This window comes from Silene latifolia, chromosome 7 (assembly GCF_048544455.1).
Source record: "Silene latifolia isolate original U9 population chromosome 7, ASM4854445v1, whole genome shotgun sequence".
In the NCBI taxonomy this organism is placed as follows: Eukaryota; Viridiplantae; Streptophyta; class Magnoliopsida; order Caryophyllales; family Caryophyllaceae; genus Silene; species Silene latifolia.
The window spans coordinates 82707767-82851945 of NC_133532.1; positions in this window are offsets into that span (position 1 = coordinate 82707767).

Sequence of the window (144179 nt, forward strand, 5' to 3'; positions counted from 1 at the left end):
TCACATAAATCTCTAATATTATTTACATATTACTAGAAGTAGTAATCTCATAATATTAGTATTTTAAGGACACAAATATTAATTTCTAGTAACAAAATTAATATTTGTATTAAGAATGATTTCCTTGATACAATCCTTGAGGAGTAGATCTTGCAATTAGATCTTGGGTTTTGGGGCATTTGGAATATACTTAAGAAGACTAATTTGGTAGGAGACTAAATTAGTATAAACCGTTTTCGGCCCTCATGTAAGAATAATCACCTTTCTCTTCTTACCTTCTATTTTGTTATTCATGCATAAGTTCCTTTAAGTTTTATGACTAAACTTATAAACACTTAGTTATTAGAAGAGTCTAATAAGAGATATTCGAATCTAACAATTGGTTTCAGAGCAAGAGTTGTTGCATGCATAATCGGTTTTGTTTTTCCGAGTTAATATGTTAACATATAAAACTTAAAATTTATGATATATGAAGATAAATGCCACGAAAATTTTGCATGTTAAACCTTCTGGTCCTAAATTGATTTTAGGTCATTTTGATGATTTATGGTAATTTATTGCTCTTTAAAATGATTATTAGTATTTTTATTACATTTTATTGAGTAAAATGACAATTAAAATGCTAAAAATAGTTAGACTATAATTCTGACCTTGAAATTTTTACACGACCTCACATGCATATTTTACAAGTTGTATGTAAAATTTCATATAAAATGGTTTTATATAGCATGATTTATGATTTTTACATGTTAAAAGTCGATTAAATAGAGGTATTTATGTTAAAAATGGTTAGACTTTGTTTCTGCCCATGAAAATTTAGTATGTTGTCACATGAAATATTTACACACTGTATGTAAATTGTTAGATCAAATGATTTAATTTTGCATGATTTATGATTTTTAGATGTAAAAATCGAATAAATAGTGACTATTTTGGCAAAAATAGCTAAAATAAATTTTATGGCATGAAATTTTTTACCAATGTTGTATATATGATATGAACTTCATATCTAAAGTTGCATGTTAATTTTCATATGATTTTAATGGTTATTAATTTTATGGGATATAAATTAATAAATAGCAACTTTAATAGTCATTAAAATTAAAATTCGAGTTTTGGGCTTAAAATTTGTCATTTCCAGGTTCTAGAAACTTGTTAAAAATATTAAAAATTTTAATTTTGATTTATTGCATAATTTTATGTTTAATTTGGAATTAAAGGGTTAAAATTATGTTTTATACGATTTATTTGTGAAATAAATTAAAATAATTTAAAGGGCAAATTTTATTAAAATTTTGGGATGTTGGGAATTTTCCAGAATATAAAAAATTATGATTTTGAATTTTTCGAATTTTTATGACTTTTTGGGAATTATTTCCTTATTATTATGAATAATAGTGATTAAAGAGCAATTGTATAACATCAAGTTGAATTATTGTCAAATGTTTAGTGAAGACTAAATTTTGAGTCCTAAGTGGTTGGGGTAATTAACTTGGACATAGATGTGATTTATGTAATATTTTGTGATTCTAATAAGTTAATTGTCACAATAATCCATAAAATCGGACCATATATACGATATTAGCTTAATAGGGCGATTTGGCACATATCATGTCATGTTTTATACATATATTAATGCTGCATTTTAGTATGATTGTCATATTTTATTTTATGTAATTTTGAATTATGTAATTTGTACTTAGTATGACCTTAGTTTTTTTAATTGGTATTTCCCGAAATGAATGGGGATATCGATTCGGTTGTAATTAATGTGATCTCGTATCACTTTTATTTTATTTAGTTTTGTTTTTATTTTATATTGTATAAAGTAGAAAACCTATGTAATTTATTTGTTCCGGAGTTCCTTGAAGACGGTGCCATTCGAGAAGGTGGTCCGATAAAGAAGATGTTACCTTGAAGTGCGTGCCAAATGAAGTTCAAGGGACCAAAGGAGTTGGTTTCCGAATTTATAAATAGTTTATTTGATTTACTATTTTAGGAAGGCCATACTAGGATTTTATCTTTATGCTTTGCATTTGTTTTATATGTTTGCATGCATAGCCAAATCGCCATAACTCCACATGCATATCATTTTATCGAGTCATCGACCGTGTCAATTATAATTATCGTAGTTCACCGCTTTTGTTCACTTAAAACGAGATAGATAATATATTGACAAGACCTCTCACTAAATAATAATTGACAATTAGCCTTACCAAATAGTAGAAACCATGAATCCCAATTTCATAAGGAAATAGGCTCGGCTCACCGGGGTGATAAACTTGTTACGTTGGGTAAGTGGGTAGTAAAATGTTATTACATCGAAATTTGGATTGAGCTCAACGGAAGTATTCGTGACCGTAGTCGCATGTGTTCCGGGCTAAAGATAAATATTAGAGTAATTTTATCGACCGAGAGTTCTAGAAGTAGAATCGATTAAAGAGTTAATCCACCGAGTTATATTGATAAGGGATGAATCGGCTCACCGTGCCCGAATTGATATGAATTTGGATCTCTGGTTCATTTATAATAGTTGGATAGAGGTTACTATATAAATGCTTAAAACTTGTTTGAAAAATGTTTACAAGTATTGTCAAAACAATAGATGTTTATTAATTCCTTCACTTTTATTTTGTAGTCATATTTGTTTTCTCAATTGCAATGGCAACTCCAAATTCAAACGCAACCACTAGCTCGAACACTCTCATCAATGATTCATGGCTCCGATACTTCATGGATCGTTGTAAATTAGAAATGAATGGGTTAAATTTCGCCGATTGGGACGCACAACATCGCTTGGCCGCGGAGGGTGACGATAAGATTCGTTACCTTACCGAGGCCTCTCCCGCCGCACCTACCGCTAGGTCTACTCCCGGCGCTAGGCAAGCTTATGAGACTTACCAAAAGGAGTCGGCCGCGATCAAAAATGTGTTGATCTTCTCAATGGAGGAGGAACTCCAAAGGATTGCTATAAAGATTAGCACCGCCTATGAGATCTATACGAAACTTGTGACCATGTTTTCACAAGCTCCGAGGATCATTCAATATGAAGCGGCATCTGCATTCTTCGATCTCAACATTAAGGAGGGCAAAAAAGTTAGCCCTCATGTGCTCAAGTTGATGGAGCATGTTGAGACCTTAAAAATGCAAAAGGTAGAGATTCCCGAGGAACTCATCATTGATCGAATTCTTCATTCCTTGAATAAGGTTAAAGCATATGTCCAATTCAGGGTGAATTTTAATATGCAAAACTTGAAAGTATCCCTCGATGAATTGTACAAAATGCTTGTGCAAGCCGAGAGGGACATGGGGCTAAATGCTAGCACCACCAAGGATGTGCTCAACATTAATCATAAGAGCAAGGGGAATTTCAAGAAAGGTGGTCACAAGGGAAAGAAGCCAACTCCCTACAAGAACAAAGGAAAAGCTTGTGAAGCTAGCTCCTCTAAGCCCAAGAAGGGTGCCCCGTCCGGGGACAATTGGCACTATTATAATGGCATTGGGCATTGGAAGAGGAATTGTCCGAAGTACCTAGGCGACATCAAAGCTGGAAAAGTTATTCCAGTAGGTAAATTACTATCCCTATCTTTTATGTTTCAAATCTCAACTTTGGTGTTTTGATACAAGTTGTGATATTTACCCTTTTTATTATAATTAGGGCATCCTAGCAAGGACAAGGGCAAAGAAAGCAAGCCTAGAAGATCTTGAGGGAAGCTAGATGTAGCAACCCATGGTGCTAGATCGATGGAAGCTTGGCTTTATTTTGTTTTGCCTTTATTTTCATGTTGTATTTTGAAATTTTAGAACTATTTGAATTTCCTCGTTCGATTTGGAAATTTGTTTGTTTCTTTAAGCAATGGTTGTATTTTGGATATTGGTGACTTGGTTTGCAACCCAAGTCACTTATTTTAATCGTATCGTTTGTTCTAAAATTTGTCATCATACACTACTTGCTTCGAGAAACATTAAAATATTATCAACTTAAATTGATCAAATAGACAATTATAATGATTGAGTCATTATATGTCTATGAGCTATGAATTCGATTCTCCTCATGCCTTTGTGACTAAAGTCACAACTTACTAATGTAAGATTAATTATGAAGTTATGATTGAGTTGTTGAACTCACACAAGGGAACGTTGCCAACCTTATTTGATACACTTATCAAAAATTAAATCACCTAGTCTATATTATCCTTTTAATATGTCTCGTTTATATCACTATTAAGTTGATATGTACTACGTTTTCCTCCTTATCTATTACTATTAAATTGTTTTGTGGCTCAAAAGCTATCTTTGAAGAAAAAGGGCATTTTTCCTAAAGATAGAGTGGGAGTGAATTTAGCCACAAACTCTTCACATAGAGGAGACCAAAAGAAGATGTTCTTGAGGAAACTACGTGAGGAGACCAAAAGAAGATGTTCTTGGATTGTAAGATTTTGATCGATGGAGGGATATAACTAGAGATTTTAAAATTCGACATTTTACTTAAGTGAATTTAGCCACAAACTCTTCATATAGAGGAGACCAAAAGAAGATGTTCTTGAGGAAACTACGTGAGAAGACCAAAAGAAGATGTTCTTGGATTGTAAGATTTTGATCGATGGAGGGATATAACTAGAGATTTTAAAATTCGACATTTTACTTAAGAGCCTTATGAAACTAAAATGGTATATATGCAAGTAAATGGATTTATTTGGGATTGTTGAGGCCAATCCAAGGTAAATGGAAATTTATGACTAAGAGTTACATAGAGAGAAAGCTGAGTTAATTGTCAGCTATGCTAAAGACTCAAAATCATTACTATACTTGATTATGGAAATAAGTAGGTTATTAAGACCACTTTCTACAATGGGTATTTTGAAAGGGATATGTGAATGACATATATGGTTTTTACTAACACTAAGAAAAGCAATGATTATTTCAATTCATAAAATGCTTCGAATGAGTTGTCAAAAACGAAACATGTGGAATTGAGTGGGAGTCAGTGACAGTCATGTTTAGACATGAAGTTTAGTGGGAGCAATCATCCTTCATGAATTGCATAACATATTACTCATTGGGAATGGCGAGCATATACTATCTTTTATAAAGAAGTATTTAGGTTTTCAATTCTGGATGATATTGGACATCATGTGAATCTATTAAAACATGGGATGTTGGATTGGCACTTAGATAAGTATCTTATGTTGATAATGATTCTTTATCTTAAAGAAATCAATCAGTTAAGTAGGTTTTTCATGTCGATGAATACAGAATTACCATGATAGAGTCATGGTTATTTAAAGAGCCTAAGAACTGTTGTCTACATGAATTCGATAACCAATGTTTCCGCCATTGGTATAGTCATGTAATGCCATTATGCACATGTCCTAGATGAATTAAATGCTTGGAGCATGATAAGTCGATAACAAGTTAACCCATATGAGAGTCCTTGGCAAGCCTCAAGGAACCGTCATGAATTCTCATGGAGAACTAATGGTCTTTTCTGGAGTTTGGAAGGATACTTAGTTGTGTGTTAAGAGGTTACAGAAACTCAAGTTTTCGAACTCATTTGGATTTGTGAAAATCCTAGGCAATTATTGACATAAGGAGTAAGAGACTAGAAAAGTGTATTTTATTGTCATCCATTGCAAGATTCTACTAAATGAACCTAAGTACGTTTTGATTGGGTGGTGAACTTTAAAAATATAAGTAGTGTTGTCCACCGAAACCCACATCACAAGTTATGTGATAATAGTAAGAGCATCTTTTAAGCTCAAGAACCTATGTCTAGTATGAAGCCTAGACATATGCTTAGTAAAATTCATGCTATAAAGGATAACATGAAATTGAAGGAAATCGCAATTCACAAAGTTTGAACACTTGGACACATGGTATATTCACAAGCTAAACTTTTATTGCGTTATACAAGTGCATGAGTACACTTATGATTATAAGACATAGAGTAGTAATACAGTATTGACTACTTATGTGTGATAATCACATTTATTGTTTGAGTTATCGTTAACTCATCTTGTACTTTGTTATATCCAAATGGGATTGTTGAGACAATATTGAACCCCATTAAAGTGAACTGGATTAACATAGTATTGGCCCGTAGTTACTTATATGAGGTGACATCTCGAAGTAACTAGAGTGTGATGCGATTGATGGAAAGTTCAAGTGCCATAGAGTCATAAGGGATGACTAGTCGATCACATAGGCAGACTGTGAGGGACACTCTGTCGGGCTTATGACCACTTATAGAGTTCTGGCAATTTTTATAGCCTGGTCGTGGCGAGAGCTACTATGGTATTCTTATGAGTCGATTCTTTGACTAATGAATATTCGCCTAAGATGGCACAGTTTCAGAGTGACTTTGATTTATCTCCGGCGACCTTCGTAATTGGGGTCTAATGGGCATGTTTTTGGTCATGATGAGCTGTGGCTAATCGAAGGGAAAAGTGCAATAGGAATTGTCCATCCCCATCAGGGTTACCTTATATCTCAAGGCCACTCAGGGAGGAATGAACTGGAAATACGTGGCCACGCTCGGAAGGTATCTATGGTAGATAATTCCGGTCAGACAGTTGTTCTCCAGATCGAGGAAACCACTCTAGATATGATCAAATGCAAGTACGACCTGCAAGACACCTTGCATTGAGTGGGAGATAGTAATAGGACAAGAGAATTGGTGACGCACACTTGTCGCGGACAAGTGGGAGATTGTTGGAGTATGTGTCCTCGACAATAATACGATCACATGTTTAAATCTCATATTAAGAATACTAAAGGGAAAGTAACATTTTATTGTCAACTGATCCACATTAATCGGTAATGACTGGCTGACTATAGTTTGACATTACCGTCGTGTGACGGTGGTGATCATTTGATCCCATAAGATCATACCTCTAGGGAAATATTCTTAATTGACTAATTAATTAATTGTATGACGATACAAGTTAATTAATTACTTAAAAATGAACGAATGGTTTTGTGAGTTATAATACGTATCTTATTGTAATTCGATTAAATAAGATTCGTACTAAGTAATTAAAGTGTTTTATTACTTAGGTTATTATTGTTTATGAAACAATTAATATAAAGAATGAATTGGTTATTATAAATACAAGTAGTTGTGATTTATAATTCTATGACCCATTTTAAGTAATTGTAATTGTGAATTACTAGATTATTTTTGTATGTGATTTATTTCTTTTATATAATGATTTTTAATTTGTTAAAAATGCATTATTTAAATGACATGTCTAGTAACATGTCCCATTTGTCACACAATACAAATTAACAAATTGACAAAGTTAAAATGGGTCCATTTTACACATTTGAACCGTGTAAATGAAAGGGGAGAGGGTTAGTTGAGCTTTAATCATTTTAATTAGTGGGTAACATAATGATTACCTACTAATAATAGGTTTACATACCTATACTCTTGAGAAGAGAAAAATGAAAATGCATTGGGCACTCTACCCACCCAAAAACCGGTGGCCTCCTCCTTTATACACTCAAGTAGTGTATTTTCTCCTCTATCTAATTCATTCTAATTAGTTTTACAACTTGAGAAAAATTTATCTCTCTAGTTTTGTTGATTGAACAAAATCCTAAACTCTCACATAAATCTCTAATATTATTTACATATTACTAGAAGTAGTAATCTCATAATATTAGTATTTTAAGGACACAAATATTAATTTCTAGTAACAAAATTAATATTTGTATTAAGAAGGATTTCCTTGGTACAATCCTTGAGGAGTAGATCTTGCAATTAGAACTAGGGTGTTGGGGCATTTGGCATATACCTAAGAAGACTAATTTGGTAGAAGACCAAATTAGTATAAACCGTTTTCGGCCCTCATGTAAGAATAATCGACTTTCTCTTCTTACCTTCTATTTTGTTATGCATGCATAAGTTCCTTTAAGTTTTCTGACTAAACTTATAAACACTTAGTTATTAGAAGAGTCTAATAAGAGATATTCGAATCTAACATTTCAAACCCGGTTTTTATAACCATTTCAACACGCCTTTCTAGGCCGTCGTAATGACGATTTTCAAACCCGATTTTTATAACCATTTCAACACGCCTTTCTAGGCCATCGTAATGACGATTTTCAAACCTGGTTTTTATAACCATTTCAACACGCCTTTCTAGGCCGTCGTAATGACGATTTTCAAACCCGCTTTTTTATAACCATTTCAACACGCCTTCCTAGGCCGTCGTAATGACAATTTTCAAACTCGGTTTTCTACAACCATTTCAAAACACCTCTTTACGCCGTTATAATCGCCACGTCTAGACACAGATTTTAACCCGTTTTGCGCCGACAATGGCTCTTTCAAAACCCGAGAAAAGCACACACCCTTTTATTGAGACGCTTTCCAGATCCCAAGGACCATACACCGTTCCCGAGACCTTTTCAAACTCGATTTTCAAAGCATACAATTTTGAATTTCAAAAACCGTCTTGGGAAACAGTACTTCGTTTTCCGAGCCGACTCAAACTCAATACGTCTTTTGCAAACAAACTTAAGACAACTCTTTCAACTGGCCGACTTGCGGGGATCCCTATCTTGGGGAGCCATCCATGAAGCGACAAACGAATCTTTTTGAAAATTTCTATTGTCGAAAACTTCAGTCCACCATTCCAATTCCGCCTCGTGTCTATCGAGTCGAAGTAAACGCACTTATGGGTCCTTACTTATGAGTCGTCTCACCACGAGACTCGTCCAACGGCGTCACGCCACCACGTTGGACGCGAATCAGAGTCCGGTCAACACCGCCACGTTATAAATCGAGTTAGCACCGAGGTACCACATACGGTCATGCTCGTCTTGTTGAGTCTGATTTTCGTTCCGTCCTTTGCGTTGTCTGCGTTCAGTCTTTGAACCGTGCCGGATTGAGTTGTAATGTGAGCCATTTTTCTGCCTCAGAACCATGGCCCCGTCTTCAACTTCATCCAACAACAACGACAACAGAGATGTCACAACTGCTCAGCTAGCCAGCCTGCTCACTGCTCTTAAGGTCACTCCGGAACGTGTCGAGACCCGTATCGAAACCCTGGAAAACAAGGAAACTGGAGAACACAACACTCCACCTTTGACTGAAATTGAGAAGAGGCTCAAACTCCTGGAAGAACAACTCCTAGCCCGGGGTAACAACATCCACCTCGAAATAATCGAAGATTTGAACCCGTTGGGGATCAACTACCCGACAACTTTACCTTGACTGATGTGCCCAAATTCAAGGGAGTGGAGGACCCACTCAACCACATCCGATCCTTCAAGGACTACATGGCCATAAAAGGGGTCAAACATGAACTTTTCACCCGGATCTTTCCATCATCCTTCGAACCGATCCCTCGCCAATGGTACTACTCCTTTGACCCGAAGCACCTCACTACCTGGGAGGAGGTTGCAATCGAATATGCTAAGCAATATGCCGAGAATGTCGAAATCCATGTCAATACCCGTACTCTGGAGGTCCTAACCCAGAATGATAAGGAGGGATTCACCGAATTCTTAACCCGTTGGAAGAGAGTAAGCACTCAGTTGGTCAGCAAGCCGAGTGAGTCAACTTTGGTGGAGAAATTTGTCAACAATATCCGCCCGGTATATGCCAACTTATTGAGGTACCAAAACATCAAGACGTTCCAGGATCTGCAAATCCTTGGGACACGCATTGAAGACGACCTCCGAAAGGGTGTCCTAGCCAAAACCACCGGTAGAGGCTACCAGGGATCAACATCAACCGGATCTCGCCCTTATGGTCAGACAAACACGATTGACGAGGTCAACCTCCTCGAGCCAACCACTAAGAGAGCCAAACGCCCTCAAAGAGTGTTCTCCAACATAGGGTCAACTTATGCAAGCGCCTTGAAAAGGCTTATGGACCAAGGGAAGTTACAACCAATCGGACCCACCCCGGATCCGTCTGATGCTAAGAAATCCCGCTTCTGGAACCCTAATGCCTACTGTCAGTACCATCAAGGGAAAGGTCATGACACGGAAACCTGTTTCAAACTCAAACACGTCATTCAGGACAAGATCGAGAAAGGGGAATTGCCTTTGCCTCCACCGACAAAACCGAACAACAAGACAAACCCTCTGGAAATCCATGCTATCTCCGATGACGAGCCAACCTTGGACTGCTCACACCTCATCTTACCGATTGATGACGAGGTGAATGCCCTGGAGAAGGATGCCTTGGACGGGGTATTTGTGTTCAGCGCCGCAACTATGCTTGCCATGTTCCAACAAGTCGAGGAAGCTATAGCCAGTCTCTCCAAAATGATTACCCGACTTGACGATGCTTACCGCCGATTGATTTTCAATCCTCCAACAGCACGCCCGAGGGAGGGTCCCCCAAACACCCAAAACTACCCTCACCAGGATGGATTGCTCCCGTGACCATTATGGCATGCACCTCATAATAATCACTCCCACAATAATCACCCTCACAATAATCAACCTCACAAAAACTACCCTCACAAAAATCTCCCTCACAAAAACTGCTAACTAAGGAATATCCCTCTGAGGTACCCTCGAGATCCCGAAATCAATGGTATCTGGACAGATGATGCTGAGGATATTTATATAGTCCCAGGGAAAGAAAAATGGGCAAAAGAGATCGGTCATCTTACCCGGTCCGGACGCCCCTATCAAAACCCGAACAATTCAACGGTCGCTCAACAACGAACGACCAGGTTGTCCCGGACGCGGACACTCAACCCAAGGCTTCCGAGAATTCGATCCTCAAACAACCGCAGAAAGAATAAGCTGACATATCAATTTGGCAACTAATTGCTACATCCTTCGAGCATCGGCAAGCTCTACTACAAGCCTTGGGAAAACTGAGTGTGCCCTCTACCTCCTCCCCCGAAGAAGTAGTAGCACACATGACAAGGGATGTCCCCGACCTGAACAACCCGGTCATCTTCTCTGATGAAGATATCCCTCCCTTCGGAGCCAACCATAACCTGGCCCTATACATCACCGTATAGTGCCTCAAAAAGAATGTGCCTATGGTTCTTGTGGATGACGGATCCGCGGTAAATGTCATTCCTCTCAAAACAGCTCATAAACTGGGTATCAAGGAAGCTGATTTGGTCCCAACCAATCAAGGAGTACACGCTTATGATGGCACTCGTCGTAAGGTCGTAGGGCTTATTAGTCTAACCGTCACAACCGGGCCACTGGAAAGGCAAACCAGTTTTCAGGTAGTTGACATTGACGCCTCCTTCAACATGCTTCTGAGACGTGCCTGGATCCACGCCGTCAAAGCGGTTACCTCCACCCTTCATCAGAAAATTAGGGTCCCCTTTAACGGGAAAACGATAACGATTCCTGCTTCCCCGATCAAAGCCGTCAAGAAAAATAGAATAGCCTCCCAAACCACCGAGGAGGACGACAACGAGATGTGGGGATTTTAAGCTGTGAACGTCCTAACTGACGAATAAACACCCTCTGATTGTGACCCATTTGCCAATCTCACAGTCAACCGCATCCGGATGCGCCAGGGTTATTTCCCAGGTTTACCCCTAAATCCGCTAAAGAGCGTCAAGGCCGCATTCTCAAGATTACAACTAGAGAAGGCCCTATGTTCAAACAGGGAAGTGAAGAAGAATCTGAGTCTGAGTCGGAGTCAGAGTCTGTCTTAGCTCCTAACACTCCTGATGTCCCGGTCAAGGTCCCCTTCCCACTCTTTTATCACAAACTTGTGGCTGCTTCAGAGGCTGAGTCAACTAGGGTCGTCCCCACTCCCATGGAAGGTGACAACCTGGAGCCTATTCCAGGGGCCACCTCCTCTGCTGTGTCGCCTCTGACTGACCATGAGATGTCTATCCTGTCCCAGCTTTTCGCTCGTGTCAACTTAATGAATGCTTAGTTTGCTTATGACTCATCTCAAATTAACTGCAATGCAATTCTGAATGACTATGAGGAATTTGACTTGAGTGACTACCCACCTCACTTAGCCAAAGAACTTGACAAACGGGAAACCAGGACCCCCATCATTGAGGAGACCGAGCCTATTTACGTATGAACCGACAACACGCCTCAAGAACTTAGGATAGGGACAACCCTTGACCCCTCGGAAAGACAACAGTTCATTGACCTCCTACACGAATACAAGGACGTATTCGCCTGGTCCTACAGAGATATGCCTGGGATTGACAGGCAAATTGCTGAGCATCGGATATCCATTAAGCCCGGAGCTAGACCCGTGAAGCAAAAACTGCGCCGAATGCGCCCTGAATGGGCCCTGAAAATCAAAGAAGAAGTGGATAAACTGTTCAAGGCCGGTTTCATCAAAGTGTCGGAATATTCTGATTGGGTGGCCAACATTGTTCCTGTACCAAAGAAAGACGGGAGAATTCGGGTTTGCGTCGACTTCACGGATCTGAATAAGGCGAGTCTAAAGGACGACTTCCCTTTGCCACATGTTGACATCCTGGTGGACAATACCGCCGAGCACGCCCTCTTACCATTCATGGACGGGTATGCTGGGTACAACCAGATCAAAATGGCCGAGGAAGACATGCACAAGACTGCATTCACTACGCAGTGAGGTACATATTGCTACACGGTCATGCCTTTCGGTCTCATCAATGCCGGAGCTACCTATCAAAGAACCGCTACCACTCTCCTACATGATATGATGCACAAGGAGGTAGAGGTATATGTCGGCGATATGATCGTCAAATCAAAGGAACGGGACGGCCACATCAACGCCCTCCGGAAATTCTCCGCTCGTCTGCGGAAATATAACATGAGACTAAATCCTCAGAAATGTGCATTCGGAGTCACCTCCGGAAAAATCTTGGGACATGTCGTCAGTAAAAGAGGCATTGAAATTGATCCAACCATAATTAAAGCCCTTCAGCAAATGCCACGGCCTAAGAACGAGAAGGAGATTCGAGGATTTCTCGGCCAGGTTCAATACATCAGCCGCTTCATAGCCAAGCTCACCATGATTTACGAACCAATCTTCAAGAAGCTTCGCGCCTCCGATCACACCGATTGGGATGACGACTGTCAAAAGGCCTTCGACAGGATAAAGGAAATCCTATCCAAACCTCCTGTCCTCATGCCACCTCAACAAGGGATTCCCCTATCCCTATACCCGACTGTCACCGACACAGCCATGGGACCTATGTTAGCACAAACAGTCGACAGTGAGGAACGAGCCATCTACTACATCAACAAGAAGTTCATCGAGTATGAGACGAGGTACACCCAACTGGAAAAGACATGCCTTGCCCTAGTATGTTCAACAAAGAAGCTGCGACATTACATGCTTAGCTACACGGTTCACATCTATTCTAAGATGGACCCGGTCAAATACATCTTCGAAAAACCCGTACTAAATGGAAGGCTGTCTAGATGGACACTCATGTTGTCCGAATTTGATCTCAAGTTTGTACCCCTCAAGGATATCAAGGGAAGGGCAGTCGCCGATTTCCTAGCAGAAAATCCCATCCAGGAGGATCCAGCAACTGACACATGGTCACTTCCTGACGAAGACATCCTTTGTGCCGACTCCGACGCATGGGACCTATAATTCGATGGCGCATCTAATCTGAGAGGCTTCGGTGTAGGAATCCTTCTAATATCACCAAACGGGGAACATGTTCCGATCTCAGTCAAGCTAGACTTTGCCGTCACCAACAATGCCGCCCAATATGAAGCATGCCTCATCGGCCTACAAGCAGCCATAACACTTGGCATCAAGAGACTGAGGGTCCACGGCGATTCCTTACTCATCATCAATTAGGTGTCCGGATCATGGAAAATCCGAAGTGACAGCTTAGCTCCCTACCGAGCAAAAATCAATCAAGAGGCCGAGATCTTCGACCAAGTCGACTACTTCCACTTGCCACGAGCGGAAAATCAATTTGCTGATGCCCTAGCAAAACTTGCCGCGCTCGTCAACATACCCGACGACATGACATCGATGCCCCTATGTGTCAAGAGAAGGAGCGAGCCAGCTCACATCCGTGCCATCAACAACGACGAGGAAAACCATGATGAACCCTGGTACCAAGCCATCCTCCACTACAAAACCAAAAACGAATTCCCTCCTAACTCTGATCCAAGAGGACAAAGAGTCATCCGTTTACTTGCATCACAATTCGTGATAAACCAAGACCAATTATACAAAAGAACACCCCAAGGGATTCTCCTCCTTTGCATTGACCATCACAAAGCCAAAAAAGTCATGTGAGAGGTCCACGATGGAGAATGCGGCCCTCACATGAGCGCAATGATGCTGACCCGAAAGATCATGCGGTTAGGCTACTACTGGACCACCATGGAAGCCGATTGCCGTAACTACGTCAAACATTGCCAGAATTGCCAATTCTTCACCAACATACAACACATACCACCATCCCTTTTATACACCATGACATCACCCTGGCCTTTCTCAACCTGGGGCATCGACATCATCAGAAAAGTCAACCCGATAGGCACTAAAGGGCATTGCTTTGTCCTCGTCGCCATCGACTACTTCACCAAATGGGTAGAAGCACAGTCATATGCAGTCTTGACCGCCAAACAAGTGGCCAAGTTCATCCAAAACAACATCATCTGCAGATATGGGGTACCCCATGAAATCATCAGCGATCAAGGCTCTCACTTCCGGGCGGAAACACAAGCCTTGCTGGACAAATACAAGATCAAACGACACCGATCATCCCCTACCGTCCCCAAACCAACGGAGCGGTGGAGGAAGCGAACAAAACTCTTGTCACCACTATCAAGAAGATGCAAGACAACTACCGCGATTGGCCGAGCAAACTCCCATTCGCACTCTGGGGATACCGAACCTCCATTCGAACACCGACTGGCGCCACACCCTTCTACCTAGCATACGATATGGAGGCGGTTCAGCCGGTAGAGTTAGAGGTCCCATCTCTGCGCATCCTACTGGAGAGTCAAGTTCCTGAGGCGGAATGGACCCGTCGAAGTTATGAACAACTCACACTTCTAGACGAGCGGCGGCTCAACACCTTGCACAACGTCCAACTATACCAACGACGTATACAACGGGCATTCAACAAGAAGGTTAAACCCAAGGACATCAAGGAAGGCGACTTGGTCCTCAAGTCGGTTCGAGCACCGTTAGCCGTCGATCTGAGTGGGAAATTCAAACCTAACTGGGCCGGGCCGTACCTGGTCAAGAAAATACTTTCGAGGGGCGCAGTGAGACTGAGTGACCTAGACGGGGAGGATTTTACAAACCCGACCAACCTCGACCAACTCAAAAAATACTACCCTTGAACCGTAGTAATCAACGACCTCACCCTAGTTTTACAACTAGCGACCACCTTAACCCTTTCAAGTCAAGTTCCTCAACGTGTGCTGATTTGAAATTGCATGTTTTATCGAGTTTAAGTTGCGGTACCTTGCCCGTTTCGAATGCCCTTTGATCTGTCAAAGGCAACATCCATTTGCACTCAAACAAAAAACCCCTGAACTACGAGCATGGATTGATTTCACCTCTTCAGGTGGATACGTAGGCAGTCTCTCTTATACATGAGGGATACAACCACAAAACCCAATCAAATTTAGAAAACATTTCGAACTACGATCATGGTTTGATTTCACCTCTTCAGGTGGATACGTAGGCAGTCCTTTCTTACACAAGAAGGATACAACCATACCCTTAATCAAAAAAATACATCCCCATAAAAAAAAATTCCTTTATGTTTACCCACATACAAAAATATCACCCATATCAACTTTAAAAAAAAACGAGAAAGGGAAAAACATTCCCTTTCCCACAAAATGCAAAAAAGAAGCCTTTGTCCCTTCCTTCAAAAATCCCACTTCCTAAGTGCAAATGTTTAGGATGATTCAAACCGAATTGCCTTTACAAAATGGATGGAAGAAACAGGCGTTCACAATTTTCTTTTGACACAAGCAATCCTCTTATTTAATTAATAATGGGAGGAATTACAAATTCAACAACAAATAAAGCTCGGCAGGTCCACAACTTGTCAAAGCTAAGGTGTCGGCTAAAACACCTCACATAGTAAAACTAGCACAAAACACACAATACATAGCTAATACAACATAATAAAAACTCACAACACTAATACAACATAATAATAAAGTGGGTAATGGAGGTCTTCATTCTTCCATTCTACCCTTGCCTTTTCCCTCAGGGTACATCTTCCCCTTGTTCTTCTTGTTAGCCCGCCTAGCATGAACTTCCTCTTTGGAACGGATCCTCAACGGATCTACAACGGCGACGGCCTCGGGTCTCTTGTAAGACCCCATCCTCGATCCAAAACGAGCCCATACACGGCCCACTACATCTTTGGGTCCCGAGCTTCTCTTCTTTAACGGCCTCATCACATCAAGGCTAGCTCCATCTGTTGGAATATGTGTCCTCCGACAATAATGCGATCACAATTGTTGATCATATTGATCACATGTTTAAATCTCATTTTAAGAATACGTAAGGGATGATTCATTTTATACTCAACTGATCAACATTAATCGGTAACGATTGGCTTGCTAGAGTTTGATGTTACTGTCGTGGGACGGTGGTGGTCAGTTGATCCCTTAAGGTCACACCTAAAGGATGATGCCCTAATCTGTAAAGTTGATTAATTGTATGACGATACAAGTTAATCAATTCCTTAAAATTGAACATGTGAGAGAGAATATTGATATCTTATTGTAATGGGATTAAATAAGATTTATTTTAGTAATTGAAATACTTTATTACTAAAATTGTATATTGTTTGAGAAACAATAGAGATAAGAATGAATGGTTGATTATAATTACAAGATGTTGTGAATTATAATTAAATGACCCATTTTATTTATGTGATCAAGTATCACTAGTCAATTTGTTGAATGTAATTTAATTAATTTATAAAAATGATATTTATGTGATAAATATGCATTTAATTAATTAATAACATGTAACATACTACATGTGACATATTGTGTGACAATTGACAAATTGACAAAATAAAATGGTAGTCCATTTTATAAGTGGACCGAAATGTAGAGGGTTAGTGGATGGTGGTGATTTATTTTAATAAGGTAAAATAACACCATCATGACACTACTTACCTAGCCTTACATGCGTAAGGTTTAGATAAGAACAAAAGTAAAAAGGGAAGAACCATATATTGGTCCTCACCTCCCCATAACCGTGCTCCCTCTCCACCATAGAGAACTTTTGTTCTCTACTCATTCAACTAATGCATGTTCATTAATTTACATGCATTTTTCTCTCTACTCTTTGATTTTTCTCCAAAATTAGAGAAATCATGATCCAAATTGTTCAAATAAGATTACTAATATTATTAGTGTAATATATGAGTATTAGTAATCAATTTTAAGGTAAACTACTAAACTAATATCTAGCTAATACTATTTAGTGGGGATAAGGGATAATCTTGGGTGCAATCAAGAGGAGTGGCTTCTACACTTGAAGTCTTTGGAGGATCATCCCATTATTCATTATAGCTCAAGAACTAACAAGTAGTAGATCTTGTTGGTGCCCAAAATGGCCGAAAATATTCATATGGTATGAAACGATTTTTCCTTACTCTTATTCTAGTTTTGCATGCATAAGATCTTTAAGTTTTTATGAATAAAACTTTAAACCAAAATATGTGACATTCAAAATATGATTTCCAACAAGTGGTATCAGAGCATTATGGTTGTTGCATGCAAGATCGGGTTAGTTTTTCCGAGTTAATTTAATTAACATATAAAACATGTTATTTAGGATTTATGAAGATAAATCATGAAATAATTTTGCATGTTAAAAGTTTCTAGTCCTAAGTGATTTTTAGGACATTTTGGTTTATTTATGGATTTTTATTGTTCATTTTATATATTATTGGCATTAAAATGTGATTTTTGTGATAAAAATGTCATTTTTGGACGAAAATTAGCTAAACTTCGATTTTTTCAGTGGTTTTTGGATATGTTTTCACATATATTATCTACTGATGGCCTGTAAATTTTCATGATAAAATGAGTTGTTTTGCTCGAAATATGGATTTTTCAAGTTAAAATCGTATTTAAATGGGTAAATAGGTTAATATGAGTTATATTTCGAATTTGGTCATGGAAATTTAGTATGTTGTCACATGCAATTTTACAAGATGTGTATACAATATTTGGCTATAATGAAGTCTTTATGCATGATTTATGAATTTTTGATGAAAAATCACATAAATAGTGACTTTAATTAGTAAAAATGCTAAAACATACTTCATGACTAAGGAAAAATGTCACATGTTGCATTTTATCATATATTTCAGATCTAAAACTGAAAAGCTGATAAAAATAATTTTTCTCATATTTTTAGGTCACAGTTGTTAAATCCGATAAACCGCAACATTGTTTTTCTCGATAAATTTTCGAAATTTTTAACCTAAGTTTTGAACATTATGAGTGTCATGGTATTTTTCCAGAATGTTCATAAGTTTAAATTTCAAATTTCGAATTTGTTTGAAATTTTTATCATTTAATTTGAAGTTTATAGCATAATTTTGTATTTTGGGTCCATTTATGAACAATATTAAGAAATCTAGGTTAATTATTGTCAAAAGTTAGTGGAGACTAATTTTGAGTCTTAAGATGGTTAGGGTAATTAAATTGTACATAAATATGACTTTATGTAATTATTGTGATTTTTAAAAGGTTAAATCACGCAAATCCGTAAAAACCGATTAATATACGATATTGGCTCCTTAAAGGTGATTTAGCATAAAATTGGGCATGTTCATACATATTATAATGCTTCATTTTATTTATGATTGTCATAATTTTATTTTATGTAATTTTTGAATTATGTAATTTTACTTAGTATGGCCTTAGTTTTTAATTGATATTACCCGAAATGTATGGGAATATCGATTCGGTTGTAATTTATTGTGATCTCGTATCACCGTTTTATAATTTAATAGATTTATTTTATTTTAATTAAAAATGTATAATAGGAAATTATGTAATTTGTTATGTAATTTATTTATTCCGGAGATCCTTGAAGACGGTGCCACTCGAGAAGGCGATCCATTAAAGACGGTGTTACCTCGAAATGCGTGCCAAGACCGAAGTTCAAGGGACCAAAGGAGTTGGTTTTAGAATTTGTAATAGTTAAATTAGATTTACTATTTTAGGAAGGCCATACTAGGGTTTATTTTTATGCTTTGCATTTTATTTATATGTTGCATGCATCGCTAAATCGCCATAACTAAAACATGCATTATCATTTTAATCGAGTTTATCGACCGTGTTAATTACAATTATCGTAGTTCACCGCTTTAGTTCACTTAAAACGTGATAGATAATAAATTGACATGACCTCTCGCTAAAATAAACAATTGAGACTTAGCCTTACCAAAAAGTAGAAACCATGAAAACCTATTTCGCGAGGGAGTGCACTCGGCCACCCCGGGGTACAAACCTTGTTACGTAGGGGAAGTGGGTGATAAATGTCTATCCACCAAATTCATGTTGATGAGGGTTTCATCGGCTACCCCGTGCCCAAGTTACTGTGAATTTGGATCATGGACACATTTATTTGAAATTTGGATTGACCTCAATGGAAGTATTCGTGACCGTAGTCGCATGTGTTCCGGGCTATAGATAAATATTAGAGTAATTTTATCGACCAAGAGTTCTAAAAGTAGAATCGATTAAAGATTAATCCACCGATTTATATTGATAAGGATTTCATCGGCTACCCCGTGCCCAAGTTAATATGAATTTAGGGTCTTGGAATCATTTATCGTAGTTGGGTAGATGTCACTATGTAAATGCTTTACTTGTTATTTACAAGTATTAATAAAACGATAGATGTTGAGTTTTCCACTATTCCGTTATCATATTGTTCTATTTCTTTACCGCAATTCATATACGATATCATTTCGATTTTTGATTCAAATCTCCATTAAAACATCGTAACTAAAGACAAATATGAATTTACTTCTAAAACCTCATATGAACCATTGCTAAATATCTTTTGTGAAAAGTATAGATAGAAGTTATTCATTATCAAAAGGGGCTTTTTGATTATTGACTAACATGTCTAATTACAATGGATTGGTATTCATATACTTAATTGAATTAAGTACTTTGAAACGTTAAATTATTTTGGTAATTAGATCGTAATTGACCAAAATAACGCAACCACTTCCATGAAAGTTTTAAGACTAAACGAATAAAATGAAGAGTAGTCTTCATGAAATTAAATTTTTGCTTCTCTAAGCAAAGATTCATTGAAATGAGTGGGAGCATTCTCTTAAACCGTTAAGAAAAGGATGAGGTTTAAAGAAGTAAAATTAGAATGGAATTGATACAAGGTAATGTTAAAAGTGAAGTTATTGAGAATAACGATACTAAACCTATCAATCCCGACCGATAAAGTTTCCATTGTCTTAATTGTTGGACGCTAGAAAGGAAACTACCCCAAATTATTGAAGAATCAACAAGTTAGTTGTGGGACATCTAATGGGACCTTCTTCTTTAAATGTTTATTTGATTAACATAAATTTTGCTAGTACTACTTCGTCAATATTAGAAACCAGTGGAGGTTTTCATCATTGTATTCAACACATAAGATGATTATAATATGACGACTAGCATCAAATAATGTCGAGAGATAGAGTCATTGTGTAATCAATCTAGTTTAGGGTTTATAGTTGTACTTAATTGTGACTATTAAGTGCATAAACTCTAAATAAGAATATAAACTTGTTAAGATACAAAAGAGGTCTCACTTTTGTGACCCTATACACCATGCTTTGATGTATGGCTAGCCCATTATCAAGGTGTATATATATTCTAAACCAAACTAGAATGATACATCATTAAGATGATGGAAGACTCAAATTGGTATCACAAGATTAAACCTTAGATTTTGGAATGATGAACGCAAAGAGTTATCAAGTACTCTTGAAACCATTAGATCTTATGGTATATGCGTATCTTGTATTCAAAGCAAGATGTCTCGTGCTTTTTGGTTGAAAAGGAGATCGAGGTTGTAAATCATTGATCCAAAATAGGTTGATCATTTTCTTTTACCAACGATTTGAGTTGACGCTAATGTGTTCACTTAATAAGGTAAATAGAGAAATCTTTGAAGAAGTTCAAAGAGTTCAAGGAATCACGATTTAGTCGTGATGAGATTATCAAAGTGAAGACTTTGATATAAGCCAAATGAAATGTGATATAGTATCACAAGTTAATCTCTCTTAACACACATTATGGGATAATGTGTGGTCGGATAAAGAAATCAAACGCTATTCGATATGTTTTGGACTTCAATCAAGTTACTTTGAGTTACTTGATCCTTTTGGGAATTTTATCATTTTGTCTAAATTATTTTTCCACTAAATCTAAAACGAATCATATGAGATATGAATTGGTAGGGTACCATGGTTGTAAGTTTTCAAAAGAAATAAATGCTCATTTTTCCTTATTATAATCACGAGTACAACGGGTTTGTGGCTCGTGAAGCTGTCTTTCTAAAATACAAGTTTATTTCTAGAAGACAGAGTGGGAGAAATTATTCAAAGAGCCACAAAGAATGTTATGTCACAAGAAACTGGTCTTTCTTGGCTACATGAGACGTTTTGAGGTTAAAGTCATCACTTGTTGAAGATGATGAATTAGTGTTACTTTTAGAAAGTAAAGAGCTTGCAACTTTTAGAAAGTAAAGAGCTTGCAACTTACAAAGAAATTGTGTGATTCAAGTTGATTACTTCTGGAAAGCAATGAACATATGACTTACATGAGAGTGTTTAAGTCACAACTAAATACAAGGCTTAGTGCCATGAAAATCCGAAATAAATTCCAAGTGAATTGTTAGATATCAAAGCTTGATTGGTAGCAAAGGGTTTTGCACTAGTTGAAATGCTTATGTCTATTTGGATCTTCTTAGGGATTGTGTTTCATTATGATGATATACATATAGCGAGTGAATCTAAAACCCACTTCTTCAATTAGAAGGAATGTATTCAATACATGTCTTGAGTTTTGTAGATTCTTGCCATCCTAAGATAATGTGAAACTTAAGAGAGAGTCTTAAGTAGGACATCAATGAGTTGGAATCAATGTTTTGATCATGTTATAAAACTTTTCTCGATAAGTCGAGAAGTTGTGTTTATACATGGAGTTTAGTGGGAGTTACGGAAATTTTAATTAGTCTTATATGTGGATGACATATTGATTATTGGGAATGATTTAAGACTAGGAGAAAAATAATACATCTTAATATCCGGATTGATGGAGATAAATCCACATGATATTAATGTCAAATAAGGAGTCTTATGTTGATAAGGTTCATGACTAGTTCAATCGAATTGAACATATTTGATTGATTCTATTTGCTTCCGCTGCCGAATCAATTAAATAGGAAATGATGTATAACACTTCATATACTTTGAGTATGATGACTTGTTTCAAATCGAATTTAAGTAATAGTTACCAAGTAAGCCATGAAGATTACCCTTGAGTGCTTGCAGAAGCATTAAGAATGTAATGCAAAGTGTTTTTGATGCAATTTTGTGTAAGGGTGTTACACAAGTGACAATTGACAATTGAGATTGCGCATGGTTTCCGACAAAACCATAATCAAAACACATTAGGATGGTTAAGATACCATTGTGGCTATGTTATTTAAGAAATAGATTTTCTAGAATCGTTCTAGGCAATAAAGAACAATGAGAAATATTTACAACGGAAATTGAGTACACTTGCAATCATGGGATGTACAAGAAGGATGAGTCCCGCACACTGTGAAAACAGTGGGAGCTATTCTAAGGCTAGAGGGCCTATATCTTGATTGGATCTCGACAGGTACTCAGAAAGTTTTGTAATGCAAATGTATACATTACAAAGGAAAACGAGTATGTAGTAAGTTTGAGTAAGGTACAAGAAGTTGATAAAATCTACTAACCAAAGCCTTTTCATAGGCTTAACATGATGAGTCATGTCATTTCAATTGGATTGAGATGAATAACTACATACAAGATCAAATTAGATTATAGAATATGAAATAGTAATCAGGCATTGACTATTCATGTGTGATAATCGCATTTGTCGTTCGAGTTTTTACTTTAAAAACTCTTTTCTTGTACTTTGTTACATCCAAACGGGTTGTAGAGACAATATTGAACCCCGTTAAAGTGAACCCGGATTAACATGGTATTCGCCCATAGTCACTTGTATGAGGTGACGTCTCGAAGTGACTAGAGTGTGATGCGATTGATGGCAAGTTCAAGTGCCATGGAGTCATGTGAGATGACTAGTCGATCACATAGGCAGACTGTTAGGAACACTTTGTTGGGCAGTGACCGCTTATAGAGTTCTGGCAAATTTATAAAGCCTGGTCGTGGCGAGAGCTACTATAGTATTCTAATGAGTCGATTCTTTTGACTAAATACTGTTCGCCTAAGGTGGCATGGTTTCAGATTAACTTTGATTTATGTTACTACGACCGTCGTAAATGGGGTCAAATGGGCATATTTTTGGTTATGATGGTTGTGGCTAGTCGAAGGGAATAAGTGCGATAGGAATTGTCCACCCCCTTGTCAGGGTTAAACCAATATCTCAGGGCCACTCGAGGAGTAATGAACTGGAAATGCGTGGCCACGCTCGGATGGTATCTATGGTAGATAACTCCGGTCAATCAATTATTCTCCAGATCGAGGAAACCACTCTCGATATGATCACTTGCAAGTACGACCCGAAAGACACCTTGCATTGAGTGGGAGATAGTAATAGGACAAGAGAATTGGTGACGCACACTTGTCGAGGACAAGTGGGAGATTGTTGGAATATGTGTCCTCCGACAATAATGCGATCACAATTGTTGATCATATTGATCACATGTTTAAATCTCATTTTAAGAATACGTAAGGGATGATTCATTTTATAGTCAACTGATCAACATTAATCGGTAACGATTGGCTTGCTAGAGTTTGTCGTTACTGTCGTGGGACGGTGGTGGTCAGTTGATCCCTTAAGGTCACACCTAAAGGATAATGCCCTAATCTGTAAAGTTGATTAATTGTATGACGATACAAGTTAATCAATTCCTTAAAATTGAACAATTCAATATGTGAGAGAGAATATTGATATCTTATTGTAATGGTATTAAATAAGATTTATTTTAGTAACTGAAATACTTTATTACTAAAATTGTTTATTGTTTGAGAAACAATAGAGATAAGAATGAATGGTTGATTATAATTACAAGATGTTGTGAATTATAATTAAATGACCCATTTTATTTATGTGATCAAGTATCACTAGTCAATTTGTTGAATGTAATTTAATTAATTTATAAAAATGATATTTATGTGATAAACATGCATTTAATTAATTAATAACATGTAACATACTACATGTGACATATTGTGTGACAATTGACAAATTGACAAAATAAAATGGTAGTCCATTTTATAAGTGGACCGAAATGTAGAGGGTTAGTGGATGGTGGTGATTTATTTTAATAAGGTAAAATAACACCATCATGACACTACTTATCTAGCCTTACATGCCTAAGGTTTAGATAAGAACAAAAGTAAAAAGGGAAGGACCATATATTGGTCCTCACCTCCCCATAACCGTGCTCCCTCTCCACCATAGAGAACTTTTGTTCTCTACTCATTCAACTAATGCATGTTCATTAATTTACATGCATTCTTCTCTCTACTCTTTGATTTTTCTCCAAAATTAGAGAAATAATGATCCAAATTGTTCAAATAAGATTACTAATATTATTAGTGTAATATATGAGTATTAGTAATCAATTTTAAGGTAAACTACTAAACTAATATCTAGCTAATATTTTTTAGTGGGGATAAGGGATAATCTTGGGTGCAATCAAGAGGAGTGGCTTCTACACTTGAAGTCTTTGGAGGATCATCCAATTATTCATTATAGCTCAAGAATTAACAAGTATGAGATCTTGTTGGTGCCCAAAATGGCCGAAAATATTCATATGGTATGAAACGATTTTTCCTTACTCTTATTCTAGTTTTGCATGCATAAGATCTTTAAGTTTTTATGAATAAAACTTTAAACCAAAATATGTGACATTCAAAATATGATTTCCAACACCATCAACACAATCCTCAAAGAAGGCACGGTTGGCCTTGCCAACCTCTCGATACTTCATGTCAACAACCTCGCCCTTACGAGATTTGGATCTTTCCTCCAAGGATTGGGCTCTTGATCACTTGGCATAAGCGGGAGTCACCCATGTCGTGGCAACGGGGTTTGGTACCTCCCAAAGCGACGGAGTGGCCCACCATCTTTCGAAGACCTCCACAAGCTCGGAGTTCCGAAAAACATTCTCTTGGACCAGGGTATCTTGAGCGGGCACCTTTTGTTGACGCCCCATTTGCCTCATGAGCCTCTCGGGATAAATGAAGAAAGCAACCTTCAAACCCACCACCATCAAAGAACGAGGACTAGCACCCGAAGCAGGCAACCCCGTAAAGGACCTCAAGTGGCACCATGGCACCACCCAACGGATATGAGGACCACCCTCCTCCTCCAATCTTGCGGCCCAATAGGCCTCGGTGGAAGCAAAACTATCCGAGTACAACTTCTTCCTCATAGTAAGGTGACGGAAAGAATAAGAGGAAGAATCAACCGGAAGCTCTACATACCTTAGCCTCTCCAATAGCCACACTTGGAGGATCCTTGGAGATCCAAACAAGGGAGCTTCTCCACAAGAACCCTTCTTGTCCAAAGCTTGGATGATCTCGCCAAGCACCAACCATGATGGATCCCTACCATGCTCCATTTGCTCAACAACATGCACGAGGGTCATGCTACCATAGCACTTTGGCCCTCCTTCTTCAAAGCATCAACAAAGAGGTATACATGGACAAGGCAAAAGGCAAGAGCCCTTCTCCTAGCCACCTCCGAAACATTGGCATCCAATCGGTTTGAAAAGATGTTGATAAGAGCCAACATATCCACACCATGAGGAGCAAGGAGGAAATTGACTTGGCTTGTTGACAAGCCCAACATTGAACGGAATTTCTCCTTGTAACACAACCGAGTCGGAGGAAGCACCAGAACACTACCCGGCCACCCACCAATGGCACCGACTTCTTCGGCAAGAGGACTAATTTCGCCTTTTGGGAAAACGAAAACATGATGTTTCGAATCCCAAAACCGAGAGCATGCTTCAAGAAATGAGAATTGCACCTTAACTTGACGAAGCACCAACAATTGACCAACTCCCATGCAAACGAGTTGATACTTTTCGGGAGGCGACAAATTCCGGCACCATTGTCGCAACGCATTCTCAAGGGCATCCATGGATAATTTTTTTGTGGAAGAAGAAGTTTTTTTTAGAGATGTTTTTGTGTTTCGGATGATGAAACAATGAAGCACAAACATCTCTATTTATACAAAACAATCAGCGCCTTTTTTCTAAAAAAAGGGAGGCTGACTTCTATCGCCAAGCTGCTCGCGCCTCTTTGGGCCTGTTCTCAGGATTCCCACCTTGAATTGTCCCTTTCAAGTTGTGTTTTCTCCTGACACCTCAAACCTCCCGCCGGAATGCTTGCGCCTCTTCGGGACGGTCCAGGACGTTTTGTGTTTTCTCACACTCACATTTCCTTCTTTTCGCGTTTTACGAAATCCGACACGGTTTCCATGATGCAGCTTTAAACATACAGAATTTTCTTTCTTTTTTTAAGGGGGAAGGGCTAGTCGCCCCGATCCGCGACGGATCGTTTCCATGTCAGTCAAAATTCCGAAAATTTTTTCGCTTTTTCGCTCTTTTCCCAGCAAAAATAAAAATCGAAAATTGATAACACGACATCAGTTTTCCTCAAAATTTCAAGTACTCACAAATTCGAGCCTTGATCTCACGAAAATCAAATCAAATACACTCGCAAAAATCTATTATAAAATTCACCCCCTGACGGTTAGAGTTTGAATTTTTCGAGTTACAAATCAATTTCAACAATTTCAAAGCAATTTAATTCAAGAGACGAGTTAATTGCTCTATTTTGAAATCAATTCCTTTTGAGAAGTCCAAACGTGACGACTTGTCACGGAATTTTCAAAATATCATTTCAAATTTTAACCTCGAGTCATCGTGGTTAATTTTTTGTTTTCAATCAAATGCCTTTTTACGTGTTTGTATTTATGCGTATGTCCTACCTGTTGCCTGTTTTCTACACTAACGATGCAGGAACTGGTGCGAATAATAATGGGAGCTGACAGCCGACAGCGCTTCTCCGAAACACAACACAAAAAGAAAGCCAAAAATCACAAAATAAACCACAATCCAAAAACTCATATATACAAACCGCCTCACGCAAAATACATCGACACACGTTTGATATAAACGACTGACCATACAAACAGGAGCTAGTACAAACATCTATCATACAGACACTGGCCCAAAACAACCATCTATCATAATGACACTGGCCTAAAACAACGAACTGGGGGCTATCCGCCACCTACCGAACTAAGCACTCCCTATCCTCTCGATCGGAAAAGAAAAGGAGCAACACGGGAAACAGAGGAGTAACAACGGAAGCAGAGGTGGTTACCACGACGGTAATACCTCGCTCCTACTCCACGACAAAAAAGAAGACAGTGTCTCGCAGACTTTGGATGATAAGGCGGCCAAGAACCATGATGCGGCGCACCACCCCGGTGTTGACCCCCAATCATCAGCCATCCTGTCTATGAGCCACGAATGAAAAGGACAAGCCGGCCACGTCAGCCGCCTCCAATTCTTTACGGAAGCATCCTCTACCACCACCTCGGCTCCAGCAGCCTCCCCGGTCGCTTCTGCTCCTCCCGGATCATCCTCCTCCTCCAAGACCTCAACGACAGACCCCGTAGGCCCCGAACACTCCACTGCAATCAAAGGCAATCAAATACGTCAGCCGAAACTTCGGTATTACGACGACATAAAATGGACAAATCCAAAAAAAAACCTGCAAAGCAGAACAAGGGCAATCCCGCCCAAACCCAACCAAATAAAACAATCTACAAAAAAACGCACAAAAAACGACTCGCCCTTCTTTTCAAGCAAAAGACGAGTCAAAACAACGAAAACCAAAAAACGGCACCTCAAGACCCACACAAGGTCCGCCAACAACCCAGAATACACTCCCGATGCAATGGGATATTTTCTACAACTCAAAAAAGCAATTTTTACGCCAATTTGAGCGCAAATAGGTCAAAATTTCAAAATGCGACCGCAACAAAACAACGTGATTTTACCACGTCTCAAATCGACCTAAACTACCAATAAGGTCCATGTCAAAGCAAACTGACTCAATTCAAGCCCAAACAGACGCTTATTTTGTCAGACATAAGACCGTCATAAAAGGCAAAAATTCCAAATTTTGCCCACGGTACCCAACAAAGGTCCGAAATGGCAAACACGGTCTTTCCCGACTACAATGCAACCTAGTGGGGCACACAACTCAAGCAAATAAACTTGACATTGTGGAATGAGACGGTTTCTTCGCCTCACTCACGTTTTTCGAGCATAGAGGACGGAAACGGGGACCAAAATGCAAACTAAAAGCACCCCTATACTCCTAAACAGGTTTCTAACCTAATGCAATCATCAATTTCACTCGAAATTGGCTCAATCAAAAACGCCCAATTTGATTTTTGAGGGTATGAAGATTCGCCCTAATTCAATTAACAAAAAGACCAACAAATTCAAATGGATTCAAGAGGAATTACATACCTTGAGATGACATGTTGATAATGGCACGGACTCAAGCAAGCTAGAAGATCCAACAATGGCGATTTTGGTTTGTTTTATCGGAATTTGGAGAAGACGAAGTGATAAATGACGATCAGCCTAATCTCGCGTCTCAATAAGCCCCCTTCTATCGCCAAAGGGCTCGCTCCTCAATAAGGCTTCCCTTTGCTTTTCCAGCGAAATTTGGGCTTTGGCCCAATTTCCCACACAAATCCTTCAAATTTCAAACGACGACAATTAAAACCGTCACTTCAAAAATAATAGTGAAAATTTAAAATTCACTATTTCTTCAAATTTCAAACGACGGCAATTAAAACCGTCACTTCGAAAATAATAGTGAAATTTTAAAATTCACTATTCCTTCAAATTTTAAATGACGGCAATTAAAACCGTCACTTCAAAAATAATAGTGAAAATTCAAAATTCACTATTTCTTCGAAATTCAAACAAACGGCGATTAAAACCGCCATTTCACTTCAAAAACAATAATAGTGAAATTCGAAATTCGCTATTTCCACGGCGGCGTCACAAGCCCCATATGTCAAAACAAGTAGATAACGGGATCCAAACCCACTATCCCCTCAAACGTTCAAGCGCAAACTCCGAAATTCCCCAACAGGAATGTCGGGGGCTTTCTCACGAAACCCGCTATTTCAAAACAAGCCCATCCAACGCGGCTATTTTCGCGGTCGATCAACCGACCCTTCACAATGGCTGGCGAGCCTTACAACGCGCGGCGGCTGGGGATCCCCTTCATATACGCACAGCAGCTGGCGAGCCTTTGTCCGCAAACAAAATACAAACCGAGGACGTATCCCGAAGATGCCTCGGGTATGACTCCTCCACAGCAGCTGGCGAGCCTTTGTCCGCAAACAAAATACAAATCGAGGACGTATCCCGAAGATGCCTCGGGTACGACTCCTCCACAGCAGCTGGCGAGCCTTTGTCCGCAAACAAAATACAAACCAAGGACGTATCCCAAAGATGCCTCGGGTACGACTCCTCCATAGCAGCTGGCGAGCCTTTGTCCGCAAACAAAAAACAAACCGAGGACGTATCCCGAAGATGCCTCGGGTACAACTCCTCCACAGCAGCTGGCGAGCCTTTGGCTGCAAACAAAATGCAAACCGAGGACGTATCCCGAAGATGCCTCGGGTACGACTTCTCCACAACAGCTGGCGAGCCTTTGTCCGCAAACAAAACACAAACCGAGGACGTACCCCAAAGATGCCTCGGGTACGAATGATCCACCACAGCCGGTGAGCCTTTGTTCGCAAACAAGACACAACTCAAGGACATATCCCGAAGATGCCTCAGGTATGACTCCTTCTTATGGGTGGCGAGCCTTTGTACGTAGTCTAACGGACTTTAAACGACCCGCACGGACAGTCGACAGCCTCTAAACTGTTCCCGACGACAGGTCCTTGGCTCGTACCTTCGAGTCACCTTAGCGTCGCCCTTCCCGACGGCAGGTCCTTAGCCCGAATCCCTTCGAGCCACCTCGACGTCGCTTGGGTCTCCAGGTTGTAATCTTCGATTGACCTGGGGGCTCTACTTTGACTTTCGCCCTGTCCAAGCCTCAGTCAAAGTGGGGCTCAGAGATACCCGATGATCTGCTGAGACTCCAACAAATACCCGATGATTATCGGACTACAACATGTTTAGGAATCGCAGCGTTTGATCGACGGTTTGTGTACAACTTTACGTCGGAAAACTTAAAACGATTTCGGAAATAAAACATTTCAAAACTTTTCAAAAGTACCTGGAGTGTTTAATGCATGACGACGGGGTCGCAATGACACTAACTAGAGTCAAAACCGACACCGGACCAAAAACCGACTCAAAATTTAAATCCCGACTCCAACAACGAGTCAAACCGAGTCAAACACAAAAAACAAAACCATTCAAATGCTTCTATGTTAAGATTTCCCAGAATCTTACATTGTCAAGTACCAAACATGTTCATCCAAATCCTAGGATAGAACAAATCATGATTGCACTTGTGTAAAAGCGACAAGACACCTCGAAGACGTGCTACATGGCTCGCGCCTCTTTGAGCAGCCCAGGTGTCCACGTCGCTCAAAACTCACACGAACACTCATTTTCCTATAATATGATGTGGGTGATGTCGTCGCTCATCCAATCAAACACATTTATAAAACTCAACATACAACTAGCTAGTGGTAAGTCGAGGTCGATCCATGGGACGGTGGTTACTCAAATTATTCAATCTAATTATGGTTATGCTTGGGGTTGTCACAATTATAATGGGTTGATGATTCTAAGCTAATAAAGGCAATAAATAAGCAACAAAAGGAAAGATGTAAACAATTGATTAAAAAGCACTAGGGTGTCATGGGATTATAGGGGAATCATGGGATATGATCATACAAACATGTTCTCAAATTATAAGCAAGCAATTATTGTTGTGATGGATTGAGTTGGGTTATATCTTACAATCCTAGGAAAGTTTGGGTCCCGGAGCCGAATCGATTAGATTGTACAACACCTACAAGTCGACTTAATCTTCCCTACTCAACAACATGCATGGTCTAATGAGACTTGAGTTGGGTTATGTCTTACAAGTCTCATTGAAAAGATAGGAGATGATAGTAAATGCAAGGATTCATAGGCTTAGCATTTCATCAAACATAACATGTGCATGAGTTGAGATCAAAATAAGCAAGCAAATAAAATATGAAAGCATATTAATTTAAGCATGAATCATTCCCCATGTTGGTTTCCCCTAATCACCCATTAACCCTAGCTAAGAGACTACTCACTCATTATCATGTTGAACATGCTAGCAAGGTTGTCAATCATACTAACAAAGTGAAACATGATGAACAAATAAAAGTAATTAGCAATAATTAAAAAGGGATTAAGAGATTATACCTACTAATGATTCCAATAACAAAGCAAGAATAATAGAAGTACTTGATGTTTGATTGAGAGGTTGTCAATCTCCCAATAATAACCCAAATAATCTTCAATTACCCAAAATAAAGGATTAACAAAAGAGAGATTGAAGAACTAAAACTTGGATTAAAACTTGATTAATACTTGATTACAATATTAAAGAGAGGTTTGATTGATATTAACTACCCTAATTATTGATAAGAAGAACATGCTCCTCTAATTAGACTAATGGGGTATTTATAGTGAAAATTAGGGAGGATGCATTAGGGTTAACTAAGGGCTAAATTAGTAATTACACTTTTTAAGTTGAGCAAGGAGACTCCGGTATTTATTGAGAGAAGGGCTTCTTTCTTTGTTACTTGAAGAAGACAATTCGTGCTTGAGCCGAATCCGGGCGTCCAAGGGTGAAGACGGGCTGATTGCAGTTCACGTAGCAAGGAAAAAGTCTCCTGTCCAGGAATACGCCCGTCCCGAGCGAAATATGGGCGTCCTGAGCCTCAACCCGTGCGGGTTGAAAATGACCTGAGCGGGTTCATCAGTATCCTGCTCCAGATAGACTTGACCCGCGCGGGTTGAGCTGCTATTCCCTTTCTTTTTGCTTTTAAGCCTAAGATGCCTCCATATACTCTTTATTTATTCTTCCTTGGTCATCATTCTTGCTTCCTCTTCATACTTAGTCCATCAAATATCGTCAATAAGCTTCCAAATATGCACGAAAGACGGGAATTTCCGCCTTATTATCTTCTTTCCTACAAAACATGTAAAATGCGCTAGGAAAGCAAATAGGAAGGATTTGACGGATAAAATGGTCATGAAATGTTATAAAAGTATGCAAAATAGGCTCAATTAGGGGACTAAATGTGCGCAAATAATGTTCACATCAAATATCCCCAAACCGAACCTTTACTCGTCCCGAGTAAAGAGGTGACAAAAACTAGACCTTTATTTAAACTATCCTAATAACAAAGCCGATATGAGACAATTAGCGGGTCTCACTCCGCCCCTTCAACTCACAACAAGACAACCATGAGGTAGGATGCCTTCTTGCAAGGCAAGGTGGGTCTTGCCAAAATGGCGACACATCCAAACATTAAGCACGCAAAATCAAGTAATGGATGCATCTACAAAAGAATAGCCACTTTCCTCATCTAAGTGGCGGAAATTATCTACAAGGGAAGCAATTCAAGGGTACACAATCCTTTATAGATGCAACTTGTTCAAACTACTAAGCCTAGAAGGATACCAATAAATCACCTCCAAAATGTGTCAAGCTAGGGTACCTTTGTCCTCAATCGTTAAATTCTTTTGTCAAGAGTAGACTCCCTATGGTGTTAGAAACACTGGAGGATCGCAGAATTCCCCCTCTTGCCTAGACAAGAAGAAGGGTCGTCCCCTCTCTACCATGCACAAAAATGGATACGATGGATAAAGTGATCAATAGACATTTGAGTTTCACTTTGGGAGTTTGCTTTGTTGTTGTTTTTCCCCCCAATTTCTTCTGGCATATAACATTTGAGAACACTTTCTTGCCATTTCTTTTTGATTTTTGGCATTTCAACACTTGACAACTTTCAACTTTTTGCATTTTCTTTTGAACATTTTCAAAGTCACCCCATATGTAGTGAGGGTGCCTTATATTTGAAGCTTTTAGGAGTCTATTTTTGCTCCTCTTTTCATTTGATGCAATTTTGCAAACTTTCTTTCATTTTTCATTTCATTGAACTCAAATTGATTTCTTTTTGTGCCCATTCCCTTTTGTTGACAAAAATATGGTAGAACATGGATGAATGACGGTTGCATGGTTTCAAGGGTCACCTTGGAATAAACGGTAGCCAAGGAGTTATCACACCACAAGGTACTCTTGACTAGACCTTAATCCATGGGTCAAAGGATACTAGCATGATACATCCTAGGGTGTTTTACAAGTATTCTAACAAGCAAAGTCTTAAGAAGAAAAAGCATCTACTAGGGCCTATATACACTTGTCAAGCTTCCCAAGTAGACGGTTTCGCAAAATTTTTCTAACATGCAACTACATGCCATGATGCAACTAACATATAAACATCCTAATGCATATGATTCTACCAACTAATATGCCAAATAAACTAAATGCAATCCTAAATTCACATTGTTTTTACCGCATCAATCAAAATAAAGCCACATAGTCATTAACATAAAGAGGAAAAAGGAGATTGGAAAGATCATACCATGCGGTCTTCAATATCCTCATGTCTCGGATGTGGCGTAGTCAATTAATGTGAACAAGGATGAACAAACACAATATATACAATAATATATACAAGACTACACTACAAAGGAAATGAACTTGTTTTTGGTTTTTCAATTTTTTCAATTTTTATGGTTTTTGATTTTCTGAAATTAAAAGACATATTTTTGTAATTTTTCGAAATTTTTCAATTTTTATGCATTTTTGGAATATAAATTCCCATCCCCCACTTTATTTTGGACATTGTCCTCAATGTACATGTAGGAGTAGGAATAAAAGAGAAATACATGTTTTTTGGATTTTTGATTTTTTTGAAATAAAGTACAAATGCAATGATATGATATGAATGAATGCTTGCTCTAACTAAATGCAATTCTATATGACATATATAACAAATGAATGCAATCTAAACTACACTATATGATGCATGATTTCTAGTAAACTATGGTCACCTATGATCAAACCTCCCCAAACCGGTTTAAACACTATCTCTAGTGTACAAAGAATAGGATTGATCATTAGTGACTATGCATGAATTCTAATCTATATGCAACTAACTACATGAATCATGTGGGATAAATACAATGCAAACTAATCTAATCATGTGAGGTATATTACAATGCAAACTATACATGAGAAATAGGGAAAGGAAGGGTCTTACAATCACGATCTCAATCAAAGCCTCCATCATTAAGGCTATCATCATCTCTACTTTCTTCTTCTTCTTCCTCTCCTCCTCTTTGATCATCTTCATTCAAGCCTTGGTTTGGGAACACAAGGTGCGGTTGCACCCAAGAAGGCCTAGGACCATTAGGATCAATGAACCCTTGTTGTGCCATATGATAATATTGAGGATAGAGGGCCAAATAGTTGTCTTCTTGCCCTCGGTGCATCCTAACATCCATGTTGCTTATCATACCCATCAATATATCCATGGCCGATGGCGGGCTACTCGGGCGAGGGGGAGGAGGGGAAAAGGGTCGGTAGACATGGGGGTATGGAGGTATCTCCGCATATGAGGGCCGAACATCATGAAGGAATGGTGGAAATCCAAGGCTTGGACCTTGGGACGGTGATGGTGCATGGGAAGGAGTAGAAGGTGCCTCCTCATGTCTCCTAGGTGGTGGAACCCTAATCCTCTCAATGGGGAGGAGGTAGCTCGGCATGGGTGCAAGGTAACTCGACCTAGGTGTGATAGGAGGAAGGTCCCAACAAGGAAGGGTGAATGTAGTGCTTCCCTTGGTGTACCAATCAATACCTCCCAAATCATTATGTTTGCACCATTTGTGATGCCTAAAGATGACACTCTCATTAAGTAAAGTATCTCCGGGTAGAGGCTCATACCTCCCATCATCATTAAATCCCGGACATAAAGCATCGGCCATCCTAGTCACAAGACCACCCATCACAATTCCCTTTGATTTTGTCGCACCCCTTGATAGATTCCGAAATCGGACAAGTAATTCAAGAGCGGGATTAAAGTTGTACTTTGGCAAACCTTGGACATTCAAATATGACTCAAGAAAAGTCATGTCAAGTTGAATCACACATCCCGTGTCACTTCTACCATGAATAGTCCCCGCTATAAATTGATGCCACATTCTAATAACCGGGTGATGAATGTAAAAGGCATGACACCTCTTAAAACCCTCTAATTCCAACCCGGTGATTGCTTTCCACAAATGTGACTCCGTGAACCCCACGGGCTTTTCAAGGTCGGTCTCGGGTATCGCAAGCCCAAAGATTTCACCAAAGGTGCTCAAATGCATTTGATGGGTCTCATTACACAACCTAAATTCCAAAGACACCCCATATGTCTCTCCTTCAAATACTTTGAGACTAGACAAGAATTCCAAGGTGAGGCTAAGGTATGTTTCCTCATGCATATTAAATAAAGTCTCAAGACCCATTTCTCTAAATAAGGACTCGGTTCGTCCTTCAATACCAAGTTTATCCAAAGTTTGACGACAAATGAAACGAGTGGGTTCGAACTCCTTACCAAGTAGTTTCAAAAATCGCCTCCTATGCTCATTTTTGATGAATACTACCTCCGGGAAATCATCAAGTTGCTCAATCTCCGGCACTAACTCCTCTTCTTGCATTTGGTACTCCGGTAGATCATTAGAATTGCTTCCTTTTCTTCTTTTTGATCCCTTAGAAGTAGTAGCCTTACTCTTGCCCCAAAAATTCATTGTTGTAGCCTTAAAATTCACCAAGTATCACTACCCAAGAATGCCACAAATCTTCACAAATAAGAGCCAAACAACCTTGAAAATGCCTTACGAGAACACTAAAAGCAATGTAGTGAAGCTAGAAGGCAAAAATCAAACCCGAAAATCAATTGTTGCTCACGGATTTTTGGAGCTCCAATTTTTGAAATGATGAAAATGGGTGATTTTGAGCAAATAGAAGGCTGGAAAGTTGGTTTTTATTGTGTAGAAATGGATTAGAATGATTTTTAGAGTAATTAGATGGTGATTTGGTTGGATTTTATGATTATTTGGGTGAGTTTTGTGAGTTGAGGTTGAGTTTGAAGGTAGAAGATGAAGATGGTAGGTGAGCTTGAGTGTAGAGTGAATTTTATAGCTGAAAATCGATGCATTCACGAGTCAAAGGCTGAACACGGGTGGGGTAGTATTATTCTGCCCGTGATTCTGTGAAATTTCAGCAATCAGAGGGTGGACCCGCTCGGGACAGAATTAACCCGCTCGGGTTGGCTGAGAACCCGCTCCAGATAGTTTCAACCCGCTCGGGTTGACAGCAAAGAAGGGCATATTTCTTAAAATCCGCCCGGATTCTTGAGCAGGGAGTTTTTCTTCTTTTCTTGGCCTTCAACCCGCCCGGATTTATCTCGGGATGGACGTCTTTTTTGAGATCTTGGCCCAACACCTTTCCCTTGATAACACACTTACTCATAAGCCCAATTTTTCCATTTTCTTCATTTCTTGACATTTTTCATCTTCTCATTTTTATGAATTTCCTTCAAAAACTCAATTAAAAATATGAGATCCCTCCCTTTCATCTCTCATGCAATTAAATGAATGCAAAACTACACTAAATGCATATATACAAATTAATGGTTATTGAGGAACTCCATCAAACCAAGGACTATCAATTAACAATTTCATAGAAAATTATCACTAGCACTCAAAGCACGTAGAAGTCGGTCAAATTCTTGGGAGTGGGACATGAATAGGCATGCATAGCAACACAAGATTATGCAATGAAATAATGCCCAAGTAAAAGACCGAACAAGCATGTCAAGAATATTATGACAAAAATCATAAGAAAAATGGACGGAAGGAACATGAAATGGGTAGTTGGTTGGCAATTCACTCAACTCATCCTCCAAATAGTCAAAATCACCACATTCAATGCAAGTACTCTCACTATCATCCAAGGTGATTTCAAGAGTGTCTAATTGAGGTTCCCAAATGTCCTCATCAAATTCCTCATCCCAACAAGGTCCATTATCAAAGGGGTTGTCATAGCAAGGCTCACCAAGCTCAACACAATTGTCTCCCTCAAATATGTCATCCTCAAAGGGTGAGTTTTCACTCAAGTTCACATCCATATCATTCTCATTTTGCCCATTAACATCAAATTCCATGGAGGTTGATTTCATTGAAACACAAGAAGAGTAGGATGACGGCATCCAGGCATTAGTTTCACAATCAAGAATGTACTCCTCCTCATCATCACTCTCCTCATCTAGCACTCCATCTTCCCAAGGTGGGGTAATTTTGTGGACAAAGTGGGTTGACTCAAGGTTATAGGAAGGTTTCTCATCCTCACAAATCTCATTTTCATCATAGTTTTCCTCAATGAATTTTTGAAATGTGGCTTTTATCACTTCCATACCTTCCTTGGCATTCTCGAAGATGTCATGTATAGTTTGCTTAAGACAATGGGTGGTCATGAACTCAACAAATTCCCAAAATTCTTCACAACTCATCTCACATATCCTACCACCACTCAAGTGAAATGCCAAGTTGCGGGTTTCAAGGTTCATGCCATTATAAACAACACAACATGCTTCATAATTTGAAAGAGTAAAACCATGATGCCAAGCATGAGTCATATAATCTTCAAATCTTGCAACATATTTATCAAATGATTCATTTTCATATTGCCAAAAAGTGAATGTAGACATGTTGAGCATGTGAAAAAGAACAAGTACAAGAAATAAATTCCCAAGGAACCAAAATTCCTCAAGAAGAAGCACAACTAAAACTAGACAAAAGAACAATTCAAATAAACAACACCGTCCCCGGCAACGGCGCCATTTTGATGTGGGTGATGTCGTCGCTCATCCAATCAAACACATTTATAAAACTCAACATACAACTAGCTAGTGGTAAGTCGAGGTCGATCCATGGGACGGTGGTTACTCAAATTATTCAATCTAATTATGGTTATGCTTGGGGTTGTCACAATTATAATGGGTTGATGATTCTAAGCTAATAAAGGCAATAAACAAGCAACAAAAGGAAAGATGTAAACAATTGATTAAAAAGCACTAGGGTGTCATGGGATTATAGGGGAATCATGGGATATGATCATACAAACATGTTCTCAAATTATAAGCAAGCAATTATTGTTGTGATGGATTGAGTTGGGTTATATCTTACAATCCTAGGAAAGTTTGGGTCCGGAGCCGAATCGATTAGATTGTACAACACCTACAAGTCGACTTAATCTTCCCTACTCAACAACATGCATGGTCTAATGAGACTTGAGTTGGGTTATGTCTTACAAGTCTCATTGAAAAGATAGGAGATGATAGTAAATGCAAGGATTCATAGGCTTAGCATTTCATCAAACATAACATGTGCATGAGTTGAGATCAAAACAAGCAAGCAAATAAAACATGAAAGCATATTAATTTAAGCATGAATCATTCCCCATGTTGGTTTCCCCTAATCACCCATTAACCCTAGCTAAGAGACTACTCACTCATTATCATGTTGAACATGCTAGCAAGGTTGTCAATCATACTAACAAAGTGAAACATGATGAACAAATAAAAGTAATTAGCAATAATTAAAAAGGGATTAAGAGATTATACCTACTAATGATTCCAATAACAAAGCAAGAATAATAGAAGTACTTGATGTTTGATTGAGAGGTTGTCAATCTCCCAATAATAACCCAAATAATCTTCAATTACCCAAAATAAAGGATGAACAAAAGAGAGATTGAAGAACTAAAACTTGGATTAAAACTTGATTAATACTTGATTACAATATTAAAGAGAGGTTTGATTGATATTAACTACCCTAATTATTGATAAGAAGAACATGCTCCTCTAATTAGACTAATGGGGTATTTATAGTGAAAATTAGGGAGGATGCATTAGGGTTAACTAAGGGCTAAACTAGTAATTACACTTTTTAAGTTGAGCAAGGAGACTCCGGTATTTATTGAGAGAAGGGCTTCTTTCTTTGTTGCTTGAAGAAGACAATTCGTGCTTGAGCCGAATCCGGGCGTCCAAGGGTGAAGACGGGCTGATTGTAGTTCACGTAGCAAGGAAAAAGTCTCCTGTCCAGGAATACGCCCATCCCGAGCGAAATATGGGCGTCCTGAGCCTCAACCCGAGCGGGTTGAAAATGACCCGAGCGGGTTCATCAGTATCCTGCTCCAGATAGACTTGACCCGCGCGGGTTGAGCTGCTATTCCCTTTCTTTTTGCTTTTAAGCCTAAGATGCCTCCATATACTCTTTATTTATTCTTCCTTGGTCATCATTCTTGCTTCCTCTTCATACTTAGTCCATCAAATATCGTCAATAAGCTTCCAAATATGCACGAAAGACGGGAATTTCCGCCTTATTATCTTCTTTTCTACAAAACATGTAAAATGCGCTAGGAAAGCAAATAGGAAGGATTTGACGGATAAAATGGTCATGAAATGTTATAAAAGTATGCAAAATAGGCTCAATTAGGGAACTAAATGTGCGCAAATAATGTTCACATCAAAATACCCCTCAAATGCAACCATTTGAGGGTTACGCGAGTGTCCGCCCTCTCTTTTCTCCTTTGAAATTCTCGACTCGACTTCTTAAGTCACAATCCGACACGTGTTTACGACCTACCGATTGTAAACACAAGCCTTACACATTGTTTGGTACCGTCATCGTGCATTAAACCACTTGACCGACCATCTCGACCACTACACCATCACTAAACTTAACAAAACACTCATTTTACTTACTAAAACGGTTTTAAACCGATTTTTCCGACCAAACGAGTTGATATACTTACATCGATTTCTCGCCATAAGCCTAGCATGTAAGTATGAGGGTGTAAAAATCTTCTTTTATCATGTTTTCATTTGTTTCATGACTATAACATGCTAAATCATGCATAACATGGTCCAAAACATGGGAAGAATGAGCCAAAACCGGATTTTTGGTTGAGGCAGAGGCTACTTACGTAGCAGATAGGCTCGCCCCTAAAGGACCCTGCCCAGCCTTAAGTCCAAACCGTGTTTGGTCTCTTCATCTCCCTTATTTTCATTTTCATATTTGTGAACGGTTTTTACCATTTCAAATATTTTCAAACCATTTTTACAAGTTTTTAACCATAAAACATTTTTCACCCTTGGTTCCTCATAACATGACGGTTTAATCCGTGTTTCGGTGATAATATTTGGTTAGTTACATTTTAAAAGGTATTTTAAAGCCTTTTATTTCATTTATTTACACTTTGAAGGGTATTTACAGCCTTTCATAATTTCTTTACATTTTCAAAACAAATGTACTAGTCATCAACACAAAGTCATCCTTGGTTTTATATACCTTGTCGGATTTTAACCCGAGTACGATGATGAATGTCGACTAATTATATTCAAATGAACCTAATACAATTAGTTCATAATTATTTTCAAAACTATTCATGTCAAACTTGCAAAACCGAATCCGACATCGAATATCGTCAAAACAATGACGATTATTCAAGTCTCGTTCTTCAAATCAACACAAAAACTGTCTAAACGGCCCTTTCAAACCAAAATGGGTCCAAATACTCATTTTTCAATACGTTTTATAAATGTTTTTCAATGGTCAGAACACGTATTCCATCGTTGACTGACCCGCGCCTAAACAGGCCATTCCTTTTTTCTTTTTCAAACCAGGGGAGACCTCCTTGCATCGCCAATAGGCTCGCGCCTCTTGTGGCTGCCTGATGCAGGGCCCGTTTCCTTTCCAGCATTACTCTAGGATGATCCAGACTTCGGTTAGCCCGAATACAGGACGGATTAGATGACTAATTTGCTCATTCAAACACCGTATTTGCAAAACGCCTTACTAAGGCAAATGGATCACGTTATACACCATAAACGTAATTTGGTAAATGGATGTTTAATTTTCGTCTTTCATGCAAATCAACATTAAATTCAACTCGACATCTTATACTTGATACTTGGATTAAATCAACCGACGTAGAAAACTTTCACATGTTAGGTTTAAACTATTGGATGCGCATTCATGCATTTAAACTGTTTTATCAACTTTTGCATTCAACCAAACAAGATCGATCAGTAGAGGCCGCTATCGCGGGCGGGATTGGGTGTCTGATTAAAGGGCTTCCTAATACGTACCTTCACCTCTTAATAAGAAACTTTGGATAGTGGACGACCTTATCCAGGGCGTACGAAAGTCATTCTAGAGATAGGATGCTAACGAGGGATAATTCCTTATCTTTAGTACCTATGTCAAACCCTGCTTTGTGCTTCGTTTGACCGAGGTATAAAGTGGATTCGAACGGGTTCCGAGCATCCCACAAATGCTTGGTGGTGACTCCGAACATCTCTAATCATTTCGAGACCCTTGCCGAGACGAAACCGACCGATCTAAAATGATCCGGTCGAAAACATTTTTACGCCGCCGAGCGTGACTTTCAAAAGACCGTTGTACGTCCGCAGACCGAGCCCGGTGCGCAGGTGGGCCCGTGTCCACAGACTTCCAATAACGTTACTCTTTCCTCTTATTCTTCCTTGAGTAGTCCTCGTCATATAGTAGTCAGAAATGGTAATTTGATTCCCATTGTCGGTTGTGGGGCAACATCCCTTCCGCCTCCTTATAATTCCTTCTTGTTAAAAAATGTTCTTCATGTCCCCGACATAATTAAAAACTTAGTCTCAGTTCGAAAATTCACCACCGATAATCATATCTCTGTTGAGTTTGACCCATTTGGTTTTACTGTGATGGATCTCAAGACGGGGATGCCGATTATGAGAAGTCATAGCACGGGTGATCGTTACCCATTACTCCCTTCCAACTTTTCCGTCACCACTACCCTACATGCCTTCTCTGCCATTTCGACTTCTACCTGGCCATCCGAGCTCTGCTATTTTTAATACTCTTTGCACAAATAAAACTATTTCTTGTCATCCCGTCCATTCGTTGTCTTTTTTGTCATTCTTGTCAACTAGGAAAACATGTTGAGCTACCTTTTCATGCCTCTTTATCAAATACTGTTTTTCCTTTTGATATTGTGCACATAGATTTATTGACTTCCCCCGTCTTAAGTACTATGGGTCACCGTTATTACATTTTATTTCTTGACGATTTCACAATTTTCTATTGACATTTCCTATCGCAAATAAATCCAATGTTTATAATATATTCACCACATTTTATAACATGACTAAAACGCAATTTAATTTACCAATTAAAACTCTTCAATGCGATAATGCCGAGAATACGATAATTCCCCTCTCCATAAATTCTTTGCTAGTCAGGGTATGCTTTTTCGATTTTCGTGTCCACATATATCTGCACAAAACGGTAAGGCTGAACGAAAGATCCGTACTATTAATAATACCATCTGTACCCTTCTTTCACGCTCAGATGCCCCCGACCATGTGGGACCATGCTCTTGCTATGGCCACTTACCTACACAACATTTAACCTAGCAAAGCTAATAAATACGACTCCCCCACCTCGAGTCTTTATCGTCGGGAACCGTCATATGCTCTTCTTCGCACCTTCGGGTGCCTATGTTACCCACACATACCTCCCTCTTCCATTCAAAAACTTTCACCCCGTGCTAAACCGTGAGTCTTTATCGGCTATCCGTCTCACCATTGCGGTTACAAGTGCTACGACTTGATAACCCGCAAAGTCATTATTGTTCGATATGTGACCTTTGATGAATCGGTTTTCCCTTTTGCCAACACTAATAAACTACCCGACTCATCCTATCACTTCCTTACCTCTGACCCGACACCATACATGGCTCTTCAAATTCAAAATTGCCAGCCACACACCTTCCCCTTTAACTACACCAGACGACCCTCAATCTCTACCCAGATCTCCCGTGTAGCCCTCCTCTGCACCAACCTCCCCTCCGTTGTCTGTCCTCACATCGTCTCCCAACTAGCCTCCACCACCGCCAACTAGCCAGCCCTCTCCCCAAATGACAACACGTGCTCAGCACGGAATTTATAAACCTAAGCCCAGATTTGATTTATGCGCCACAACCACCATCTCTCCCGTGCCCAAGAATCCCTTCATTGCCCTTAATGACCTTCATTGGAATCGTGCCATGAAAGACGAATATGACGCGCTCATTAAGAATAAGACTTGGGTTCTTGTGCCTCGTCCTCCTAATGTTAATATAACTCGTTGTTTATGATTGTTTAAGCATAAATTTAAAGCTAATGTTGATTTGGAGCGATAAAAAGATTGACTTTTTGTCAACAGGTGGGAGTCGATTGTGATGAAATTTTCAGTCCAGTGGTCAAACCCCCTACTATTCATACCGTACTCAGCCTAGCCGTGTCTAAACAATGGTCCATTCGCCAACTTGATGTCAAGAATGCTGTTTTACATGGCCATCTCGTCGATACGGTTTATATGCACCCGCCACCCTGGTTCCGAGATTGCTCTTAACCTTATCATGCATGTCTTCTAAAAAAGTCTCTATACGGTCTCAAATAAGCATCGCGCTCATGGTATCAACGATTTGCTACTTTGTATGCACCATCAGATTCCGACAAAGCAAATCCGACAATTCTCTCTTCATATATCGCGACGGTACTAATGTGGCCTATATTTTGCTATATGTCGATGACATAATCCTAACCACTTCTATTGATTCTCTCCGGGTTACAATCATGGACCATCTTTGTTCCGAATTTGCTATGACGGATCTCAGCCCATTAAACTATTTTCTGGGTATCTCGGCTATTCGGCACAAACAGGGACTTTTTCTTCACCCCAAATAAAATATGCAGGAAATTATAGCTCGCGCTAAGATTACCTCGTGTAAACCCGCACAAAAACCAGTAGACACGAAGTCCAAACTCAGCGCCTCTACTGGCACCCCTGTTTCTGACCCGTCTTTATACAGGAGCCTCGCCGATGCCCTCTAGTACTTGACGTTCACCAGTCCCGACATTTCTTATGCGGTACAACAATTTTTTTTTATATATGCATGATCTTCGCGAAGCTCATTTCGGTGCACTGAAAAGAATCATTCGATATTTGCAAGGCACCTCTTATCATGGCCTACACCTCACTTCATCTTCCACCACTTCACTAACCGGTAACACCGATACCGATTGGGGAGGGTGCCCTGACACTCGTCTCTCAACATCTGATTATTGCGTTTATCTCGGTGACAATCTTATCTCCCGGTCTTCAAAACGACAAGCAACTATATCTCGCTCGAGTGTGGTAGACGAATACCATGGTGTGGCCAATGTAGTGAACGAATCTTTTTGGATACATAATCTTTTATTAGAACTTCATTGCCCTATTCGCAAGGCCACAGTCATTTATTACGACGACGTCTCAGCTATTTATCCGGGAATCCCGTCAATCACTAGCGCACTAAGCACATCGCGCTTCACATCCATTTTGTAGGGGAAAAAGTTGCGCTAGGTCAGGTTCAAGTCCGTCACGTCCCTTCATGATATCAATATGCTGATATTTTTACAAAGAGCTTGCCAAAAATTCTCTTTGACGATTTCCGCTCCAGCCTCAGCATCCGACCTCCTCCCGCTTCGACTGAGGGGGTGTATTAGAATATGACCATATTCATTGTATCTCTTTTATAATATTGTTTCCTATAATTGTGTAACTGATTCCTTAATCATAAGATAGTTAGCATTGAGTTCCTAATTGTTAGCCTAGGATCTTGTTTGATTAGCAGCTAACTTAGGTATACTTTGTATTATATATATTGTATGGTTAACACAATAATAATCAAGGGATTGAAATCTTTTAATTTCTCTTCCGCAAAACTTATTCCCAAGCCATAGTTCAATGGTGTCTTATTATCATCAGTAAACACTAGCCACAGCTTGACATGATCCTCATAATCCCACGACAATGATGCATACATTTCTTTAACAACGATGATAATGTCGTTCTTCTCAGCCGCTACATGGAGCACGGTATGGTTGGATGGTGGGCATGTGGTCTGGACGAGGAGCTCTCTTAGGATAGTTGTGGGTATAATATTCATAGGTTTCTTCAAAAACTTGTTCTTGTCGTTCCATACACCCAAATGAAAGATGTTTGTGTAAATAAGATAAATTTAACAATGACTCATCAAGCAATTCAACAGTATTAAGGACACCCTAAAATCTAAAAGGAAAGAAAAAGGATCCTGCAATATCAAATGTGAAGTGACTTATGTTTGACTTATAAGTTTGTCGAGTAAGCTAGAAAAGCTAGGAACTCAAAGGCTAGGAACTTTTCTTTAACCATTTAATGCTTGTGTCCAAAGGTTACTCTCCAAGATGCAAGTTATGTACATGTATATACTCTGCTCAAATTGTCACAACACAATTAATTCCATCAAACCATAATTCCTTCAAACTCTCTTTACTCCTTGCAATGTCTTCTAATTCCTGTACTCTACATAAATGCAACATGTTACTAGAACCTCAAGAATGAGGAGAATGATATCCATACAAGGAGTACATTTACTCACCTTCAACCAACAAAGTACGAAGCTTTGCCTATTCAAACTGTGAAAAACTTTAACTACACAAACATAACAACATAACTTCAACAAAATGGTGAATCCCATCATCCGTGAAAATCTTTTCCACAGCACTGAAAATACCAACAACCTAGTGGTTTGAAACCTATCAATCTCCACCACTTCACCATTCAGAATGGATCCTACTGGTCCCCTTTAACTTTATCCAGCAGAAAGTACTTATCCTGTCATGGTGGATACTAAGCTGTCAGTAGGGGCGAATTCAGTTGGTAGTAAGGGGTAGCGGCCGCTACCCCAACAAAAAAAATCAGTTTCGATTTTCATGTTCTGCTACCCCACTCTCAGTGTATGGATAACTAAAACAAACGCAAAGACAAAGCACAAATCTGATGTGTTTCATTGGTAAAGTAGCCGGTACTTCCGGTGTTTAGTCAAAGATACGAACCTTGAAAGATGCATGTTGTCTTCCCCCCATTTATAGTGTCTTCATTAAATGATTTTTAAAATGGGTGAAGAGTCTCAAATAATTTTCCTCAGCCTCCCAACTTTACGTTAACAATTCATAATTAGCTTATCGCCATTTGATTAATTTGTTATTTATTGCAATTTTTCGGATTTATTGATTCCGTCTAATTTGTGTACTATGGATTTTATTTTAATGACTACATTTATTATAATGGTTAAACTTCATTTGCATTAAAACAACACTATTTAGAGTTAAAATCGTCTTGGACCCAAAACCGACTCAGAAACCCCCAACCCGAGTCAATCTAAGTCAATCCGAGTCAACCCAAGTCTCGAACGTCAAAAATAATGCCATGAATGGTTTTATTATGCCATTTGCATTAAAATGACACTAATTAGAGTCAAAACCGACACCAGGCCAAAATCCGACTCATAATTCAAATCCCGACTCAACACGGGTCAAATACACAAAATACCTACCCCAAATAACACCCAAGAGCAAGCTCACATGGCTAAGAAATCATATAAAACCACACATCACAATCAATAAAACATTGGTTAGAACAAATGGAAAATCCAAATTTCCGAAAAGGACAGGACACCCCTTTGAGGCACTAGGTAGCTCGCGCCTCTTTAGGCTTCCTCCTTAGCCTTCAAGCAAACTCAACTGACCTAACACCCCATATTTCTATATAAATACCCCATCATTGGCACTTCTTTAGGTTAAGTAAGAGTCCGCCCCTCCTTCTCCGTTAAAATTCTAGACCTTTCGACATTTTAAGTAAAAAAAGCGACACGTGTTTTCGACCTACCGATCGAAAACATAAGCCTTACACATTTTGTTTGGTACCTTCACCGTGCATTCGACTGACCCATTCGACCAACTCAACATTAACAACATGTTTTCAAAAAAACATCTTTTCAACATCTTTTCAAAACAAAATCCTTTTTTAAGGCACCCTTTTAAACTTCTTTGATCCCGAGTAGTCGCATAACGAGAAAACCGTCTCAATAGTCATCTACCTCGCAAACATCATAACATGTAACTTTGAGGGTGTAAATATTCCACTTATTCCATATATTTATTGTTTTCATGACTTTATAAATATGAACAATGCATAACATGATCCAAAATACGGATTAATCGAGCCAAAACCGGATTTTGACTGAAGACAAAGGCTGGTAGTCACCACTACCAACCTTGTGCCTCTTTTGGGGTCTCTGGTCATAATCCAAACGTGTTCGTATTCATCTTTCCACAACATTTTTATCTTATTTTTACCTCTTTTCTTTCACGGTTTTTTACCATTTTAATTCATTTTTATGACAAACTTTTTAACCATAAAGCGTAGTCACCCTTGGTTCTTTATACCATAACAGTTTAATCCGCGACTCGGAGATATTATTTGGTTAATTACATTTTAAAGGGTATTCTAACACTCTTTTCTTTTATTTACCATTTTTCTCATTTATTTACACTTGCAAACATATTAGTCATAATTAATAATCATCCTTGGTTCCTTATATCATGTAGGTTTAATCTGAGTACGAGGACAAACTTGACTAATTACAAAGAAATGAACTTAAATATTAGTTCATATCAAACATTTTCCTTTTCCTTTTTTTTCATTTTATTATTATCCTTATATTGACCATATCATATGTCATCCTTGGCTAACATATGTGTCAAGTCTATTTAATTCGAGTACGGTGACGAAATGGTTAAGCATACACTTTTTACATATTTTATTATATTTTTCAAACATACAAATCCGACAACGAATATTACTAACATAATAGTAATTATTCTGAGTCATGCAAACAATACTTACAAATCATTAATCACAAAAGCGGTTTTTACGACCTTTTAAACAACCAGGAGAGGCTCTATATGTAACACCGCCTTCTTAAACCGGCCAAGGTAATTGGGAGATTTTACCATCTCGGTTTTCCGAGGCTGTAAATCAGAGATACAATAAAAAAACATTAATTATAATTGATAAGTTTAGTGAATTACAAACCATAAACTAATGATAAATGTAAACTTTACAAATTACAAGTCGACTACCACCTATGTCATCTATGCTACGCTACTGGACTCCAAGTCCAAGGCGCGGCCTAAATCCCGATCACGTCAACAAGCCAACCTATTGCAGCAAGAGCTGAATCAGGGACTCCCACACCCAACCCAAGCCAGGACACCACATCTGCACCACCACCAGAATAGCCTGTCAAAAGGTTCACCAGGTCCAGCTTTCAGCTGCCAATATGGCCACCTGGGGTGAGCCTAAACTAAAGTTCAGCAAGAGTCCCAGACATCCAAGACCAGCCAAGAAAATGCAATGTAAAATGCAAGGATAGCCAGTCACATGCTGCTGAAAGGATTGATAAAGCATAAAGTAATCTTTTCATTTTCGGTGAGGCAATTGTGAGGCTCTTGCAGAAGGACCACTGCACCATTTTCCTATGAAATCAACTACAGAAAACTGCAAGAAGCCTTGACTTTTGAAAGTACTCAGCTAACAAACAAAGCAACAACAACCTGACTTGCACAGACTGTATTCTTGCTTTATTCTAGCCTGTTTTACCCCATTGCTTTAATTTTCACTTAGTTGCCTCAATTTCCAGCTTGTTGATGCGTGTCATTTATATGATGTTTTACATCCCATTTTACACGCATTTCAGAGCTCATTCATGTAGTTTATGCTACATTTCTCCCTATTTCCGTCTACTTCCGTATTTTTGTACATTATTGCAGAAATGTGAAGAATCCAGCGGAAATCAACCTAAACCCGTCCCCGAGTATCCTGCATTGCATATGACGTGAAGTATTCACCCGAGGAACGAGCTTGGTGCGCATTTCAAGACCCAAAAGACAAATCCACGAGTTTATAAGAGTCAAGTAGCAGCTCAAGCAGTCGATCGACCACCTCCCTTAGTCGATCGACCAACTATCGGGTTACAGAAGCTATTGTTCATTGCTATCCCAGTCGATCGACCACCACGCCTAGTCGATCGACCACACTGCTATTCTAGACGAGAATTAAAAGACCGAGGAACTTGAAGCCCATTAAGTTTAGGTTTTGGAATAATTGTTACGTAAACTTTCTATATAACGTAACCTAGAAACATCTAGTTGACATCTAATTTTTCATTCAGTTCATATCAAGTTTTATACAGTAACTTTCGTATTATTCATTCGCATAATTAGGGTTTGGAATATTGTTAGCATTGGAATTTTCGTTCTTGTTCTTAATCTTTCCTCTGCACTCTCGGTATTTTTCTACCCTATTTCAGTTTACTCTTATTTCGTTATTAGATTAGAATTGCTAGATGGATTCCGGAAACCATCTTTATTGTTGCATGTTAATTGTTTATTCTACCGCTTTAATTATGAATTCAACGCTTTTATGCCCTAGTATTATTGTTGTTATTACTTCTAGCATGAGTAGCTAAATAGTTTGTGCTAGGATGTAGGCGAATTTTAGCGTAGGCGGCAAAGTATTGAACACAGACTGAATTCGCGTGTCAGTCGATCGACTGGCATTCTCGGTCGATCGACTGACCTCGTGAGGTTACCATTCGTTTTAATTGATTTTAATGTTGTATTTAACAAATCGAATGCATGCGACTAGTTAGATGCTTAATTTATGACTGACCCATTAGATCGAAAGATAAGGTATGTTATTTGACCATCAATTAAATCGACTAAACTGTGCTGAGATCGAAAGATAGGTATAGTTTAGACCGTTAGTCACTTTTCAGGACGAGAGTCAGTATTAGTGATATTAGGGACCTATAGCGAGATCGAAAGATGCTATCTGGTATAGAGTGGACCGAGAGGACCTCTTGTTTCCCGCCTCACTTGTGTTCGATTTAGACCTGTTTAGTATGCTGCCGCCGAAGTTTTAATGAACCGATCATCCTAGTACCCCTTTCTTTATCTGTTTAATCCGTCTTTTCAGTTTACTGTTTTTACTCTAGCTTTAGACCAAATCAACTCAACCCCCATACTTGTTACCTTAGACTGAATTTAGACAACTAGAATTTACATCTGCCTCTCTGTGGTTCGACCCGACTGCCGCTAGCTATAGTTGTAGTTGGAAATTATAAATCTTATTTTTGACACCTCACGACGGGTATCAAATTTTGGCGCCGTTGCCGGGGAGGCAATAGTTCTAATTTTAGTTGTTTTATTTTTAGTCTTTCTTAGTTTAAGGGACTTTTGTTCCTTAAACTGTTCTTATATTCTTTTTGTAGTTTCTTCTTATGCGCAGGTCGCAGGGTGGTCCACTACTACCATTCGATCCTAAGATTGAAAGATCTTTGCACGTAAAGAGGAGATTATTTCAAGACCAACAGTTAGAGGAAGAGCCTAGTTCTCGTTCTAGCTTTTACGAGAACGAGCTGTTCGAGGAGAATCCACCGTCTTCTCCCGTTTCCACTTCTTGGTAGAGACAGTTACTTCTCCAGAAATTCCAGACATGGCCGAGGAAGCAAGTATAGCTAGTCATTCTGAGCCGACAGCTGCAAATTTATATAAGGGGTTCGAATTACCAGGAGATGTCAGGAAGTTCGAGCCAAAGCCTTCATACATTAGCATGGTTGAGAAGAACCAGTTTGGGGGAGCTGCAAATGAAGATGCAGCTAAGCATATGGAGACCTTTATTGACTACTGCTGTTCCATACCCCCACCAGCCGGCGTGACCCAAGACCAGATCAAGGAGACCATGTTCATTTTCTCCCTTCGTGATGCTGCAAGGGAGTGGTATCGAGATTTGGACCGAACCGTTCATGGGATCACTGATTGGAATTCATTGGCATTGGCATTCTACAAGAAGTACTTTTCTGCTTCAAGGACGATTGCTATTAGAGCTCAAATCACGGGCTTTAAACAAGGGCCAGATGAGAACATCCACGAGGCATGGGTCCGATTTAAGAAGTTGGTGCGAACCATACCGCACCATGGCTTCGAAAAATGGAGCTTGTGCAATCATTTCTATAATGGGTTGTACGACGATCAGAGGGCCATTTTGGATCTGTCATGACCAATGGCCGATTTCTTTAAAACTTGGGGCAACCAAGGGGTGGAAGATCATTGACGATTTGGCCACCCACAAGGCTGAGTACGGTAATTCCAGAGGGAACCAGAGGAGAGCTGCTGAATCTTCCTCTGTTGCTGCGCTTGAAGCTCTTACTGCGAGATTTGACAAGTATGAACTAGGAGGAGCTTCTAAAGGTGGGATGTACCAAGTGAATGCTGTGTCAGACGGTCCTTTCGTCCGCGAAAGGTGTGGAGCTGAGGGACACGTTTCGAAGAACTGCCCTAGTCCTTTTGAGTCTTGTGCTGCCTTTCAACATTATAGGCAGACAAACACCTACTATGAGCCTAATGTTCATCCCAACTTGAGTTGGAGGAGCCACAATGTCCTGAATCCAACTCAACCTCCGCCGCAGCAGCAACCTTATGTGCCTCCTCATCAAAAGCAAGAACAATATCAGAAACCTCCCTATGTGCCGCAACAATCGCAGAATTCTGAATTTTCCGAGCTTAAGAACTTGTTGCTAAAGGAGTCCTAAGCTAGAGAGGCCGGGATGAAGTTACTAGAAAGCCAAATTGCTCAATTGGCTAGCAAGAGTAACACTTGAGCTCCGGGACACTTACCAACCCAAACTGACCAAAAGGAGACCTTAAATGCCATCACTTTGAGGAGTGGGTCCACCCTTGAGGGTCCTGCCATGGTCGAGGACGCTGTTGAAAAAAATGAGCCGGAAACAAGTGAAAAGAAAGCTTCAACGAATAAATCAAAGAAACAGGCGTCTACCAGGTATATCAGTCGATCGACTGATATACCCGGTCGATCGACCGACATACGGTTCTGAGAGCTTCGGAATCTGTACTGTGATCGATCGGCGAGGACAAAGTGGTCGATCGACCAAGGTTACTGCTGATAGCGAGGAATTTCGTCCTTCAATGCCCGACAATTTGAGAGACCATTTGTTCCGGGGTTCGACTGTCCCGAAGACATTAAGACAAGACCCGAGTCTTTGATGGGTCGATCCCGACTCAGTTCGATCCGATGACGGTCAATGGCTCACATTTGAGACGGTGCGAAGAGGGGTCAAGTTTCAACAAGGAAAAGGTGGTGGACTTTCAGCCTAAGTCCACGGATACCAGCACACGCGATTTAGAGGAGAGGGCTAAGGTGCTTCTTACAGCCCCATATCCAGAGAGACTCGTGCCGACAAAGGAACAGGTATCTTTCAGTAAATTTGAAAAAGTTATTCGTAGTCTGAATGTACAAGTTCCTTTTCTCGAGTTAGTAAATCAAGTGCCTGCATATACTAAGTTTATGAAACAACTCTTGTCTAAGAAAAAGTCACTTGAACATGTGCACACTGTCGCTTTAACTAAAGAGTCATGCTCTTACTTGTCTCACACTGCACCCCATAAGTTAGAGGACCCGGGCAGCTTTTCTGTTCCTTGCAAAATAGGTACCTTCTCTATTGAGAAGGCATTATGTGACTTAGGAGCTAGTATAAGTGTCATGCCCTTGAATCTAGCTAGGAAGCTTAAGTTGACCAGGTTTGCTATTACCGATATGACAAGATCGGATGGTGACCGATCTGCGGTCCACCAATAGGGGTCTTAGAGGACATTCCGATCCAAATAGGAAGTTTTCTTCCCCATTGACTTCGTTGTACTTGACATGCCTGAGGATGCTCATATACCCATTATTTTGGGTAGGCCATTTCTGCACACTGCTGGTGCAGTCATAGATGTCGGTCTAGGGACCTTGACTTTCAAAGTGGGAAAGCATTCTATTGTCTTTGCCCAGCCGGCTAAGAAAAAGGACCCCATGTGGCCTGTTACTTGTAATACGGTTTCTGAAAAGAAATCGTACTTTGTGCTTCCTGAATTGCCTGTCTCTATTACTATTCCTGTGTTAACCCCTCCACCCCAAACTGGGAACAAAAAGGAGGAAGAATCTGTTGTTTTAGATGTTGCAGGAGCTGGTTTGGGGAAGGAAGAGCTGCAGGTCACTCTGGCTGCGAAGAAGCCGATCATTCAAAGAGGAGGCCTTGGTTGCCTAAGCTATGGAATGGATGAGATAGTTGATGACGAGCCAGTCAAAGTTAGAGAGTCTGATTTGGACCTGGATGAGCCGGCAGAGATCCTTGACTGGGGAGATGATGAGAGTGTTGATCCGTTGAGCCATACGGACGTGGAGGCTAAGAAGGGTGCAGCTGCTAAGATAAGCACCGTTGAGGCTACCTCTAGTAGCCAGAAGCCGACGAAGTGGGCCATACCGTGGCCATTTTTGATCAACTACTAGTTGGTCACATGTTTTTCCGAACATTTTATTGCTTTTAGACAATTTTTATTGCTTTTGTGTGCGCGAAAACTTCGCATTTTATTTCGCTTGCTTAGGATTCTTAAGTACTTTAGACTCTATTCTGGGTTTTGCGCAATTTTGGGCGCGTATTATTGTGCACTTGCAGGTTTTTAGACCTCATTTGCTCAAATTACTGAGCAAATACGAAGAAATAAGGAGTACGGTAGTATTCTCAGTCGATCGACTGGCTACATTGGTCGATCGACTGAGTTGCACTTTCCAGGAGCTTCTGTTCCTGTTCATTTGGTCGATCGACTGCCCCTTTAGGTCGATCGACCAAAGACGCTGCTGTACCTGTTCACAACCTCTCCCCTGCTGTGTTTGGTCGATTTGCGGACTTAAGGGAGTTTTCTACTCCACTTTATTTCCCGTCAAAATTATTTATTTCTTCTGATTTTCGCATTTGTGAACAATTTTACCGCTTCAAAATTGTTTTCTCGGTTTTATGCGTGGTTTTGATTTGTCTTTCAGGTACTTATTGGTAGCACTGCTAGCTACTGAAACCTCCTAGCTCACGCTGGTTTGGGGAGGTTTCCTTTGCTGCGCTTAAAGTCTTGTGAGTTTCCAAGTCTTTACTTCATGTCTTCTTTCATTTTACGCAAATTCCCATTTCTCTTTTCTTCATTACATGATTTTGCACAATGGGGACATTGTGCGATTTGGTTTGGGGAAGGGTTTTGCGTCGCATTTGCATTGTTTTATTGCATTTCAGTTGCACGTTTACATTTTTGTTTTGCATCGTTTATTTCATTTCTCATAAATATCAAAATACCAAAAAATTGAAAAATTTCAAAAATTTCCATAAAATGCACGTTTATTTTAGCATATAGGTCGAGTCGGAATGGTAGTATTTCAAGGATGATATAGCATTTGCACATGTTTTTGCCTGAGCCTTGCTTGATTTACATGTTATTAGTAGAATTGTAATTGCATATCTACGAGTTTTCGTTAATTATTTGCTGAACTTGAGACTTGACTTTGAAAATTGGCAACCTACATCATATTTCTGAGTTTTAGAGCCTATAACTGGTGACATTCATGACCGGTTTATCTAGGAATGTGAGTAGTACTCCTTATGAGACATGTTTCCTTAATTTGCATGAATATGAACTTAATCTGCTTAATACCTGTATGCATTCGGTCTGTAGTTAGTTGACACATGTGGTAGAGGTTTCCCTTTTCTCGTTATGCCCATAAGCCCCACACTGCCAAAAACAGCATTTTTTTTGTCCCATTACTACATCCTACATTCAGCCTGTCCTCAGTCAAGCTAGTAGTTTAGTTGTTGGGATTGTCACTACGTTTTTGGTAGCATATGCTCTTATGAGATTTTGTTGGGAGAATGAAAAGGAGGAAAGAAAGAAGTACAAAGAAAAAAAAAAAGAAAAAAAAAAGAAATGAAAAATAATAATTCGAAAAAAAGTGTCCTGTACTGTTCAAAGCAGTCGATCGACTGCCATTTCTAGTCGATCGACTGAGGTTCGAGAGAAAGAGAAGAAATCAATTCGCATAATTCAAGCCTTTATCTTTTGGCGATTTTTGCTCCCACGATTCATTCATATCGTATGGGGGGTTAGTTGATTACTTTTATTTTGGAGATTGTGAGATTTGTGCTTGCTATAGCACCGTTTCGATTGATTATGAGCAAGAAGTTGGATGCTGTCACATGGTTCTGTTACGGTACTAGCTTGATCACCCGTACCCCCATATTCCCATAATTGTTCTGCCTCTTCTTACCCATACCTCACATGTCCCATATATACCTCGGCATGTGTCATGGTCATCTGTTTGGTTGGAATGCATATGTACGGTCATAGAGATCATTTTCATATTTTATTGCTGGCATGTCTTCATAGGTCGCAGTTAGGTGAGAGTCTTTACAAAATAAATTCTTTCTATCCTCTTATATATTCACCTGTGCTTATGAGTGATTTGAGTGACCCGTGAGAGTCCGATTTGATAAGTCTCTACAGTTGACGGTTCAGCAGTTTTTAACGACTACATAACTCGTTTGCATGATTCACATTGCTAATTGATTGTTGGTTATTGCATTAAATTGGGTTAGGCTTAACAGTTTGCAATTCGCTCTGAGATTGAACTCGTTCCATTAGGTCATTAGATCGAGTCTAGTTCTTGCTTGGGGACAAGCAAGGGTTTGGTTTGGGGAAGTTTGATGTGTGTCATTTATATGATGTTTTACATCCCATTTTACACGCATTTCAGAGCTCATTCATGTAGTTTATGCTACATTTCTCCCTATTTCCGTCTACTTCCGTATTTTTGTACATTATTGCGAAATGTGAAGAATCCAGTGAAATCAAGCTAAACCCGTCCCCGAGTATCCTGCATTGCATATGACGTGAAGTATTCACCCGAGGAACGAGCTTGGTGCGCATTTCAAGACCCAAAAGACAAATCCACGAGTTTATAAGAGTCAAGTAGCAGCTCAAGCAGTCGATCGACCACCTCCCTTAGTCGATCGACCAACTATCGATTCTGAAGCTCATTCATTGCTATCCCAGTCGATCGACCACCACGCCTAGTCGATCGACCACACTGCTATTCCAGACGAGAATTAAAAGACCGAGGAACTTGAAGCCCATTAAGTTTAGGTTTTGGAATAATTGTTACGTAAACTTTCTATATAACGTAACCTAGAAACATCTAGTTGACATCTAGTTTTTCATTCAGTTCATATCAAGTTTTATACAGTAACTTTCGTATTATTCATTCGCATAATTAGGGTTTGGAATATTGTTAGCATTGGAATTTTCGTTCTTGTTCTTAATCTTTCCTCTGCACTCTCGGTATTTTTCTACCCTATTTCAGTTTACTCTTATTTCGTTATTATATTAGAATTGCTAGATAGATTCCCGAAACCATCTTTATTGTTGCATGTTAATTGTTTATTCTACCGCTTTAATTATGAATTCAACGCTTTTATGCCCTAGTATTATTGTTGTTATTACTTCTAGCATGAGTAGCTAAATAGTTTGTGCTAGGATGTAGGCGAATTTTAGCGTAGGCGGCAAAGTATTGAACACGGACTGAATTCGCGTGTCAGTCGATCGACTGGCATTCTCGGTCGATCGACTGACCTCGTGAGGTTACCATTCGTTTTAATTGATTTTAATGTTGTATTTAACAAATCGAATGCATGCGACTATTTAGATGCTTAATTTATGACTGACCCAATAGATCGAAAGATAGGGTATGTTATTTGACCATCAATTAAATCGACTAAACTGTGCTGAGATCGAAAGATAGGTATAGTTTAGACCGTTAGTCACTTTTCAGGACGAGAGTCAGTATTAGTGATATTAGGGACCTATAGCGAGATCGAAAGATGCTATCTGGTATAGAGTGGACCGAGAGGACCTCTTGTTTCCCGCCTCACTTGTGTTCGATTTAGACCTGTTTAGTATGCTGCCGCCGAAGCTTTAATGAACCGATCATCCTAGTACCCCTTTCTTTATCTGTTTAATCCGTCTTTTCAGTTTACTATTTTTACTCTAGCTTTAGACCAAATCAACTCAACCCCCATACTTGTTACCTTAGACTGAATTTAGACAACTAGAATTTACATCTGCCTCTCTGTGGTTCGACCCGACTGCCGCTAGCTATAGTTGTAGTTGGAAATTATAAATCTTATTTTTGACACCTCACGACGGGTATCACTTGTAATATATTTAATGTTATTTGTACTCATCCTAAAAGAGATCTTGGCCCTTGGATGCTAGGTTATTCGAGATGTAATACAAGACAAGGCCTATATAAGGACCTGTGTCTCAGCTGTTTGAATCAGGATACTTTTGAATGAAATTTAGCCTTTGAGACTTCTCTCAAAACTTTCAAACTTATGTTTAAACTGTAGTTTGAGTCCCTAGCCAGATAATTAGCCTGTGATCTCTGTGGCTAATTGATCAAAGTCAGTTTAGCATAACTAAATTTAACGTGTGCTTGACTGTGGTTCCTTGCTGTGTTGTGCAATTTAGGCTTTAAATCCTGTGTTAACTATGTATTATGATTCTAGATTTGCTTAAGTTAATCTCTTAAATTTCCTGTGAGAACTCTGTGGGAATTTAGGGCCTTAATTATATCCTCATCTCACTCAAACTAGTCCATTCTCTACATCAAGCCTTTGTCTGTAAATGTCTTGAGCAGGCTGTTTCTGAGTAGCCATAAAATTACTTAAACTTCAGCACAAATCTTGAAATTTGGCACAGTTTTAGTTTACTACTTAAACTTAATTATCACAAAAATTCAGGATTTTTAAGGTCAATTGATATTTTTAGTGTCACCTGCAACATCCATAGCATTGTTGTGAAACCCTAGGTTTTACACTACAAATTGGTAACCAGAGCTAGGTTAAAACACAATTTTACCTTTGTGTTAGTCTTGGGTTGAGAGAATAGTGAGTTCATTATTCCTAAATACTTTAAAAACACAAAAAAATAACCATGAGTGAAGAGAGAACGACAGGAATTGAAACAAGGACTAAACAATTAGCAGGAACTGTCAATGTGATGGTTAATGCTATGGATGCTATCATGGAAAGGATCCCAAACCCTGATCCAAGGAGAAGACCACCTGGTAGAGGCAGAGGCAGGGGCAGAGGATTTCATATGGGAGTTGGAAGGGGATAGCCACATCATGAAGAGGATTATGGCTCAGATTCAGATGAGAGCATCAGAACACAAGAGGAGGCCTTTGAGCAAACAGACAAGAATCTAAAGGTAGAAATGCCTGAATTTTCTGGTAGTCTTAACCCTGATGACTTACTAGAATGGATTAGGGATGTTGAAAAAAATATTTGAGTATAAAAACTACAATGATGCTAAGACTTGTAAGGTTGCTTTGTTGAAATTAAAGGGGTATGCCTCATTGTGGTATGATAACCTTAAACATAAAAGATTAAGGGAAGGAAATGAACCTGTTAAATCTTGGTCCAAACTTAAAAAGAAATTATTGGATATGTTTGTCACCAAAGACTACACTCAGGATTTGTTCATTAAGTTATCTAAGTTTAGGCAAGATGAGAGACCCATTGAAACTTATTTAAGGGACTTTGAGCAATTAACCTTACAATGTGAGATTAATGAGAAACTTGAGCAAATGATTGCTAGGTTTTTAGAAGGGCTTGATAAAAATATTGCTGCTAAGGTTAGAATGCAACCACTATGGTCATATGATGATGTAGTTAACCTAGCACTCAGAGTGGAAAAAATGAGAAAATCTAAACCTACTGCGCCCAAACCAAAACCTATTTATAGGCCTTGCACTGGTGTTAAGATTGTTGAGACACCCAAGCCAGTGTCCCAAACAGGAGGAGACAAGGGGAAGGCACCCATGTTCCCTAAGTCGAACCCACCTCTGACCAGGGAAAAGATTAAGTGCTTCAAATGCCAAGGGTATGGTCACTTCAGGAAGGACTGTCCTTCCAAGAGAGCACTAACAACAATGGAGGTTAAGGAGTGGGAAAAAGAGGGCTCAGTGAATATGAGCAAGAGAGTACAAAAGTAGAGAGATGTTAAGATTAGGGTTTATGACTGTGGCCAATTAACAATGGTTATTCACAAACAAAATAAATCTATTATTAACAAATCTTTACGTAAAAGCAAATTAACTAGTAAATCATCATTCTTCTCATCTAAATCAAAAACTATACAATCATCTATGGATTCTACGAGTGAGCAAGTCGTTGGTGCGGAGGATACATTCGATGCTGAAGCCAGATTAACCCCGTTTAGCATGTCATCGGAATTGGAATCAATTGATGAAGAGCAGGACGATGAAGATGGGGAATGGACTGAAGTGGGGAGTAAGGGGCAAGCTGAATCTGGTATGCTCCATTTAACTTCTGCTGATGTTCAATCTGAGCTTGAGTATTGGTCTAATGCGGTATATTGTTATATTTTGGGGGCAAACCCGCCTCGGTCTGTTGTTGATGCGTTTGTTAAAAGAGTGTGTGATAAGGATGTAATTGATAAAATTGCTTTTAAGGCTAATGGAGTTTTTCTGGTTCGTTTTAAAACTGTGGAGAGGAAGAAGATGGTTTTGCAGGCTGGTCTTTTATTTTTTGACAATAAACCAGTAATTGTCAAGGAATGGACTCCGACTGCGAAATTGATTAAGGAAGACCAGGATACTGTACCCATCTGGATTAGGCTGTATGGTTTGGACTTTAAGTTCTGGGGGCCTGCTTTGTTGAAGATAGCTGGGTTAGTGGGGGAACATGTTCGTTTGGACATTAATACTCAGGAGAAAACCTTTCTGGGATTTGCGAGGATTATGGTAAAGGTTAAAATAGGACAACAATTGCCAGAATCTATTAGGGTTGTTGATGAATTGGACATTACTCAGCATCAAATTGTTCATTATGAATGGAGGCCTATTAGGTGTGGGGACTGTCAGGGACTGGGACATGAGACCAAAAATTGTAGGAGGAAAGAGATCAGGCAGGAGAGACAGGAGAGACAACAAGCTAAGAAGAAGCAGGTTTGGAGACCTGTGAAACAGGTTACTCAGCAGCCTGTACAGCCTGCAGAAACTGGGTTTACTTTGATTCCTCAGGAATTCCCTGAAATCTCTACTGTGAAGACTGTTGGTAATGGTGAGGGTGTGAATACTCCTGCAAACACTGGTATTGGGGTCTCCCTGATTACTCCAAATCCAGGTGGTAATAGAGTGTTCTCTACTTCAACTAGATTGCTCACTAGATTGAATAGGCAGGAGGCTGTCTCTGTTATGGAGGGGATACAGAAAACCTTTGTTGCTGCACTTAAGTCTCCTGAAAGTGGTGGGGGAGAAAGTACCTCTGCAGTGTTATTGGATCATGGCTAACCTAGGGTTTTGGAATGTTAAGGGGTGTAATAGCCTGAATAAGCAGAGAGACATTAGGTGTCATCTGCACAATAATAATATAGGATTAGTTGGTTGAATGGAAACTAGAGTGCGTACTGGTTCCATAAATAAGGTTCATGAAGGACTTGGGAATAAATGGTCATTGGTTCATAATAATAGTATCTGTGAAGGGGGGAGAATATGGGTGTTATGGGATGACAGTGTGTTTCAGGTGGATGTTGTTAGGACTGAAGCACAAGTTATTCACTGCAGAATAGTTTATAGGCCTACTGGGGTCAGCTGGTTTACGTCATTTGTGTATGGTTTTAACAGATTTGGGGATAGAATTCCTCTTTGGGAATCCTTGGAGAATATGCATAGTACTATATCTGAACCGTGGATGGTGTGTGGGGACTTTAACAATGTTCTTGCTTATGATGAGAGAATAGGTTCAGTAGTGACAGAAGGTGAAATAAGGAGATTTTTGGAGTGTACTGAGAAGTGTGAGATTGCTGATATTCCTGCTCAGGGTGCTTTCTTTACTTGGAGTAATAAGCAAGAGGAGGATGGGAGGAGATTTAGTAGAATTGATAGGGTCTTGGTCAACTTGGAGTGGCTTATGTCATTTCCAGATACCAGTACCACTTTTTTACCAGAAGGGCTATTTGATCATAATCCGTGTGTTATTGAAATTTGGAGGCATCAACCAAGGAGGAAAGCAAGTTTCAAGTATTTTAATATGTGGGGGCAGTGATGAGAAGTTCTTGGCTACTGTGGCACAGGTGTTGGATCAGAATATAAGTGGTCTCAAAATGTTTCAAGTAGTTAGGAAAATGAAACTTCTGAAATAGGGACTGAAATCTATTAATAGGGAAGCTTTTGCCAATGTTGAAGCTTCTACTAGACTTGCTAAGGTGAATCTTGAGCATGTACAGTGTGCATTGCAGCAGGATGTGACTAATAGAGAATTGATGGGACAGGAAAGGGAAGCTGGCTTACTGTATAAAGCTATGGATAAGGCTAGGACTGCTTATCTTGCTCAGAAAGCTAAAACTATTTGGATGGAAGAAGGAGATGCTAACACACATTACTTCCATAGTGCTATCAAGAGTAGAAGGATTGTGAATAAGGTATATTCTATTAAGGATACTTGTGGGAATTTGTGTGTGGCAGAAGGAGAGATTGAATGTGCGTTCTTGGACTATTATAAGAAGCTCTTGGGGTCTAGTAAGAAAGTGAAGCAGGTGCATTTTCCTACTGTCCAACGTGGGAAGGTGCTCAATGATATGCATAAACAAAGACTGATGCAAGATGTTACTGATGAGGAAATTAAAATAGCCCTATTCTCTATTCCTACAACTAAATCCCCAGGGCCAGATGGGTATACGAGCCAATTCTTTCGTGATGCTTTTGATATTGTTGGGGCAGATGTATGCCAGGAAGTGAAGGAAGTATTCAGGACTGGAAAGTTACTTAGGCAGCTCAACTCTACTGTGATAACTCTGATACCTAAGAAGACTAGGCCTGAGTCAGTGGCTGACTTTAGACCCATTGCGTGTTGTAATGTACTGTATAAGTGCATTACAAAGCTCATTTGTAATAGGGTGGCTGATGTTCTTCCTGATATCATCAGTCCTAACCAGAGTGCGTTCATTAAAGGGAGAGAAATAGTGGATAATATATTGATTTGTCAGGATCTTGTTAGGCTTTACAACAGAAAGGCATGCTCCCCTAGGTGTCTTATGAAGGTAGACTTGAGGAAAGCCTATGATTCAGTAGAATGGAAGTTTATTGAGCAAATGTTATATGCTTTGGGTTTCCCTGAGAGAATGGTGAGGTTAATCATGGAATGTATTTCTACCCCTATGTATACACTAGCTCTGAATGGGAATACATTTGGGTATTTTGAAGGTAAGAGAGGTATTAGGCAAGGGGATCCTATGTCTCCTTTGATTTTTACAGTGTGTATGGAGTATTTCTCTCGCATTTTGGATGTGGTTGTTGACAGAAGGGAGTTCAGCTTTCATCCTATGTGTAAACAGCTCAAGCTTTGTCATTTAAGCTCTGCAGATGACCTGCTCTTATTTTGTAGGGGAGATAAGGACTCAGTGCTGGTCATTTTGAGAGCTTATCTTACTTTTTCAGTTGCTTCAGGTTTAGAGATGAATAGGGATAAGTCTGAAATTTTTTGTAATGGGATCCAAGGAGAGAATTTGCAGGGGATTCTGAGGATGTCTGGCTTCAGTGAGGGTAAATTCCCTTTTAGGTATCTTGGGATACCAATCTCATACAAGAGGATATTGTTGGAATATGTGTCCTCCGACAATAATGCGATCACGACTGTTGATCATGATGATCACATGTTTAAGTCTCATTATAAAGAATACAATTGGGAAGTAATATTTACTGTCAACTGGTCCACACATATCGGTAATGATTGGCTGACTAGAGTTTGACATTACTGTCGTGCGACGGTGGTGATCAGTTGATCCCCTAGGTCATACCTATAGGGCAACACTCTTAATTGATCAATTAATTGATCGTATAACGTTACGAGTCAATTAATTTAATTAAAATTGACGGACGATTTTGGAAGTAATATTTACGTATCTCATTGAAATTGATTAAAATGAGATACGGTCCGAAAATAATCGAATTGTATCATTACTCGGATGAAATTATTGTTTAAGGAAACAATTAAATTTGAATGAATTATTATAAATACAAATTGTTGTGATTTATAATTGGTAAAATATTTTGGTACAAGTAATTATGAATTACTAAGTCGATTTTTGTATATGACGTATTTTTATTAATACGTTGATTTTTAATATGTTAAAAATACATAACAAATTTATGTAACATATGACATGTGACATAAGACAAATTGACATTTTGACAAAGATAATATGGAGTCCATATTATCTAAATGGACCGAAATTAAGGGAGTATTAGGCTAATATTATGTTGATTAAATTAGTGGAGAACATGATGATTACCTAAAGACTAGCCATGCAAAACCTATTGTTCACTGTGAAGAGCAACTAGAGCATGCATTGGCTCCCTCCCATGCCCTCTTCCACCCGGTTTTTGGAGAGGAAAAACCACTTGGTTTTTCCTCTTATTTTACCTAATATACACAAAAATGTTTTTGTTGCATCATTCATTCATTCATCCACCAAAATATTTTTAGAGAGATAAAAATATTTCACCTTCCTCTTCTCCTCTCCTAACCGGTTTTTGGGAGATAAAACCAAATTATTTTGGGTCAATTTTTCTTACAAAATTAATATTGTCTAGTATTCATAATATTAATTTTATTAAGAGTGTGCTTTGGGTATTAATCCTTGGGAGAGATCCTATACTTGGATCTTTGTTCATCCATAAAGGAAAGCACAAGAACAAGAGAGAAGGAGATCTCTCTTGTGCCCATATAAACCGAATTTTCATTGTAAGGATGAATGTTTCTTCTTTATTTTGTTTATAAGTTTGCATGCATAAGATCACCATTAATTTTATGAGTAAATTATCAAAAACATATATGAATATGTTGGTATATAGATCTACTTTTCTTTCAATCGGTATTAAGAGCCATGGTTGTTTGCATGCAAATCGGTTAAAAGTTTTTCCGAGTTATAAAGATTAACATATAAAACTTGTATAATTTGTGTTATTATGATATATCACAAAATTAATTTTTGCATGTTAAAGTTTCTGATCCTAAAATGTTTTTAGGATACTTTTGTTATTTTATGGTTTTTTATTGTTCATATTACATAATAATGACATTAAAAATATGATTTTATGAATAAAATGTCATTTTCGGACTAAAAATAGCTATACTTCGAATTTTCCAGTGATATTTGGATATGTTGTCACATATATTATTTTGAGATAACCTGTAAATTTTCATAATTTTTGGACTTCTTATGCTCGAAAAATGGATTTTTCATTATTAAATTCGGATTTAGGTGAAAAATAGGTTAATATGAGATAAATTTCGAATCTGGTCATAGAAATTTAGTATGTTGTCACATGCAATTTTACAAGATGTGTGTAAAATAATAGGCTAGATTGAAGTCTTTTTGCATGATTTATGGATTTTTGAAGAAAAATAGCATGAATAGTGACTTTATTAGTGAAATATTAATAAAACATACTCTATGACTAAAGAAAAACATCATATGTTGCATTTTATTATCTTTTTCAGATCTAAAATTGAAAAGTTAATGAATATAATTTTTCACATGTTTTTATGATTATTTAGTTAAAACCGATAAACCGCAACATTGTTTTTCAGAATAAATTTCGAAATTTTTAACCTAAGTTTTTGAACATTATGAGTGTCATGGTATTTTTGCAGAATGTTCATGAGTTTAAATTTCAAATTTCAAATTTATTTGAAAGTTTGTGATTTATTTGAAGTTTATAGCTTATTTTTGTAATTTTTGGTCCATTAATGAACATTTTTAGAAATATGAGTTAATTATGGTCAAATAATTAGTGAAGACTAAATTTTGAGTCCTAAGAGGTTAGGGTAATTAGCTTATGCATAAATATGAATTTATGTAATTTTTGTGATTATAAAATGTTGAAATCGCGCAAATCCGTAAAAACCGAGTAATATACGATATTGGCTATTTAAAGGCGATTTAGCATAAAATTGGGCATGTTCATACATATTATAATGCTGCATTTTCTTTATGATTGTCATAATTTTATTTATGTAATTTTTGAATTATGTAATTTTTACTTAGTATGGCCTTAGTTTTTTAATTGGTATTACCCGAAATGTATGGGAATATCGATTCGGTTGTAATTTATTGTGATCTCGTATCACCGTTTTGTAATTTAATAGATTTATTTTATTTTAGTTACAAATGTATAATAGGAAATTATGTAATTTGCTATGTAATTTAAATTTATCTCGGAGTTCCCCAAGACGGATTTCTTCAAGATGGCGATACATAAAGACGGTGTTACCTCGAGATGCGTGCCACAACCGAAGTTCAAGGGACCAATGGAGTTGGTTTCCGAATATGTAATAGTTAAATAGTTTTTCTATTTTAGGAAGGCCATACTAAGATTTATTTTATGCTTTGCTTTTTATTTATATGTCGCATGCATCGCTAAATCGCCATAACTAAAACATGCATCTTCTTTCATCGAGTTTATCGACCGTGTCAATTAGAATTATCGTAGTTCACCGCTTTAGTTCACTTAAAACGTGATAGATAATAAATTGACATGACCTCTCGCTAAAACAATTAATTGAGACATAGCCTTACCAAATAGTAGAAACCATGAAAACCTATTTCGCAAGGGAGTGCACTCGGCCCTACCGGGGTACAAACCTTGTTACGTAGGGGAAGTGGGTGATGAATGTTTATCCACCGAGTTCATGTTAATGAGGGTTTTATCGGCCATACCGTGCCCAAGTTGATGTGGATTTGGATCATGGACACATTTATTCGAAATTTGGATTGAGCTCAACGGAAGTATTCGTGACCGTAGTTGCATGTGTTCCGGGCTATAGATAATTATTAGAGTAATTTTATCGACCAAGAGTTCTAAAATTAGAATCGATTAAAGCGTTAATCCACCGAGTTATATTGATAAGGGTTTCATCGGCCATACCGTGCCTAAGTCGATATGAATTTGGGTCTTGGAATCATTTATCTAGTTGGGTAGAGGTCACTAGAAAAGTGCATAAAACTTGTTTAAATTATACATTTTTACGAGTATTATTATTAAAACGACATTTGTTTTACTCCTTCTTTTTGTTTTGTAGACCACTTCTTTTTCTCATAACAAATGGCAACACCAACCCCTATCGCCACGCCTCTCGCTAATTCATCATGGCTCCGATCCTTCATGGATCGATGTAAACTTGAAAAGAATGGGTCAAATTTCTCCGATTGGGATGCCCAACTCAAATTAGCCGCCCAAGGTGACGACAAGCTTCGTTACCTTACCGAGGCCTCTCCACCCGAACCTACTACTAGGTCGACCGCCGCCACTAGGGAAGCATATGAGGCTTACCAAAAGGAGTCCGCCGCAATGAAAAACGTCTTGATATTTGCAATGGAGGCGGATCTCCAAAGGAGAGCCTTTAAAATGGGCAACGCTAATGAGATTTACTCCAAGCTTGTTACAATGTTTTCACAAACTCCGCGGATCGTCCAATAAGAGGCGGCCGCGGCATTCTTTGATCTTGACTTCAAAGAGGGCCAAAAGGTTAGCCCTCATGTGCTCAAACTTATGGAGCTTGTCGAGACCTTGAAGATTCAAAAGGTTAAAATCCCCAAAGAACTCATTGTAGATAGGATTCTACACTCCTTGTCCAAAGTCAAAGCATATGTTCAATTCCGGGTGAATTTTAACATGCAAGACAAGGATGTATCTCTTGAAGAATTGCACAAGTTACTTGTGCAAGCCGAGAGGGACATGGGGTTAAATGTGAACCCTCCAAAGGATGTGCTTAACATAAGCACTAAGAGTAAGGGGAAGTTCAAGAAGAATGGGAGGAAGGGTAAGAAGCAAGCTCCCACTTTCACCAAAGCTAAGGCTAATGATGCTAGCACTTCAAAAATCAAGAAGGGTCCTCTTGATAAATGCCATTATTGTAATGGTATGGGACATTGGAAAAGAAATTGTTCCAAATACCTTGGTGATATTAAGGCTGGAAAGATCACTCCAGTAGGTAATTGACTATCCCTTCTTTTATGTTTCTAATTCAACTATGGTATTGTGATACAAAGTTGTGATAATGTATCTCCCTTTTTATTGTAAATAGGGCCTCCACCAAGCAAAGACAAGGGAAAAGAAAAGCAAGCTTGAGAAACCATCAAGAAGCTAGAAATAGCTTTCATGGAGCTTTGCTTTTTATTGTCTTACTTTTAATTATGTTTTGGATTTTTAGAACCTTAAGTTTCCGTGTTCGACATGGAAAGGTATTTTGGATAATTGGTTGTATTTTGGATAATGGTGGCTTGGTTTGCAACCCAAGTCACCCGTTTTATCATTTTATCCTTTGTTCTAAAATTCATATTTAAATGCTTGCTCTTAGAAAAATATGATTATTCACTTAAAATGATCTAATAGACAACTATAATGACGAGATTCATTATATGTCCACATGCTTAAGGCTTGTGTATGATCATTTATAAAGTGGTGATTGAGTCTATGAACTCTCTTAAAGGAATGTCAATCACCAAGTACACTTACGAAATCTAAAACTATTAGTCAACCTATGAGATAGTTCTCCTTATACTTCAAATTCATTATTTGTGTCTCATATGCTATCTTTGAATCTATAGTGTATTTATTCTAAAGATAGAGTGGGAGAAAAATGAGGACACAACTCACACCAAGATAAGTTTTGTGTACTTGTGTAAATGAGATCTACGCAAGAGAGAATGGTTTGAATGAAGGTATATCTATAGAGTATACCCAATAGATGAGATCTATGGTCTCAAATAGTTCTATATGACTAAAGAGACCAAGTGAAGTAATCATAAGAGTATGTTCTCAAGATAACTACACGAGGAGACCAAAAGAAAGTTTTGGAACAAAATGACTAATATAAAGTCTTAACAAGAGTTTTGACTAGTTTATGAAAAAATTTTGACCAATAGTTTCAACCTTGAGATTTACTTAAGAGCCTAAATGAATCAAAGTAACATACTAGTTATAAACAAGTTGCAAGGATTGATATACCGATATCTTCAATAGCCAAGTTTTAACCTCGCAAAAGTCATTACTTAACCTCATTATGAAAATGAATTGGTTAAACCTCCTTCGAAAAGGGTATTTTGAAGGACGTGTATTAAATGTTATTTATATTTAATCAATGACATTGCTACGAATCATTATGATATGAATGAGTTAGAGATTAAAATCTCTTTCCATAAGGTTGAGATGAGACCTCTTCAAAATAGGAATTTTGAAAGGATATGATGGGAACATATATGGCTTCATCTTAATAACTTTGCAAAGCAACATACATTCCAATTTTGAAATGTTTTTAATTGAGTAATCAAATTCGAAACATGTGGAATTAAGTGGGAGTTTAGAAATTATCATGTGAAGACATGGAATTTAGTGGGAGCTATCATCCTTTGAATGTTTACAACTCATCACTCATTGAAGAATGACGAGCTAATACCTTCTTTCATAAAGAAGTATTTGAGTTTTCAATTCTGGATGAATATGGACTATGATGAATCCAATTACATCAAGAGATATTGGATTAGTATTAAGAAATACACATCGTATCAACATACACATAGGTTATTCATGTAAATGAAAATGGAATTGCCATTAGCAGTCATGGTCGTTCATTGAACCTAAGAACGGTTGATCACATGATTATTAGTGACTAATGTTTCCGCCATTAGAATAATCATGCACATGTCCAATAGCGAATCATATGCATGAGAGCATGATGTTTCATTGGCAAGCCATTCAAGAAACGTCATGAATTCTCGAGGAGAATCCAATGAGCGATTTCAGTGTTTCACAGAATACTCTGTTATGTGTCAAGAGGTTGCACATATTATAGAAAATCCGAACACACATAAGGATTTATGAGAATCCTAAGCCTTTCAAGCTAAAAAGAGAAATAAGAAGTTTGGAAAGATACTTAGTTGAATAAGAAGTTGCTCAAAACTAATCTTTCCTAATATACTAGGACTTGTGAGAAGTACTAGGTCAATCATCTTGACAAATTGTTGCAAGACTCTGCAAAACATATACCTAGTGCATTGTGTGTGAATGGAACACTTGATCAGTACAAGTTATATCGTTCACCACAAGTTCGTTCGTTATGTGATAATCGATAAGGAAGTTCTTTCAAGATAAAGAACATAAACCAAGGTCGGGAACCTTGATGTGTACTTGGTAAGGTTCATGCTATGAGAGAGAACATGAATTTAAAGGAAAAATGCAAGTATAAGAAGTTTGAACACATGGACACATGGCATGTTAAACTTCTATTGAAATCAATAAGTGTTTACACTTACGATAAGCATCACAAGGTTGTAATATGGTATTGACTACCCGAGTGTGATGTCGACATTTGTCGTTTGAGTTATTATTAACTCGCTTTATACTTTGTTACATCCAACGGGTTGTAGAGACAATTGAACCCCGTTTAAGTGAACATGGATTAGCATTGTATTTGCCCATAGTTACATACATGAGGTGACGTCTCGAAGTGACTAGAGTGTGATGCGATTGATGGCAAGTTCAAGTGCCATAGAGTCATGTGAGATGACTAGTCGATCACATAGGCGGACTGTTAGGAACATTTTGTCGGGCCTTATGACCGCTTATAGAGTTCTGGCAAATTTATATAGCACAGTCGTGGCAAGAGCCGCTATAGTATTCAAATGAGTCGATTTTTTTGACTAAAGACTATTCACCTAAGATGGCACAGTTTGATTAACTTTGATTTGTGTTACTACGACCTTCGTAAATGGGGTCAAATGGGCATATTTTGGGTTATGATTGCTGTGGCTAGTTGAAGGGAATGAGTGCGATAGGAATTGTCCACCCCGATCGGGGTTATAACAATATCTCGGGGCCACTCGAGGAGTAATAAATCGGAAATGCGTGGCCACGCTCGGAATGTATCCATGGTGGATAAATCCGGTCTATCGATTATTCTCCGGATCGAGGAAACCACTCTCGATATGATCACTTGCAAGTACGACCTGAAAGACACCTTGCATTGAGTGGGAGATAGTAATAGGACAAGAGAATTGGTGACGCACACTTGTCGAGGACAAGTGGGAGATTGTTGGAATATGTGTCCCCTGACAATAATGCGATCATGACTGTTGATCATGATGATCACATGTTTAAGTCTCATTATAAAGAATACAATTGGGAAGTAATATTTACTGTCAACTGGTCCACACATATCGGTAATGATTGGCTGACTAGAGTTTGACATTCTTGTCGTGCGGCGGTGGTGATCGATTGATCCCCTTAGGTCATACCTATAGGGCAACACTCTTAATTGATCAATTAATTGATCGTATAACGTTACGAGTCAATTAATTTAATTAAAATTGACGGACGATTTTGGAAGTAATATTTACGCATCTCATTGAAATTGATTAAAATGAGATACGGTCTGAGTAATCGAATTGTATCATTACTCAGATGAAATTATTGTTTAAGGAAACAATTAAAATTGAATGAATCATTATAAATATAAATTGTTGTGATTTATAATTGGTAAAATATTTTGGTACAAGTAATTATGAATTACTAAGTCGATTTTTGTATATGACGTATTTTTATTAATACGTTGATTTTTAATATGTTAAAAATACATAACAAATTTATGTAACATATGACATGTGACATAAGACAAATTGACATTTTGACAAAGATAATATGGAGTCCATATTATCTAAATGGACCGAAATTAAGGGAGTATTAGGCTAATATTATGTTGATTAAATTAGTGGAGAACATGATGATTACCTAAAGACTAGCCATGCAAAACCTTTTGTTCATTGTGAAGAGCAACTAGAGCATGCATTGGCTCCCTCCCATGCCCTCTTCCACTCGGTTTTTGGAGAGGAAAAACCACTTGGTTTTTCCTCTTATTTTACCTAATATACACAAAAATGTTTTTCTTGCATCATTCATTCATTCATCCACCAAAATATTTTTAGAGAGATAAAAATATTTCACCTTCCTCTTCTCCTCTCCTAACCGGTTTTTGGGAGATAAAACCAAATTATTTTGGGTCAATTTTTCTTACAAAATTAATATTGTCTAGTATTCATAATATTAATTTTATTAAGAGTGTGCTTTGGGTATTAATCTATGGGAGAGATCCTATACTTGGGTCTTTGTTCATCCATAAAGGAAAGCACAAGAACAAGAGAGAAGGAGATCTCTCTTGTGCCCATATAAATCGAATTTCCATTGTAAGGATGAATGTTTCTTCTTTATTTTGTTTATAAGTTTGCATGTATAAGATCACCATTAATTTTATGAGTAAATTATCAAAAACAAATATGAATATGTTGGTATATAGATCTACTTTTCTTTCAGATATCTGTGGGGGATTGCTCAAAACTGGTGGAGAGAATGGTGGAGAGAATTAGAGGATGGAGGTCTAGAAAATTGAGCTATGTAGGAAGATTAGTATTAGTAAAGTCTGTCTTGTCGCAGCTTCACTTATATTGGGCAAGAATTTTCATCATACCCAAGGGGATTATCAGGAAGATAGAAAGTATTTGCAGGAACTATCTTTGGGAGGGAGTTGATAAATTTCATAAAGCTCCTGCTGTGTCATGGGAGAGAGTCTGCCAGGATCAAAGGAAGGGTGGACTGGGGGTCATTAATTGCATGGTTTGGAATACTGCTTTGATAGGAAAGTATACATGGTGGGTGGCCTGTAAAGAGGATCACTTGTGGATTCGTTGGGTGCATCAAATCTATATCAAGAATCAGGACTGGTTTGATTATCAACCTAGCTCTAATACAAGTTGGACATGGAGACAAATTTGTAAAGTGAAGGAGAAATTGAAGCCAGGTTATGATGCAGGTTTATCGGGGACTGATGGTAAGGATTACAGGCCTGATGCAGGTTACAAATGGTTGATTGGTGAACATGAGAAGGTGGAGTGGTACCCTGTTATCTGGAACAGAATGAACTGGCCCAAGCATTCCTTCATTGCTTGGCTGTATGTATTGGGCAGACTACTTACAAAAGACAGATTGAGGAGGTTTGGAGTTATCAGTCATGGAGAATGTGAGCTGTGTTGGGAGGAGACTGAGACTGTAGAGCATTTATTTTTTGAATGTAAGTACAGCCAGAAGTTTTTGGCTCTGATTAATGCATGGTTGGACGTTGAAGTACCTGTAAAAGAATGTATGAAGTGGTGTTGCAGATTGAAGGTCAGGTCTTTGATGAAAAAGAAAATGATACACATGGTGGTGGTAGCTCTGATTTATCAGTTGTGGAGTATGAGAAATCGGTGTCGTGTGGAGCATATGGTATGGCATCCAACGGTGTTAGTTAAGCAGGTGCAGCAACAGGTCAAAACGCGAGCAAGTATGAAGATGTGGACTGTCCCTCATAGCTTAAAAAATGAATGGGGTCTGAGATTCAACTGATGTACTAGAGTCCTAAATTGTGAGGTGTCAGATAGTGGTATTGGCTAGAGTATGATGTAAGGTGGTGAAACAATGTGTACTTTATTTCTGATTCATTAATGATATTAACATTCCACCAAAAAAAAAAGAATATGAGCAAGAGGATCCCGTGATTGAGGAGACGACCCTTAAGGAGGAACTCACCCAGGACATGGTCATGGCTCACCCTGATACAGGCCATAGTATGGTTTTATGGAGGGTGATGCACTCTCAACAAGCACCTTTGGAGGAGGATCAAAGGTCCCTCATTTTCAGGAGTAGATGTACTATTTAGGAAAGGGTATGCAACCTAATTATTAATGGTGGAAGCTACACCTATGTGGCCTCTGTCACAATGGTCAGTAAACTCAACCTTAACACCTAGGAGCATCCCAATCCATATAAACTCAGATGGTTAAACAAGGGAGCAGATGTCAAGGTTGACAAAGAATGTTTGGTTCCATTTTCAATGGGCAATGTTTATAAAGATGAGATCTTGTGTGATGTAGTCCCCATGGATGCATGTCACCTATTATTGGGGAGGCCATGGGAATTTGATAAGAATTCAGTCTATCAGGGGAGGAGCAACACCTATTCCTTTAAGCAAGGCAGCAGAAAAATTACCTTGACTCCTTTACCACGTAATTAGAAGAACTATGGGAGTCCAAGTATGACTAATGGGCTTAATGGAGTTTTATTCCTATCTGAAGCAAAAATGGTCAAGGAAATACAACAAGAGCAGCCTGTTCTCATCTTGTTGTCCAAAGAAATTCATGAGGATGTGGAGCACCAACTACTACCAGAGGTTAGACCAATTCTAGAGCAGTACCAGGATGTCTTTCCTACTGAGTTGCCTAGTGGCTTGCCTCCACTGAGAGGAATTGAGCACCAGATTGACCTTGTGCCAAGATCTGTACTCCTTAACAAGCCTGCATATAGGTGTGATCCTGATGCTACAAAAGAGCTACAGGAACAAATTGATGAATTGATGAACAAGGGATTTGTGAGAGAATCTTTGAGCCCTTGTGCTGTTCCAGAATTTTTGGTTCCTAAGAAAGATGGCACCTAGAGGATGTGTATTGATAGCAGGGCCATCAACAACATCGCCGTCAAGTATAGGTTTCCCATACCCAGACTGGATGACATACTAGATGAGTAAAGTGGTACCGGGATCTTCTATAAAATTGATCTTAGGCAAGGCTATCACCAGGTGAGAATCAAGGAAGGTTATGAGTGGAAGACTGCTTTCAAAATAAAACAAAGACTCTATGAATGGCCGGTTATGCCATTTGGATTATCAAATGCACCCAACACTTTTATGAGATTAATGACAGAAGTGTTGAGGCCTTGTTTGGGAAGGTTTGTTGTGGTATACTTTGATGACATTTTGATCTACAACAAGACCACAGAGGAGCACCTAATTCACCTTGAGAAAGTGTTCAAAATTTTGAGGGATAACAAGCTGTTTGGAAAACTAGAGAAGTGCACCTTCATGACATCTGAAGTCAAGTTCTTGGGTTACATTGTCTCCGGTAGAGGAATTTTTGTGGACCAAGACAAGGTTGAGGCTATCAAGTCTTCGCCAATTCCCAAGAATATCAAAGAAGTAAGGGGGTTCCATGGCCTTGCTTCATTTTATAGAAGGTTTATCAAGAATTTCAGTGTTGTTGCTGCCCCTATCACAGAATGTATGAATAAAGGAGAACACAAGTGGACAGAGAAGGCACAACAGGCATTCGACCTAATCAAGAAATTGCTGTGTGAAGCACCTATTCTTAGGTTGCCTGATTTTAGTTGCTTGTTTGAAGTGGAGTGTGATGCCAGTGGTGTTGGCATAGGAGTTGTGCTAATTCAAGAGAAGAAGCCTGTGGCTTACTTCAGTGAGAAACCGATTGGGGTCATGCTTAATTACTCCACCTATGATAAGGAATTCTATGCCATTATCAGAGCTCTTATGCATTGGGGTCATTACTTGAAACCAAAGCCTTTTGTGTTGCACTCAGGTCAAGAGGCTTTGAAATATATCAGTGGCCAGCATAAGTTGAACCACAAGCATGATAAATGGGTTGAGTTCTTGCAGTCCTTTACATTCTCTAGCAAGTACAAAGAGAGGAAACAGAACATTGTTGTTGATGCACTCTTCAGGAGATATTCATTCCTATCAGCCATGGAGCAGAAAGTTCTTGGATTTGAGTTCATAAAAGAGTTGTATAAAGATGATCCTAATTTCTATGAGGATTGGCTGGCTCAAACAGAAAGGACTAAGATTCAGGGAACCAAATTCTTGTTGCAAAATGGGTTCCTATTCCATGGAAACAAACTGTGTGTTCCCAGAGGCTCCTACAGGGATTTGTTGATCAAAGATGTTCACTCTAGTGGACTTGGAGGTCATTTTGGGGTCTAGATCGAAAACCTTGGACATCTTGCAGGATCAAATCAACTGGCCTAAAATTATGGGGGATGTCCAAATAGTGCTCAGGAGATGCCTCATCTGCCAGCAAGCCAAGAGCTCATTTTAAGCAGGCCCCTACACACCCTTACTGGTACCAAACAAACCTTGGGAAGATGTGAGCATGGATTTCATAGTAGCATTGCCAAGAACTCGGAGGGGAAATGACTCAGTGATGGTTGTTGTTGACACATTCAGTAAAATGGTTCACTTCATAGCATGTAAGAAAACTGAGGATGCTATGAGTGTTGCTGAACTCTATTTCAGTGATATTGTCAGGCTACATGGAGTCCCAATGTAATAACCCGTAATTTGATAAGTATTCTCATAAATTATTAATTATTAATTGATAAGTATTTATAAGAATAAATTATGTAATTCAAATAATTAATTAAAAGGCATTTATATTAATAATTGCAAATTAGACGATAATTAATAATAAAATAATAGGATTGTCGGGAATTGGATATTGGGCCGTGAGATTGGTCGTGTATGGGTATGGTGGGCTCGTAGTACTCGAGTAGTATTGATATAATAATAATAATAATAATAATAATAATAATAATAATAATAATAATAATAATAATAATAATAATAATAATAATAATAATAATAATAATAATAATAATAATAATAATAATAATAATAATAATAATAATAATAATAATAATAATAATAATAATAATAATAATAATAATAATAATAATAATAATAATAATAATAATAATAATAATAATAATAATAATAATAATAATAATAATAATAATAATAATAATAATAATAATAATAATAATAATAATAATAATAATAATATAATATGGTAGTTTCCTAATATCGCTCTATAAGACATACCTTATCACTATAAATAGATGGCATGACCTAATAAGAAAAGCTTATTTTCACATAAAAGCATAATAATTCACATAAGAGTAAAGAGAGGGAAGAACTAGCTAGGAGATCGTCACAAGGTAATTTTCTAATCGTCTTATAACATACTCACCTTAAGACTAATATAACTCGTTAAATATACAACCATTGACTGACCCGAGACCATGACCTTTACCGTGGGACACCAGAGGTCGACCGGACCCACCGCTGACCACCATTGACCGATGGGAAAGGGGTGTTCGCAGGCTGTTTTCGAGGGTGGTTTGAAGGGTATGTGTTATATGCTTAGACGGAATTAAAACCCTTACTTGGACTCGCCTTGACCTGGGTTGGTTAGGGTTGGTGCCTGGTGGTGGGTCGACTATCAGGAGGTTGTCATGGGTGGTAAACGAGGTGGATTTCGTGGTGGTTGGTTGGGTTTTCGGAATCGGGTGTTTACACGCAAAACCCGGACTTTATACCCTTAGTCGTTACTTGTTCGACTCAGACCTGGGTTGGAAGGGTTTGTGGTGGTTAGTCGGTCCTATTGGTGGTGTTAGGGTGGTCGGAGGTGGTGGTTTGTGTGGATACTTGACCGGTTTCGCGAAAACAGGGGAGGTTTTGATGTTTGTCGTCGTTGTTTTGTGTCAGGGTTAGCAGTTGGGGTAGGTTGAGAAGGGCGACGCGGTTAGTGTCCCACCGTGTGTCAAGGGCGGCCACGGTGGTGGTTGAGTAGAGGTGCGGTGGTGGGAACCGTGTGGGTCAGGGGTATTGCTATTGTTGTTGGTTTGTGAGGTGGAGTATATGTCGATTGAGTAGGTGTTGTTGGAAAGCTGCTTGGGCGCGAATTGGTCAGGTGTGGTGGTGGTTGAAGGGCGGTATAGTGGTGATTTGGTGTGGTGGTTATCATGGTTGGGTAGAGGAAGAAAGGCGGGGTTGGGTGGTATTGGTACACGGGTTCAATCGTGTAGAAGGAGGAAGGTTTGGTAATTCTTGAGTGGGGATTTAACCGAGTTAATTAATTGTGAGTCGGGATAACTAATTGGTAATTTATTTAGTCGGGTTTTAGTTAGTTAGTTAGTTTATATATTAATTTATATATTATTAGAATTACAATGTAATTGTATTGTTATTATTATTATTATTTATTTAGGTGACGATTTTGTGAGACGATATTATTACTTGGATTCGCGTGCTTCATTATTCGGACTTTTGTTGAGTTGCTTATTTGGATTTGCTTGTCAGGTAGGAATTTCCTACTCAACTCGGGTTTTATTGTTCAGTGCATGAATGTTTAAATGTGACGATTTATGAAGTTAAGGTTAATATTGTGATTTATTATTGGAAATAGAGTAATTGTGTATGCTAAGATGTTGGTTGAGCAGTAAGACGGGATTGTTATTGAGGATTTTTTGTTGGAGAGTTGATTATTCAGTTGAGCATAACACGGAGGGTGTTACTGCTAGTTGTGCATAACGAGTAATCGTTACTGCCAGATGAGCATAGTAAGTAATTACTACTGCCAGAGATAGTTGTGATTGTAAGTAATTACTACTGCCAGGTGAGCATGGTACGCAAGTACTACTGCCAGTTGAGCATAGCACGGTGTTAAGGGGGTTGTGCTACTGCCAGTGACGTAAGTGAGTTGTACGGATGGAGTAATGAAAATTTGAGGGATGATTATTTTGGTTGGATTAATATTGTTGTTTAGTTTATTCCTACTCAACCTCGTGGTTGACAGTGTATTCGTGAACACCTGTGATTAGACCTGTCAAATCGGGTCAACGGGTCGGGTTCGGGTCGGACTAATTCGGGCCGGGTCATTTCGGGTTTCAGAAATATTCGGGATAGTTCGGGTCGGGTCATTTCGTGTTTACGGGTATGTTTTTGGTTTGTTGGTCGGGTGTTTTCGGGTCAAGCGGATCGGGGCATTTTGAGTCGGGTCATTTTTGGGTCAATGATGAAGAAGGAAAAAGGCATTTCAAGTCTTTTGGGGCCAATTAAAGTTATGTTTTGTCGTGTCATTTTCGGGTTGGGTAGTTTCAGGTTGGGTTATTTCGAGTCGGGTTAATACGGGTCTATGAAAGCTCGGGTCATTTTCGGGTTGGGTCGGGTTAATTCGGGTGTGGCAGTTCGGGTCATTTCTCATTAATTGCATTGAATTAGTCGTATTGCTTATCGTATTTGGGATGTGTATCATGATAAGTCGACAATTGGCATATTGTGTGGTATCTTGCGTTTATCGTGTTTGTCATGTATATTGGAGGATATGACTGTTTGTGTTGGTTACTTGTTATTGAGGAGATGTGAGGCGGTTGAGAGACCGTCTCACGCTCGAGTCGCCTCTTGGAGGATATGACTGTTTATGTTAATGTTTGGTGTGGCAGTTCGGGTCAATTTTGGGTCTCGGGCCAGCCTTTTTGTGTCGGGTCAATCGGGTCGGGTTGATTTTGCCAGGTCTACCTGTGATGAACCATAAATAGGGAGCAGACTTGCAGGTGCTTTAGACTAGTTGACTTGGGAGCACTGGGATGTGAACTCGACTTGGACCATAGTTGCTGTCTAGATCACTTAGTAAACTTTATTCACTTTATTTATTTCCGCTGCGAGTTGTATTAAATTTTATATTGAGCTTTAGTTGACTAAGTTGTAATAAACATGTAATCGCTAAAGTTTTATTTAAAGTACTTTGGTTTGTTGTACTTTGTTATTCACTACCTCGGGAAACCGAGATGGTAACACTCTCATTTACTTGGGAGGCCTAGCTAAAGACTCTTGAATAAATGGGGGTGTTACACCCAAAGACCATAGTATTAGTAAGAGATGTTAAGTTCATGAGTTATTTATGGAAGACATTATGGAGACTTCTCAACACCAGATTGTTGTTCAGCACATCCCACCAACCCCAAACAGACGACCAAACTAAGGTCACAAACAAGACATTGGGGAGAATATTGAGATGCATTGTCAGCAAGTCATTAAAAGACTGGGAGTTGAAGCTGCCCCAAGCTGAATTTGCATTCAACAGGGCTCCATCATCTTCAACTGGTCACAGTCCATTTGAAGTGGTTTATGGGATCAATCCTCTGATGCCCCTAGATATTTCAAGTGTCCCAAGGGAAGAAGCAAACTATGATGCTAAGAATAGGGTGGAACAGATGCTGAAGCTCTATGATGCTGTCAATAGACAAATTGAAAAGGCTAATAACAGGTATAAGCAGCAGGCCAAGGCTCCTAATCAAAAGAAAGAATTCATGCCAGGTGATCTGGTATGGATCCATCTCAGGAAAGAAAGGTTCTCTGCCAAGAGGAAGGGTAAGTTAATGCCAAGAGCAGAGGGTCCCTTTGAGGTCATTGAGAAAATTGGTCCAAATGCATACAAGATTGACCTTCCTGGTGATTATGGGGTGCATGGGACATTCAACAAAGGAGATCTGAGTCCTTATTATGGAGAGTCTGATGATGAGGAGGTACCATGCTTGAGGTCAAGCCCCTTTCAAGATGGGGAGGTTGCAGCAGGAGCTGAATCAGGGACTCCCACACCCAACCCAAGCCAGGACATCACACCTACGCCACCACCAAAACAGCTTGTCAAAAGGTTCACCAGGTCCAACTTTCAGCTGCCAATATGGCCAGCTGGGGTGAGCCTAAACTAAAGTCCAGCAAGAGTCCCAGACATCCAAGACCAGCCAACCAAATGCAATGTAAAACTCAGCACAGAAAACAAGCAAGGATAGCCAGTCACATGCTGCTGAAAAAATTGATAAAGCATAAAGTAATTTTTCCATTTTGGGTGAGGCAATTGTGAGGTTATTGCAGAAGGACCACTGCACCATTTTCCCACGAAATCAACTACAGAGAACTACAAGAAGCCTGGACTTTGGAAAGTACTCAGCTAGCCAACAAAGCAATAGCAACCTGACTTGCACAGACTGCATTCTTGCTTTATTTTAGTCTGTTTTACTCCATTGCTTTAATTTTCACTTAGTTACCTCAATTTCAAGCTTGTAATATATTTAATATTATATGAACTCATCCTAAAAGATATCTCGGCCCTTGGATGCTAGGTTATTCGAGAATACTTTTGAATGAAATTTAGCCTTTGAGACTTCTCTCAAAACTTTTAAACATGTGTTTAAACTGTAGTTTGAGTCCCTGGCCTGATAATTAGCCTGTGATCTTTGTGGCTAATTGATCAAAGTCAGTCTAGCATAACTAAATTTAACCTGTGCTTGACTGTGGTTCCTTTTAGCTGTGTTGTGCAATTTAGGCTTTAAATCCTGTGTTAACTGTGGATTCTGAGTCTAGATTTGCTTAAGTTAATCTCTTAAATTTCCTGTGAGAACTCTGTGGGAATTTAGGGCCTTAACTATATCCTCATCTCACTCAAACCAGTCCATTCTCTACATTAAGCCTTTGTCTGTAAATGTCCTGAGCAGGCTATTTCTGAGTAGCCTTAAAATTACTTAAACTTCAGCATAAATCTTGAAATTCGGCATAGTTTTAGTTTACTACTTAAACCTAATTGTCACAAAAATTCAGGATTTTTAAGGGTCAATTGATATTTTTAGTGTCACCTGCAACATCCATAGCATTGTTGTGAAACCCTGGGTTTTACACTGCACCTGTACTTAACCTTCTCCCCATATGATCGGAAATATCATATGGATCGACAGAGGCTACCCCGAAAATAGGTGACAATTACACAGACACACAAACGTCAGTTTCAATAAATAAATAAAGTGTGACTCAACTCAAAGTGTGTGAGTATGCAACATGACTATAACATGAATGAACCGCTATCAAACAACCACCACTCTGGTACCGAGACACGCCCAGACGTACCCACAACCACCACGGTACCGGGAGAGGCCCAGACATACCGACAACCACAAATAGGTACCGAGACACGCCCAGACGTACCGGGTCCGGAAGCCAACCGGATCCCCTGCCAGACATCGTGTCTCAACTAAATGAGTCCTTCCAAACTCAAGTCATTAATGTGCACATCCCTCTTGTAGTGGGAAGCTCCAAGAGGCTACTCGAGCGTGAGACGGTCTATCAACCGCCTCACGTCTCCACTACTACAAATCCAGGCAACTACAACGCCCCTTTAACAACGATTATTCACGAAAATCACAATAGACGTTGTAGAATGTATGGCGCGAATTTTACTAAAATAAATTACAACGGGTATGGTTATAAAAACCGTTGTTATTAGTTTTAACAACGGGTCACACATGCACAACCGTTGTTAATAATTTGGCGCAAAATTGGCGCAAAGTTAGTGAAAAGTAATCACAACGGTAATTTTTGAAACCCGTTGTTAAAACATATTTGACAACGGGTGTTTTTTACAACCGTTGTTAAAACATATTTCACAACGGTTGTTGTTTAATAACCGTTGTCAATACCTTCCATACTATAAACCACACAAACAGAAGTCTGCTGCAGCCACAAAACACAATAACCCTTAATACACAAACACAAACACAGCAGACAAACAAACACAAAACACATACACACTCTCTTTCTCTCTTTCTCTCTTTCTCATCGTCGCTTTATCTTCTCGCCGTCACTGTGATTTCATCGTCTATTACGTTCTGTATTTATCAGGTAAATCTTGCCGTCACTGTTAGTTTCATCGTCTTTATTTTATTTTTCTATTTATTTCTTTTGCATGTATGTGTTTGTATCGACCATTATGTTATTTGTTTAAGTATTGTTCGCATAATTAGTTAGTAAAACAATGATGAAGAAGCAAGATGAAGAAGTAAGATAAACATAATTAATATATATATATATATATATATATTTATAAATACATAAATTAAAAAAAAAATTACATATGTAAAAATGCAATTTTTATATTTTCATAGAGGATCTTATTCTGCTCTATCGTATCCGTCCTCTCCTCCTTGGCTATTTGGAGGTTCCGTTCAGCCATTGCTATATATCGTCATATAGCCGCAATCGCTTCTTGCTCCGTCAAGCCATCTTCTTTGGCGTGCTTCAGTGCGGATCGAGCATCCGCAAGGTAGCTCCTGAAACTTTCCTCAATATGGAGGAACCGGCGGATGAAGTTGTTGTTGTTCTCGATCATGGTAAGAGTCTTAAGGATGAAATCATTCATTTTGTTGGAGTTTTTTGAGTTTGTTTTGAAAGATTAAGTAGAGTTTGTTTTAGCAGTTAGGGTTTGTAGATGAATATATTGAGATAATGGAAATGTTAGTTGAGATATGCAATGTATTTATACTAAGCAATGTGTGGGTTGAGTTGCTTTTTAATTAATATATATGTTAGGAAGTTGTGCCATAATCATCATCATATCTCTCAATAATGCTGCTTCAAATCTTATTACTAACCCTTCTCATTCCATATTATCCGTTCATATGTACAATGATGTCAGTAATAATAATGCATGCATCGGAATTCTAACAGGCCGTAATTATGCATGCATCTAGTAATATTTAGTTTAATTTTTTTTTATTTTTTAAGAACAAACAACAACGGTTATTTTAAAACAACCCGTTGTCTTTAGTTATAACAACGGTTTTGTATATTAAAACCCGTTGTTATAACTTTCCCCCCAAAATTGAGTCACACTTTCCACAACGGGTTTTTATACATAAAACCGTTGTTAATAGTTTTAACAACGGTTTCCTTAAGAAAACTAACCGTTGTTAAAGCCTTCTACAACGGACGCTTTAACAACGTCCGCTTTTTTATATAACAACGGTTTTTGACCGTTGTTATAGCCTGTATCTGTAGTAGTGCTCCTCAATAACAAGTAACCAACACAAACAGTCATATCCTCCAATGTACATGACAAACACGATAAACGCAAGATACCACACAATATGCCAATTGTCGACTTATCATGATACACATCCCAAATACGATAAGCAATACGACTCATTCAATGCAATTAATGATAAATGACTCATTTAGCAAATAAACATAATATCGAAACTGAGTAGGATAAGCCTACCTTTTAGCAAATTCCGCTAAACAATAAAGAAACCGGATACAAATATTATCCTCCATAGAGTCGACACTTAATTACGATACTTAAAAATAATTACTAACTAATCTAATTTAAATACCATTATATAATTAAATATAATTAAATTCAAAACCCCAACTCGCATATCCCGCTAAACAAGGTTCAACCCGACTCACTCACACCCGTTATTTAATAGTTAAATCCCGTCTTAAACTCTACCCAAAACTCGCTAACACCCACTCAAACACCCCCACGATGCACGGTATATCCGTGTTGGATAACCTCCGAAACACCCTCAAAACAGCCCCTACAACCGCCACATTCACGGCCAATACCACCACCCATCACCACCCTCTCCTTAGCCACCATTCACGCCCACCAATAGCCACCAATCAGCCTCAAAACGGCAGCCAACAGCAGCAACAAACAGCAGTAGAACCGACTACACAAACACTCTAAAACACCGCTGAAACGCCATCTGGGTAGCCACCTAGCCACGGTGGTCGCCACCCACGACCACCACCACCCACGACTCCCAATGACGACCCTATACCGACATAAATCATGACCCATCGCAGCAATAACGACCAACAACAACCCACCACAATAACAACAACCAATGTCAACACCACTTGCCTAGCCTATTTCACACCACTCAAACGCCACCTCACTGCCACCTATACCACCACCACTCAACTCTCCTCTCAACCCTCGACACAACCACCCCAAAGCCAACCCAAGTCAGTTATGATAAGGGGGTTAAAAACTTGTCTTAAGACGGTCACACAATAACAACAAGTTCGAGATCTACTCAGTCAAACCCGAGCTAGGGTGGCCAACAGTTAGTCAAATGATGATCAGAGGTGAGTCGGGGTCAAGACGGGTCAACGGTGTAAATTAAATAATATATAAACTAGTATAAGACGGTATTACCTTACAATCTCGAGGCCGGGTGACGGAATCTCCTCATTTTCTCTCTTTCTCTCTTCTCATGTTTGTGTGATAGATTGTGTTGAGATTTTGTGTGGATAAGATGATGGATAAGGGTAGGGTGGAGTAAGGTAGGTGGGTGGAAGGTTTTAGCAACCGTCACAATTACTACCGTCTCGAGTTAATTATTTTCGTATATTATTATTACCATTATTATTATTACCATTATTACCATTATTACCATTAATACCATTATTATCATTATTATCATTATTATCATTATTATTATTATTATTATTATTATTATTATTATTATTATTATTTGCAGAAAAGCTTGCATCTATATATAAAAAAATAATCGTAATTTACAAGACCCCGTCCATTCTTTCCTACAAAGGAAGCCATAGTAGCCCCCTAAGATGAAAACAAAAGCCTAACAAAAAAACCCAAAAACTGACAGATTACAAAGAGCCAAAAAGACACATGTTTACATGAGTTCGAATCTTAAAATAGAGTGATTCTGGAGTAGAATTGTTGGAAATCTATATCTCATTATACAACATATTCATATATGTTACAATTTAATTTAATCATAAAATTAAATACAAATCTTATGCATGCAAACTAAATAAGAAGAGATAAGAAAATCGATTTCTCACCATCTAAATTTCGGTCATCATATGGGCACCAACAAGATCTCCTTCTTGTTGATTTTTGAGCTTTCCAATAATGGATGAACATTCATGACTTCAAAATAGAAGCCCTCCAATTAGTAGCACCCAAGACTATCCCAAAATCCCACAAACTAATATGTAGTAGATATTTGTAATGTGGTTTACCTTAAAATTGATTACTAATACTCATATACTACTACTAGTATTATTAGTGTTTGATTTTTACAAATTAGATTCATAAAAATGAATTTTATGAAGAACAAGAGAGAGAAGGTGGTGTTTTTCATAAAACATGAGAAGAATGGAAAAATTGAGAAAATCTCTCAATATCATCCTCCAAAAACCGGTGCTCTTAGTGGTATATGGACCATTTTCCTTTTTCCTTTTTGTCTTCATAAGACAAACTAGTGTAAGGTTTTTCATGGTCAAGTCACTATAAAGCATTTAAGACAAATGAATAAGACAAATGGAAAAAGACAAAACTTCTCTCATTGCCCATCCATTTTCGGTTTTGATGTGTAATATGGAGTCCATTTTATTTTTGTCAATTGTACAATTGTATGTCATGTGACATGTGACATGTCATATGTCATGTTTTAATTTAAAATGCATATTTAACAAATTAAATATCATTTACAAATTAAATAAATCACATTTAACAAATTGACTAGTAATTCAAAATTACTTTCACATAAAATGGTCATTTAAATACTAGTTAGTATAATTCACAACATCTTGTAATTATGACTAACTTATCATTCTTATCTCGCGTGTTTCGCAAACACCGATTAATTTTAGTAATATAACTTCTTAAATTACTAAATAAGATCTTATTTAATCACATTATAATACGATGTCATTTTCTTGAAGGAAATGTAGATTCATATACAAAATAACATACTCATATATGTCGAAATTAATTTGTCATAAAATTAAATACGGATTTTATGCATGCAAACAATATAATAAAAGAGAAGAAATCATATTCTTACAATGGATGATTCGGTTTTATGGGCACAAAAGAGATCTCCTTCTCTTTTGTTCTTGAGCTTTCCAAATGGAAGAATAAGGATTCAAGTGTAGAATCCCTCCCAAAAGCATAATACCCAAGGCTTTCACTTAATCTAATTAATATTACAATACTAGTATAATATTAATCTAGTGAAAATTGAACCAAAAATAAATATAAAACCCTTATATATTTCGGTTATTATGAGAGAGGAAGAGAGGATTTTATCTCACTAGAAATCTCTATATTTGATGATGGAATTAGAATGAATACCCACTAAAACATTTTAGTGTTATTAGGTGAAAATTATAGAAAAACAATGATGGCATTGTTCTTCTCCAAACCGTGTAAGAGGAGGCCATAAGGGGAGCCAATGCATGGTAAATTTGTTCTTCACAAGGAACAATAGGCTTGCATGCCTAGACTTGCTTTTTCATCATTATGTTTTATCAACTAAATAAAACAATTAACTAGCTTAATGCTCCCCAATTTTTCGGCACTTTTGGTAATATGGAATCCATATTATTTTTGTCAATTGTCAATATGTCACATGTCATATGTGACATAAATTTGTTATGTAATTTTTAACATATTAAAAATCAACGTATTAATAAAACACGTCACATACAAAAATCGACTTAGTAATCTCACAATTACTTGTGCCAAAATATTTTACCATTTATAAATCACAACAGATTGTATTTATAACAATTCATTCAAATTTAATTGTTACATTAAACAATTTATTTCATCCGAGTAATTATACAATTTAATTACTCGCATCCGTATCTCATTTAATCACATTTCAATTTGATACGTAAATTTTACTTCCAAAATCGTCCGTCAATTTTCAAGTAATTTAATTAACTCGCAACGTTATACGATTAATTAAATAATCAATTAAGAGTATTGCCCTTTAGGTATGACCTAGGGGGTCAACTGATCACCACCGTCACACGACAGTAATGTCAAACTCTAGTCAGCCAACCATTACCGATATATGTTGACCAGTTGACAGTAACAAAATTACTTCCCAATTGTATTCATTAAAATGAGATTTTTAATAATGATATTTAAATCATGTGATCGCACTATTGTTGAGGACACATTTCCCAACAATCTCCCACTTGTCCTCGACAAGTGTGCGTCACCAATTCTCTTGTCCTATTACTATCTCCCACTCAATGCAAGGTGTCTTTCAGGTCGTACTTGCAAGTGATCATATCGAGAGTGGTTTCCTCGATCCGGAGAATAACCGATTGACCGGATTTATCCACTCGGATACCTTCCGAGCGTGGCCACGCAGCATTTCCGATTCATTACTCCTCGAGTGGCCCTGAGATATTGTTTTAACCCTGACAAGGGGATGGACAATTCCTATCGCACTCATTCCCTTCGACTAGCCACAGCCATCATAACCCAAAATATGCCCATTTGACCCCATTTACGAAGGTCGTAGTAACACAAATCAAAGTTAATCTGAAACTGTGCCATCTTAGGTGAATAGTCTTTAGTCAAAAGAATCGACTCATTTGAATACTATAGCGCTCTCTCGCCACGACCAGGCTATATAAATTTGCCATAACTCTATAAGCGGTCATTAGGCCCGACAAAAAGTTCCTAACAGTCTGCCTATGTGATCGACTAGTCATCTCACATGACTTTATGGCATTTGAACTTGCCATCAATCGCATCACACTCTAGTCACTTCGAGACGTCACCTCATACAAGTGACTATGGGCGAATACCATGCTAATCCGTGTTCACTTTAACGGGGTTCAATTGTCTCTACAACCCGTTTGGATGTAACAAGGTATAATAAAAGAGTTTTAAAGTAAAACTCGAACGACAAATGCGATTATCACATATGAATAGTCAATGCCTGATTACTATTTCATGTTCTATAATCTAATTTGATCTTGTACGTAGTTGTTCATTTCAATTCAATTGAAATGACATGACTCATCATGTTTAGCCTTTGAGAAGGCTTTGGTTAGTAGGTTTTATCAATTTCTTGTACCTTACTCAACCTTACTACATACTCGTTTTCCTTTGTAATGTATACATTTGCATCACAAAACTTTCTGAGTACGTGTCGAGATCCAATCAAGACATAGGCCCTCTTAGCCTAAGAATAGCTCCCACTGTTTTCACAATGTGCGGGACTCATCCTTCTTGCACATCCCATGATTGCAAGTGTACTAAATTTCGTTATAAATATCTCTCATTGTTCTTTATTGCCTAGAACGATTCTAGAAAATCTACTTCTTAATTATCATAACCACAATGGTATCTTAACCATCATAACCAAAATGGTATCTTAACCATCCTAATGTGTTTTGTTTATGGTTTTGTCGGAAACCATGCGCAACCTCAATTGTCAATTGTCACTTGTGTAACACCCTTACACAAAATTGCATCATAAACACTTTGCATTATAGCCTTAATGCTTCTGCAAGCACTTAAGGACAATCTTTATGGCGTACTTGGCAAAGATTACTTAAATTCGATTTTGAAAACAATTCATCATACTCAAAGTATATGAAGTGTTACACATTATTATTCATTTAATTGATCCGGCAGCGGAAGCAAATGGAATCAATCAAATATGTTCAATTTAATTGAACTAGTCATGAATCTTATCATCATAAGACTTCTTACTGATGCTGATATCACGTGGATTTATCTTCATAAATCCGTATATTAAAGATGTATTATAATACTCCAAAAGTCTTAAATCATTCGCAATGATCAATATGTCATCCACATATCGGACTAATTAAAATTTCCGTAACTCCCACTAAACTTCATGTATAAACACAACTTCTCGACTTATCGAGAAATGTTTTATCACATGATCAAAATGTTGATTCCAACTCATTGATGTCATACTTAAGACCATCTCTTAAGTTGCTCATTATCTTAGGATTGCAAGAATCTACAAAACTCATGACATGTATTGAATACATTCCTTCTATTGAAGAAGTGGGTTTTAGATTCACTCGCTATGTATTTCATAACCTCATAATGAAACATAATCCCTAAGAAGATCCATATAGACTTAAGCATTTCAACTAGCGCAAAACACTTTGCCACCAACCAAGCTTTGAAATATCTCTTTATTAGTGCAAAACCCTTTGTCACTAATCAAGCCCTTTTGTTTCGGATTTTCATGGCTCTAAGCCTTGTATTGAGTTGTGACTTAAACACTCTTATGTAAGTCATATGTTCATTACTTTCTAGAAGTAATCAACTTGAATCAACCAATTTCTTTTGTAAGTTATAAGCTCTTCATCATCTTTAACAAGTGACAAATTTAACCTCCTAGGTTTTAAAGGAACAATGTCTTACACAAAACGTCTCATGTAGCCAAGAGAGACCAGTTTCTTGCGACATAACATCTTTATGGCTCTTTGAATAATTTCTCCCACTCTGTCTTCTAAAAATAAACTTGTATTTTAGAAAGACAGCTTCATGAGCCGCAAACCCGTCGTACTCGTGAAAATTGAAAGGGAAAAATGAGCATTTGTTTCTTGTGAAAACTTACAACCATGGTACCCTTACCTTTTCATATCTCATATGATTCGATTTAGTGGAAAAATTAATTTAGACAAAAATGATAAAATCCCCAAAAGGATCAAGTAACTCAAAGTAACTTGATTGAAATCCAAACTATATCGAATAGCGTTTGATTTCTTATCTAATCACACATTATTTCATAATGCGTGCTAAGAGAGATTAACTTGTGATACTATATCACATTTCCTTTGGCTTATATCAAAGTCTTCACTTTGATAATCCCATCACGACAAAATGGTGATTCCTTGAACTCTTTGAAATTCTTCAAAGATTTCTCCTTTTACCTTATTAAGTGAACATATTAGCGTCAACTTAAATCGTTGGTAAAAGAAAATGATCAACCTATTTTGGATCGATGATATACAACCTCGATTTCCTTTTCAACCAAAAGGCACGAGACATCTTGTTTTGAATACAAGATACGCATATACCATTAATAATCTAATGGTTTCAAGAGTACTCGATAACTCTTTGCGTTCATCATTCCAAAATTTTAAGGTTTAATCTTGGGTTACCAATTTGAATCTTACATCATCTACATGATATGTCATTCTAGTTTGGTTTAGAATATAATCACCTTGATAATGGGCTAGCCATTCATCAAATCGTGGTGTATAGGGTCACAAAAGTGGAACCTCTTTTGTATCGTAACAAGTTAATATTCTTATTTAGAGTTTATGCACTTAATAATCACAATTAAGTACTACTTTAAATCCAAAAACTAGATTGAGTACACAATTACTCTATCTCTCGACTTCATTGTTGCTAGTCGTCATATTCTAATCATCCTATGTATCAAACATAATGATGAAAACCACCACCGGTTTCTAATATTGACGAAGTAATACTAGCAAAATTTATGTTTAATCAAATAAACATTTTTTAAAGAAGAAGGTCCCATTAGATGTCCCACAACTAACTTGTTGATTCTTCAATAATTTGGGGTAGTTTCCTTTCTCGTGTCCAACATTTTAAGACAATGGAAACTATATCGGTCGGGATTGATAGGTTTAGTATCGTCATTCTCAACAACTTTACCTTTAACATTACCTAGTATCAATTCCATTATAATCTTTACTTCTTGAACCTCGTTCTCATCTTAACGGTTTAAGAGAATGCTCCCACTCATTTCAATGAGTCTTTGCTTTGAGAAGCAAAATTGAATTCATGAAGATTACTCTTCATTTGTTCGTTTTAGTCTTAAAAACTTTCATTGAAGTGGTTGCGTTATTTTGGTCAATTACGAATTCTGAAAATCTAATCACCAAAACAATATTATCTTTTCAAGGTACTTAATTCATTTAAGTATATGAAAAACAATCCATTGTAAGTAGATGTGTTAGTCCAGAATCAAAAACCTGTTTGATAATGAATAACTTTAATCTATACTCTTTACAAGAGATCCTTAACAATGGTTCATTTGAGGTTTTAGAAGAAAATTCAAATTTTGTCTTTAGTTACGATGTTTTAATGGAGATTTGAGTCAAAATCGAAATGATATCGTATATGAATTGTGGTAAAGAAATAGAACAATATAATAACGGAATAGTGGAAAACTTAACATTTATCGTTTTATTAATACTTGGTAAAACAAGTATAGCATTTACATAGTGACCTCTACCCAACTATGATAAATGATTCCAAGACCCAAATTCATATCGATTTAGGCACGGTGGGGCCGATACATCCTTCATCAATATAACTCGGTGGATTAACGTTTAATCGATTCTACTTTTAGAACTCTCGGTCGATAATATTACATTAACAATTATCTTTAGCCCAAAACACATCGACAAGGGCACGGTGGGGCCGATACATCCCTTATCAAATACTTTTGTTGAGTTCAATCCAAATTTCGAATAAATGTGTCCATGATCCAAACCCACATTAACTTGGGCACGGTGTGGCCGATACATCCCTTATCAACATGAATTCGGTGGATTAACATTCATCACCCACTTCCCCTACGTAACAAGGTTTGTACCCCGGTGTGGCCGAGCGCACTCCCTCACGAAATAGGTTTTCATGGTTTCTACTATTTGGTAAGGCTAGTCTCAATTGATTGTTTTAGCGAGAGGTCATGTCAATTTATTATCTATCACGTTTTAAGTGAACTAAAGCGGTGAACTACGATAATTCTAATTGACACGGTCGAGGAACTCGATAAAATGACAATGCATGTTTAGTTATGGCGATTTAGCGATGCATGTGACATAAAATAAAATGCAAGCATAAAAGAATAAATAAATCCTAGTATGGCCTTTCCTAAAAATAGAAAAACTCTTTAACTATTACATATTCGGAAACCAACTCCATTGGTCCCTTGAACTTCGGTTGTGGCACGCATCTCGAGGTAACACCGTCTTTATGTATCGCCATTCTTGAAGAAATCCGTCTTTAGGAACTCCGGAATGAATAAAATTACATAATAAATTACATAATTTCCTATTATACATTTGTAACTAAAATAAAATAAATCTATTAAATATTACAAAACGGTGATACGAGATCACAATAAAAATTACAACCGAATCGATATTCCCATACATTTCGGGAAATACCAATTAAAATCTAAGGCCATACTAAGTAAAATTACATAATTCAAAATTACATAAATTAAAATTATGACAATCATAAAGAAAATGCAGCATTATAATATGTATGAACATGCTCAATTTTTATGCTAAATCGCCTTTAAATAGCCAATATCATATATTACTCGGTTTTTACGGATTTGCGTGATTTCAACGTTTTATAATCACAAAAATACATAAACTCATATTTATGCATAAGTTAATTACCCTAACCTCTTAGGACTCAATATATAGTCTTCACTAATAATTTGACCATAATTAACTTTTATTTACAAAATTGTTCATAAATGGGCCAAAAATACAAAATTAAGCTATTAAACTTCAAATAAATCCAAAAATTCCAAATAAATTCAAAATTTGAAATTTAAATTCATGAACATTCTGGAAAAATTCCATGACACTCATAATGTTCAAAATCTTAGGTTAAAAATTTCGAAAATTTTCCGGAAAAACAATGTTGCGGTTTATCGATATTTAATAAAATAATCATAAAAACATGGAAAAATTATTTTCATTAACTTTTTAATTTTAGATCTGAAAAATATAATAAAATGCAACATTAGACGTTTTTCCTAAGTCATAGATTATATTTTATTAATTTTCACTAATAAAGTCACTATTTATGTCATTTTTCTTCAAAAATTCATAAATCATGCTAAAAGACTTCTTTATAGCCAATTATTTTACACACATCTTGTAAAATTGCATGTGACAACATATAAATTTTCTATGACCAGATTCGAAATTTAACTCATATTAACCTATTTTTCTCTTAAATCCGCATTTAATAATGAAAAATTCATTTTTCGAGCATAACAAGTGCAAAAATTATGAAAATTTACAGGTTATCTCAAAATAATATATGTAACAACATATCCAAAAACCAAGTGAAAATTCGAAGTATAGCTATTTTTAGACCAAAAATGACATTTTTACTCATAAAATCACATTTAAATGCCATTATTGTAAATTATGAACAATAAAAATCCGAAAAATTAACCAAAATATCCTAAAACATTTTAGGACCAGAAATATTAACATGCATGTAATAATTTCGTGATATATCATAATAACACAAATTTTTACAAGTTTTATTTGTTATTCATATAACTCGGAAAAACTTTTAACCAATTTGCATGCAAACAACCGTGGCTCATGATACCGATTGAAGGAAATGTAGATTCATATACAAAATAACATACTCATATATGTCGAAATTAATTTGTCATAAAATTAAATACGGATTTTATGCATGCAAACAATATAATAAAAGAGAAGAAATCATATTCTTACAATGGATGATTCGGTTTTATGGGCACAAAAGAGATCTCCTTCTCTTTTGTTCTTGAGCTTTCCAAATGGAAGAATAAGGATTCAAGTGTAGAATCCCTCCCAAAAGCATAATACCCAAGGCTTTCACTTAATCTAATTAATATTACAATACTAGTATAATATTAATCTAGTGAAAATTGAACCAAAAATAAATATAAAACCCTTATATATTTCGGTTATTATGAGAGAGGAAGAGAGGATTTTATCTCACTAGAAATCTCTATATTTGATGATGGAATTAGAATGAATACCCACTAAAACATTTTAGTGTTATTAGGTGAAAATTATAGAAAAACAATGATGGCATTGTTCTTCTCCAAACCGTGTAAGAGGAGGCCATAAGGGGAGCCAATGCATGGTAAATTTGTTCTTCACAAGGAACAATAGGCTTGCATGCCTAGACTTGCTTTTTCATCATTATGTTTTATCAACTAAATAAAACAATTAACTAGCTTAATGCTCCCCAATTTTTCGGCACTTTTGGTAATATGGAATCCATATTATTTTTGTCAATTGTCAATATGTCACATGTCATATGTGACATAAATTTGTTATGTAATTTTTAACATATTAAAAATCAACGTATTAATAAAACACGTCACATACAAAAATCGACTTAGTAATCTCACAATTACTTGTGCCAAAATATTTTACCATTTATAAATCACAACAGATTGTATTTATAACAATTCATTCAAATTTAATTGTTACATTAAACAATTTATTTCATCCGAGTAATTATACAATTTAATTACTCAGACCGTATCTCATTTAATCACATTTCAATTTGATACGTAAATTTTACTTCCAAAATCGTCCGTCAATTTTCAAGTAATTTAATTAACTCGCAACGTTATACGATTAATTAAATAATCAATTAAGAGTATTGCCCTTTAGGTATGACCTAGGGGGTCAACTGATCACCACCGTCACACGACAGTAATGTCAAACTCTAGTCAGCCAACCATTACCGATATATGTTGACCAGTTGACAGTAACAAAATTACTTCCCAATTGTATTCATTAAAATGAGATTTTTAATAATGATATTTAAATCATGTGATCGCACTATTGTTGAGGACACATTTCCCAACATTTCTCTCTTATATTTAATTTCTTCAATTTTAAGGAATTAATTAATCTGTATCGACATACAATTAATTATCCTTTTCAATTAAGGGAATCGTCCTTTAGGTGTGACCTCAAGGGATCAACTGATCACCACCGTCGCACGACAGTAATGTCAAACTCTAGCCAGCCAATCATTTCCGATATGTGTGGACCAGTTGATTATATATGTAATGTATCATCCCTTTCGTATTCTTGGTATGAGATTTAAATATGTGATCAATATGATCGACAATTGTGATCGCATTATTGTCGGGGACACTTACTCCAACAATCTCCCACTTGTCCTCGAAAAGTATGCGTCACCAATTCTCTTGTCCTATTACTATCTCCCACTCAATGCAAGATGTCTTTCGGGTCGTACTTGCAAGTGATCATATCGAGAGTGGTTTCCTCGATCTGGAGAATAACTGATTGACCGGAGTTATCTACCATAGATACCTTCCGAGCGTGGCCACGCATTTCCAAATCATTACTCCTCGAGTGGCCCTGAGATATTGTTTTAACCCTGGCAAGGGGGTGTACAATTCCTATCGCACTTATTCCCTTCGACTAGCCACAGCCATCATAACCCAAAATATGCCCATTTGACCTCATTTACGAAGGTCGTAGTAACACAAATCAAAGTTAATCTGAAACTGTGCCACCTTAGGCAAACAGTCTTTAGTCAAAAGAATCGACTCATTAGAATACTATAGTAGCTCTCGCCACGACCAGGCTATATAAATTTTCCAGAACTCTATAAGCGGTCACTGCCCGACAAAGTGTTCCTAACAGTCTGCCTATGTGATCGACTAGTCATCTCACATGACTCTATGGCACTTGGACTTGCCATCAATCGCATCACACTCTAGTCACTTCGAGACGTCACCTCATACAAGTGACTATGGGCGAATACAATGTTCATCCAGGTTCACTTTAACGGGGTTCAATATTGTCTCTACAACCCGTTTGGATGTAACAAAGTATAAAAGGAGTTTTTAGATTTAAAAACTCGAACGACAAATGTGATTATCATATGAATAGTCAATACCTGATTACTACTTCATAATTTTATAATCCATTTTCATCTTATATGTAGTTATTCATCTCAATGCAATTGAAATGACATATGACATGACTCATCATGTTAAGCCGATGAGAAGGCTTGGGTTAGTAGGTTTTATCAACTTCTTGTACCATACTCAACCTTACTACATACTCGTTTTCCCTTGTAATGTATACATTTGCATTACAAAACTTTCTGAGTACGTGTCGAGATCCAACCAAGACATAGGCCCTCTAGCCTTAGAATAGCTCCCACTGTTTTCACCGTGTGCGGGACTCATTCTTCTTGCACATCTCATGATTGCAAGTGTACTCAATTTCCGTTGTAAATATTACTCATTATTCTTTATTGCCTAGAACGATTCTAGAAAATCTATTTCTTAAATAACATAGCCACAATGGTATCTTAACCATCCTAATGTGTTTTGATTATGGTTTGTCGGAAACCATGCGCTATCTCAATTGTCAATTGTCACTTGTGTAACACCCTTACACAAAATTGCATCAAAAACACTTTGCATTACATCCTTAATGCTTCTGCAAACACTTAAGGGTAATCTTTATGGCTTACTTGGTAACTATTACTTAAATTCGATTTGAAACAATTCATCATACTCAAAGTATATGAAGTGTTATACATCATTTCTTGTTTAATTGATTCGGCAGCGGAAGCAAATGGAATCAATCAAATATGTTCAACTTGATTGAACTAGTCATGAATCTTATCAACATAAGACTCCTTATTTGACGCTAATATCATGTAGATTTATCTTCATAAATCCGGATATTAAAGATGTATTATAATACTCCATAAGTCTTAAATCATTCCCAATGATCAATGTGTCATCCACATATAAGACTAATTAAAATTTCCGTAACTCCCACTAAACTTCATGTATAAACACAATTTCTCGACTTATCGAGAAAAGTTTTACAACATGATCAAATCATTGATTCCAATTCATTGATGTCTTACTTAAGATCCTCTCTTAAGTTTCACATTATCTTAGGATTGCAAGAATCTACAAAACTCAAGATATGTATTGAATACATTCCTTCTAATTGAAGAAGTGGGTTTAAATTCACTTGCTATATGTATATCATCATAATGAAACATAATCCCTAAGAAGATCCAGATAGACTTAAGCATTTCAACTAGTGTAAACCCCTTTGCTACCAATCAAGCTTTGAAATCTCTCTTTACTAGTGCAAAACCCTTTGTCACTAATCAAGCCTTTTATTTCGGATTTTTATGGCTCTAAGCCTTGCATTGAGTTGTGACTTAAACATTCTCATGTAAGTCATATGTTCATTACTTTCCAGAAGTAATCAACTTGAATCAAACAATTTCTTTGTAAGTTGCAAGCTCTTTACTTTCTAAAAGTAACAAAAATTCATCATCTTCAACAAGTGATGACTTTAACCTCCTAGGTTTTGAAGAAACAACGTCTTACACAAAACGTCTCATGTAGCCAAGAAAGACCAGTTTCTTGTGACATAACATTCTTTGTGGCTCTTTGAATAATTTCTTCCACTCTGTCTTCTAGAAATAAACTTGTATTTTAGGAAGACAGCTTCACGAGCCACAAACCATTGTACTCGTGATAATTGAAAGGGAAAAATGAGCATTTGTTTCTTGTGTAAGCTTACAAACATGGTACCCTACCATTTTATATCTCATATGATTCGTTTTAGATTTAGTGGAAAAATAATTTAGACAAAATGATAAAATCCCCAAAAGGATAAAGTAACTCAAAGTAACTTGATTGAAGTCCAAACCATATCGAATAGCGTTTGATTTCTTATCCAACCACACATTATCCCATAATGTGTGTTAAGAGAGATTAACTTGTGATACTATATCACATTTCATTTGGTTTATATCAAAGTCTTCACTTTGATAATCCCATCACGATTAAATCGTGATTCCTTGAACTCTTTGAACTTCTTCAAAGATTTCTCTATTTACCTTATTAAGTGAACACATTAGCGTCAACTTAAATCGTTGGTAAAAGAAAATGATCAACCTATTTTGGATCAATGATTTACAACCTCGATCTCCTTTTCAACCAAAAGGCACGAGATATCTTGCTTTGAATACAAGATACGCATATACCATAAGATCTAATGGTTTCAAGAGTACTCGATAACTCTTTGCGTTCATCATTCCAGAATTTAAGGTTTAATCTTGGGTTACCAATTTAAGTCTTGCATCATCCACATGATATATCATTCTAGTTTGGTTTAGAATATAATCACCTTGATAATGGGCTAGCCATACATCAAATCGTGGTGTATAGGGCCACAAAAGTGAAACCTCTTTTGTATCTTAACAAGTTTATATTCTTATTTAGAGTTTATGCACTTAATAGTCATAATTAAGTACAACTATAAACCCAAAACTAGATTGATTACACAATGACTCTATCTCTCAACATCATTGTTGCTAGTCGTCATATTCTAATCATCCTATGTATCAAGTACAATGATGAAAACCACCACTGGTTTCTAATATTGACGAAGTAGTACTAGCAAAATTTATGTCAATCAAATAAATAAAGAACTAAGTCTTATTAGATGTCCCACAACTAACTTGCTTATTCTTTAACAACTTGGGGTAGTTTCCTTTCTAGTGTCCAACATTTAACACAATGGAAACTTCATTGGTCGGGATTGAGAGGTTTAGTATTGTTATTCTCAATAACGTTACTTTTAACATTACCTTGTATCAATTCCATTCTAATTTTACTTCTTTGAACTTCGTCCTTTTCTTAACGGTTTAAGAGAATGCTCCTACTCATTTCAATGAATCTTTGCTTAGAGAAGCAAAATTGAATTTCATGAAGACTACTCTTCAATTCATTTGTTTAGTCTTAAAACTTTCACTGAAGTGGTTGCGGTATTTTGGTCAATTTTGATTTCAAACAAATCTAGTTACCAAAACGTTTCAAAGTACTTAACTCAATTAAGCATATGAGAAACAATTCATTGTAAGTAGATATGTTAGTCATGAATCAAAAAGCCTTTTGATCACGAATAGCTTTTATCTATACTCTTCACAAGAGATCCTTACAATGGATAATACGAGGTTTTTAGAAGAAAAATACAAATTTTGTCTTTAGTTACGATGTTTTAATGGAGATTTGAACTAAAATCGAAATGATATCGTATATGAATTGTGGTAAAGAATTAGAACAATATGATAACGGAATAGTGGAAAACTTAACATTTATCGTTTTATTAATACTTGTAAATAACAAGTAAAGCATTTACATAGTGACCTCTACCCAACTATGATAAATGATTCCAAGATCCGAATTTACATCAACTTGGGCATCGGTAAAGCCGAAAACAACCCTCATCTTTATAAATTCGGTGGGTAGACATTTATCACCCACATCCCCTACGTAACAAGGTTTGTACCACGGTAAAGCCGAGTGCACTCCCTCACGAAATAGGTTTTCATGGTTTCTACTTTTTGGTAAGGCTAAGTCTCAATTGTTTATTTTTAGCGAGAGGTCATGTCAATTTATTATCTACCACGTTTTAAGTGAACTAAAGCGGTGAACTACGATAATTGTAATTGACACGGTTGATATACTCGATTTAGATGATAATGAATGTTTTAGTTATGGCGATTTAGCGATGCATGCGACATATAAATAAAATGCAAAGCATAAATTAAATCCTAGTATGGCCTTCCTAAAATAGAAAATCTAATTAACTATTACATATTCGGAAACCAACTCCATTGGTCCCTTGAATTTCGGTTTTTTGCACGCATCTCGAGGTAACACCGTCTTTATGTATCGCCTTCTTGAGTGACACCGTCTTCAAGGAACTCCGAAATAAATAAATTACATAACAAATTACATAATTTCCTATTATACATTTGTAATTAAAATAAAAATAAATCTATTAAATTACAAAACGGTGATACGAGATCACAATAAATTACAACCGAATCAATATTCCCATACATATCGGGTAATACCAATTAAAAAACTAAGGCCATACTAAGTAAAATTACATAATTTCAAAATTACATAAAATAAAATTAAAATTATGACAATCATAAATAAAATGCAGCATTATAATATGTATGAACATGCCCAATTTTATGCTAAATCGCCTTTAAGGAGCCAATATCGTATATTAATCGGTTTTTACGGATTTGCGTGATTTAACCTTTTAAAAATCACAATAATTACATAAAATCATATTTATGCACAAGTTAATTACCTTAACCCACTTAGGACTCATAATTAGTCTCCACTAACATATTGACAATAATTAACTTATAGTTCTTAAAATTGTTCATTAATGGACTCAAAATTACAATAAAATGCCATAAACTCGAAATAAATCATAAAAATTTCAAATAAATTTGAAATTTGAAATTTAAACTCATGAACATTCTGGAAAAATACCATGACACTCATAATGTTCAAAAACTTAGGTTAAAACTTTCGAAATTTATCGGGAAAAAACAATGTTGCGGTTTATCGGATTTATCAAATATTATCATAAAAATATGAGAAAAATTATATTTATCAACTTTTCAATTTTATATCTGAAATAGGTAATAAAATGCAACATGTGACATTTTTCCTTAGTCATGAACTATGTTTTAGCAATTATTCACTAATTAAAGTCACTATTTATGCTATTTTTCATCAAAAATTCATAAATCATGCATAAAGACTTCATTATAGCCTATTATTTTACATACATTTTGTAACATTGCATGTGACAACATATTAAATTTTTATGACCAGATTCGAAATATTTCTCATATTAACCTATTTTATCATTTAAATTCGATTTTATCATGAAAAATCCATATTTCGAGCATAAGAACTCATTAAATTATGAAAATTTACAGGTCATCTAAAAATAAGATATGTGAAAACATATCCAAAAACCACCTGGAAATTCGAAGTTTAGCTAATTTTAGTCCGAAAATGACATTTTTATCATAAAATCACATTTTAATGCCATTATTAAATAAAATGAACAATAAAAATCCATAAATTAACCAAAATATCCAAAATACATTTTAGGATCAGAAACTTTAATATGCATAATTGATTTCGTGATATATCATAATAAACACAAATTTATAAGTTTTATTTGTTAATCGTATAACTCGGAAAAATTATAACCGATTTGCATGCAAACAACCTAAGGCTCATGATACCGCTTGTTGGAAATCTATATCTCATTATACAACATATTCATATATTTTACAATTTAATTTATTCATAAAATTAAATACAAATCTTATGCATCCAAACTAAATAAGAAGAGTTTAGAAAAACGATTTCTCACCATCTAAATTTCGGTCATCATACGGGCACCAACAAGATCTCCTTCTTGTTGATTCTTGAGCTTTCCAATAATGGATAAACATTCATGACTTCAAAATAGAAGCCCTCCAATTAGTAGCACCCAAGACTATCCCAAAATCCCACAAACTAATATGTACTAGATATTTGTAATGTGGTTTACCTTAAAATTGATTACTAATACTCATATACTACTACTAGTATTATTAGTGTTTGATTTTTACAAATTAGATTCATAAAAATGAATTTTATGAAGAACAAGAGAGAGAAGGTGGTGTTTTTCATAAAACATGAGAAGAATGGAAAAATTGAGAAAATCTCTCAATATCATCCTCCGAAAACCGGTGGTCTTAGTGGTATAGGGACCATTTTGCTTTTTCCTTTTTGTCTTCACAAGACAAACTAGTGTAAGGTTTTTCATGGTCAAGTCACTATCAAGCATTTTAGAATAATGAATAAGACAAATGGAAAATAACAAAACTTCTCTCATTGCCCATCCATTTTCGGTTTTGATGTGTAATATGGAGTCCATTTTATTTTTGTCAATTGTACAATTGTATGTCATGTGACATGTGACATGTCATATGTCATGTTTTAATTTAAAATGCATATTTAACAAATTAAATATCATTTACAAATTAAATAAATCACATTTAACAAATTGACTAGTAATTCAAAATTACTTTCACATAAAATGGTCACTTAAATACTAGTTAGTATAATTCACAACATCTTGTAATTATGACTAACTTATCATTCTCATCTCGCGTGTTTCGCAAACACCGATTAATTTTAGTAATATATCTTCTTAAATTACTAAATAAAATCTTATTTAATCACATTATAATAAGATTTCATTTTCTCTCTTATATTTAATTTGTTCAATTTTAAGCAATTAATTAATCTGTATCGACATACAATTAATTAACCTTTTCAATTAAGGGAATCGTCCTTTAGGTGTGACCTCAAGGGATCAACTGATCACCACCGTCGCACGACAGTAATGTCAAACTCTAGCCAGCCAATCATTACCGATATGTGTGGACCAGTTGATTATATATGTAATGTATCATCCCTTTCGTATTCTTGGTATGAGATTTAAATATGTGATCAATATGATCGACAATTGTGATCGCATTATTGTCGGGGACACTTACTCCAACAAGAATAAGCCCCCTTAAATATGCGATCATTTCTTTCCTTCCAAACGTAGTAAACAATAGCCATGAAACCTGCTCTTTGCTTCCTGGTTAAACGCAGAGAAAGAAAGGTCTAGATGACCTCCCCCAGCTTAGAAGAACCAACTCTCATCGACAACCAGACATCAATATGAGAAAGAACCTCAGTAGAATATCCACAGGAGAAGAAAATATGATTCATATCCTCAACCTGTCATTCACACAGAGAACATCTATTAACCAACACAATCCCCCTGGAAACAAGCTTATCAATTGTGGGTAACGTATTATGCATCATCAAAACCCCTGTAAAAGAATGTTTTGGTGACATCCTTTGCCATGAATAAGAGAAGCCCAATTGACAGTATCATGTCTCATCCTCAAAGCATTATAGTATATAGCAGTGTTATAATTAGACTGAGGAGAACAAGACTTCAGCATCAACAAAGCTTGAGCAGCAGTTCCAGTCAGATCAAGTAGCATATCCTTCATCCTAATGAGATATGCTAGCTTTAGCAGACCAAAAATCCCTCCCTTTAAGGACATAATGCTGAACCCATCTGGACCAGAGGCAATGCAGTTTGAACAGCTGCTTCCAAACCCATTTTGTCATTTGAGCACAGTTTCAGCTGAGTACCTCTTTTATCCCCATACCCCCTTCTGCCTTAGTGGCACACAACAATTGCCATTTCATGAAAATATGCTTCCTGTGACCCTCATCAATACCCCAAATAAAATCTTTGCGCAGCTTAGTGATCTTCTTAGCTATGCCCTTAGGTAATAAGACACTAGCTCCCCAAAAATTATTCAAACCAAAGATAACTGAGTTGACAAGCAGGGTCTTGCCTGCATAACTCAAGGTCCTATTAGCCCAGTGCATAATCTTATCCTTTATTTTAACAAGGAGTGGCTGGTACATATCCTTAGTAATCCTAGTAGTAAACAGTGGCAAACCTAAATACCTGAAGGGGAACACACTAGCACTAAAACCAGTAGCAGTCAAAATGAGCTCTTTAATATCAGATTGCACCCCACCAAAATAGAGGCTAGTTTTGGTAGGATTGGCTTGCAACCCATACATTAGGTCAAATTGTTCGAAACAAGATGCAACAGCTTTAACAGAGGGTAGATCTCCCCTAGTAAAGACTAACAGGTCATCAGCAAATATCAGGTGTGTCAGATTAAGTTGGTCACACTTTGGGTGAAAAAAGAAGTTGTCATATCTAGGAAGTCTTCTCAAAAGCCATGACAAAACCTCCATGCATATCACAAAAAGATAAGGGGAAAGAGGGTCCCCTTGTCTTAACCCTCTTCCCAGGGAAGAAACCCTCAATCCCACCATTAATTTTAAGTGAGTAATAAGCGAAGGAGACACAAGCCATTAACCAGTCCACAAATTTAGTAGGGTACTTCAATTTCACCAAGCAGTCTCTGAGAAAACCCCAATGAATAGAGTCAAAGGCCTTCCTGATGTCAACTTTGAGAAGACACCTAGGACTAAGAAAAGCTGTGCCATATTTAGAGACAAGTTCATGAGCCACCATAGTATTATCAAAAATGTCCCTGACAGCTACAAAAGCAGCTTGCTCAGGCCCAATGACAGCATCTAAAGTCTGTTTCAAACGGTTAGCAAGAATTTTACTAACCACTTTATAAAAAGTGGTACAACATGCAATAGGCCTAAAATCAGTAACAGAAGAGGGAGTATCCGTTTTAGGGACCAACACCAGGAGAGTTGCATTAGCAGCCTTTTGCATCACTTCTTTATCAAAGAACTCCCCAACATCTGCCTTGAAGTCCTGGCCCACCTCATCCCAGGCATCCAAGAAGAAGCCAGAAGAGTACCCATCCAGGCCAGGACGTTTATTTCTATCAATGGATTTAAGAGCATCCATGATTTCCTTAGTCATCACAGGCTGGACAAGGGCATCATGGCAATCATGTGACACAACATCCTGGGAAAACAGATCCTCAGGGATAGGTAGGATAGTGTTAGTAGAACCCACCAAAGTCTTATAATAAGAGACAAAGCCCTTAACCACCTCCTGAAAACCAGAGCAGAGCTGACCATTACTATCCAAGATTCTACCAATGCTATTAATGGCCTTCCTAGCTGCAAGATGATAATAAAAGTAGCTAGTGCAAGTGTCATTTGCCTTGAGATCTTGAACCTTAGCCCTCTGATAAAGAGCTTGCAGTTCAGCCCTTTTGACCAACAGGTAATTGTTCAATAACACTTTCTCTTCTGTTAGTAGAGAGCAATCTCTAAGATTAGCCTGGAGTTTCTCTTGACAGGACAGAAGAGCTTTCTTGGTCTCAGAGACCCTAAGAGACAGAATGGTAAAATCAGAAAAGTGAAGCCCCCTCAGGAAACCTTTTAGCCTCTTAAGTTTTTGAAACAAAGTAGTAATTTTGCCCCCATAATAATGAGAATCCCAACCTTTCTTCATACACTCCTGAAATGAAGGGGAAAGAGCCCAACAATTCAGGTACTTAAAAGATCCTCTCCTGGGGTAACTATTATCAAGGAGATTAAGGAGACAAGGTGAATGGTCAGAAATTCCAGCATTCAAAAAACTAGCAGTAGACTGAAAAGTACTAAACCAGTTTTGAGAGACTAGAATTCTATCCAATTTAGCCCACCTAAGTCCATCTCCCTGTTTATTGTTCCAAGTAAATTGACATCCAGTAGCAGGATAATCCACCAAACCACAAAAATCCAAACATTGGCCAAATTCATTCATGTCAGCCAAATGAATATGATCACTACCCAATCTCTCCTCCATTTTCAGAACAACATTAAAATCACCCAAACAAGCCCATGGCACAAGGACCTGATGAGAGATGTGTTGAAGGTGATGCCAAAGTTCTTTTCTATCCCCTCTCACATTAAATGCATATACAAAAGTCACTTCAAGATGTTTTTGGGAAGCATGATGAAGCAAGGAGCAATGTATATGCTGAGCAGATTATTCCAAAACAGTAATTGAGAGGACCCTAGGATTCCAAAAAACTCAGATTCTTCCATTATAGTGCATATCATTATTATGCACCAATTGATATCTAGAAAAATTCCACTAACAGTCCTGAGGGCAGTAGTCTTCACATGAGTCTCAATAATTGCCCCACAGTCCACTTTATTCTCCAACAAGAAGCTAAGTGCCTCTTGTTGTTTTAAGGGGTCATTTAGACCCCTAATGTTCCAAAAGGAGAGAATCATGGGGGAGGACAGCCCCATCCGGATCCACATCAATATCCTTAGTATCTTTGGAGACATTAGAAGAGTCATTAGCCTCAAGTCCAGTGTCCCCAATAGCCTCAGTTTCCTGGGAGCCACTATCAGAAGCAGCATCCTCTTGACCAGTATCCTCTTCAATATCAGAGACATCCACCACAGAGGAGACCTCATCAACTGGCTCAAGGATAGGTTCATTCTGAAGTACAGTGAATCTATTAAACAAATTTGTTGCCACAGTTTTCTTAGCCTGAGATTGGGAAGGAACAGATGCCTGATGGGAAGAAGTAGCCTTACTGCTTCCAACAACCACAGGAGCCACAGGCTGCTTTGGCTTATAAACACTCTTAGCCTTTGGTTTCCCTGCAGGATTGCATCTATGTTTAGTGTGACGAACCTTTTTGCAAGCAGTGCAAAAGTAGGGAAGCCACTCATACTCCACCTTTTGCAGAAGTGTCCCACGGTAAGGGGTACTCAGCTGTACTACCTTAGGTAACTCTTGTGAGAGGTCTACATCCACAAGTATCCTAGCAAAAGCTAACTTACTCTTGTTTGTAGTATACTCATCAGCACAAATAGGGTTACCAACAGCACTAGCCACCTTACTCAAGCCTGTACTAGACCAGAAACAAGGGTCCAGATTTGGGAAGAGAACTCATACAAGAACATGGGTAATGGTTAGCTAATCAACAACAGTTAAACTCCAAGGTTTAAACACCAAGGGAAACCCATTAACATTCCATGTGTCAGACCTAATTTTCTGCATATCCTCAGCACTAGCAAATCTAAAATAATACCATCCTTTGGCAAAATAAAGAATTTCAGGGGTGGTAATATGAGTCCAATACTTCGACACCAGACTTTCAATTTGGGTCAAAGTATACTGCCTGCCTAAGACAGTGCCAACTAGAGTAGTCTGCCAATACTCAACTTCCTTGACAATATCCTCCTCTTCAATAGTCACCGCAGAATCCACAGAAGGAACAAAAGTAAGGTTCATACCTTTAGATGAGTTCTTCAGAACCTGGGTATAGGTTTTCTTACCTGGAGCACCGGACCCATCACCAACCGGACGGCTAGTTGACGGGTTTCCCGAATGTTTCCCCTTTTTCGAGGCCAAGCTTTCCTTAGATTTCCTCTTATCCACACCTAACGCTGCATCCACATAATCTGTCAATTGTACTGTTGCTGGTTGAGAAACAGGCTCCTCTACAGCCAAAACAGTTGAATCATCCACAGAGGCAGCAGGATTTTAAGGTCCAGCTACCCTCGGCGACCGGTCTCGGGCCATCGTTGCGCGAAAAAAAGGTCAAAATCAATCGCAATTTGAGAGAATTTTAAGAGAGAGAAAGAAGAGAGAGAACCGGCTTAAAGATAGAGAATTTTATTATTATTATTATTATTATTATTATTATTATTATTATTATTATTATTATTATTATTATTATTATTATTTGATTCTGTCTCATACATAATTCGTATAAAATAGAATATAATAATATCTATAAACTATAAAATACGGGGTATTACAATCTTCCCCCCTTAAAACGAACTTTGCCCCCGAAGTTCACCTCACTCTCTCCTTTCCTCAAGTCTCATCACCGATTCTCATGCACTCTCTCGCACCTCACATGTCTATCAACCGTATATGCGCTTTCGAATTATTGCTCTCATCTCAAAGTTTTTTCTTCAACTCTCATTATTTTCTCACATTCCGTACTTTCTCTTTCCTTAACTTCCGAATTGTTACATCCACTCCCCTAAAAGAGAACTTCGTCCCGAAGTTCAACTGTCAAACCTTAAAATGTGGTCTCATTCGGTCATTATCAAAATCCACAAATGACTATGTTCTAGGTTCAATACTCCCTTTTTGCTGATTGCAAATCCGTAAGCAATTTTCATATAGTTGTAATGACAACAATTCTACACTAGAAGCCTCCCAAACGTCAAAGCACAAGGTCCAATTGGAGAAGAAATAAGAGGAAAGAAAATATCACTTTTATGATGAAATTAGCCAAGTTAAGGGAATAAATGAAGTAGAAAACATGAATCCGAACAACGAGCATCAACAACGGATTTTTGCGAAATTTTACAGCCAAGAATTGGCACTCGATCGAGTGTTGTGTCCACTCGGTCGAGTGCCCTCTTCACTCGGTCGAGTGACTCACTTCCAGAAATTTTCAAGTTTCGGGAAATTGGTCCACTCGATTGAGTGGTAGGGTTCACTCGGTCGAGTGACTGGTACTCTGTCGAGTACTCGCTCGCACTCGGTTGGGTGCCTCTCTATGGTTTGCAATTTTCAACTAAGAATTATTATTCTTATACTAACGACTATTCAACTAACAACTATTATCGATCACACTCGAACTATGCACTAGTAAAATTCAAACATAGATGCAGTATTAATATGCCAAAGTGATACGTGCAATTTATATAGTCTTTTTAGCCTCTTATTGCACGCATTTCTATGTCATTTCTATAGTTTTGTATTGCAAAATGCCCCGAATAGGCTACTTTGGTTTGTTTCGTCTCATTTGCAGGAACGGACCTCAAAGTGGTGAAATCGTGCCTTATTCGTTCCTCCTAGCATGCATTTATGGAGATGGAGGATTTAGAGCGGAAGTGCCATACATCGGGAAGAGTGAGGATGTCCTTAGAAGCTGACCAAATGAAGTGCAAGCTGTTTTCAGTGGCCAACTGCTCGATTGAGTGCTTTCTTGGTCGATCGAGTGGTTTTGACGGTTCAAGGTGTTCGATCGAGACCCTGCTGAGCTCGATCGAAGTGGGCTGAATTGGAAGTCCTCGATCGAGAGGATAAGCTGAAGAGTTACTTGATCGAGAGGTTTCAAATACCTCGATCGAGAGCTTTGCTTAATTACACGGGATTTTTCTATTCTGTGATTATCTTAGTTAATTAATAAAATCTTCCCTATATAAGGAAGACGTCATTAGGTTAAACTATCTATCTCTTATCATACTCTATTACTCTTAATTACTCCCTTGTGCAGACTGTATTTTTCTTTTTGCTACGTTGCTTTGCTCTTTAATTCCGGATCTTATCTTTGTAATATCTCTTCACTCTTTGCTCTTAATTTAATTCTTCTTTGTTGCTCTTAATCTTTGTTCCTTAATTTCTGTTTTATTATTATTGTCTTTATTAGTTTATGCTTCATCTTTATTGCTCATCTATTATATCTTTCTCTAGTTTATTCATTGTTATTGTTATTATTGTCATTAATAGCAAGAGTAGCTAAATCCCTCTATGTTAGGATTAGGGGAGCCATGGTAGTGAGTTGACGATGTTGTGAATAGGTTCGACGATTAAATTGTGAGAACTATTTTATAACAATATAACTGTAATCGTTTAGTTGAGTGCACGCTTTTAAACCCGTTAAATTGGTTAAATTCAATCCTAGATCGGAAGTTTGGAATGAACAGACCTGTTATGAACAGTAGACTACCCTAATAAGGACGGAAGTTAAGTTAGTTGTAATCTAGGGTGGATAGCGGACCGGAAGGACCTTTCCCTTGCCCTTCTCACGTTAGATCGTCTGAACTATTTACGACTGAGTTAGTTAACTGCCAAGGTGAACCGAATTCCTAGCATAATTCTCTTTATCTGATCACATACTTTGCTCATCCTTGTTTTTACTGCTCTTTTCTCTTATTCTCCCGCCTTAATCACTTTTAGTTTAGAAATCAAGTTAAAAACCTCCATTTGTTACCAGACAGACTTAGATTAACAGATAGATATAATAGCCTCACTGTGGAGATCGACCCTACTTCCGCTAACTTCTGTTAGTAGTTTTAGGTAATTATTTTTGGTACTAAAATGACGGTATCAAATTTTGGCGCCGTTGCCGGGGAGGCAATTAGCCTATTTGTCTGTTCATTTTCGTTTGTCTTCGTCTCAGGGAATTTTTTATTTCTTGGGACAGTTCTTATTTATTTTCTCTAGTGTTGTTTATACGCAGGTCTAACAGATCAGAATTAGTGCCAGCTGATTCTTAACCAGAGCGGACCTTTCGCTATAGACAAAGACTGTTGAGAAAGAATCAAAAGGAAGTCTTGAGTACTTTTGAGCCCGATCTTGAACATTTTCTATTTGCAGAAGACTAGTCTTTTGAAGAAGACAATTCTATTTCTGCTGCTAGTTCTGTGAAGATGCCTAATATCGCGTGTCACTCAGAGCCTACAGCTGCCTCTATTCCTAAAGGGTTCAAACTTGCGACAGAAGATGGCAATACATTTGGCATTCGACCATCCTACATTAACTTGGCTGAAAGAAATTTATTTCGTGGAGTAGCTGGAGAGGATCTGCGAAAACATATGGAGGTTTTCACAGACTATTGTTCTACCATTCCCGCTACTAAGGGAGTGACGCATGACAAGATTAAGGAGGTCCTACTTCCTTTTTCTTTGACCGATGGAGGCCGAGAATCGCTCACTGATCTTGATAGAACCGCGGCTGGGATCACCAACTGGGAGAGCCTAGCCCTTGTTTTCTATAAAAGGTACTTTCCTCCACAACGAACTAATCAGCTGAGAGGAAAGATTACAAGCTTCAAGCAAACGCCAGATGAGAACTTTTATGAAGCATGAAGCCGGTTTAAGAAATTGGTGCGGTCTCTTCCTCATCACGGTTTCGATAAGTGGTTCTTATGCAACCAGTTTTATAATGGGTTGTATGACGATCGCCGTGATATTTTGGATGCCTCATCAAATGGGCGATTCTAAAAGAATATTGCTGATGACAAGGGATGGGGCATTATAGAGGAGATGGCTATCCATTGTGCTGAATATGGGAACCCAAGAGGAGGAATTAGAACAGTTTCTTCTGTTGATAATGCAGTTGTGGCTCAGCTGGAAGCCATGAATGCCAGGTTTGACAAGTTGGAGTTGCACAATGCGGGAGATCAACAGACGGTTCACTTGTTGACTAGAAAGGAAACCGTCTCATGTGAGAGATGTGGAGGAGAAGATGGTCACACTGCTGTTGACTGTCTAGCTGAGAAGGATCAGGTTTATGCCTTTCAATAATATAGGCAAGGAGGCTCCAATTACAACAATCAGAGTGGATACCATCCTAACTTGAGATGGACTAGTCAGAATGTATTGAATCCTACACCTCCACCGCAGCAACAGCAACAAGTCTATGTTCTACCTCATAAAGCTCAACAACAAGACTTTCAAAAGCCTCAATCTTTCCCACCACCGCAACAAGGTTCTTCTTCAAGTGGCGTAAGTGAAATGGCCGAGTTGAAGTCGATGGTTCAATCATTGAGAATTCTGTTGCAGAAAAGTGATCAACAAAAAGATGCGTCAATTAAGTCACTCGAGTCTCAAATAGCTCAACTCGCCACTAATCAAGCTTCAAGGCAGCCGGATCATTTACCGTCCCAACCTGATAAGAAACATCATGAGGCGGTGAACTTAATTAATCTGAGGAGTGGTCTTTCGGATGAAGGACCTAAAATGTCAACAGAAGATGACAAATCAGACTCGGAAATCACTGTTGCTGAGCGTGAACAGTTGTCATTGGACGAAAACATGTTGAATCCGAAGAAAGTACTCGATCGACTCATTTCAGGTGGTTGATCGAGAGGAATTGCTAAAGAAAATGCTCGATCGAATGAAACTGAAGTTCGATCGAGTACTGTTGAAATTGAAGACTTCGATCGAGTGGAAGATAGTTCTCGATCGAGTGAAAATGATGAAGAATGTGCTCGATCGAAAGGAAAAGTAGCTCGATCGAGTAAAACTGCTGATGATCGTGTTGAAACATTGGCAGAAAGAAATAAAGGCTTGGAAATTCCCATCACGGTCCCTTTTCCGAGGCGTTTGCAGAACAGGAAGGCTGAACATCAGTTCGGAAAATTTGCTGATATTTTGAAGAGCCTTCACGTCAACGTTCCATTCGCCGAATTGCTTACCCAGGTACCCTCTTACATGAAATTTATGAAAGAAATTCTAACGCGTAAGAGGCATATTAGTGATCATAAAACGGTAGCTTTGACTGAAATAGGCTCTGCCCTAATTCAGAATAAGACACCACCGAAACAGTCTGACCCGGGTAGCTTTTCTATTCCATGCCATATAGGGACCCATTTAATCGATAATGCGCTATGTGATTTAGGAGCTAGCGTGAGTGTCTTACCATTGTCTCTCGCCAAGAGAATGGGTTTGACCAAATTTCACTGTACCAATATGACTGTGCAGATGGTCGACCGTACTTTATCAAGGCCCTTATGTGTCTTAGAGGACATACCTGTAAAGATCGGGAAATTCTTTATTCCCGTTGACTTTGTGGTCTTAGACATCCCCGAGGATTCTTACACTCCTATCATATTAGGACGACCATTTTTATTTACTGCTCGCGCAGTGATAGACGTTAGGGGGAAGACTCTTACTTTTCAGGTAGGTGATGAGGAGCTGACCTTTTATTAGTCCAATGTTCGTAGGACCCCTATGCAGGTTCACCTTACAATGCCCTACCCTCTATCGACCCTGACACAAATTCTCTAGTTGATAATATTGAGTTTTGTGCTGCTATATTCACACCTCCGCCTCAGACTGAGAGCAATATGGAGGACCATTCTGTTGTTTCCATTGTTGCAGGTATAAACAGAGTGGATATTGGAGATCCGGTCGGTAAAGGTACAGTGAAAATCAAGCTCGATAATGGGAATGATGCGAAAGGCGATCCCGAAAAAAATGACAAAGGGAAGAAGAAAGTAAAGGCGTATGTGGACACGAACTATTCTTCTTCAACCAGTTCAAGCTCATGGCGATCCAAGAGGACAATCCGCGATGCTGAAGGGACCTCCTCCAGTCAGAAGCCCTCCTTTGGGCTGTTAAAGTGCTTCGGAAGATAAACGGGAAATGTCCCGTTGTAAAAACTTTGTAATTTGAATTTTTGTTAGGCATTTTAATTTGCGTTTAGACTTTAGACAATAACGTAGTTAGTTTTTAGTGTAAGACCGAATATAGACTGCGAATTGTGATTTTGGTATTTGCGGGAAGTGTTTTGCTGTGTCTTTATGCAGGTTTGGGGAAGGTTTGAAGCATTGGGATGCGTGCCAAAGGAAAAAGCCTCGATCGAGTACTTTTTGTACTCGATCGAGCATATTGCCCAGCCAAAGCCCTCGATCGAGTAAACTAGAGTACTCGATCGAAATGCACAATTTGAGGGTTCCTCGATCGAGTTGTCCTGTACTCGATCGAGAGGAAATGAGGAGCTAAAGTCCTCGATTGAACATTCGGCTGTTTTCGATCGAGTAGAATCCAAGTAGGAGAAGAAAACTTCGATCGAGCAAATCCCAAGTTCTCGATCGTGCAGAATGACGAAGAAAAGTCTCGATCGAGTGGTTTCAAATCACTCGATCGAGTGAAAATGCCAATAACACGCAAGGGAGTGTTCTATTTCCCTTATTCTATTTCATTTCTTCCTCTTCCTTCTTCCTTATTTATGCGATAAACCCCCAACAAGCCCCCCAATCCTCCATTTTTCTTCCCTTTTTACAAAATTAATTACCCACAATTTATTCTTTGCAATAATCTCGACCAAAGCCCCTTATTTTCCCTTTCAAATTTCATGCTTTTTGCGGTTTTCTGCGGATTTTAGTGCTTGCAAAAAATCAGGTTTTAATCCGATTGTTTGGTGTTTATTTGTTGATTGTAATTGCAATTTCTTCTTGGGTAATTCACAAGTAAGTCCTCCTTATTTTCCTATTGTTTAATTGCATTTTTTGACCTTAATTAAGCATTTAGGGTTTCGAATTTTTTTTCAAAAATTGGGGAAATTTTGTCTTGTGGTTGGTTTGCTTTCTGATTATAAGACTTACTTGTTTAATAGGATGGATAATAGTTCTTTGCCTTCCTCTAGTTCCACTGCTACTCCGTCATCATTCTTCGAGACGGTGGTCCCTCTTTGCCACCACCGTCACCAGCCCTCTCTTTTACTCCTTCATTATTCAGTGCCACATCACTTCATCTTTTTGTTACCACATCTACTATCGCACCATCTTTGGTGTCGACCCTGTTTGCGTCGACACCCTGCATTCAGACTACTTAAATGCACTCGTACCTCGGCCGATCTCGGGCCGCGCTCCTGGGCCCAGGCGCATTCGCCTTAGGTGCTGCTGTTGCCTCAGGTTCACGAGGACGGGGACGGGGATGAGGAGGGGTACCCACAGGTTCACGAGGACAGGGACGGGGACGGCTGCCAGGTTTGTGGCCGATGACTCTCTAGACTCGCTTCCCGAGTATTCTCAGGTACGTTTCATAAACTCGCTTCATCGTAAGAGTTCTAAGTTTTTGATGGCCTGTGACATTACATCTACCAAATTTTTGTGTCGTTCTTCTTTGGAAAAGTTGGCGATTTTAGACTCCGTGGCTGAACTTTGAAACTGGACTGGGATGACTGGTTTGACCATGATGAAAGTGCTCACATATGAGCAAGTGACCCACGAGTTTTTTAGCTCTTTCACGTTCTCATCTGCTGCTTATGAAACTGACCCGGAGAGTTCTGGAAGAGGTTGAGTTTGTCTTCTCACGGCCATCAGGATCCTCCTCGGAAGATCCTGTCTTTACTTTGGCCTACCATCGCACAGACTCCCTACGACCATAGGAAGGTGGCTCACGTCCATCTTCCCCTAGCCCGTTACTTTCTTCGTCTCGTAGGAGGGACGATCTTTGGCCGCCGCGAGCCTAACAATGTTAAAAATGTTGAGTTGTCTATTTTAGGGGGCTATTTGAAAATTGATGGCGCTGTCCCCTTCGTTATTAACATTGCTTATTTGACAGCTCAACATTTTAACATTGTCGGGCAGAAGAGGACGGGCACGATTTCCTGTGGTGGGATAGCATCCTACATTGCCCGTACCCTCTTCACTGACTTCCCCCGAGGCTTGACACATGTAGATAACGATATGTACATAGATATTAACGCCATGCAGGCGATGTTTTGGTTAGCTAAGGATCAGCGGGCTTGGAAGATCTGTGGTTCCGAGTCTGTGACCTTACCATTTCCCGACCTACCTCGTCTTTCACCTTTGACCAGTGTGTCGGGTAGGTTGCCTCCCCCTTTACCTTCCTACCACCTTACACTTGCTCCTTCCACTTCTTCCGCTTCTAAGAAGAGGAAGTGACCTGAGACCGGAGACGGGTCCACACCGAATCAGGGTGGGCAGACGTCCACGTCCACATCAACGCCCACGCTCACACCGGCCCCTATCCCTACTCCTTCTGTTCCACAGCCGGTTCTTCCAGTTAACTTTGTTCCTCCTCCTCACCAACCACCGTGTAATCGGGGTCTTGTTCCTGCTCCCGTCTCCTCCTTTCATCAGCTCGAGTCCTCTCCTCCTGCTCAGCTGTGTCCGCCTCGCTCTCTGGTTGTGGGTACCCCTCCGCCGGGTACCAGTAGAAAGAAGGGTGTGGCCAGCCGTCTGGAATGGGACGTCCTCTCCTCATGAGTGGCTCGTATAGAGTAGGACAAGGCACTTGCCTTGTTTCCTTTATACGAGTACCATATGAGGAGAGGACGTCCCGTTCCAGATGGCTGGCCACACCCTTCTTTCTACCTGTACTCGGCGGAAGGGTACCCACAGCCAGAGAGCGAGGCGAACACAACTGAGCAGGAGGAGAGGACTCGAGCTGATGAGAGGAGGAGACGGGAGCAGGAGCGTGCCCCCGACTACACGGTGGTTGGTGAGGAGGAGGAGGCTGACGAGTAGCTACTGGTCTACTCACTTCCCCAGTTTTATGGCTGGTTTGGGGAAGTTCGCTTATTTTGTAAGTATTTTTGCTTTATTTATTTTTCATCTCCTTTATTTATTTATTCATTCATTTATTGGCTGTAATTTCCCCGTTCCCCGTATATATATACTGCTGGTGTATGCTGGAGGACAACGAGGGCATTGTCCGTTTTGGTTTGGGGAGGGTATTGCATCCTTTGAGTCTGCATTTGCATTTGTTTTGCATTCACGTTTACTTTTCTGCTTGCATTGTTTTTAATTTAAAAAAAAATCACAAAAATCACAAAAAAATAGAAAAATTCAAAAAAATATCACGTTTAGTTTTGCATATAGGTCGAGTCGGAACGGTAGATTTCTGTGATGATATTGCACTGTAACTTGTCATTTCACGTAAGCCTTGCATCAGATTGGCATTTTATTAGCTTTGTCATGCGCATAGTCTACGAGTTAATGTTAAAAATACAGCTTAACATATAGACTTGACCTGAAAAATTGGCAAACTACTTTACAATTTCTAAGTTTTTAGAGCCGTATAACTGGTTTCATTTATGACCAGTTTATATAGGAATTGAGAGTAGTATACTCCTTGCATAACATGTTCATCATTTTGCACTTTTATGAAATTCGATTGCTTTTTGCTTGCATACATTCGGGTTTGTGGTCGGTGTCACATGCAGGGAGGTGATTGCAATTTCCCTTTCTTTCATTTTCACCCATTTAGCTCCACATTAGTCAAACTTAGCCTTTTGACCCATTAACTACACCCAAATTAAGTCTGCTTGTCAAGCTAGTTTAGTGTGTTTTTGTGGTATATTTTCCATTGATGCGAGTTGGTTCGTTCTATCTTGTATGGAGTTGGTAGAAAAGAAAAAGAAAGGAGGATATGTTGAAATTGAAAGAGAAAAAAAAAGTTGTGAAAAATGAAAAAAAGAGAAGAAAAATGTGGGCAGGAAAATGAGAAAAGAATTAAAAAAGAAAAAAAAAAGAAAAAAAAAGAATAGACCGTGTAAAAAAGGGAAGTTTGTGACGGTCTCACTCCTATGCTTATTTATATCTTTTTGAGGAGTTGTTGTGTTTGGTTGAGTGAGTTGTGTGCCCAAGAAGGGCGCTTGTGCTTGATTGTATAATTGGTTAGCAATCGGATTTGCTTAGTATGGTTTTGTTTAGGTGCTAGCTTGACACTTTACCTCCACATGTCCCATAACTATTTTGCCTTTTCTTACCCGTTTCCTCACTAAACCATAACTTTTGTAAGCCCTCGGCTGTGACAGACACTGTTTGGTTGGAATGTATGTATGGTGATTAGAATTGTTTATCATTTTTGTTGCAAGCATGTTTATGTGAGTTGTAGTTTAGGTGAGTGACTATTTTCTCTTCTCTTCTTCTATTGCACTTATACTTACCCTTTGCTTCATGAGAGAAGAGTGACCCGTGAGAGTCCAATTTTAAAGGTCTTGCAAGGTTGACAGTTCAGCTTATTTATAAGATATCATACAACTCGTTTGCGCTTGATTGTTGTAACTATAAATGTCAGTTTTGATTGCATTAAACATTTTAAGGGGACAAGTTATAGCTAGCTCTGAGTTTTCTTTTCCGTTCCATTAGTTTGCATTTAGTTTAATCGAGGACGAGTAAAGGTTCGGTTTTGGGAGATTTGATACGTGCAATTTATATAGTCTTTTTAGCCTCTTATTGCACGCATTTCTATGTCATTTTTATAGTTTGTATTACAAAATGCCTCGAATAGGCTACTTTGGTTTGTTTCGTCTCATTTACAGGAACGGACCTCAAAGTGGTGAAATCGTGCCTTACTCGTTCCTCCTAGCATGCATTTATGGAGATGGAGGATTTTAAGCGGAAGTGCCATGCCTCGAAAAGCGTGAGGAGGTCCTTAGACTACCCTAACGAGGACGGAAGTTAAGTTAGTTGTAATCTAGGGTGGATAGCCGACCGGAAGGACCTTTCCCTTGCCCTTCTCACGTTAGATCGTCTGAATTATTTACGACTGAGTTAGTTAACTGCCATGGTGAACCAAATTCCTAGAATATTTCTCTTTATCTGATCCCATACTTTGCTCATCCTTGTTTTTACTGCTCTTTTCTCTTATTCTCTTGCCTTAATCACTTTTAGTTTAGAAATCAAGTTAAAAACCCCATTGGTTACCAGACAGACTTAGATTAACAGATAGATATAATAGCCTCCCTGTGGAGATCAACCCTACTTCTGCTAACTTCTGTTAGTAGTTTTAGGTAATTATTTTTGGTGCTAAAAGGATGGTATCACAAAGGACGAGGATAACGCCCCTCACACACTAACACGTAATAACAATTCTCAAATCATGTCATACACATCGTTACTTTCATTCAACTTCTACATGTTATCACCTATCATATGAACAAGTATATCATACAAGAATCCTATCAATCAACTGGCTACAACACACATGCAATTTATGGTTTTAAAACTCATCGTATTCGTACATGCAATGCTCATACAAATAAGTGCACTTCATATGAAGCAATCCTCTAGTCACATCACATATATCTCACTCAAGTAAACATTTCAATTCCATCATTTCAACTATCACATATTATCGTTTACCACACAACCTCTATATCATGCAAGATGTTTTACGCAACTATAACACAAGCATAATCATGCAACATTTCATCACGTTTCCAGACTCATAACCACCGACGTTGTGACCAACCGAAACAATAGGATCTAGTTTTGAAATGAGGGATCCTACTCACCCAAAACCGACCTTCTATTGTACTCATGCCCGGTTCATTTTATTAGACACTCCTAGATTCATTTTGGTTCATTACTTTAGGTTCAAAATCGTCGCTCTGATACCACTTTGTAACACCCCCTTCTTACCTTGCCAAGGTAATTGGGAGATGTTACCATCTCGGTTTGCCAAGGCGGTAAATCAGAGATACAATCAAGAAACATATATTATAATTGACAAGCTTAGTGAATTACAAGCCATAAACTAATGATAAATGAAAACTATAAAAATTACAAGTCGACTACCACATATGTCATCTATGCTACGCTACTCGACTTCGAGTCCCAGGCGTGGCCTAAATCCCGATCATGTCAACAAGCAAAGCTGCACTTAACATGCTCCCCATATGATCGGAAATATCATATGGATCGACACAGGCCACTCCGAAAACAGGTTACAATTACATAGACACATGTTTTGGGTGTATTTTGCGCAAGGCAAAATCAGGTCAGGATAGAGTCGTGTGCGGTTAACTAGCTCTAAGTGGTCTGTTAGTCAGGTCGTCAGGGTTAAAATATAAAGCTGTAAGTATAATAACAATAACAATAATGAGACAAAGAATTTTGTACGTGGAAAACCCTTAAATGGGAAAAAACCACGGGCACCAAGCCAGGAGAGGATTTCACTATGTAATTAGGAGAATAATTATATGATAACGACAATGTTTATATTTCTCTAAGTATTGTGTATGTGGATATATGCTTCTTCTTGTGTAGACGATGTGTTGCAAATGTCTTCAAAGTATTCCTTATATAAGCTTCACTTGAACGGCTGCCTGATGCCAGAATTAATGCGGATTATTCTCCATAATTGTCTATAATAATTGTCAATATTTCTCCCTTAATTACTGCATTTACTGCGTGATCTTTTCATTCAATGCTGCGCATATATTCTGTATATAATACGAGCTCATGGTCTGATATCGTCCTGATATTTTGACCGTTGTCCTCTCCATGGCCTGACGCCTATCTTCTTGTGTCCTGATAGCCTGACATCCTGACAGCCTGGTAGTCAGGTTTAGATGAGATACTGATCAGGGAGGCCTGCGGATTTCCAGGCCTAACAATTGCCCCTTATCTCCTTATTTTCAGTCTGTCAGGACGAAAATGAGGAGATAACCTTAATCTTGGAAAAATTACCCAACGGTTAAGTTATGCCTAGTCAGTTCCTGTAACGGCTACTTACTGCAGTTTATGACGCGTGTGACTTTTACTGCAACGTCCTTAATGATTATCCATTTTCTTGCGGTTGAAACCCTAATTTACTCCACTATAAATACCTGCTTGCTTCATTGAGTTGAACTCCACCAAAATAATCTTTCTTATTTCTCTCTTAATAATGTTTCTCTCCAACTTCCTTAATTCCCAGTTCTTCAATCTTCAATTAATTTTCATAATTTCTCAAATATGGCAACAAAAAAGAAGTCTACCAGGGCAGCGGCTCCTGTAACCCCTTCCTCTCAGAATTCTGAGGAAACTTCTTCTGAGAATTTGCCTATTTCTTCCGCTGCTCAACCTTCCACGATTCATAGGCCGAGTGATTCTCCATTGGAGATGTTGGAATATGTGTCCTCCGACAATAATGCGATCACAACTGTTGATCATGATGATCACATGTTTAAGTCTCATTTTAAAGAATACAATTGGGAAGTAATATTTTACTGTCAACTGGTCCACACATATCGGTAATGATTGGCTGACTAGAGTTTGACATTACTGTCGTGAGACGGTGGTGACCAGTTGATCCCCTTAGGTCATACCTAAAGGGTAACACTCTTAATTGATCATTTAATTGATCGTATAACGTTACGAGTCAATTAAATTATTTAAAATTGATGGACGATTTTGGAAGTAATATTTACGTGTCTCATTAAAATTTGATTAAATGAGATACGGTCTGAGTAATCGAATTGTTTCATTAATCAGATGAAATTATTGTTTAAGGAAACAATTAAAATTGAATGAATTATTATAAATACAAATTATTGTGATTTATAATTGGTAAAATATTTTGGTACAAGTAATTGCGAATTACTAAGTCGATTTTTGTATATGACGTATTTTTATTAATACATTGATTTTTAATATGTTAAAAATACATAACAATTTTATGTGACATGTGACATGTGATAAATTGACAAAAATAAAATGGATTCCATTTTATCCATATGTACCGAAATGAAGGGAGGATTTAGGATTATATTGTGTTGATTATGTTAGTGGTGAACATAATCATTCCCCTAATAAACTAGCCATGCAACCTAGTTGTCATTGTGAAGACAAACTCATGCATGCATTGGCTCCCCTCTCTTCCCTCTTACCCGGTTTCACATAAGGCAAAACCAAGGGTTTTTGCCTTATAATTTATCATACACACTACATAACTTTTTAGTGTATTGTGTAATTAATTCATTCTTCATCCATGAAAATATTTTAGAGAGATAAAATATTTTTCTTCCTTCTTCTCCTCCTCTTAACCGGTTTTAGGAGACCAAAACCAAATATTTTTGGGTTAATTTTTACACTAAATTAATATTATTCTAGTATACATAATATTAATTTGATTAAGAGTTTGCCTTGGGTATTTTACTTTGGGAGGGATCCTACACTTGGATTCTAGTTCATCCATTAAGGAGAGCACAAGAACAAGAGAGAAGGAGAACTCTCTTGTGCCCATATAAACCGAAATACCAATATAAGATGAAGATTTCTTCTTTAAATAGTTTATAGTTTGCATGCATAAGATCACCATTTAATTTTATGACTAAATTAACAAAAACATATATATGAATATGTTAGTAAAGAGATCTAGATTTCTAACAAGCGGTATCAATCGGTTAAAAGTTTTTCCGAGTTATATGATTAACATATAAAACTTGTTAAATTTGTGTTATTATGATATATCACGAAAATAATTATGCATGTTAAAGTTTCTGGTCCTAAAATGTTTTTAGGATATTTTGGTTAATTTATGGATTTTTATTGTTCATCTTATATAATAATGGCATTAAAAATATGATTTTATGAATAAAATGTCATTTTCGGACTAAAATTAGCTAAACTTTGAATTTTCCAGTGATTTTTGGATATGTTGTCACATATATTATTTTGAGATAGCCTGTAAATTTTTCATATCTTTTGGACTTCTTATGCTCGAAATATGGATTTTTCATGATAAAAATCGAGTTTAAATGAAAAATAGGTTAATATGAGATAAATTTCGAATCTGGTCATAGAAATTTAGTATGTTGTCACATGCAATTTTACAAGATGTGTGTAAAATAATAGGCTATATTGAATTATTTATGCATGATTTATGATTTTTTGAAGAAAAATAGCATAAATAGTGACTTAATTAGTGAAATATTAATAAAACATACTCCATGACTAAGGAAAAACGTCACATATTGCATTTTATTATCTTTTTCAGATCTAAAATTGAAAAGTTGATGAATATATTTTTTCTCATGTTTTTATGATTATTTTTTTAAAACCGAGAAACCGCAACATTATTTTTCCGGATAAATTTCGAAATATTTAACCTAAGTTTTTGAACATTATGAGTGTCATGGTATTTTTCCAGAATGTTCATGAGTTTAAATTTCAAATTTTGAATTTATTTGAATTTTTGTGATTTATTTGAAGTTTATAGCATTTTATTGTAATTTTAAGTCCATTAATGAACAAATTTTAGAAATATGAGTTAATTATGGTCAAATAATTAGTGAAGACTAAATTTTGAGTCCTAAGAGGTCAGGGTAATTAACTTATGCATAAATATGAATTTATGTAATTTTTGTGATTATAAAACGTTGAATCACACAAATCCATAAAAACCGTGTAATATACGATATTGGCTACTTAAAGGCGATTTAGCATAAAATTGGGCATGTTCATACATATTATAATGCTGCATTTTATTTATGATTGTCATAATTTTATTTTATGTAATTTTATTTTATGTAATTTTACTTAGTATGGCCTTAGTTTTTAATTGGTATTACCCGAAATGTATGGGAATATCGATTCGGTTGTAATTTATTGTGATCTCGTATCACCATTTTGTAATTTAATATATTTATTTTATTTTAGTTACAAATATATAATAGGAAATTATGTAATTTGTTATGTAATTTTATTTATTTCGGAGTTCCTAAAGACGGATTTCTTCAAGATGGCGATACATAAAGACGGTGTTACCTCGAGATGCGTGCCACAACCGAAGTTCAAGGGACCAATGGAGTTGGTTTCCGAATATGTAATAGTTAAATAGTTTTTCTATTTTAGGAAGGCCATACTAGGATTTATTTTTTATGCTTTGCATTTTATTTATATGTCGCATGCATCGCTAAATCGCCATAACTAAAACATGCATCATCTTTCATCGAGTTTATCGACCGTGTCAATTACAATTATCGTAGTTCACCGCTTTAGTTCACTTAAAACGTGATAGATAATAAATTGACATGACCTCTCGCTAAAACAATCAATTGAGACATAGCCTTACCGAAGAGTAGAAACTATGAAAACCTATTTCGCGAGGGAGTGCACTCGGCCCTACCGGGGTACAAAACTTGTTACGTAGGGGAAGTGGGTGATAAATGTCTATCCACCGAATTCATGTTGATAAGGGATGAATCGGCCCTACCGTGCCCAAGTTGATGTGGATTGGGATCATGGACACATTTATTCGAAATTTGGATTGAGCTCAACGGAAGTATTCGTGACCGTAGTCGCATGTGTTCCGGGATATAGATAAATATTAGAGTAATTTTATCGACCAAGAGTTCTAAAAGTAGAATCGATTAAACGTTAATCCACCGAGTTATATTGATAAAGGATGAATCGGCCCTACCGTGCCTAAGTCGATATGAATTTGGGTCTTGGAATCATTTATCTAAGTTGGGTAGAGGTCACTAGATAAATGCAATAAAACTTGTCTAAATTAGTTTTCACGAGTATTATTATTAAAACGACATTTGTTTTACTCCTTCTATTTTGTTTTGTAGACCACTTATTTTTCTCATAACAAATGGCTACACCAAACCCAAACGCCACGCCTCTTGCTAATTCGTCATGGCTCCGATCCTTTATGGATCGATGTAAACTTGAAAAGAATGGGTCAAATTTCTCCGATTGGGATGCCCAACTCAAATTAGCCGCCCAAGGTGACGACAAGCTTCGTTACCTCACCGAGGCCTCTCCACCCGAACCTAATACTAGGTCGACCGCCGCCACTAGGGAAGCATATGAGGCTTACCATAAGGAGTCCGCCGCAATGAAAAACGTGTTGATCTTTGCGATGGAGGCGGATCTCCAAAGGAGAGCCTTTAAGATGGGCACCGCTAATGAGATTTACTCCAAGCTTGTGACAATGTTTTCACAAACTCCGCGGATCGTCCAATATGAGGCGGCCGCGGCATTCTTTGATCTCGACTTCAAAGAGGGCCAAAAGGTTAGCCCTCATGTGCTCAAATTAATGGAGCTAGTTGAGACCTTGATGATTATTGAAAAGGTTGAAATCCCCAAAGAACTCATTGTAGATAGGATTCTACACTCCTTATCCAAAGTCAAGGCGTATGTTCAATTCCGGGTGAATTTTAACATGCAAGACAAGGACGTGTCTTTTGAAGAATTGCACAAGTTACTTGTGCAAGCCGAAAGGGACATGGGGTTAAATGTGAACCCACCCAAGGATGTGCTTAACATTAGCACCAAAAGCAAGGGGAAGTTCAAGAAGAATGGGAGGAAGGGTAAGAAACAAGCTCCCACTTTCACCAAAGCTAAGACTTATGAAGCTAGCACTTCAAAAATCAAGAATGGTCCTCTTGATAAATGCCATTATTGTAATGGTGTTGGACATTGGAAAAGAAACTGTTCCAAATACCTTGGTGATATTAAGGCTGGAAAGATTACTCCAGTAGGTAAATGACTATCCTTTCTTTTATGTTTCTATTTCAACTATGGTATTGTGATACAAAGTTGTGATAATATATCTCCCTTTTTATTGTAAATAAGGCCTCCACCAAGCAAAGACAATGGAAAAGAAAAGCAAGCTTGAGAAACCATCAAGAAGCTAGGAATAGCTTTCATGGAGCTTCGCTTTGTATTGTCTTATTTTAAATTATGTTTCGGATTTTAGAACTTTTAATTTCCGTGTTCGACATGGAAGTATATTTTGGATAATTGGTTGTATTTTGGATAATGGTGGCTTGGTTTGCAACCCAAGTCACCCGTTTTATCGTTTTATCCTTGTTCTAAAATTCGTCTTTACTTGCTTGCTCTTAGAAACATATGATTATTCACTTAAAGTGATCTAATAGACAATTATAATGATGAGATTCATTATATGTCCACATGCTTAAGGCTTGTGTATGATCATTTACAAAGTGTCATTGAGTTTATGAACTCTCTTAAAGGAATGTCAATCACCAAGTACACTTACAAAATCTAAAACTATTAGTCAAACCTATGAGATAGTCCTCCTTATACTTCAAATCATTATTTGTGTCCCATAAGCTATCTTTGAATCTCTAGTGTATTTATTCTAAAGATAGAGTGGGAGAAAATGAGGACACAACACCAAGATAAATCTATATACTTGTGTATACGAGATCTACGCAAGAAAGAATGATTTGAATAAAGGTATATCTATTTATAAAGTATACCCAATAGATAAGATCTATGGTCTCGAATAAAACTACATGACAAAAGAGACCAAGTGAAGTAATCAAATGAATGTTTTCTCACGATTACTACACGAGAAGACCAAAAGAAAGTTTTGGAAGAAAAAGACTAACGTAAAGTCTTAACAAGAGTTTTGACTAGTTTATGATAAATTTTGACCAATAGTTTCAACCTTGATATTTACTTAAGAGCCTAAATGAATCAAGTAACATCCTAGAAAATAAACATGAATTATGACTAGAGGTTGCAAGGATTGATATACCGATATCATCAATAGCTAAGTTTTAACCACGCAAATGTCATTACTTAACCTCATTGTGAAAATGAAATAAACCTCCTTCCAAAAGGGTATTTCGAAGGACGTGTTTTAGATATTATTTATATTTGAATAATGACATTGCTACACATCATTATGATATGAATAAGTTAGAGATTAAAATCTCTTTCCATAAGGTTAAGATGAGACCACTTCAAAATGGGTATTTTGAAAGGATATGATGGGAACATATATGGTTTTATCTCAAACAAAGCAATAAATTTCAATTCTTGAAATGTCTCAATTGAGTATTCAATTGCGAATCAAGTGGGAGTTAGAAATTATCATGTGAAGACATGGAATTTAGTGGGAGTAATCATCTTATAAAAGTTTAAACTCATCACTCATTGAAGAATGACGAGCTAATACCTTCCTTCACAGAGGAAGATTTGAGTTTTCAATTCTGGATGATAATGGACCATGATGAATCCAACTACATCATGAGATGTTGGATAAGTATTGAAAGATACACATCGAATCAACGAGATACGTAGGTTATTCATTTAAATGAAAATGGAATTGCCATTAGCAGTCATGGTCGTTCCTTGAACCTAAATATAGTTGATGACATGATTAAAAGTTACTAATGTTTCCGCCATTGGAATAATCATGCACATGTCCAATTATGAATCATATGCATAAGAGCATGATGAATCATTGGTAAGCCATAGTAGAAACGTCATGAATTCTCAAGAAGAATTCGATGAGCGATTTCGGTGTTTGACAGAATACTCTGTTATGTGTCAAGAGGTTGCACATATTATAGAAAATCCGAACACACGTAAAGATTTATGAAAATCCTAAACTTTTCAAGCCAAAAGGAGAAATAGGAAGTTTGGAAAGATACTTAGTTGAATAAGAAGTTGCTCAAAACTAATCTTTCCTAATATACTAGGACTTGTGAGAAGTGCTAGGCTAATCATCTTGACAAATTGTTGCAAGACTCTACAAAACATATACCTAGTGCATTGTGTGTGGATGGAGTACTTGATCAGTACAAGTTATATCATTCACCACAAATTCGTTCGTTGTGTGATAATCGATAAGGAAGTTCTTTCAAGATAAAGAACCGAAACCAAGGTCGGGAACCTTGATGTGTACTTGGTAAGGTTCATGCTATGAGTGATAACATGAATGTAAAGGATAATACGATTAAGAAGTTTGAACACATGGACACGTGACATGTTAAACTTCTATTGCAATCAACAAGTGTTTACACACTTACGATATGCATCACAAGGTTGTAATATGGTATTAACTACCCGAGTGTGATGTCGACATTTGTCGTTTGAGTTATTATTAACTCACCTTATACTTTGTTACATCCAACGGGTTGTAGAGACAATTGAACCCCGTTTAAGTGAACACGGATTAGCATTGTATTTGCCCATAGTTACTTACATTAGGTGACGTCTCGAAGTGACTAGAGTGTGATGCGATTGATGGCAAGTTCAAGTGCCATAGAGTCATATGAGAATGACTAGTCGATCACATAGGCAGACTGTTAGGAACATTTTGTCGGGCCTTATGACCGCTTATAGAGTTCTGGCAAATTTATATAGCCTGGTCGTGGCGAGAGCTGCTATAGTATTAAAATGAGTCGATTCTTTTGACTAAAGACTATTCGCCTAAGATGGCACAGTTTCATATTAACTTTGATTTGTGTTACTACGACCTTCGTAAATGGGGTCAAATGGGCATATTTTGGGTTATGATGGCTGTGGCTAGTTGAAGGGAATGAGTGCGATAGGAATTGTCCACCCCTAGTCAGGGTTATAACAATATCTCAGGGCCACTCGAGGAGTAATAATGAACTGGAAATGCGTGGCCACGCTCGGAATGTATCCATGGTGGATAAATCCGGTCAATCAGTTACTCTCCAGATCGAGGAAACCACTCTCGATATGATCACTTGCAAGTACGACCTGAAAGACACCTTGCATTGAGTGGGAGATAGTAATAGGACAAGAGAATTGGTGACACACACTTGTCGAGGACAAGTGGGAGATTGTTGGAATATGTGTCCTCCGACAATAATGCGATCACAACTGTTGATCATGATGATCACATGTTTAAGTCTCATTTTAAAAAATACAATTGGGAAGTAATATTTTACTGTCAACTGGTCCACACATATTGGTAATGATTGGCTGACTAGAGTTTGACATTACTTTCGTGAGAGATTTGGTGACAGTTGATCCCCTTAGGTCATACCTAAAGGGTAACACTCTTAATTGATCATTTAATTGATCGTATAACGTTACGAGTCAATTAAATTATTTAAAATTGACGGACGATTTTGGAAGTAATATTTACGTGTCTCATTGAAATTTGATTAAATGAGATACGGTCTGAGTAATCGAATTGTTTCATTACTCAGATGAAATTATTGTTTAAGGAAACAATTGAAATTGAATGAATTATTATAAATACAAATTATTGTGATTTATAATTGGTAAAATATTTTGGTACAAGTAATTACGAATTACTAAGTCGATTTTTGTATATGACGTATTTTTATTAATACATTGATTTTTAATATGTTAAAAATACATAACAATTTTATGTGACATGTGACATGTGACAAATTGACAAATTGACAAAAATAAAATGGATTCCATTTTATCCATATGTACCGAAATTAAGGGAGGATTTAGGATTATATTGTGTTGATTATGTTAGTGGTGAACATAATCATTCCCCTAATAAACTAGACATGCAACCTAGTTGTCATTGTGAAGACAAACTCATGCATGCATTGGCTCCCCTCTCTTCCCTCTTACCCGGTTTCACATAAGGCAAAACCAAGGGTTTTTGCCTTATAATTTATCATACACACTACATAGCTTTTTAGTGTATTGTGTAATTAATTCATTCTTCATCCATCAAAATATTTTAGAGAGATAAAATATTTTTCTTCCTTCTTCTCCTTCTCTTAACCGGTTTTAGGAGACCAAAACCAAATATTTTTGGGTCAATTTTTACACTAAATTAATATTATTCTAGTATACATAATATTAATTTGATTAAGAGTTTGCCTTGGGTATTTTACTTTGGGAGGGATCCTACACTTGGATTCTAGTTCATCCATTAAGGAGAGCACAAGAACAAGAGAGAAGGAGAACTCTCTTGTGCCCATATAAACCGAAATACCAATGTAAGATGAAGATTTCTTCTTTAAATAGTTTATAGTTTGCATGCATAAGATCACCATTTAATTTTATGACTAAATTAACAAAAACATATATATGAATATGTTAGTAAAGAGATCTAGATTTCTAACAGGAGATGATCTCAAATTTTCATGGTAATTTCCAGTTCAAGCCTACGAAGGCCTTGAAGGATGATCAGTCTCTTGCAAATCGTTTGAAGCCTGAGTTTGAGAAGATGTTGAAGGATAAGGGGATCATCCCTGCTGATGCTGAAGTCTGGATCCCTTAGAATTCTCCTATCAGGGCCGACTGGGCTTGTCCTGGTTGGTTCTGAATTCATGACTGCGCTTTCAGGGAAGGTTGTAAGCTTCCTTTTTCCCCTCTTATGGTTGAGGTTATTAAGGAGATTGGCGTTCCATCGTATCAACTCATGCCTATGGTGTGGAAGGTTGTGTGTTCCATTGATTATCTCTGTAAAAAGCACAATATCTCGTTTTCCCTTTGTTTTAGCAGGATTTCCCCTGAATGGATCCGGCTTGATTAAAGAGTAATTTGGGTATCTAGTTCTATAAGTTTGGAATATTGTGAGTGAATAATAAGGGAAGACTGAGTATAAAGAATATCACTTGTATTATTTTAATAACCTGAATATAAATTTGTATATATAATTGAATATTCGAGAAACAATGAAAGGTAAATTGTGGAATAGCTAAATAAAAATCAATGAATAATGAATGAATTTACAAATGCCAGATTACAATATTTATAGTCCTACAAATGTTAACGTTGTATTGATCTCAACGTCCCTCTCTTTTCTCGGAGTTGTTGCCAGATTAATAGGGCACACTCCCTATTAATCCGGTTTGACTCGTTCTACTCTTAACTAATCTTTAGCTCTCCTTCTTTTATACGTCTTGATTCATTGATGATATAGTCTTATAGTTAGACTTGGTCTTCCTTGAGAATAGGACGTGATTATTAGCTCATACAACTGCCTCTCTTGTTTATCTTCTTAATCCAGCATGTTTGAATGTCCTGCCAGACTATTCTGCACTTACCATCAGGCTTCTCTTCCAGGATTTAGTAGCCTGCTTATCCTGTAATACTCTTCAATAGCCAAATAGTAGTTAGATTTGTCCGGTCTCTGGTTGCCTCAATCAGCCTAGTAAGGTCAGGCCAGGTTAGAGTCAGACCAGGCTAAACTGGGCCTAAAAATTGCCCCTTGACATTTTACCCGTGCTGGATCAGGCCAGGGGTGAGATGTCAATTTTACCGGGTTAAACAATAAAGAGAGTTATATTTGCTCAATGACTCTTAGACTCCTAGTTACCGTTAAACACTATAACGGCTAATTTGTATGATGTCATGCTGACAGTTTTGCATTTTCTAGGGTTTTTGCACCGTTACTCCCCTTCTATAAATACGGTATTTGCGATGAGTTTGTTTTCCACCAAATTTCTTCCACTTTCTTTGCTAAATTTTCTCTAAAATTCTCCCCTATTTCCCAGGAGTTCCATTCTGCTAACTTATAAAATAAAATTCATCACAATAAACTAAATAATAAAGGATATGGGAGCCAAAAAGCGTCCTGCACCCCAGAAAGCTGCTGCTGAACCTGAACCCAAAGACGTCCAGGAGGAGGAGGTGATTGAAGTTGATCCTCCTGCTCGTGCTATAACTTTTAAATATCAGGATTCTATTTTTTCTGCTTTTCAATCTTTTGATCCTTACTTTCCTGAAGAAAACTTATTGAAAACAAACTATGATAGGGTTTTAAGGGAGAAGAAATTAATTCCTGATTCGACTGAGGTATGGATTCCTGAGTCTTGTCCATCGAGAGCTAATCCGGGTGTCACCTGGTTGGTTTTGTATTTTTGAATGGGCGTTCAAAGCAGGTTGTAAGTTACCTTTTACTCCTTTAATGATTGATACCATTCGTGCTATGGAAGTATCACCTTTTCAGATTATGCCAATGGTTTGGAAACTTGTTCATTCTATTGAAAATTTATATGCTAAACACAATCTTGTAATTACTATTAATGATATCAAGGCAATATATCATATGAAAAATCCTGTTAATGGTCGTTTTAATTTGAGAATCAAGTCGAAAATGTCTCCATTAATTACTAACCTGGACTCTGGAGATGATAAAAGTTGGGCAAAGACTTTCCTGTTCATCCGGACTGAGAGTCTGGGATCAGGCTTTGATTATCTGAGATATCCTCCCTTGGAGAGTGGTAGGTTTCCTGTACTCTTAGTTTTCAATATATATTATACGAAATTAGGATGTTTTGAGTTTCACCTGTGTATTTTTGATGGTTTTTGCAGCTCCTGATTGGAACTCTGATCCTCTTGACGAGGAAGCTATTTCCAGGATAGAGGCTTTCCTTGCTATTCCTGAGGAAGAGAGGGCCTGGCCTGCTAGTTTGGGCAGAGACTTATTGCCCCGGTATATGAAGACCAAGCTGAGTGTGGTCAAAGTACCCAAAGGCAAGCCTAGCTCCACTACTCTTTCATGTACGTCTTCTATATGTCTTTATGTCAATTGTTGTCTTCTTATCGCTTCTCATCTGATATTTATGTGTATTCTTTATATATTCAGTATTCAGGTCTTCTGCTAGGTTGGCCAGCTTTACTGCAAAAGACTTAAAGGCTGGGGTGGCTAGAATTGAAAGGTCCAAGAGCCAGGAGGCTAGTGGGAGTGATAAGACACTTGATATTTTGGTTTCTGATGTCCAGCCTCCTCAGGATCCACCCAGGCTAGTATCACCGGAGGTTGTTCAGGCTTCCAAGAGGAGGAGGGAAGATGTTATTCCTGAAGAGGAAGGGAGAGAGAAAGAGCCTATTCAAGCTCAACCAATCAAGAGTGTCAGGCAAGTGTCTGCTAGGATTGACGATATGGATGATGCCCGGGCACGGATAAATGAATTTTCTGCTAAAATGGGCGGCCAGCTTTTGTCTGCTAATACCCTTGAGTCTTCTACTAGAGTGGTTTCTATCCTGACTTCTCTTGTGACAAAGGCTGCTGAACTTGCTTCTTAAGCTAAGGAGCTTAGTTGTAAAGGGATGTTTTAATTGTTTATGTGCTCTTTGTGTCGTTTTATATTTGGCTGATCAATTTTGTTTCTTGTAGGGATTGGATGTTGGGTTGGCTACTGCTTGTCAGCTCAGGGATGCCCAGGCCAGGGTTTCTAGCTTGGAAGAAAAGCTGGATAAGGTTAACCGTGAGCTGCACACATCCAGGGGTAATGAAGTAGTACTTCAATCCCAGCTGGGGACAGCTAGAGAGGCATCCAGGGCTGCTATAGTTTGTGAGGTGGCTGCAAAAAACGCTAAGAAGGTTGTCAGGCAAGAGTTGGAGGTCAAGGGAAGAACCGAGGATCATCAAGGAAGAGCTGGCTGCCGAGAAGCGAGGCAATGCAGATCACCGAGAAAAAATGAAGAGCTTGGTGCTGAAAAGGAACTAGTGGAGGCGTGGCTTGCTGATGCCGCTCAGTACTTCTTTGGGAAAGGCCGGGTTGATGCTATGAGGGATCCGGAATCTGACCGGGCTAATTGGGATCCTGACTGGGATGAGACAGCACTGGACACCCAGTATCCTGATTTGGCCAATATGGGTCAAGAAGAAGAAGTGGATTCTCCTGCTTCCAAGGAGAAATCTGGTGATCAGGAAATGGTGGATGGTTGTGAGTCAGTTACTGGCTCAAAACCTATTTAGATTTATGTTTTTCCTCTTCGTTTTGGCCCATCCAAGGGGGATGTTCCTGGAATGGATATTTAGGTATTTTTTGGCCCATCCAGGGGGGATGTCCCTGGAATGGATAATTATTAAGTATGAGGCAAGGCCGGCTATTTTGGATGAATAAATATTTGGTCTTTGTTGGTTCCTTTTTGTGTTTCGATAAGGTACTTTTGTAGTATTGGATGTTTTATGGATCTCGCCGTTATTCGACCGATCGGGCCGTTTTTTTGTGCCGGATCTGGCGAGTTCATCGTGTTATGGGTGGGGTTATTGCCTGTCTGGAGGGCTTACGTCCCCTGCCTGTCTGGAGGGCTTATGACCCATCTATGTTATACAAGTCAGGAAAAGGTTTTACAGATTTGTATATTAAATGGAGCTCAATATTTTAAGGCCTGTTTTGCAACTGAAAGTTGGGTATGAGTTGGATATTGGTGGGGTGGCCCCCAATCTTTAAGATTTGTTTTAAATAAAATGCAGTATGTAAAACAAGTATTGAAGATTCTACTTGGTAAAAGTAAATATGAGAATATTGACAAGTACTTGGGCACATAATTGAAGAAATCATATACGGCATTTATTCATATAATTGCAAGTATCATACATTTAGTTTCATATCAGGCCAGGCAAGAAATGTTAAGGTGAAAATTATACCTGGACTGGGAGATATATTTTATATGTGAAATAGTTTTAAGTGTGCAATATTCCAAGCTCTTGGGATCATTTCGCCGTCCAGGGTTTGTAATCTATAAACTCCCTGGCCGACTATTGAGTCAATCAGGTAGGGACCTTCCCAGGTTGGGGCCAATTTGCCAACATTCTTTTCTTTTGTGTTTTGGAAGACTTTCCGAGGACAAGGTCTCCTACCCGAATACCCCGGCTTTGACATCTTGTTGTAGCTTTTTGCAATTCTTTGCGATATCTTTGCCAATCTAATGTCTTGTTTGCATCTCTTAGCTCTTCCGTTAAGTCCAGGTTGTCCTCCATTAGAGGTATATTGCTTGTTATTGTGTTCAGCCGCATCCGACGATGGAATGTCGACCTCAGCGGGATTATGCTTCACATCCATAGACCAAGGAGTAGGGGTTTGGCCTGTGGATGTTTTAGGCGTGGTTCTGTCACCCAGAGGACCAGGGGGCTCTTCTTGACCCATCTGCCTTTCCTTCTTTCTAGCTTCTTCTTTATGCGGTGATTACTACTTTGTTCTGGATTCTCGCCAGGCATCGTTAGCTTTTGGATATCCTAGCGTGGAGGTTATCAGGTTGATGTTCCATTGAGCACAGAAGGCTTCTGTTCTTTTTCCCACGAATTGCGTGCCATTGTCGCATTCTATTTCTGAGGGGATGCCATATCTACATATGATGTTGTGTTTGATGAATGCTATGACATCCTTTTCCTTGACTTGCCTGTATGAATCAGCTTCTATCCACTTGGAGAAGTAATCAGTCATTGCTAGCATGAAAACTTTTTGTCCGGGTGCTTGAGGTAGTTTCCCTACTATATCCATGCCCCACTTCATAAATGGCCAGGGTGCGGATATGGAATGTAGTTCCGTAGATGGCTGATGGATATATGGTCCATGAATCTGGCAAGCTTCGCATTTAGAGCTGAATTCTAGGCAATCGGCCCTCAAGGTGGGCCAATAATAACCTGTTCTGAGTACCTTGCTTGTCAGGCTCCTTCCGCCTTTATGATTTCCACAGTATCCTTCATGGATTTCTGATAATATCTGTTCAGCTTCTTGTGGTTCCAGGCATCTGAGGTACGGCCCAGCCTGCGATTTCTTAAAAAGCACGTTGTTAATAATAGTATATGAAGCAGCTTTTATTTTTAGTGCTCTGGCATCTTGCTTATTTAGGGGAAGGATTCCCTGTTTTAGCCAGTCGTAGTAGGGTTTTGTCCAAGAATTGGCAACATAAATTGGGAAACATTCATCTTGTTTATTTATTGCAGGTTCTAATAAATGTACGATGGGTATTTTGTCGAAGTCAAGGAGACTGAAGTTTGATCCTAGGCCGGCTAAGGCATCAGCTTGGGTATTCAACTCCCTGGGAATTTGGTCAATATTTAAATTGCGGAATTTTGATTTTAAAATTTGAACAACTTCCAAATAAAGCATCATTTTTGAGTCTTTTGCAGTATATATTCCGTTTACTTGGTTGGAAATAAGAAGGGAATCAGTACGTACCTTTAGGTTTTGCACACCAAGGTCAATACATACCTTTAATCCAGCTATTAGGGCTTCATATTCTGCCTCATTGTTGGTAGCTTCAAATGCACAGCTTATAGCTTGTACTATCTTATCCCCCTGTGGCGATTTTAGTACTACCCCTAGGCCTGTGCCCCTCATGTTGGCTGCACCATCGACAAATAGGGTCCATTCTAGGTCTGTTTGGTCATTTGTCGGTTTATTTACTTCTTTTATTAGGTCGGGTTCTAGGGTTGGACTAAAATCAGCCACAAAGTCTGCTAGTGCTTGTGACTTAATTGTTATCCTTGGTTCAAATGTTATGTTGTATGTGCTTAGCTGGACTGACCATTTGCACATTCGTCCGGACAATTCTGTCTTCCTAAGTACAGACTTGATAAGAAGTTGGTTCTGACTATTATAGGGTGGCTTTCAAAGTATGGTCTTAATTTTGTGCAACTCATAATTAAAGCTAAAACATATTTTTCAAGCAGGCCATACCTGATCTCTGCATCCAGTAGACTTTTACTTACGTAATAGGCAGGGTGTTGTTGTCCGTCTGCTTCTTTGACCAAGACTGCACTGACAGCAGTTTCTGTGACTGACATGTATACTGTCAGGGGTTCATCTTTGACTGGTTTTGCCAGCAAGGGAGGAGAGGATAGATATATTTTCAGGTCCTCAAAGGCAGCCTGATGATCAGGGGTCCATTGAAAGTCTTTGTTCTTCCTTAGCAGACTATAGAATGATTTGCACCTCTCTGACGATCTTGAAATGAATCTGTTCAGGGCCGCTATTCTTCCAGTCAGCTTTTGTATGTCTTTGACCGTCTTTGGTGGTTCTAGCTCCAGGATAGCTTTGATCTGTTCAGGGCTGGCTTCTATTCCCCTTTTTGTCACCATGTAGCCCAAGAATTTGCCTGCTGAGACTCCAAAATGGCATTTTTGTGGATTGAGCTTCATATTGAATTTCTCCAGTATTTGGAAGGCTACTTCCAGGTTTTTGACGTGGTCTTCTGCCTTTTTTGACTTGACTACCATGTCATCTATGTAGACTTCCATGGTATCTCCTATTTGGTCTTTGAACATCATGTTGACTAGCCTTTGATAGGTTGCACCTGCATTCTTTAATCCAAAGGGCATAGCAAAGATAACAAAGATATTCCTCTTTCAAGTGATGAAAGTCAGACTTTCTTGATCTGCAGGGTGCATCTTTATTTGGTTGAATCCACTGGAGGCATCCATGAATGTTAACATCTCGTGACCTGCAGTGGCATCCACCATTGCATCGATGTGTGGCAGGGGAAATGGATCTTTGGGGCAGGCCTTGTTTAGGTCAGTGTAGTCTACACAGACTCTCCATTTGTCGTTTTTCTTTTGGACGACTACTACATTTGCAAGCCAGTCAGGGTACATTACTTCCCTGATCATTCCTATGTCCAATAGCTTGTCAACTTCTTGGTTGATGATTTCATGCCTCTCTGCAGCAAATTTTCTTCTCTTTTGCTGTACAGGCTTAAATGATTTGTCAATATTTAACTTATGGGTTATAATATCAAAGATCTATACCACCATATCAAAATGTGACCAAGCAAAACATGACATTTTAGTTTTGAGAAAGTGACCAGATTGGTCCGACCGAGTCCGTGCATCGACCCTACAAGTACCTTCCTGTCAGGGAATTCTGGGTCCAAAATGACCTCTCCTGTTTCCATCTGTGTTTGTGCAATATATTCTTCCCTGACAGGTGACTTTAATTGCTATGCAAAGGACTTACCTGACTTTGAGGGTTTCAAAGCCTGGGTGTAGCATTCCTGAGCCGTCCTTTGTTCTCCCCTGATGGTGGTTATCCCTCATTCGGTTGGTATTTTCACACATTGATGGTATGTTGATGGGATTGCTTTGACGTTGTGGATCCATGGTCTGCCCAAGATTACATTATATGAGGATAGACAACATCCATTACCCCGAATCTTTCATACGAAGCCACGCCTTCCACATAGGTTGGCAGGCTAATTTCTCCCAGGGTGTTCTTTGTTTCTCCGCTGAATCCAACCAGGACGCTGGATTTCTTGATGATCTTTCCTTCATCTACCTTCATAGCTTTGAGGACGTCAAGCATCACCAAATTGATTGAATCGCCTCCGTCTATCGTGGATTCTTGATACCTTAGTTGTGCCAATTTGCATGGTGATTACCAAGTCATCATGGTGTAGATCTGATATTCCCTGCAGGTCCGAGTCATCAAAAGTAGTAGCAGGCAATGACTTGGACCTGGAAGGGGGTCAAGTCTAGACTCCCGGATATTCTTTTGGCGGTAGAGCTGGTCGACCACGATTTCGATCCTCCATTTATGAACTTGACTTTATAGATGGGGGGAGGAGGAGGAGGATCTCTGCCGTTCCCCGAATCTCTCTTGTTTTGTCCTTCATCTTTGTTCTTTGGTCATTGGATTAAGTCCTTCAAAAAGCCTTTCTTTAGGAGGTATGCCACCTGTTTCCTGAGTTGGATGCATTCTTCTGTGGTGTGCCCGATGTCCTGATGGAAGTCACACCATCTCGTTGGGTCTTTTCTAGGGTTGTCGGATTTCTTGGGCCATCTGACCGTATCTCCCAGGATTTCCAGGCGTTTGATTAATCCTGCATTATTAATAGAGAAGTTATATTCAGGAATAGTTGGAAGGCTAGAAAGGTTACCTTTGTGTTCTTGTGCCATGTTGACTTGGATCGTTCGGGCCTGGAATAGGTGCTTGATCCGGGGTTGCCTCCTTTTCTCGGTAGGAGCTTTTCCTGTTAGTGTGACCATAGCCTTGTTTTCCTCCGGATGAGTTTGTTCTGAAGTTGAGATCTTCCTCCAATCTGACATGTTCTAAGGCGATGGATTGAATAGTGGCAAAGGTTGGGCAGGCTTTCTTGGTTAAGTCTGCATAGATGTCACCGTCAAGCAGACTCCTTGCACGAAGGCTTCTACTATTTTTTCTTCGTCACACACGGAATGACCACCTTCTCTTTGACAAATCGGCCAGAATTCTTTGAGAGATTCTTCGAAGTTGTTTTACCCTGAACAGACATCGGGTCTCTTGGCCATGTCTCTCGCCGCTGCGAATTGTTGATTGAAGGCATTGATCAATTCTGCAAAATTCTTGATACCTCCATTTGGGAGATTGATGAACCACTGTAATGCTGCTCCGGTCAGGGTTGTACCAAAGCCTTTGCACATGCAGACCTGCCTGAGTTCACTGGGTATTGAGGCGGCTAACATTTTTTTGTTTGAATATGGCAACGTGATTTTGTGAATCAGAGGTCCCATCATAAGTTCTCATAGATGGGACGGTAAATTTCTTGGGAGATCAATCTTTGCAATTTCATCCGCAAAGGGCGAATCTGCAAAGTCATCAACTTCTACTTCACCCACGTGGTCCGGCACTCCGGGTATTTTTTCTATTTTGTTGTGGAGTTTTTGAATTTCCTGAAGCATAGCCATCATTATTGCTGCTTCAGTTTTATTTGTTTCATCATTGGAAATGATTTGGGTACCGGATAATGTATCCTTCTCCGGAGTCCCAAAATTGGAAAAGTCAATGTTTTTTATAATGGATGAGAATGGGGTTCCTGGTTCGAATCTGGTCTTGGAGCCCGAAGCCTGATTTTCCAATTTTTTCCTCAGGCTAGACTTAGATTCCTTCACCCTCGATTTACCTTACGTTTGGGCTGCCTTCTCTTGAATTGTCTCCAATTCTTTGATCTTGGCCAGGGCAGCCGCTAATTGTTGTTCTGAGGTGAGTTCCACCATTTTTGAATGTGAATATCAAATGGAGAATGGTAAAAGGAAATTTTTGATTAAAGAACTAGATGCCCCACGGTGGGCGCCTATTGTTTTAGCAGGATTTCCCCTGAATGGATCCGGCTTGATTAAAGAGTAATTTGGGTATCTAGTTCTATAAGTTTGGAATATTGTGAGTGAATAATAAGGGAAGACTGAGTATAAAGAATATCACTTGTATTATTTTAATAAGCTGAATATAAATTTGTATATATAATTGAATATTCGAGAAACAATGAAAGGTAAATTGTGGAATAGCTAAATAAAAATCAATGAATAATGAATGAATTTACAAATGCCAGATTACAATATTTATAGTCCTAGAAATGTTAACGTTGTATTGATCTCAACGTCCCTCTCTTTTCTCGGAGTTGTTGCCGTTAATAGGGCACACTACCTATTAATCCGGTTTGACTCGTTCTACTCTTAACTAATCTTTAGCTCTCCTTCTTTTATACGTCTTGATTCATTGATGATATAGTCTTATAGTTAGACTTGGTCTTCCTTGAGAATAGGACGTGATTATTAGCTCATACAACTGCCTCTCTTGTTTATCTTCTTAATCCAGCCTGTTTGAATGTCCTGCCAGGCTATTCTGCACTTACCATCGAGGCTTCTCTTCCGATTTAGTAGCCCTTTATCCTGTAATACTCTTCAATAGCCAAATAGTAGTTAGATTTGTCCGGTCTCTGGTTGCCTCAATCAGCCTAGTAAGGTCAGGCCAGGTTAGAGTCAGACCAGGCTAAACTGGGCCTAACACCCTTGATGATCTGAAGGCTTGTTATGCTGTCAAAACCAATAGTCCTGGCCGTATAAGTTTTAAGGTCAGGGCTTCTACTACTCCTCTTTTGAGCAATCTAGATAGCGGCCATGATAAGGGGGGTCTTGGTACATGTTTGTCGGGACCAATTACAGCGTGGGTCCCGACTGTCGTATTTAAATTACGACGCTTGTGTTGCTGGTGAGTTTCTTTCTTTTGTCCTGCATGTTTTACTTGTTAGTAAAAAATGAAATGAAATTCATATTTAATTATACCTTTTATGCGCAGTTGATGATTGGGTTACTGAAACTGAGTATCCTACTGCCAATATTTCTGCTTTCCTTGCTATTCCTCCTTTGGAGAGGTCTTGGCCTCTCTGTTGTGGGGTTGGCCATCTCCCTCGCTGTTTGAAGGCTGATGGTGCCACCAGGGCGGCAAAACCTTCTGGGGCTGTTAGTGCCACTACCTCAGGCAGTAAGTCTATCTTGATTTCATTTTTTCTTCTTACTTTGGCTTCCTGGTGATGTTTAGTTTATATTGCTATAATAGTGTTTCGTGTTGTAGCCAGTAGGTCATCTACTCGCCTTGCCAGGTTTGGTATGGCTGACCTTTCGGCCAGGCTGGCTAAGATCAAGGAGGAAGGTTCCCAGGGAAGCGGAGATGCTGAACCTGTTATAGATTTGATGAGCGACTGATGCTCCCAAGGTCATCAAGTTGTACCTGCGGCCCTGTTGAAACAAGTTCAAACAACCCAAAAAGGAAAATTGAAGATGTTGACATTTACGCCTAATCGGGAAGTGAAGGCCGGGGTGGACAATATGGAGGTCGCCAAGGTGAAAATCGGGATTATGCTATTTCCGGATCGGATGTCATGCTCACCCTTGACCCCTGTTGAAACTGCTACTCAGGCGGTTGCTTCAGTGGATCATTCATCGACCTTTTTGGGCAAGTCTGTTGGCCGATGTGAGGGAGGTAGGCTGGAACAATTTTTTTGTGTATTTTGTTTTGGTAGTTTTTATTATTGGGGTATATTACTCATATTCTTCTTCCTATTTTTGGTCAGGGTGCTGCGACCTGTCTCCATAACGCCTATTAGGCTACTTCTTTGGTAGCCAGGATTGATCTCGATGAGATCAGTTATGATAGGTCAAGTCCGAGCCGGATTTTGCACGAGACGACCTCGGGCCGCTAAAGTCTGCTGACCGGCCGCTAAAGTCCGCGACTTGGTGAGGGCGCAGGCTGAGAGAGATGTTGCTAAGGTTGAGGCAGTTTCAAGTAAGCGACTTTTGCAGGAAGCTTTGGACAGGAATGAGGAGCTCACCCAGGAGAGGGATGACCTGAAGTTTAAGCTAGATGATGCTTCCCTCCATTTCTATATTAAGGGGAGGGCTGCTGCTATGTAAGAGCCTGTCGAGGCCAGGGCAAAGTGGAACCCTGAAGCTGAGATGGCTTTTGCTTCTTCAAAGTATCCTGACCTGCATAACATGGAAATGAACAGGAGGTCGACTCTCCAGGGGAGCAGGATGTTGATGCTGATCCGGCTAAGAGTGGAGTCTTGCACTGCTTTTCTAAGGAGAAGCAGTAATTTGATTTAGTTGGTATTTGGCCCATCCAGGGGGGATGTCCCTGGGCGAACAATTTATTCTTTTTCTGTCTTTGTCCAGGTCAAGGAGACTATCCCTGGCCTTTATGAATGTTTTGGTGCTTTGCCCCAGGGGTTAAGGGCTTTATTAATATAGGCATGGTGGCCTTTTTTGGCTGATTTTGCTTTTGACTTTGCTTGGGTCTGTGAGTTTCATCCTGTTGGGCCTGTTTAGACATCCTGCACATCATTTTTGTTTTAACTTGTTATTTCATGAGTAATTCAACCAAGTATAGTTTTTTGCTATAATGGTTGAAGGGATGGGAAAACCGGCCTGTCAGGAGGGCTTATGTCCCCTGCCTAGCTGGAGGGCTTGATATTCGGCCTGTCAGGAGGGCATTTAGACTAAGTGGTTGGAAGAGAACACCCTTGCACCTGTCTTGCTGCGTCCAGCCGGTTGTAATCCGTGGCGAAACCTAGTCGGTCGCAATTATTTCATGCCGATTGGTCCGACATTTACTCGTATCCGGAGGTGGTTACCAACTCGTCAGGCACAGTCAAGTGCAAAATTTTGTTTCAGAAATATATAGTAGAGTAGCCCTCAATCCTGAATATTTATGCATATAATCATTTATCATGTATAATTGTTCAGGATTCAAGAAGTAAGATAAATGGGTTAGTTGAATATATAGATATGAGTTGCATACAAAGCATGTAAAACACGTAGTTTCTAAGGTCGCATGTCAGGTTGAGTAGTGATTGAATTTATACCTGATTTGTGGCCTCATCTGATCTTTACATATGGATTAATTTTAAATGGGTTACATTCCAGGATCTTGGGATCATTTCTCCTTCTAGTGTTTGGAGCCTGTATGCTCCTTGTCCAATAATTGAATCAATCAGGTAAGGGCCTTCCTATGTGGGGGACAGCTTGCCTGCTGATTTTTCTTTTTTATTCGGAAAAACTTTGCGTAAGACGAGGTCTCCTTCCCTGAAAACTCTGATTTTGACATTTTTTTTGTAAGTCATGGCAACTGCGTGTTGGTATGATGCCATCCTGATCTAGGCAGCGTCTCTTAATTCTTCTGTTAGAACCAGGTTATCTTGCATTAGGTCTTTATTTGCCTCAACGTTATTCAGGCTGTATCTTGATGTTGGCACCCGTACTTCTGCAGGAATGACAGCTTCACAGCCGTACACCAAAGAATAAGGTGTTTGGCCTGTTGATGTCTTTGGAGTTGTCCTGTCTGCCCATAGTACTAATGGAAGTTCTTCAGCCCATCTGCCTCGTCTTCTTTTTAGCTTCTTTTTTAGGCAGCTTATGACTACCTTATTGCTTGATTCAACCTGGCCATTGGCTTTTGGATATCCAGGGGTTGACGTTACCAGGTTGATATTCCATTCTTGGCAAAATGCTTGGGCCCTTTTCCCCACAAATTGAGTTCCATTATCACATACTATTTCTGATGGGACTCCATATCTGCAAATGATGTTTGTCCTGATGAAGGATATTACTTCTTTTTCGGTTACTTGCCTGAAGGAGTCAGCCTCAATCCATTAGGAGAAGTAATCAGTCATAGCCAACCTGAATACTTTTTGTCCTGGAGCTACAGGCAGTTTTCCCACAATATCCATGCCCCATTTTATGAACGGCCAGGGTGCGGAAATTGAATGGAGGAGTTCAGATGGCTGATGTATGATTGGTGCATGAATTTGGCAGGCTTCGCATTTTGAAGAGTATTCTAGGCAGTCAGCCCTCAGTGTAGGCCAATAGTAGCCTGTCCTGAGAACTTTACTTGCCAGGCTCTTTCCTCCTTTGTGGTTGCCACAGTGTCCATCGTGTATTTCTTGAAGTACTAGTTTGGCTTCGTCAGGCTCCAAGCATCTTAGGTAGGGTCCAGCCTGCGATCTCTTGAACAAAGTGTTATTGATGATAGCATAAGTTGAAGCTCTAATTTTAAAGGCCCTTGCCTCATGTCTGCCCAAAGGCAGTATTCCTCGGAGAAACCAATCATAATAGGGTTTAGTCCAAGAGTTATTATCCTGATTGACAGGATTGACTTGTTCAGGTTTGCTGATGGCCGCCTCTAATAAATGAACAATTGTTATTTTATCGAAGACTGTAGGGGTAAAATTTGAACCTAGGCTGGCTAAAGCATCAGCCTGGGTGTTCAGGTCTCTTGATATTTGATCTATGTCAAATAAAGCAAATTTAGCGGTAAGGTTTTTTGCATATTCTAAATACGAAATCATTTTCGCATTCTTAGCCATATAAATTCCCTTTATTTGATTAGCAATTAGGAGTGAATCAGTTTTTACCTTTAGGTTTTGAACACCGAGGTCTAGACATACCTTTAAGCCTGCTATCAGGGCTTCATATTCTGCTTCGTTGTTCGTAGCTTTGAACTCACAGCTTACAGCTTGTGCTATCATATCTCCCTGTGGTGATTTGAGCACTAATCCTAACCCTGCCCCCTGGCGTTGGATGCCCCATCTATGAATAGGGTCCATTCTTAGTCTGGGGTTTTATTTTCTAGTTGGTTGACCTATTTTTTCAGGTCCGGTTCCAGGTTAGGGCTAAAGTCAGCCACAAAGTTTGCTAGGGCCTGCGATTTAATCGCTGCCTTAGGTTCAAAGAAGATATCGTATGTACTAATCTGTACTGACCACTTGGCCATCCTGCTTGATAGTTCAGGCTTACGTAGGACAGACTTTATGGGTAAATTGGTCCTGACTATAATGGGGTGACTTTCAAAATAAGGTCGCAGTTTAGTACATGATATAATCAAAGCTAAAACATATTTTTCAAGCAATCCATACCTCAACTCAGCATCTAGCAGGCTTTTACTTACATAGTAGACTGGATGTTGCTGACCATCCTGTTCTTTCACTAGGATCACACTGACCACCGTGTCGCTGATGACAAAGTATACTGACAAGGGTTCTCCCTTCTCTGGCTTAGCCAGTAAGGGTGGAGATGATAAGTAGGATTTTAGATCCTGAAAGGCTGTCTCGTGTTCATCCGTCCACTGAAAATGTTTATTCTTTCTGTGGAGGTTGTAAAATGTTTTGCACCTCTCGGAGGATCTTGATATGAAACGGTTCAGGGCGGCTACTCGGCCTGTCAATTTTTGGATATCCTTGACAGATTTTGGTGACTGCAGTTCCAGGATAGCTTTTATCTGTTCAGGGCTGGCTTCTATGCCTCTCTTTGTGACCATATATCCAAGAAATTTGCCTGCAGAAACTCCAAAGTGGCATTTTGCGGGGTTGAGTTTCATATTGTATTTTTTCAATATCTCGAACGCCATTTCGAGATGTTTTACATGATCTTCTGCAATTTTGGATTTCACCACAATGTCGTCTTTGTATACCTCCATGATGTCACCTATTTGGTCTTTAAACATCACGTTGACCAGGTGCTGGTACGTTGCCCCTGCATTCTTCTGGCCGAAAGGCATGGCAGTGTAACAGTATATGCCTCGGTCTGTAATGAATGCAGTACTCTCCTGGTCAGCAGGGTGCATCTTTATTTGATTGAATCCACTGGAAGCATCCATGAATGTCAGCATCTCATGGCCTGCTGTGGCGTCTACCATGGCATCAATATATGGCAAGGGGAATGGATCTTTGGGACAGGCTTTGTTCAGGTCAGTGTAGTCTACACAGACTCTCCATTTTCAATTCTTTTTCTGCACAACAACTACGTTAGCCAGCCACTCAAGGTACATTACTTCCCTGATCATTCCCATATCCAAGAGTTTTTCTACTTCCTCGTTATTTATGGTATTTCTTTCAGCTGCAAATTTCCGCCTTTTCTGTTGTACAGGCTTAAAAGATGGGTCAACATTGAGTTTATGCGTAATTATATCAGCGCTAATTCCAGTCATATCAAAATGTGACCAAGCAAACCAAGATGATTTATTTTTAAGGAACTTTACCAGTTCAGGCCTGACGCTATCTGGGGCGTCAGATCCTACTAAAACATACCTGTCAGGGTACTCAGGGTCTAGGATTACCTGATCTGTTTCCATTCTAGGAGGTGCTACATAAGTGCTCCTGACAGGGTACGGTAATTGCTATGCAAGGGACTTACCTGCCTTGGAAGGCTTCAAGGCTGCTGTGTAGCATTCCTGGGGTGTCTTGTGATCCCCTTTGATTGTGGCTATGCCCCAGTCTGTTGGTATCTTGATACACTGGTGATAGGTTGACGGTACGGCCTTGACATTATGAATCCATGGCCTACCCAAGATCGCGTTGTAAGATGACAGGCAATCAAGGACTCCAAATTTCTCATAAGA